The sequence below is a fragment of the Anolis carolinensis genome, chromosome 1 (assembly GCF_035594765.1).
Source record: "Anolis carolinensis isolate JA03-04 chromosome 1, rAnoCar3.1.pri, whole genome shotgun sequence".
NCBI lineage: Eukaryota > Metazoa > Chordata > Lepidosauria > Squamata > Dactyloidae > Anolis > Anolis carolinensis.
Window position 1 is genome coordinate 269,275,830 of NC_085841.1, and position 111,309 is coordinate 269,387,138.

Genomic DNA, 111,309 nt, shown 5'->3' on the forward strand with positions numbered 1-111,309 from the left:
TATGATCACCCGCACAGTGAAACCTGTTTCTCTCAAATCAGATGCAAACTGCATTATAGTGTCAGTGTGTGTCAGATATTTATGGGGCGCATACTCAATGTTGATTTGTGCAGCTGGGAATGAGCAACTTTGGATGCATCTACATTGCAGAATGAATGCCCCTTGAGACCACTTTAGCATCCATGACTCAATTCTATGGAATCATGGGGTTTTGTGGTATGATAAGGCACAAGCACTCTTTGACAGACAAGGCTGAAAACCTTGCAAAACTGCAACTCCATAATTCCATAGCACTGAGCCATGGCTGATAATGGTGTCAAACTGCATTCATTCTACAGTGTAGATGCACCCTAAGTGGAGGTGTACTGCTCATCTGTGTAAGGTACATGTGATTAAATCAAGTAGGTGGGTACCTTCTGCCGTCATCCTGGTGTTAGTCAGACATTGATTAAGTAGAATATTCCTGATTCACACAATTCAGAGCATTGATGAGTGGGTTTTTATATAACAAAACTTTAATATAAAGAGAAAGACATATGAAAATTTGAAGCACATTCAAGATACAATGAAGGTGAAAGAACCCATCAAACAAAGAACTGATTTAAGGAATTAAGAGGGCCACAGAAACAAGTTTCTATTATCACAGTTGTCAAAATTGCAAAATAAACCAAGATATGTAAAAAGAAGGAATTTGAATTGACAAACAAACTGGGAAGATGGTTGTCATCATTTTCATAACACTTTTACAAGTGGTGCCTTTTTTCTCTTTTTTAGACTATGAAATCTGAAAACCAAGGAGGTTCAAAGAGAAATCTTATGTTTCCTTCTACCTTTACAGTTTTAAAATAATCTATGAACTACCTTAGCATGTATCCGAGAAACTATTTACAACTGTCATTCTGTTTGAGGGCAACTGTTACATAGAAAATGATGTCACAATCAAGTTCACTGCACAGTTGGTCTATCATAGAGAGCCACCAATATAGCCAAAGTACTGATCTGCTTAAAATCCACTGAAAGGTGATATCCTGCATCAATCTTTTGGTCAAAAATTGGCCATATCAAGTTATACTCCTAAAGTGAGAAACCATACAATGATCATTGTTACCTGGATCATCTACCTTTTGGCTATAGAACTGATGAACAGAATACCAAAATCCAAGGTGAGAACATTTTGAAATATAAATTGTGTCATAAAATTTTATCTATGCAATTTGATGCAAAATTAAAGAATTTGTCACAAATCTGGGATGAATTAAGACCATTGTTATGTGTTCGGTTTCATATAAAGAATGCTACTATCATAGTTTCACATTTAAAAGACAGTGCGCCAGATCTCTTTACCCAGGCTGGAAAACTCAAACTCCCAAGATTCTTGAAAGTCACCCTGTGATTGTTCCCCCAATTAATCCCTGGCTGGATTTGGTTACTGGGCCTCAGGATGAGCCCTTCAAAGTGGACTTGTGGACTTTTTGGTACATGTGGCCTGACTCCAATTCCGGTTTGACAGCCAGCCAGAAAAAGGGAACACAGTAGGAAAATATATTGAACTCTTACTATTGAATTCTTTAAATTCCCCAGCACCATGGGTAATTCCGCCTTTTTGTTCAAATCCCAAACTCTGGGCACAGCTACCCTGGGGCTGATCCGGCATGGTGTAGGATTGGCATTCCTCCAGCTGCTGTGAAGGTGGGAGGGAGTCCCAACAGTGTGCTGGACACACTGGATCATCTCCCTTACCATCCCCTCCTCTCCCCCATGTCATGGAAGTCTCTGGCCACCTCATGGGTTCCAATGGTCTGCCTTCACCTGCAGTGACATCAGCCAGGGGAACAAGGGAGGAAATAGGGAGCAATCACTCCTCACCTCATTCCCTCTCCCCATTACCCCAGCTGACATCACTGTATGTGATGGCAGACAGGTAGAACCCATGTTGTGGCTGTAGAGCAGCACAGCATAGAAAGCAGGAGGGGACATTAAGTGCCATTTTGTGTCTCCAAGCTGCCTGAGTCCACAAAACATGGGATGGCAGTGAAAACAGTTGTGGCCAGTTCCATCATGGGCCAAAGTTGGAAGATACTCCGAATGGAGCCAAAGTTGGGAGATATCATGGAGATTATCTAGGCCCATTCTGCCATAAGTGGTCAGTGTAGATTTGCCCTCCATCTTTATCAGATCAAGGTTTTCAATTCCAACTTCAGGCATCTTTTGTATTAAATTCACACTGACTGAATCTGAGGCAAATCTGACTTTTGATACATTTTCTCCCCTACAGATACCTATTACAGCCTCCCGAGCTCTGATTAGCCTTGAAACCAAGTCTCTCTCTAGTCTTTACATATAACTTGGTTGTTCTACCATATTTTTTCCACAAGCCCATACTGTATTCAGTGAGAGGTGTGTGTCCTTTGAGAATGCGTAAAACCCAATCAAAATCAACACCACCTAAAATTGATAATCTGAAATATTTACGCATATGTATAAATTATTCCTGAGAATTCAGGGTTTTATATGAAATAAAAGCTAGGCTAACTGAAGTGTATTGATTTGCATAAACAGTTTTTTCCAACTCATGTTCTTCTGATATTTTGGACTAATGCTCTCATAATCACTTTACTATTGAGCATGCTATCTGGAGTTGAAGGCCCAATCCTCTAGAGAGGCCAAGTTGAAAGGACTGCTGTAATACAGAACTAAATAAATCTATTATTCTAAGCATGACTGTTGAGAACCAAGTGCCACCTGTAGAAGATAAAAGTGAATGTCAATTTGTATATCTAATACATAATGAACTGCTCTATTTCAGAAGAGCATTAGGGCATCATTCCATCATCTTTCAAGATCCATTTTTAATAGCAAGATGCAAATAAATTATACTTTGTCAGCACATTATACTCACAAAGTTTCATTTAGATGCAATGTACGAAATCTTCAAGAGATTGCAGCAAACTGATATTTGTCTATTGTAATATGTAATTGTGTAAGTTTCTCCCTTAACCAAGTAGTCCAAATCTGTCTCCAACAGTTATTTGTTGTTGTTGTTATATTTACTTATACCCCACTTTATCTCCCCAAAGGGGACTCAAAGCCACTTGACATAAAAGAATTTGTATACAATTTAAAATATACAAATATGCAACCTTTAAATTAAACACGAACAGCAACAAAAAAATCATAGTTAAAATCCATCAAAACATATTCAAAATTAAAAACCTCAGAACTTGGCCTTTTTCATGAAATCTTAAGTATAACTTTTTAGTGATGCAATGGTTACTAAAGTCCTTGGTGTCCTGTCACCCAAAGTATTGCAATATTTATGCAGTATATTTCATGGTTTTATCTTTTAATTTCTATTGTCTTCTGATTCATATTTTTCACATTCCATAGTGAATACATTCCTGATGGTGGAAGCAGGATAGCAAATGGAATTTCAGTTTTGGGCTACACACAAACACACATACACATTCAGACTTACCCCTTACAGTTGCAACTTGATCTAATTGTAAGTTTGCTCCAACTTATGGCAACAACATAATAGGTTTTCCCTATAAAGACTAATGTTTGCCATCGCCTTTCTCTATGGCATAGTTGTCCAGTGAATTTCTATGGCTGAGTGAAGACTTGAACCTGGCCCCTCAGAGTCCAAGTCTAACACCCAAACCATTAGAACCATACTGGCTCTCTTGTATGTTCACTGCCTAGTTATCAAAATGTGAATTTCATTACCCTGCAGAACATGCCAGCTGTTCTTCATGCTGGCAAGAACAAAAATAGAAGATGTAAAATGGTAAAAATAGTAACATGTAAGCTAGATCAATTATCCTAATTGTATGTATTAACAGCTAAAAATTAAACAATGGAGGTGGAGTTACTAAATTTGAATGGCTTAATACTAAAATTTAGAAACACACCACTTCTAATTTCTTATGGAGCAGGCAAGGAAAATAATGACACCACCAATTCATATTTTAGTACTGTCAGGGGGAAAAAACTTTATTTCTCACCACATTACCCTGATCTGAATGAGCCCTGGCCAAGCTGTTGAAACCCTTTTCTCCAGATCACTTGGTAATATTCTGCATGTTTGGTTTACAGGCTGAACCAGCAAAAAATGAAAGTGGTAAGCATTAATTGCCATCATATGTAAGATGGACACCGCCCAGGGCAAAATTCCTGAATATCTGAAAAGCAATGAAGAAGTTCCAGTTCTGAAGTGCAGCTTAAAACATCAATGAGAAAGGAGACATTAGGAGTGCTCAAGAGCTAATGGATGCAGTACTGAAACACAACCAAACATGTTAAAATGATGCAGGGCTATCATAAAAGGACAGGGCTCTTTGAAATTACCTTTGAGCCCTGTCTATGTTTTGTGTCAGTTAATTTACCACCTTGCTGAAGCACAGGCAGGCAATAAATTCTTACATCTGGACAGACCTGAAAATGAGCTGCTTTTCTTTTGTATGCAAGAGATGGAACTCTTTATACAGTGCATAGCACTGCATAATACGTGCAGGATCTCACACCAAATTTGGAACATCTATCTGCAAACTACTTCATTTTCACTTGTGTGCCTCAGTGTGTGCTTCTTCCAAGCAATAGTTATAGCTTCCAGTCATATATTGCAGTGCAGCTTCTCTTACAGTGTAATATCATTTGCTACTATCTGTTAGAAACTTTATTATTGCAAGACATTGGGAAAAGGCAGTATTCAACCATTTCCAAATACAGGATGTTTCGACTATGGGTGATCAAGCTATTAAATATGCAAACAACAAATCTTTTTTATGGGATACAAAGGAGGGATGACTAGCTACTGAATAAAGTTACGTGACAGAAGGGCGACTGTGGGGTTAGATAATGGCAGGGAGCAAGGTGAAGTCTCTCAAGGCCTTAGCTGGACTCAGTTTCATTCCCCTTCACCTCACAAAGCCTTTGATGCATGTCTGCATTTTCTGACACTAAAAGAGTGTCAGAAAAATACAAAGTACTTAACAAATTTATTGCACTTTTCAGGTTTGTTGCTCCAATACTATCTGAAGATTCATTATCAGCAACCCCGTTCTAAAAATCTCCAGGCAGTAAAAGAGTGTTCACCTGTTTCCACATCCCAATAAGGTTACGCTGAGATGTGCTGAAATGTACCTCTTTTAGTTTAAATTGTACACAACACCTTATGATGCTGATAAGTACTGAATTCAAAAATGTCCTTAAACATTCTGCTCTTATTCCTTTACAGACTTAGAGAAGCAGTTTATAACATGCAAGAACAAAAAGCAAAATTCAAATAACAGAATTATATAGAAGCATTATAGAAACCCTGGTGTAATTTCTGCTGTTTGAACCAAAAAGCTAATCTCATGGTATTACTATGAACTTCTTTTGAAACCCATTTCAGTTTTAAAAACAGACCATAGATATGTTATTTACAAATGTATACAACTGTTTATAGTATTGTAGCCCATCATGTAAAGCTTTTTATATTAGATCTAATTTAGGACTTGGCAATTTTAATATCATTTGTTTATAATTTGTTGTTTTCCCCATATATACATTCTTGACAAAATAAAAACTCAAAGATTTCTTCATAAGGAGCAATATTTTATGAGTCTCAGATAAAGGGGTACAACAGCACTTTAGCATCTCCTCCTTCAAATTAAAGCAGACTGATGAAAATTTCAATAAGATGTTTAATGTTATTATATACATCACTTCTTTCAGCCTTCATTGTGCCTATGCGAGAGAATTCAAAAGCACCAGAAAAAAGATTATGCTTAACAGTTTTTACCTGATTTGTCACATTGTGTAAAACACAATGAGGTTAATGAAAACATAGTGTGGACTCTAGAAACATCCTTTGTTATATGCTAACACTTGATTGTATCACTCTGACTCAACAAAATAAATAAAAATCCCAACATAGTCATCACAATTTATTCACTAGTCTCTTCAAGACTGCATTTTCTTTCCAATGTGTTTTGGTCTCTTGCTATATATGTAAAAACACAATTTAGGGGCAATTAAGATTACAGAAAGCAAAAGCCAAATAAAAACTAGATAAGCAAACTCAAAAATGAGATCTTATATAAAAATACAATTCTACAGATTTTGAAAGAGCTCTGTTTTAAAAATCTGTGTTCTTCATTGATAACGAATACTTGCTGCCTTGGTCTCTGACAGATACTTCTGTAAAAAAGGTATAAGTACAGACTTAACAAAATATTTAGAAGACAATTGTAAAATGAAACATTTTGTTAAATATAAAGTGCCCTTAATTTTTGTTTAGTTATATCAATAAATACTAACTACTGTACTTGTGCAAAGCAAGACCTGGAAGGGCTTTATGAAAAACTACCTATTTCACATTATTCAATTATTCAATACAACAAATTTGACAGCAGAATTACCCCTGTTTCGACAATCATAAAAATAAGTATAATATGTTTTTAAAGGCACATTATCTAATCACTGAACAAATATGCAACCCAAGTTAGTTTTCATAATATAAGTTGCTAACAATGTTCGATATCTCAGCAAAGAAGATATTCTAACTTTTTTTAGATTTAATATTTTATTTACTTTAGGAGAAACCTTGAATATTTTATTTTACTATTGATATCAGTGTGGCCATTTTTAATATGTAAGATAAAGAAATATGAAAGATTAAGGGGGAAAGTGTTCAAGAGCACATCATCTGAAAAGAGAATACAATTATAAGACTTTGCCTTTGGAATGCAAAATTACTCAGGGGTTCAGAGTACTATATAAAAAGTACATTGTAATAAGTGATAGGTTACTAGGAGCAACACTCATAGAATCATAGAATTGGAAGAGACGACATGGGCCATCTAGTCCAACCCCCTGCCATGCAGGAAAAGCACTGAAGTGTTTCAGAATAAAGTCTGAACTTGAAAGAAACCATTAAACCAAATGTGGATTATATATGGGGTTTCTGCCCTATATAGGGCACTATTATACATTCCCTACAAGTTCCAAGGCTTGTTAGAAATAATATCTGGACTGATGCTATATTTTTCACATCAGAACTATAAAATGAATAGCAACTTAAGCCATATTTCCAACAGTCATCACTTTGAATGAGAAAAATGATAAATGGTTGCTTGTGAAGGACACCTATTTGTATATATAATGGTTATAGCAAAACTGATTAGTTTGGGCATATATAGAAAAGCAGCTCTGGAAAAATAGCAGTAGGAAAAACAGTAAACTTCAGAGCTCCTGGTAAGCAGCATGCCCATCTATTTTATTTCAAAATATGCATTTCTTTGAACTAAAAAGTTTAAATGGTTTACATATCAGCTCTGCTGACTAAGCTGTTCTTGTGTTGACACAGAATTAAAATACAGAATTCATGCTTTCCAGATATTTATGACAAATCTATTTTTACCAGCAGTTATTTAATCCCTAGCCACTCCTTGCCAAAATACCATGTTGCTTGGCTGTTATGCCAAGACTCCATCAATTGTAGTTTTTGGAATTGAATTTATATTGTTTTAGAAGAATATTAAGTTCATAAAAGTGTTACTTGAAATATAGTCAGCCTTCCACATTCACTGGGGTTAGGAGTACAAAATCTCTGTTAATGTAAAAATGAAAAACGCCTCTCTATGAATCTCTAGGTTTTTCAGCATAGCACTGAGATAAGCTTCCAATAGAAATTGACCACAAAGGAGGACTGGGGACTTAGATATTCCTAGAGCAGTGGTGCACAGTCTGGGGCCCTCCAGGTGTTTTGGACTTCAACTCCCAGAATTCCAATTGTACAATCTGGCTATGGTTTCTAGGAGTTGGAGGCCCAAACATCTGGAAGGCCACAGGTTATACACTACTGTCCTAGAGATAACATTTCAATTTAATCCACAAATACTCAAATGTCAAATTTGAAAATGTGGAGGATTTTAGTAGAAATAAAAATAAAACATGGGACTGAAATTGCAGAGTACAATTGTGTAGGACTGAATGAACATGTATCTCTTGCTACATAAACACATTTACTATGGACACATTTAATTTGAAGTGCATAGCTCAAAATCAGTGTGTAACCAATGGTTCAGAAAGAGATAAAATGCATTTTTAATCAGCTATAAAAAATTTTCTCTTTTCTAGCAATCTATTTATCAGTTTTCTCAAGCAGGTATAGAGAATGTCAATCCAATCAGCATTTATGCTGGAAAAGCCCAATACTAGTTGTAATATACAATGCAAGTATTTGGAGGTTACACAACAAGCATCTCATCTGCAATTAGAAAACTAAAAATGGGGGAAACTACATTTTAATTATACCTAAAGATATTCTTGAAATGTAGTTTGGCCCAAACCATAGAAACAACATAAAATAGAAAGTTTGCATGTTTCAGGATGGTTTTAAAATTATTTTTGGCAATGAAATTGAGGCCTAAGAGACAAACTCATAATTTGGTCCCATTTCTATTCATATCATTTCTGCATGATTGAAACAGCTCAATTCAACTCTCTGCAATGGAGAAAAGGATCAAACAGCAAACTCTCAGAGCCTGAAGGCAGACTCCAACCTAAAGCACAGGAAAACAGGGCAGGTTTTCCCAATTTCCCAAGAGAACAGATTCATCTGGACAGGAAAAAAAAACCCCAGTCCTATATCTAGAGTCAGCAAGATGGCTTAGCAAGGGGGAAGAGTGGATTTATGTTGTCAAATAGGAAGTGGCTGACTCTTTCCTCATGCTTAGTGCTGCTGACTAAGCTATTTGCAGGAGGATAGGGCCCACCTACTAATTTGTGAAATCAAAGTTATTGATTTTTCAGTGTATTTTTGCTTTTTCAGATTTTTTTTCAAACAGAAATCACAGTACATGTTAATATTGCTTTCAAAATAACATCAGCTACATGTTTTAAATCTATGCTTTACTGAGCAGGAAAAAAACCCAACAACTTCTAAATCTTGATGTGGAACAACATGAATTTTTAAAAAGAGAAGAGAATATGGACACTGTTCAATTTTAAAGTAAAATTAAGAATGCAGACTGGCATATTGTGTAGGCCCACTTGCTGCAAGTCAGTGCATAGTCTGTCGGTAGTCTGCTGACATCCTTGTACTACTTCAGGCAGTAGTATCATTCATTTCAATTTTTCCAACTAATATCCTCCATTAGAGCATTTTTTATTTTGTAAAAAGATAATCTAGGCAGGTAGATAAGGGTTGGGAAAACCAAGAAATCAGCAATCGCATCCTGACATCCACTGTACAAAGAAGATCCCTTCATTTAGTAAGAAAACTGGGCTTCGATGAATGCTTTCCTGATAGAGGAAGGAAGTAGAGGTGCCATTTTTTCCCTAACTTTCTACCTCCTTGGAGCCCTCACTACCACCACTTCCTCCCCCTATTCCTGAACAGAAGGGGCAGTGCTTATGGGGACTGCTGGTGGGAGGTGGGGAAACAACAACCTGTTCAAGTCATGGTCCTCCAATGACTGCAAAACCCAGCTGAGAAATAGTGTGAATCCAAGTCATATTGTCTAGGTTTACATGCTCTACACAGTTTCTCTCTCATATGCAAAATATAACCATGGCTGAAATCTGGAAGAAGTAGAAGAATGTGGGAGAAAGGAAGAATAGTGGAAAATCAGTTATGGCAAATGGGTTAATGTGTTCTTAGCTTCTTTGTCTGCTTCTTCTGTTTTAGTTCCTCCTCTTCACGTCTCAGCTCTTCCAGATCTTCTTGCATTCCAAGCCTCAAGCTAAAGAACAAATAGATATTAACACTAAAATTATGAGGTAATTTTGACCCAAACAATCCTAAACAGATTGAAACCCAAGTTAGAATAACCTCGCCTCCCCCCCGCCTCCCAGTTACCAGAATCAGACAGCCTCAAGGTAGCTTTGGCCATTTTACAAAGGGTTGGATGTTGACAACCCCCAAATATTTCAAGAAATGGAACAGCACTGGAATAGTTTATGTTGTTTCTATTCTGTGATAAAGGGAAGGCTTACATCACATGAAGTGAAGGCTTGTGGCAAATGACCAAACACAAACTAAATCATATTAACTTATCTTTCTAAGACACATGAGGCTTGAAATGTAGCAGTTTCTAAAAACAGCAGTACGGAGCAGAGACACATGCAAAGTGTGTCTTCTAGATCCACAGATGTTTATGTGGCATATTACAAGATGACTTGCTATTCAGAATGTGGGATTAATGTTGGGGATACACAAGCTTAATCTGTTCTTTTAAGCAAAATTAGTACCATGATTTTTTTTTATTGAGCCCAGGCAATCTTGTAGCTGGGTATTAATTATGAAGTCAATTTCTCAGTTCCATCCTAAACACTACACCAAAGCCAAATCACATTTCATAGAATCATAGAGATGGAAGAGACCTCGTGGGCCATCCAGTCCAAACCCTTGCCAAGAAGCAAGAAAATCACATGCAAAGCGTCCCTGACAGGTGGCCATCCAGCCTCTGTTTAAAAGCCTCCAAAGGAGGAGCCTCCATCACACTCCACAGCAGAGTTCCACTACTGAACAGCTCTCACAGGAAGTTCTTCCTAATGTTCAGATGGAATCTTCTTTCCTGTAATTTGATGCCATTGTTCCACATCTCCAAGCACACTCCCTCTTCCCTATGACTTCCCCTCACATATTTATACATGGCCATCATCTCTCCTCTCAGTCTACATTAAGCTGCTCCTCACAGGGCTTGTTTTAGTCACCCTCCTCTGAACACATTCCAGCTTGTCAATATCTTCCTTAAATTGCGGTGCCCAGAATTGGACACAATATTCCACAAATGTATTTGCCACAAAGCACACATTCAATGGGAAGCTTCAGCCAACTACACTTCCAAATGAGTGCATCTCTCAATTTAATTGTAACTAGTAATTTTTTAATAAGTCATGATACAATATCATATAAAAGCAGCCCCAGTATACAGAAAGAATAGTCAAAATAGCATTCTTAGACGTTATTTACACATGTCATATTTCTTAGTTTTATGTCCTCAATCAGTGTTTTATATGTGAATTTAAGAACTGGACCCACTGAGAATCACTGACTGTGCTTTGTTAAAGCTTTGCCCATGAAGTTGGATCTTCATTGGTTGCTAGCCATCAATAAGAAACAAAGGTACACATGAGTCATCCCATATTTGATATTAGTCATCATGATCAGATATCCGAGACAAAATATTCTGTTCATTAGTTTAGGGAACCAATCATTTAGGTCTAAACCAGTGGTTCTCAACTTGTGGGTCTCCAGGTTTTTTGGTCTTCTTCAGAAATCCTAACGGCTGGTAAAGTGGCTGGGATTTCTGGGAGCTGTAGGACAGAATACCTAGGGACCCACAGGTTGAGAAGCACTGGTCTAAACAGTCAAGGTGTGTAGTTTGTGACATAAGAGTATATATCAAAACTACAGCCTTCTAGAACAGAAAACTAGCTTTGAGTCAAAGTTTCAACTGTGAACACTGAGACAAATAAAATTGTTCTGCATTTGCCATGTAACACTAATTTTGACTGTGCTAAACCCTTGTGGTAGAGACTAAATGTGTTACATTTCTAGAACTTGGCTGTCCTTATTTTCCAATGTATTTGATTCACATTTAAACACACTTTCATTAAAATGATTAAGCATAGCTCATTAATTTGAAAATGGATAAGTATGTTGCTACCACAAATGTTAACACAGGACTGATATTCATACTTCATGCTGACATGACTAAACCCCATGGAATCACTGTATGCCACACTGCCAGGTATTTATTAAAGCAATATTATGCCTCATTCCAAGTATGACAAATATAGTACACAATCCCCAGCATTCTCTGTATTTGTGATACTATCGTATATACATAATATTTTGACATTCTCCAAAGCATGGAGGATTCAGGGTCTAATTCTACCTCAGTCTTTGAATATTTTAAAATTCATTTCTATATCAGAGCATAAGCTTCTTCAACACTTTCTGTTAACTGAGGATATAATTAAGATACTACAGAAATGTAAAAATAAATATGAAATGAATTTACAAAATGAAAAGTGGTAGAAGACTATAGGTTAATCATTTTTTAGAATTACCTGAATATTCTTTTGGGTTCAGGAAACCAAAATGCATTAACGAACTGGATAGATATAACTCTAATGCTTACCTCTTTGCCTCCTCCTTTTGCTGCTCTTTCCAGCTGCTTTCCATGTAACGTAAGGCATAGTCACTTTCATCTTTATACCTAGAAGTAGTATGGGGCATTCTCAGAGTTGCAAGAATATAAATGAATGCATTTCAAACTCCAAACTGCAAATATACTTAAACCAAAACAGATTTTCCCAGTGTTATACCTAACAATAGCTATACCAAATGTGTTTGCTAGGACTGGTGATTTAAACTTCGCTGATCTCATGCTCTCATGTATTTTATCAATTAGGCATATTGTCTGTGCATGCAAATACATATCCACATTTTTCTAAAATCTATGAAACAGGTCACACACACATTTACACACACACACATCACAACCCTGCAAAATGTTGTGTAAACCTTAGCACATTCAGAGAATCAAGACCCTGAACTATGTTGTGTGAGACACATAATTATTCTGGGTATTTTACTGCAAGTGATAATGGACAGAAGCCATAAAGAACTCGTGTTCAATTTTTGTTCTTCTAAGCAAGATAAAAAATATGCACCATTTTGTTTTGATTTTAAAAATTTCCATGCAAATTTTTGTTTCATTTTATGCTATTTACATAAATGTTAATAGAGCTGAACAGCTCACACATAATGGCAAAAACACCTAAGGCTTCTTTGCTCACCTATTTCGATCATAACCAAATATTTCTCTAATATGCTTAGAAATTTCTTCTTGGGGCTCTCCTTCATCATCAATAAAATCCTCCATTTCAGAATCATATTCATCATCATCTTCATATTGCCTTTTGTAAGTAATAGGTGGAAGAGAAGGTCTTGGAAAACCTAGAGGAAAGAATATTCAGATTTATAAAACAGTATCAATGTGGCATTGATATATATATATCCATCCAAAACATTTGTTGTCATGAAGCTTCACAGTTCAGATATAGAGCATCGAAAACAACAAATTGGATCACTGTAAAGGTCTTAGAAGTGAAAGGCAGGAGGAAATTACAGCATTTTACCAATACTACTGGATTAATGATGATAATGTACAACTGTAGTGCTTTTGTATTTGTTTTTTTACTTGATATATTATAGCAGATCTCAAAAACTCTGCAGTTAGTGCTGAATTTAGGATAAATGAGGTCCTGTGCTAGCTACGTTATAAGGCCCCTGACTTAGGCCCTGAAGGAGGTAAGCCTACACTGCCTGCTTTGTGGCACACTCCCATAGACTATCAACTCTATTGTGTTTGGAATCGCTCCGAAACAGAATGCCTTCAAATTTAGAATTGAACCACATAAGTAACATCATAAAAAAAACTTTTTTGGCAGGAAGATTAACCTCATTAGTCAAAGGAACCATCTTCCTGCCAATTTTTTAAAGCACGCCTAAGCACAATGGTAAATCCGGCACTGGGTACAGTGTTTGGCTAAAGAGATGCTCAAATGGAAAATAGTATTGGTATACTCGTTGGTTTGCAGAATCCTTTTCCTTTTCAGAATGGCTGAGCAGCTTTTCTTCTTCTTGTGGAAATGGTGCCACATAGAAATGCAGTGAGCAGAAAAGGTTTGCTATGGGGCATGGTATTGTTCATGTCACTGCTGTTTTCCACAAAGATGAAGGTGGCCTACAATGAAATGGTAATTTCCTCCCTAACAGAAATAACTGCAATGCTTTATTATCAAGGGAATTTTCTGAACCACTCCAGAATTGTCTGTCACAAAGTCTAATAAATTATATTAAATACTCTTAGGATTCATCATGCACACATGTATTTATATGAACTTACACAAACCAGCAGTCACATTAAGTTCACCTACAATTTTTCAAATACACAATCATGTGATTTGCCCAAGTTTGATGTAGATTATTTCCCACATTATACTTTTATGTATACTTGGAATCACAGCACTATAATTCTATGGTGTGAAAGAGCCCTTAAATCCAAGTAAATATTTAATGGGTTAAGATGCCCATTACCTTTTGGAGAAATAGAATAAATTTGTGTTTAATATTATGAGGATTATTCTTCAGTGTATTTGAGATTGCAACTTCGAATAGTTTTAATTAACATACATAGGGGGAAAAACCCAAAAAATGTGTATCAGCCAATTTAAAATAATCAATCTGTTGCAATACCTTGTGGGGAGATTCCAGGTCTTTGCTGGGGAAATGGCCTCATTCCATTCATCTGGGTACTGCTGGGCCTTGAGACCAGATTTTTAGAAGAGATTGTTTCTGATACAACAGTGCACTTTGGTTTTAGAGTTCCAAGAGAAGCACTGCTTGGCCGGCCTGGCCCTGATCCCAAGGTGCTACTTCTTCCCAGTCCAGTGTTCAGGCTACAACTTGGCCGTCCAGGTCCTACACTTTGATTACTGGCAGAACGCCCTGGTCCTGAACTGCTGGCTGGCCGGCCAGACACTGTGCCTGAGGTGCTGCCTGGCCGGCCAGATGCCACATTTGAGCTGCTGCTCTGCTGCCCTAATCCTGAGCGGTTTCCTGTTTGCCCTGGAGCCATAATTTTTGACCCATGCCCTGTAACCAAACTGCTGTTTGGCCTCCCTGGCCCTGTACGTGAACTGCTCTTTGTTTGTGAAAGAGGTACTCCTGTGGCTGAACTGCTGCTTACTGGCTTGGAAATTGAATTTTTCACATTTTCATGCTGGGAAGAAGCCACATTAGCTGGTTTCATAGAGTTAGCCATTTTTTTTAGATTAGGTTCATTAGCAGGAGGTTGTTTGACAGTTCCATTTGGAGTTCTTTTCAAGACCTGAGTATGGGAACTAGGTCCTAACCTCCCCCCCTCACTGGATACAAGTTTACTCTCACTGCTACTCTTCGGGTTTTTTAAATACCCCTTAGTTGCTGAAGGCTTTACTTTTTCAATGTGGTTAGGTTTGGAAGAAGATGACAGCTTTGACTGCTTTTCAATTAGTTCTGGTCCTTTGGGTTTCTTATCACCACCACTGTGTGAGGGAAGACTTCCTTTAGATAAAGTATGTTTATCTGCTGAATGTCTGCCTAGTTTAGCATTTTTTAATGCCTTTTGCAAAATTTCTTTTTTGGAAGAACTGGATGCAATTATAGGTTTCATCTCTTTTTCTACCCTCTTCTCTTTCACTGCAACCCCTTTTCGATTTTTCCGTTCTAAAAATTCCCGCTCTCTCAGTTCTTCTGCAGTCATCGGCCGTTCTTCTGTTTTTTTCACTACTTTAATTTCAACTGGTTCATACTGTTTTTTTTCAGCCAATTTCAGAAGATCATTAAAATTCATTGCTGGAGGTGCACTTTTGAGAGGTGCCTTTGGTTTCACTGATGCTTTGGCTGGTTTTTCTTCATGCTCTTCTAATTCATGCTCAGATTCTGTCTGACCATATTCATACTGTTCCATTTCATCACCTGTCATGTGTTCAACTCCTTCTGGGCTCCTATCAAAGCTGCTTCCACGGCCCTGCCTCTTTTTGGGTTTCTCTTCAACAGGAATTCCATTATAGCCACAGAAATTGTCCTTTGTCCGTGAAGCCATTGCTCTGGCTTTTCGGTCATGTTTCAATTCAACACGCTTAGCTAGAAGTTCTTCTTTTCTTCTTTTTTCCTCAAGAACTGGGAAGAAGAAAAGTTTCATAATAAAAATTGTTCTTTTATGGTTTAGAAGTCTTGCATATTTGCAGTATATAGGTTTTGTAGTAACTAGTGAATACCATAAAGATAATGCTCAGCATTTATATTCTGGCTATACAATACTTAAATAATCAAAATGCAGATGAAACTTAAACATTACACTTGGGGTCAACACAGAAATTAATTAATAACCTCCCTTTACACACTGCGGCTGGGATCCAAATAGCTGCATAATTAATTTGGCATACCCAGGAGGGTATGGCTTCAGTTTTATAAACAGCAGCCCCTGATTCCACATGGCTAATTGCTCTGAGGGGACTTTCAAAGAGCCATGCTGATATGGCAGCACAGGGAGCTGCTGCTCTTTCTATAGACGGAGAAAAATAATAGTTTGGAATTTAAAAAAAAGTTTGCTATGCTTTTGAAGGCCTCAATGTTAGAACGGCTCTTCAGTGCATAGGTGGATTTATTTTCTATTCTGCATTAATATGGAAAAGGTACTATAAAATTATCAACTTTTGACAGATTTGTTACTGCTTTAATTTGACACTGGAAGCCATTGAACATTTAAAACAAAAGGACAACAATAACTTTAGAACACATTAAATGTTCTTCCAAATGGAACGTGTACAAAGAGTGAGTAACTGACAGTGGTCTCTGAGGATAATAAAAGTAATTTTAGACAATACCCTTGTTTTTCTGTTCTTCTTCTTGTCGCTTGAGGAAAGCTCTCACAGCTGCTGACTGAACACCCTTAACTTTAGGATCCTTTTTAGGGGGGCCTACTGCCAAACTATATCTTTTCTGCAAAGACAAAAAATAAGGTTAATTCATAGCAAATCCAAGTTTTTAAACACTTGCTTCCACAGTGTGTTTGATGACTGTGATAGGGGTTCCCTCATGTTAAGATCTACCTTAACAAAAACTGCAGTATAACCTGTTGCTTCCTCACTTCATAAAGATGTAGACTGATGCAAGAGTAAATCATATCCAACAGCCCTTCTCTCACACTTCTCTTTAGGAAAATTGAAGGGCTTTAGCAAACCAAACCAAAAAAACGTATCACTACAAATAAGCTAATACTCACTGTATTTTAAAACAATGGGGCATTTTGCTGGTATAACTATTGCAAATGAGGCTATAGGCCTGACCACATTGTTTCTAAAGCTGGTATGTTTCACCCAACAGTGGACTCCTCCTTATCTGTAAAATCAAAAGCCAATCAGCTTTCTGGGGGTAACAGTTCTATTTTTCAAAAATACTATGTTTTCCACATAACTTTAATTAAAAGAAGCAACATGGAGGCTTTTCATTATTTTCACAAACTGAGCTATGGTTACATTTCCACCTGTACAATAAATATATATTTAGGTTCTGAATCACTATTTGGGTTTACTATCAATATAGCCTTACATTTAGTCTTAAAGTATACAGCTTGTATGGGGCATGGAACTCTTATACAGTTACCTTATTAAATGATATTAATTTACCATTAAGGGGACAGCACTGTTATTCCATTCTGTTTCATAAAACAAAAGTTGGTCTTTTTAGTCAAGAAAAAAAAGGTTCGGTTATTCTTGCTTTTGGAAACTGTAAACATTTGTTATCTCTTAGCAGGGCCAGATCACCACTGTAATGGTTGAATGCTATAACAATGCAAACACCCCAAACTGCTGTTATTGCAAAGCACAAGACCTTTAAGTGATAAGCATGAACTGAAAATCACAAAACTTAAAAACTAATTTAAAAAAGAGGATATACATGTCTTGAAATATTAATAAAAAATTACAACCTCTAGCAATGTTAACTTCAAACCAATTCCCTTCCCTTATAAACAGATTTACCCTCAACCAAAAAAAAACCCCAAAAGTGAAAACAGCACCTGCTTTTCAGTTTCAAAACAGTTTTTCAACTCTCGTATAACAAAGATCTCTCTAAGCTCTGATTGACCTTGCTTTAAGTTCAAAACTACTCATAGCACAAAACAACAATGAAGCTGGAAAAAGTTGAAACAATCTCTCAAGTTTCAGTTCTTGTGTTATATATAAGGTAAAGGTTTCCCCTGACGTTAAGTCCAGTCATGTCTGACTCTAGGGGTTGGTGCTCATCTCCATTCCTAAGCCGAAGAGCCGGCGTTGTCCATAGACACCTCCAAGGTCATATGGCCGGCATGACTGCATGGAGCGCCGTTACCTTCCTGCTGGAGCGGTACCTATTGATCTACTCACATTGGCATGTTTTCGAACTGCTAGGTTGGCAGAAGCTAGAGTTAACAGCGGGCGCTCACTCCGCTCCCGGGATTTGAACCTGGGACCTCTCAGTCTGCAAGTTCAGCAGCTCAGTGCTTTAACATACTTCGCCACCGGGGCTTCTCTTGTGTTATATATAGCCGGTTTCAATTCTTGTGCTATAAAAGCTATTGTGTTACTATTTGATGGGTGAAAGATACAAGCCATATGTTACTATTAGAGAGTAAAAAGATAACACAGCTAATAGAGGCATTTGTTCACAGGTCAGATTTTGAAGATCTCTAGTAACTAAAATATCATGTATAAGTAGCTTATATAAGGGCAGCTTTTGGGGCCAAAATTATGAATTTTGATATGATGACCTGATATTTTGACTACAATATCTTGACTTATATATGAGTATCACTAAACACATTACTAATCGTGTCACTTTAAAAACGGTATTTATTTCTTATTGTAGTTTTCCCAAGGGAGATAGGTCTAGAATTTCAGTGAGACATGATGCAATACTATTACTGTATTGCTATAAAGCTGTTATATCAAGCATTCTCTCCATGAGAAATCAAGAGAATTTATTTATTTATTTATTTCCGGTATTTCTACCCCACCCTTCTCCCTTAGGGGACTCAGGGCGGCTTACAAATTGGCAACACAGTGCCATCACATCAACAATACAATACAAAAGGCATTAAAAACTAAAAACATTTAAAACATCATAAAAAGCTTCAATGCCACCCCATTTTTTTACAATAAGTATACATTGGCTTATTCCTTAGTAATTGATCATATAGGTCTCAAATTTGATATTACTTTGAGGATAATATACATAATACATGCATTTTATATACGTAATACATGCATCCCATGAAATAAGCAGGATTCATTCCCAAATTAGTGGGAAGGCTCCAGGGGTACTCTTTCAACAAAAAGAGACTAAATAAAGCACTGATCCTATTGAAAGGTGACTGTCCTCATCAGAAGCAAACTTTTGAACCCAGATGTATGTTGCTAAGGACTGCAGCCTTAGGCTGAAGTGCACAACATCCAAAACTAAACAGTATGGATATAATTCTAGTCTAACCCCTTTTTCTGTTTTAACCATGAGCACTTTAAAATAATTTTTTAAATAATTATATTTCTATATTGAGCTGTCTTTAAATCCTCTCCCCGAGATCACACTGAATATACTATTTGAACATCTGTTTTTTAAAATACATATTGACAGCTTCCACAAAAGACAAGAAAAGCACATATAACTGAACACATTTTCTTTTAGATGCATACACAAGCCTTGCAGCTGTTCTTTATGCAACATATGCTGAAATCTATCCTATGCCCAAAAGAACATAAGGTCAGGAGGATTCATGGGACTCTTTTCTCTTTAGTGTATTATGAATTTGCAGGAGGGCTCAGTACTACCAGTAAACAAAAGCTTTACAGTACAAAGTTGCAAATTACCTATTCAAACTAATAGCTAAAGCATGAAAACTTAACTTTTTTTACATTTCAGTTTCAAGAATTCCCCTAATCACAATGGTAAATGGAAGATTTGGTAGTGCAAATGCTTTCAATGTTCACTTTGTGACTACTCAGTGCTAATTTTCAGTGTAGTAGCAAGTTTCCTTCAGCAAAGATAAGGCATTCACTGACAATATTTCTTTTTTGGTATAAGTAGAAAACTATTACAATTTATACAAGCTCTCCCCCAATTATTAATTTAGCTATGCAACTGCTCTATTGTCCTACATTTTTATATTATTGTTTTACAGTGTTTTAAGAAATGTTTTGTTAAATAAAGAAACAGTGGCACCACATAACCTTTACTATGTTTGTTTTTATAGATGCATAATGCATAATTTTTACAGAGGCTTCTCCTGCCAAAATTAGTGAAGGTTTGAACAGTATATTACAACTGAATGCTAATAAGATGTCTTCATTAGACAGAAAAATATTTTTCTGAAAATAAAGCAGGATACAGAACAATTTAATAATATATTTTGAGTATATTGCTTTCTACTCATCTCTCTATATAAAAGTCAAAATATGTATGTATGTATCTATATATGTATTTTCCAAGATGGCTCTCACTTCCAGAGAGCCCTGTGACTCCTGTAAACAACGGATCTGGACCGAACTTGGTACAAGGATCCATCATGACCAACAGAAAATACTGGACGGTTTTTTTTTTGGTTTTTTTGGGGGGGGGGGAGTTGATCCTGGATAATGGGGATTGCAGTTCACCACACATCTAGGGAAAACTTCCAGATAACACTGTGAACCCCATCGATGATGGATCTGGACCAAACTGGCTCACATACACAACATGACCAACACAAAATACTGGAGGGGTGGGGTTGATCCTGGATGATGGGAATTGCAGTTCACCACACATCCAGGGGGGACCTCCAGAGAGCACTTTGAACCACACCTACGATGGATTTCAACCAAACCTGGGCACACATACCTATCATGATCAACATTTAGTACTGCTGGGGTTTGGCATTAAGGATTTGGACCAAACTTGGTACACATAACCATCATGACCAACTTTTATTGTTGGCAGTGTTTAGGGGGTAGGGGTGGACCTGGAATGATGGAAGTTGTAGTTCACCCACATCCTTATGCATTTTCTAATGGGACTATTCATAAATTCAAAAAACAAACAATAGCATTTGTAATAAATAACATTACAAACTACCTAACCCAAGCATTGCCAGGTACCTAAAGTAGTACTGCATAAACTACTTTATGCAGTACTAGTACTAGTACTGCATAAACTACAGGCTGTGATGCCAAGATATGGTATGCTGGCTGCATTTCTGGGGAAGGCAATGCAAACCACTTCTGAGTAAGAAGACCTATATGAAAATCATGAGGTCACCCTACATCAACAGGAAACTTGGAAGGCACAATCAGTGTGATCAGGATCTCATACTACACTAAGCAGACTACCCTTGGAACAACATGACACTCCCCTTGATTTCCTCTCTGCTCTAAGGGGTTTCCCCAACCATCTGGAGCAGATCTGGAAGACTAGGTGGAGGAAGGCTGCTAAAGAGGCATTGCTCCTCACTTAGTATTGCTGAAGTAATGGGTCATGCATTAAATTTCTAAAAAAATAAATGGTTTCTATACTGGATCCTCCTTTTATTTTGCTTGTAATATCTTACTTCATTACAAATTAACATACTGAGATGCACGACCTAAAAACTTAGCTGAAAATATTTTTCAAAAAACAGTTTTGAAACTTTAAATGTAAGTTTAGAAAATCTTACTCTTCGTCTGAACCCTCATTAGTACTCCTTATGTTTATGTACTAATAATTCACCTTTTAGATATTCATGTTTATAAAACACCATTAATAATCATAGTACTTTACAGAGGAATACAGCACAAGAGGATCATATCCCAATGAGTTCTAATCAGGACCATATGTTAACCAAAGAGGAAATGCAAAGGTTACAATGAAAGATGAGATATGGCAGGAAACAAAGTGTATGAACTGATAGGCAGTTTTCTCATTAAGGATGTTGAGGGGAAGGAATAGATCTCATTTTAGTAGAATTTCCACTGCAATTGTAGTTTTGAGATAGCAACCAAAAATATACTTAATCTATACTTGGACTCATTTTCAGTTTAAGATACTCAAGAATCTAAATTAAATTTGAATAAGTCAGGTAGTTATAAAACACAAAACTTAATTACTGTAATTCATATCAAAGTCAAAGACATTAGAACTATAATATGTGTGAAGCCCAAGTAGACATATTCCCTTTGTTTATATGTAATTAACTTTTAGATAAGACAGACAAGCAGCAGCAAGAATGCGCACCCACATATGAACAATATATTGAATACAATACATATTTGAGATAAACAACTTATGAAAACTGAGATCAAAGCAAATTAACAATTAATAGTCTTAACGAAGGTGAAATTAAGGGTTTATTTTCTCTTATGATTGACCCTTTAACTGACTTTTTATCCTAACCGACTCCAAACGTATTTCTGATAAATAAGCAAAATAAAGTAATTTCTGGTTTAGCCAGCAAAAATGGACAAAAGGAAATTCTACTACCCAACATATTTACTACATGTTTACAGAAAGCTGAAAGAGATCCTTCTAAATTAGTACAATATAAACTAGGAATGCCTAGCATGAGGTCCATGTAGAGGCCTCTAGGGTTCATTAATCAGTGATAAAAGTTGAATACCTATAATTACGAATGAATTCAGCTAACTAACTGAAAGGATATGCATACATTTCCCTCTACCCTTTGTATTCTCAACTTCACATTCTCCCTTGACAAAAATTCTCAATATTAGGGCCCTTCTAGACAGGCCCTATATCTCAGAATCTGATCCCAAGTTTTTGCTTCAACTGGATTATATGAGTCCCCACTGTCAGATAATCTGGGATAAACAGAAAACTTGGGGTCAGTTCTTGAGATATACGGCCTATCTGGAAGGGCCCTAAATCTCTAATACTAGTGGTTTATAAGATATGAGATTTTAATTCAATGAGAGAACTATGTTTACATTAACGTCAAATATATCAGTAACCAAGACTGGCCTTTTAAAAGGGATTTTAAACATAATTACAAAGAAAGGTGGAAACTGAGAAAAAGAGAGCAAATGTCCTTTTATGAAGAACCTGCAACAAGGATGGAAAGGAACAGAGGATGCAACTTGAAGATAAGCTTACATATCTGCTGGAGGATGAAGATTAGCTCCCACTTGTGATCTTCTCCCTTCCACATAGAAAAGGCTTTTTGAGCCAAAAGCCAGTAATGATGAGCCCCAGGTATCCAAAATGCCTAGAGGGCCGAAGTTTGTCCATACCTAATCTACACTGTAGAATGAATAAAGTTTGACACCACTTTGACCACCATGGTGCAATGCCATGGAATACCAGGAGTTGTAATATTACACGGTCTTTAGGTTTTTCTGCCAAAAAGTGCTGGTGCCTCAGCAAACTACAACTCCTGTGATTCCATGGCACTGAGCCGTAAGGATTAAAACAGTGTCAAACTGCATTAATTCTAAAGTGTAGAGATGCCCTGTAGCCAAATCCAGGGCAGTGAAGTAAACATGACATATGTGGTGTCGAAGGCTTTCATGGCCAGAAACACTGGGTTGAGGTGAGTTTTCCAGACTGTTTGGCCATGTTCCACAAACATTCCTTCCTAACGTTTCATCCACATCTATGGCAGGCATCCTCAGAGGTTGTAAGGCATACAGGAAACTAGGCAATTGGGTAATATATCTGTGGAAGGACCAGGGTGAGAGAAAGAACTTTTCTGCTTGATGCAAATGTGAATGGGGCTAATTGATCACCTTGATTAGCACTGAATCACCTTGCAGCTTCAAAGCCTAGCTTCTTCCTGCCTGGGGGAATCCTTTGTTGGGAGGTGTTAGCTGGCCCTGATTGATTAATGTCTGGAATTTCTGTTTTCTGAGTGTTGTTCTTTACTTACTGTCCTGATTTTAGGGATTTTTTAATGCTGGTAGCCAGATTTTGTTCATTTTCATCATTTCTTCCTTTCTGTTGAAATTGTCCACATATTTGTGGATTTCAACGGCTTCTTACATGAAGGTTGTTAGAGTGGACAATTTCAACAGAAAGGAGGAAACATTAAAATAAACAAAATCTGGCTACCAGTATTTCTAAAACTCTAAAATCAGGATATAAATAAAGAACAACACTCAGAAAACAGAAGAATTCCAGACATGAATCAATCAGGGCCAGCTAACACCCCCCAAAAGGATTCCACCAGGCAGGAATCAGCCAGGTCTTGAATCTGCAAGGCCATTAAATGCTAATCAAGCTGATTAATTACAACATTCACACTTTCCTCCAGCAGACAAAGAGTTATTTCTCCCACCCTGGACCTTCCATAGTTATATAAACCTCACTAGCCTAGCTTCCAACAGACCTCACAACTTCTGAGGATGCCTGCTATAGATGTGGGTGAAACGTCAGGAGATAATGCTTCTGGGACATGGCCATACAGCCCGGAAAACTCACAGCAACCTAAAGATGACACAGGGTTGCTGTGAGTCTTTCAGGCTGTATGGCCATGTTCCAGAAGCTTTCTCTCCTGACGTTTCCTCCCACATCTGTGGCAGGCATCCTCAGAGGTGTGAGGCATATAGAAAACCAGGCAAGTGGGGGTTTATATATCTGTGGAATGTGGGAGAAAGAACTCTTGTCTGTTGGAGGCCAATGTGGATGTTGTAATTAATCACCTTGATTAGCATTTGATGGCCCTGTGGCCTCAAGGCCTGGCTTCTTCCTGTCGAGAATCCTTACTTCAACAGAAGAATCCCAGAGCCACACTTCAACAGCCATGGCTCATCACCATGATCCCATAGTGATGAGGAACTGGAAAACATAGATTAGACATATATTGTATGCACATTAGAAGCACTTAAATGTAGAAAAATCAGACTCTCTGTGTGCTAGATTCTGTACAAACGTACAAGCTGGCAGGGCAGGGAGAAAGGGGGCCTGTTATGTATACATTCCTGTGTGAATTGGATCCTAGTACAGCTAATGGGAGGAGAGCAGACAGGTCAAAGTAGGTCTCTTGATGGATTTCTCTTGGTGCCTGTGACTTTAGAGTGCTTAGATAGAAAAATGCTGATACGTGCATATTTATGCCCATGTATGTAAGCATGTGAAGTGACGTACTGATGACGAGATGTACGTAGAAGCATGTTCTTTGTCTGAAAATGTATAAAAGGCAATGTCAACGCCTTGATCGGGGCTCTGGTTTGTTTTTGGAAGAAATTCCAGACCAGAGACTCAGCTGAATATAATAAACCGGACTTTTTGGCCTCTGAAAGGATCGCTCTTGGTGTTATCTCTCATATCATCTACAACAATGGGAGCTGTAGTTTTGCAAGATGCCTAGCTTTCTCCGCTCAAGCGTGTTGACCCCTCGCCAAGCTACAGCTCCCATGGTTCCATAGCAGTGAGCCATGGCAGTTAAAGTGGTGACAAACTGCATTAATTCGGCAGCTCAGATGCACCCTGTGCGCCAAACCCAGAGCAAAGGGACCGAGGAGTCAGCGCTAACCGTGCTGGGAGGGTTTGGAGCCGGAGAAGAGGGCCTACATGTGTACGTGTGAACCCCCGAAAAGAGACGCTTCTTCCGCACCCCCACCCCTTCCCTTGAAACGCGCCTACATTTCAAGAGGGGAGACTCTCCTTCGCCTTTCCCTCAGAATGACGCCCCTCCCCGCTTCGCTCACCGGCATGGCGCTGAGCCCCTGCTGCTCCGAGGCCACCCTCAGGATGTGGTTGAACTCCATCCTGGGCTCGCCCGCTTCTCCCTCTCGCTCGCCCAGCTGTCGAAGAAAAGTTCCTTTCCGCCGCCCCTCCTCAGCCTCCCCTCGGCGCGCTCACTTCCGGCCCCAGAGCTATCCACCTCCCCACACTCTCTCCCTCCGCCTCTTCGCCTTCGACGTCGCTTCGCCTTCGTCAAGGCGAGAGCTTTGCTCACAGGACACGTCACTTCCGCCCTTCTGGAGAGCGTAACGCGCTCTGCCCCTTTTTTCCGGGGAAGAGTGGCGTCCCGTCACGTGACACAACGCCTTGGAAAAGCAAGCGGCCACGGCTCTGTCGTGCGCATGCGCGCCGGGTAGGCGAAGGTTATGCTAGCTTTCCATTGGTCCAATAAATCTTAATTCCGTGACGCTATTGGCGAACAAAATCACTCGTTACGTTATAGGAAATTCCTTTTTGGAGTTTTCGACCACTGTGGAATGAATGCAGTTTGACCCCACTTTAATTGCCAGGGCTCAATGCTATGGCATCCTGGGATTTGTAGTTCGGCAAGCTCTGAGATTCTTTGGCAGAGAAGGCTAAAGACCTTACATAACTACAACTCCCAAGAATCCATAGCATTGAGCCATGATAGCTAAATCTGCATTAATTCTACAATGCAGTAAAGGTAAAGGTCTAGTCATTAGGTCTACTCGTGTCCAACTCTGAGGCTTGGTTCTCATCTCCATTTCTAAGCCAAAGAGCCGGCATTGTCCACAGACACCTCCATGGTCATGTGACCAGCATGACTGCATAGAGCACCGTTACCTTCCCGCTGGAGCAGTACCTATTGATCTACTCATATTTGCATGTTTTCGAATTGCTACATTGGCAGAAGCTGGGGCTAACAGCGGGAGCTCACCCTGCTCCCGAGATTTGAACTGCCGAAGTTTCAATCAGCAAATTCAGCAGTTCAACTGTTTAACCCACTGTGCCACTGGAAGCTCTACATTGCCATATTTATATCCGGATTATCTGCTTTAAACTGGATTATATGGCAGTGTAGACTCATATCCAACTTCAAGCACATAATGTGGATTATCTGCTTTGATAATCTGGATTATATGGCAGTGTAGAAGGGGCCTAAGAGAATAATAACATCCAAACCAACGTAAAATCATATGGAATTGCATGCCAGTTGTCAGCAACAAAGGGTCTGAGTACAGCCACTAGATTTATAACCTAGCCTCCATCTCTGGGCCAAGCATTCATGATAAAAGGTGTGGAGATCTTTATCAGCAGAGTAAATGTTTCTATGCTCTGTTCTTGAGGCTGCTAGGAGCTGCCACTCTAAGCTTCAGTTACTGGAATCTGCACCTGCTCTTTCTCTTCGCTGTCTGATTCCTGAGAGCAGGGCATGACACTTCTTTGCTCCAAGCTAAACATACCCAGAGGAATGTTTCACCTTATCTCTATAATGTTTTTCTTGGCACAGTAGGGTTCCTAGGTTCCTCTGGATTTTTTCTTCCCCAGGTTATCTGAGTTACACCATCTATTGATTTTGAAAATGACTTACAGCTTTCTTCAGCTCTGAGTTCTTTCATGGACAGGTCGAACCCTGTGGCCTCCTTTTGTGGAAATGTTTGTTTGCAAATTTTATACATGACAACAGACTTTCCTAGCCCTCTTTTTCCTTATTCTACTCCAAGCAGGAATGGAGGTGATTTACTAGCACCAGTTTAAACCTGAAGTATGCATATCTGAAAGGACAGGAGGAAAATTAGTTAAGAAACTGGCAAGAAGTGTAATTTCTCTTTTAACCTGACTAGAGGAAGGAGAATTTTTAAAAATTGGACTTTTAGGGCAACAAACTTCTTGGCAGTGGGATTTAATCCCCTCTTCTCCAACCCTTTGATAGCAACAGAAGCTTATTTTTTTTCTTTCATTCCAACAAAGAAGGAATTTGCATAGTGAGAGTGGAGTAGAATGCATTAGTTCCTTGGTGAAATTAAGACTTCCATTAAGCTTATGTATATTCAGGTTATCCTAGGGTTTTGTGTGTATATACCTGGTTCAAGCCTCTGTTTGCCATGAAACTCAGTGGATGGTCTTATGCCAGTTCCTACCGAACAAGGTGGTTGTATGGATAAAATAAGGAAGATGAAACACATCTAACCCACATTGAGTAGAAAGATGGTGTATAATCAAACACAAGCAAATACAGTATGTCATACAATTGGGAGGGGGGATAGTGCTGTCATTATGGTGATATCTAGAAGTAAAATCTGAGTAAGTCCCATCAACTGAACAGATGGGAAAACCACTTGCATGAAGGATTATAGCTTTGCTTCTAGGCGTTGTATTTCTTTCACTTCAGCATCTTCCTGCATACTTCCTTAACTGTAGGTCTTCCTTGGCTTCCTTCCACACACTCCAAAACTTTGAATGCCGGAGCACGTCTTTTTTGGGGGAGGGGCATTGTGAGAATCCAGCAGAAAAGCAAAACTAACTGGGCTTCTGGATCTTTGTTTGAAGAACTGATCTCATGGACAATGGTGGGAGAAAACTGAGTGATTTTTGCACAAAAAGAGCAGACAAAGGGAACACTGTGGTGCAACAAGTGCAAAAGCAACATTTTTCAAACCTAGTTTTGATTGTGCAATGCAAGAATTTTTGTTCCAATAGGGATTAAGCTAAGGAAAGTGGCCTGAATGTGCATCAAAATTAGAAGTGTATTTCCCCACTCCTGTGTAGAAACTAATCATACTGAAAAGGATTTTAAAGTGCTGACAGCAAAATTCATAATTGTAAGAAAGTTGGTAGTTTGCTGTCCTTATCATTGGCTCCTTTATAGTATAATTTCATGAAAAAGGTTTGGGTAAAAAGAAATACAGCTCTGAACCAAAAATCAACACACAGTTATAATTCCCAAATATTAATTTTCAAGGTAATAGTATTACTGAAAAACTTACCTGCTTTCATTGCATGGGCATAACTCTAGTCTCTGAAGAACCTCAGGAACACACTAGGTGGTCTATTGCTATTCAAATATTAAAGTTCAGATTTTTGAAATTCTCTAGGGACAATCTAATGGCAATGCTGTCAAAATGTCTAGTTACCACAAATGGCTTTAAATCCATGTGGGCACAGCAGATAGAAACATTAGTTATATGAGTAGACTACGTACAGCACTTTCTCTGATGTTGGTTGATGTGGATACCATTAAAGGTAAGCAGAATAGCATAGATTGTTTCTGTTTAATCTATTCAGTGTGCGTTTTCTGAGCATCACCTTCTTAAATATGGAGGGAGTGTACACAAAGCTAATGTTTAGTGGGAGCAAAGGGCTTATCAAGTTTAAGAGATGTAATGATACATATGCTACAGGCAGGCCTATAATTCCATCTCTTAAAAGTTGTGGACCACAGAGATAACATGTTATCTATGTATGCCTTTAAAGTATTACGGGGAAAACATGGAAAATAAAATTGGAAAGCAGAGAGCATGAAATGGTGATAGTGGAAAGTTTAGGTGACTGTTAGTCGCTATATTTGGAAAGGTTGATTAAAAAAAACCAAACAAGAAAAAGAAATAAAGAGTGTTTCAAAAGGTTGGATCCAATTTGAAAGCACAGTACCTTTGCAACCATGAACTGCTCATGAATGTAATCCTTACTGATGTCGAACAGGCAAGCCCCCTCACTAACATTGTTCTGACATAGAAGCTGATTTCGCGGGAACCCTGGCTTTCCCTTCCAGAAGAACCTCAGTCACATAAAATACATTGTTTCCTCTCTACAGCAGCAGAAAACCTCAGGCACTCTCTCCCCTATTGAAGCTCCATTGACTCCTGTTACATATTAACCCAGAGCAATAAAACTGTTTCCAACTTGCTTTCCCTTTCTCGCCTGCAAAAGCAAGCCTTCTGCAGGCAGTTCTCTATAACCAAAAACATGCTATAAAAACCCTTTCTGAGCCGCGGTTCTTGCCAGCTTGGATGAGGTGGTCCCAGACCACCTTGGGATCAAGAAAATGCAGTTCTTTCAACCGCGGATATGGAAACCCGTCAAGTTTCTGTATCTACAACTTCACCGATTCTCTCCGGACCAATTCCATTTTGCTCCAGAGCTTTTTCTAAACTTAACTGCTATCTCCGTTTTTGCTGCAGTGGCTCCGATTCACCTCCATACACTCTAATTGGTATTTTTATGAATGAGTTTTGTCTTTTCATGAATGAGAACAAGCAACACAATCTGAAATGTCTTTCCTATCTCTTTTTATGAATTCCTAGGTATCAGAGACCCCTCTCCCCTTCCCTGCATGAACACCCATGTGTTCCTTGTGCCATCTCCTAGTCTTAGGGTAGCCCCAACTAGCCTTCTTGCCTGCTTGGGCTAATGGGAAATCCTGGGATTCCTCCTTTTCCCTTATAGAAATGCAAAGGGGGTTCAAAGCCCTTTTGACGCCCATAGGACAACTGTGTTCATCTCCCAAGCCCAAGGGATGCTGGATCTTGTGATTCTCCCCTTATGTGTATGCTATCATTTTTATTATTATTTTAATTATTTTATTATTTTTTTAATATCTTACCCCTTATGAACAAGGCAGTTGTGACCTTGGCATGACCTCTGTCCAGCCCCTCACCCCAGCTGGGCAACATCAGGTTGCCTAAGGCTATGTGTCTCAAAAACTGGGATTGTCAGAGCTTATGAAACTCTCAAGAAACCAGAAACTCCATTTATTTAGCATCTACCGATTTACAGTTCGAAAACATGCAAATGTGAGCAGACCAATGGGTACCACTCCAGCGGGAAGGTAAGGGCGCTCCATGCAGTCATGCCAGCCACATTACTTTGGAGGCGTCTACATACAATGCCAGCTCTTCGGTTTAGAAATGGAGATGAACACCAATCCTCAGAGTCAGACACGACTAAAGTTAATGTCAGAGGGAAACCTTTATCTACCAATCTTTATGGCTGCTGGTTAACTTGAGAATCTGTTTCATCCCTTTCTGTTTTCCATTTCCTCTAACACAAATCACAAAGTTTGCTTCATGCACAAAATTATTTTAAAATACTGTGCATAGAATTACAGTTAGGCTATGTACACATAGCCTAAATGAAATCGAAGTCAAAGTACAGTAGAGTCCTGCTTATCCAACCTTTGGTTATCCAATGTTCTGGATTATCCAACGCAGTCTGCTTCCCGTCTGGATCCACAGCTGTTTCTCTAGGCAGCAAGGACTGAACCTTTTATGGATTTTACTTCTGATAATGTTGTTACTGTAAGATGAAGTACAGTAGCCAATTTTTAGTAGCCAATGTTTTGTAGGGGATGTTTTCAATACATTGCAATGTTTTGGTGCTAAATTTGTAAATACTGTAATTACGACATAACATTACCATGTATTAAACTGCTTTTTCTGTCGATTTGTTGTAAAACATGTTGTTTTGCAAAATCATAACGTAATTTGACATTTAATAGGCTTTTCCTTAATCCTTCCTTATTATCCAACATTTTCCCTTATCCAACGTTCTCCCGGCCAGTTTATATTTGATATGTGAGACTCTACTGTATGTATATGCTCCTACATGACTGGATGGATCTGGATCAAACTTGGCACCAAAACCCTTCATTTTACAACTTAAAACAATAGAAGGGTTTGAACTGTAAAAAAAAAAATCCCCCTTTGGGCCAAGAGAAGAGGGAAAAAAGGAACAAGTGGACCGGCTAACCTGCATGTAATTTGATTAGCGTGGGGCGGGGGAGCGGAAAGAGGCGGGGAAAGGTCGCCAAGCCGGTCAGGGCGCCCTGCTCGACCAGCAAGCGCGAGTTATTTTGGTCCCTGGCGCTTACCGTCCCTTCCCAGCAGCTGCTTGAGCCGGGACAACAGGAAGCGCCGGTGCTGTGTTGGGAGGCCCGCCATGGAGTTCTCTGAGGAGAGACTGAGGAAATGGCTGAGCAAGGCGAGCGGGAAAGGCGCTTCTCCCCATAGAATGGCAGCCCCTTCCTGGGGATGAGGAGGAGGGGGAGCCCCCATTACCCACCTCCTTTTACTTTTCAGGGTTTCCCCCGGCGGATAGGTATCCTGCCCCTTTAAATAGCTGTGCAGGAGAACAAATGGTTGCTCTTTACCTGGCGCCTGTTCACACTGAGCCATTACAGCGCTGTTACTCCACTTTTTAATGTGCTGCTACTTGGCCCAAAGGGATCCTGGCACCAGGGGTGAACAGACTACAAATCCCAGGATGCATCACTGTAGCATTCATGCAGTTTGGCATCATTTTAGTTACCATGGCTCAATGATATGGAATCATGGGAGTTGTAGTTTGGCGAGGCACCAGAATTTTGAAGGTTAAAGACCTTGTAAAACAGTCATGGGCCAACTTGGGCCCTCCAGGTGTGTTAGACTTCAATTCCCACCGTTCCTCACAGCCGCAGGCCCTTTCCTTTTCCCCCTCAGCCGCTTAAGTTGAAGTCTCAAACACCTCGAGGGCCAAAGTTGGCCCATAACTGTTGTAAATCAACCCCCATGACTCAATATCCTCTTCCATGATAGTTAAAATTGTGTCAAACGGCATTTATTCTACAGTGCAGATGCACCCTCAGCCTACAGACCCCACAATTCCATGGAGTAGAACCCCAGCTGCTAAAGTGGAATAATAATGCCATAACTTATCCTGTGAAAAGCTCCCTGGGTACCGCCCAAAGTGGGTGCCAGACAGAGAAGGATAGTCCATTTTATGTGGGGGAGCGGGGAATTGAAGAAGTAAAATCATTTCCCCCTGTTTTCCTGTTATTCCCCCTACTCATGTCACCACTGTGGAAACAACCCTTGTTTATGAAGTGGGAAATGGATGGGGGAATAATCAGCAAAAGCAGGGAAAATGGTTTTCCTCCTTCAGCCCCCCCCCCCCCCAATAAAATGGACTATCCTTCTCTGTCTAGAGAAGCCCTTTTGGCCTCTTCCCGGATAATGGAACAGTACTGTTCCCTGGTTGTGTAACGTCTGTTAAAATTATATTTTGAGAGTTGGTGCCCTCAAAGAATTCCTAACTAGGGTCCCTTCCACATAGCTGAATAAAATCCCACATTTTCTGCTCTGAACTGGAATATATAGCAGTATGGACACAGATAACCCCGGGCTCTTTCACACAACCTTATATCCCAGAATATCACGGCAGAAAATCCCACATTATCTGCTTTGAATTGGAACATATGGCAGTGTGGACTCAGATAACCCAGTTCAAAGCAGATGTGGGATTTTCTGCCTTGAAATTCTGAGACAGGGCTGTGTGGAAGGGCAGCCAATGATGGAATTTACAGTGGAGTTTTCTTGGCGAGATTTCTTCAGAGGGGTTTTGCTCTTGCCTTCCTCCGAGGCTGAGAACGTGTGACTTTCCATGAATGAGTTGGGATTTGAGCCATAGTCGTCAGAGTCTTAGTCCAATGCAGTCAATGGTAATGCCATCCTTCTACATCTGTAGTCTGACCCAAAATGCATGTAGCAGCTGTTCGAATTGACACTGAAACGAATCAGGCTTACATCTGACTTCCAATTTAGAAGAGGCAGAGGCTTGCATTCCCATGTATTTTGGATTTCAATTTTATTGGCTAATTACTTAAGAATAATAAGTTTAAAATAACAATTATGTTTGTTTTGTTTCCAGTATAAATTTCGAGATCTGACTATAGAAGAACTGAAGAGTGTAAATGAATTATATCCAAACGTCAGATTCGCCATGAGCACCTATAGTAAGAATAATTAACGTGTTGACAATGTATAAGAGCACAAGGGCTCCCAATACAGAAACATGTGTTTGCCTGGGCATTGTTGTGAACTGATTATTATGAATTAGATAATTTTTGTTTGTTTTAATTGACTTCATTTTTTATTGTCCCTTGTTATAATTTTATATTTATGAATATGTTTTGAGTTCCTTGTGAAAATGAAAAAAGTATATACATTTTCATAATACTGTAATTAAAAATAGTGATTCACAGCTAGAACAAGTAATTACTATAAGAACTTGATGTGTCAATACTTGTGTGAGTCTCATTGTTTCAATGAATCTCCTTCAGATGATCAGATGCATAATCCATAATGTAAAGTAAGATAAAGTGCATGTTTACTAAGTAGTGAACTCACTCTGTTATGTCAAAACTGATGACAAGTAAAAGAAATCAAATTCCTTATTGAAAACTTGATTGCAGCCTTAAAAACTATCATTTATATTCTGAAGCTATCAGCAATTAATTGTTGCTAGTTTGCTACTACTGTATTTGTTTTGTTTTGTTTTCTTGTTTCTGCTTCTGTATTATATATACTATTGAGTCACAACTATACTGTGCTTCTTTTTATATTTCAGCGTTTTAGTACTTTTGTTCTGTTTTCCTTTAGTTGACTGTTTCACTGTTATGTGATTAACTTCCCTCTGATATCAAAAGTAAACCAGGCAGTATTGATATTAAAGGCATTTTAAAGTTTAAAAATAATGGAATGTACATGTATACACAAATCAATGTTTTGAATTTCAGCTTTTAAGGATGGATCCCAGAAAGACCTTCTGAATTTTAGTGGTACCGTTCCAGTGAAATATCAAGGTAAGTACATGTTTTTGTATTTACTGATAGCAGATTCTTGGAATCCTTTTAATAAAATACTATAATGGCTCTTAATTTCCACTTCTGGTTTCCTTGTCTTTTTACACATTTATATCCTCCCAAAAGCATCTTCCAAGGCCATTAAGTAGAAGAGAGAGTGACTATTTTGTAAATCTAGTAAGATTCTTTGAAAAGGCAGATTGGCTATGTAGACATTGGGAAGACAATGTAGGGTTATCAGGTCCTCAGTCCATTTGATGCACACACTCAAGGATACCATGTGTTTTTCTGTTTTTGTTTTCCAACCAAAATGCACTTAGAAGTAGTTATTGATGGTTACGTTTTGGCAGCATAGACACTGGCACAAACTGTTGGAACCTGCGGTTAGCATATTGACAATACCTAATTCTGAAACCTTAATCATGAACTTTATGTAAATATTGCATAACATGTTTATACTTGATGGTTTATAGTTTTAATTGTTTAATTTATAGTCCTATGTTATTGTTTTAGAGGTGTGATAATACTGTTTTTATTGTATGTAAAGCATTAAAATTTTGCCATTTATTTGATGTGAACCAATTTGAGTCCCCCTAGAGGTAAGCAAAGTGGTATATAAATTCAGTAAATAAATAAATAAATAAATAAATAAATTTATTGTTAAAGGGAGTGATGCTTAATCTTGGTACACCATGGCAGTCTTCCATAGCCCTTATCTGAATGACCTCAACATCTGTTGCAAGATGGGGGGAAAGGTCTTCAAAGGGCACGTCTGTACTGCAGGATTAATGCATTTTTACACCACTTTAACTGCCATAGCACAATGCTATGAAATGATAGGAGTTGTTGTTTTACAAGGTCTTTTAACCTTATCTTTTAGAATGCTAGAGCTTCAAGAAACTACTACTCCCAGGATTCCATAGCATTAAGTCATAGCTGTTGAAGTGGTGCAAAACTACATTAATTCTAGAGTGTATATGCAGAGTTATAGCAATTTGACAACACTTTAACTGCTATAGCTCCCTCTTATGGAGTAGTGTGATTTGTAGTTTGTTGTGGTACAAGAGCATTCTGACAGTTAAGGGTAAGTGTCTCACAAAACTAAAAATCCCATCGTTCCATAGCATTGAGCCATGATATGGTATCTAAACTCCTACAATCCTGTACTGTGGATATATGTAATTTGTGATGCCCCGTTGCCATGGAATACTCTCCCCAGAGACCACATCTGACACACTAATGGCTTTTCGGTCCACTCTCTTTTTTTTCTTTTTCTTTTTTGCTTTATTTCTTTTACTGTCCATTATGATCCTTTTTCTGTGGATAAAATCGATTCATGCATGGATGAATAAAAAAGAAATAGTATTATCTTATGTGTTTTATTTTGACAGGGAGTTCTTACAACATTCCAATTTGGTTATGGATTTTAGATTCTCATCCTCTTACTCCTCCAATTTGCTTCTTGAAGCCCACAGCAAACATGGGGATTTCTGTAGGAAAACATGTGGATGCCCGGGGAAGGATCTACTTGCCATATCTACAAAACTGGACCCATGTAAGGATGTGTGTGCATTAAATGAAATGCTACTAAAATCAGTTCAGAGTTTTTGTATAAATACGTTTCTTCAATTCTTGATGTCACGGATTCAATATATTTTTATTATGTTAATATGCTCCTTTCAACATAAAATGTTAACTTACACAGAGAGAAAGGAAGTGCTGTCTATTTTTCTTTAGGATATCTATGTATTAGAATATTTGTTACTTAAAATCTGGTTATTGTATATGTATTTCAGCCACAGTCAATGATTGTAGGGTTGATAAAGGAAATGATCATGAAATTTGAAGAGGAGCTTCCACTATACTCATTATCATCTGCTGATGCTGCCAGACAGTTGGAATTGCTATCTTATATTGCCAAAATTACGGAAGGTTTGCAGCTTTTCTTTGTTTTGCATTCTTAAAACTATCCAGTCATATGTTAGGAATGCACACTTACCAGGGAACAAGACCTACTGAATACACAGGGACCTAACTCCAAATATTCAAGTACAACGAGGTTTGTTCGCTCTTTACAGACAACCACATTTTTTTTGTTAGTTTATTTATAATCCATTTATTTGCTTTCATTTCTTCAATAAGAAAATGTGCTCAAGTGAGCTTAGGATAATATATACAACTCTCTTCCTCCCAGCTTTATACTTGGAAAGTTAATTTTAAAAGTAAATAGTTAACATTCATATGTCTCCATGCATTGCTCAAAAGTAACTGGTAATAAAGGATAATTGCTATCCCTACACTTTTCCTATGAACAAATGTAAAGTTAAATTACTATCACTGTAACTGATTATTTTGTCAAAATAATTTTCCAAAGAATGCTCACAACTTCCCTGTGAGGTAGACCAGACCAAGAGATGGTGACTAGTTCAGTGTCATCCAGTGAGCTTTGTGGTTTGAACTTGGGTCTTCCAATTCCTTGCCCACTAGCTGTAATTTCTACCCATTATGTCTTAATTAAAAATTTGTTTCAGTAGACCCAATTGGTGTTTTTTCAAGCAGCTATGGTATTTTCAATTCTGTAGATTAATTTATATAAGTTATGATGTGTGATTTTAGGTGAAAATAACCTGCAGTCAAAGGGAAATGGGAAAGAAGATGACAGAGAATTTAACAAAATTACAGTAGTTGGAGCAGGAGATCTGGGCCTTGCTTGTGCACTGGCTATTTCAGCAAAGGTACATAATGCAGTAAAATAAATATATGGTGAAACAGAATAATTTAAGAAAACATAGTATAATTCAAATAGAATTTAGCTTTTATCTAAATGTGGATGTGTGCGCATATGGGGAGAGAGAAACAAATAGAGAGAATGAATGCTTTTCTCAACAAAATAAGGTCTGGACATAATTAACTGATCATGATTTACAAATATTTATTAAGTCTTGCTGTATTCAAAGGGACTTACTCCCAGGAAGGTTCCATATATACTTTTTTGTAAGGTTGCTATACTGGACATTTCTGAATAAAACTGAGTATGATTATTCTGCAAAACCCTTTCACTATCTGGCAATCCATGCTGATGTTCACCTTGATATCATAAATTGTGGAATGGGTATTTTGTCATTGCCTTAATCTAAACTGGCCAGATTTTTGCATGCTGCCAAAAAGCCCTTGAAAAGCTGTCTAAATAGAAATATATAAGATTTCAGATTTTTTTCATTTAATATTTGGAATTAAGAAGTATGATTGAGCTCAGAAATTGCATAATGTTTTGGTCCCATTGCCAAATAAAATAAGAGGTGTGGGTTCCTGTATTGATTCATGGTTGTATAAAGGAAGAAATTTCAGCAGGTGAAGCTTGCATGATAAGCAACCTGACTGAAATGCCCTTTTCTGTGCAACTAATAAAGATACAGAAGTCTTATTCTTATTTTATCTGACAACTCTGCTTTTTGGTTGTTTTGTGAGTACTTTGATTAGATTGAATTCCATTGACTTCCCTTAAGAATACAAAACAGTAACTTCCTAGATTAACAACTTTCTTTTTAAATTCTTACAGGATGTTGCTGACAAGGTGGTAGTTTTGGAATGCTCTGAAGGTACTGTAAAAGGAGGTACAATGGACCTGGAAATCTTTGCCTTGCCAAAAGTGGAAATCAGCAAAGGTAATCTTACACACCGATTTAGGATGTGCATTCTTTTCCTTGTATATTTTAAATGATTTTTCCGAGTAATTCTCAACATTATTTGTCAAAAATATTTCACTTAGCCATTGTGGTTTAAAGCATTATAATATTGATGTGCAATACAAAAGTAACAAAAGTTATCATGCATCCTGTTTGTCTGGATGCCTTCGTAACTAAACTCAAATCCTATCAACTAAGCATTCCCTGGGTTGTGTAGGATACTTGTGTCCCTCCAGATCTTGTTGGATTTCAATGGGAATTTGTTCCAGCCAACATAATCAGTGATGTGGGCTGATGGGAGTTGGAGAAAACATTTGATGAACCATAGGTTTTTCATCTTATTCTAGCAGTGCTGCAAACCAAAGTATTTTTTGTAAAGACAGATCTGTACATAAAAGTAATGTATGGAATCTACAAATTGAAATGTTTTAAATTTTGTGAATAGGCTGAAATATCTGGATGATTCTACATAGGTTTAAATTATTGTAAGTGCTCATGTTACAGTGAAGCATATAAAGACATTGTCTGGTGCCCTTTCAGTTCATTGGCTTATTTATATTAACATAGCTGGTGATGACAGGAGTAAAAAGGCTTCAGGCACTGTGGCTGTGATGAAAGGAAAACACTAGAGAAATGTGCTACTCAGAGATGGGAGCTACCATTTCAGAACCCTGGAAGAGTGTAGCTATAGGATTCAGGAATATATATATACATATACATACATACACACACACATGCACACACACATGTGTGTGTGTGTGTACATATGTACACTCTTTCTGAGGTGTTTGCACAAATTCTTTACATGCAAGAGTAGGAATACTTGTGTGAAATGGTGCTTATTGTTATTGTACTCAGTGTAATGTGTGCAAGGATAAAATCTAACAGTATCCATTCATCAGCAGCACAGATAGAATGGGCGGAACAGACAACATATATCTCTTCAGCTTTCTATGTAGCTTCAAAGAGCTAAAGCATGCTCTGTATGATATGGAAGGGGAAAATGGGGTCTAGGGAAGGAGCTGATGGGCAATGGAAGCTTGCTCCCATAGTAATCACCGTTGCCCTGTTGTCTGAGTACCAACATTAATTTTGTGATAATACAGACCATAACTTTTCATTTAAGGAAAAAATAAACAGATAAGCAAATTCTGTGTTTAATCTGTTAACTTTTTAAAAGCAAGTCCTACATTGAAATTTTAATACTTGCAGAAATGGATTAACATTATTTCTTTGTATTCCTTAGATTTTTCTGCCTCTGCACACTCAAAATTGGTAGTGCTTACAGTGAATTCTTTAGGCAATGGTGACTCTTATCTGGATGTTGTTCAGAGCAATGTGGAATTATTCAGAAACATTATCCCATCGGTAGCACATTATAGTCAAAACAGCGTGTTTCTTGTGGCTTCTCAACCTGGTAAGGCAATGCTTTAATTTTTGACTTAACAACCTCTGGCTTATAACATGAATTACCTGAGCTTCTGATGCAGATTAAAAGCTTTATTTTGTATGTCTTGTGGATGTTTGTTGTCTGCCCACAGATGTTGGAAAGTATCTTTGAACTCCATTAAATGATTAGTGTAAATGAGGACCTATATTTTAGACAAGGGAAGTGACAAAGCAATTTCTAAGTATTCCTTGCATAAGAAAATCCTGTTAAATCCATGGGGTTGCTATAAGTCAACAGGTGATCTGCACATCCACACACATGTGTGTGTATTGGCATAAATGTATGAGGAAGTGTACTTTTGGTATTCTGCTATAGACAGATGTTAAGACAGGAGATGTACTTCCTTGATTCAAAAGGTTTATATAAAACGGTGTTTAATGTCCAGCATACTAAATCCCTTTGCTTGTTTTCTCAATGAACAAATACACACTATGATGCTAAATATACTTCCAGTTGAAATCAGGTGATGTTAACCAATTAACCTCCTTCCACTGTCAGAAGTTGAGTGAATTGAGTGAACAGGCAGAGTTTGGGGTGGGGGGGAGAAGAAAGCAAAATAATTGAATATTGCTGCTTCCATTCCATTGATACACTGGAGAGAGACGAAATGGATGCCATAACTGAACAAACATGTTTAGTTTTGAGATGTATGTTCAGAGAGAATGAATATTTATCCTCCTCAGATCAGAAAGCATTGGCTTAGCCAAAGATAAATGTTGCAGTTGTAAAAGCCATCCAAGAAGCCATCAAGTAATATAAAAACTACAAAATAATAACAATGAACAATGTGATTTTGTTCACCAAGTTGCATGAGATATTTCATTGTAAAAGTGCTTTGGAAACCTGAAAAGAAATGCGAAAGGATTTTAAATAGCCGTACTGAAATATTTTATGATATTTGTAGAAGATTCTATTTAAATAAGTAGCAATGTTGATACCCAATTTCCTGTGCTTGTGAAAGATCTCTAGAAGCAAGGCTTTTCATTTGATTGTAAACTTGTATGTTGCCTCAAACTAACAGTGTAATGTTTATGGCTTTTCGCATATATATATGTTTAATGTACAGTGGAAATAATGACATATATCTCCTGGAAGATGAGTGGATTTCCTCAATATAGAGTTATTGGCATTGGTTGTAATCTGGACTCATCAAGATTTCAACATATTATTACAAACGTGTTGAAAGCCCAAACTAGAGATAAAGGGCATTGGATTGTTGGTGAACAAGGAGAAAACAAAGGTAAATGTATAATTATGTGCATTATATAGGTAAAGATAAAGGTTTTCCCCTGACGTTATGTCCAGTCGTGACTGACTCGGGGGTTGGTGCTCATCTCCATTTCTAAGCCGAAGAGCCGGCATTGTCCGTAGACACCTCCAAGGTCATGTGGCTGGCATGACTGCATGGAGCGCCGTTACCTTCCCGCCGGAGCGGTACATATTTATCTATTCACATTTGCATGTTTTCAAACTGCTAGGTTGGCAGGAGCTGGGGCTAACAGCGGGCACTCTTTCTGCTCCCAGGATTTGAACCTGGGACCTTTCAGTCTGCAAGTTCAGCAGCTCAGCGCTTTAACGCACTGCGCCACCACCAGGGGCCGTACATTATATAGGACTCTGTATTTTAGATCTGCTCTGGATTTTGTATTAGAACACAATTAGATTTCTGCAGTTTCCTCTGAGAAAACATTGAATTTTTAAATACGATTGAAGATAGGAATATTGAGCTTTAAACTGCAGTGGCCAGGTTTCCCAATGACCGGTACATATTTTGTAGTTATGCTTTACATTGCCTACTGCCCCTTTACATTGTTCTGTGAGGATGTCATTATTTATACAGCATGTGGATACATGCATGTTGCATTACTATAACGTCATCAAAGTAAAAAAAATAATAATCTGATTTTCCCTATCTCTATAATGTACAGTATTTACAAAAGAATTAAAATGTTGCATTGCAGCAAAGGAAAGAGAAGACGTCAATTGTGAAATGTATTATAAAATACAGGCCTCATAATCAAGTTTGAAGAAATGGAAAAATAGAAACCCTTATTCATAGAGTTACAACCCTTAAATTTTATACCTGTTAAATTAAAAAAGCAGAAAAGCAATCCTCTAAAGAGGAAGCCTTGTTTAGGTAAAATGCAAATAGCTGAAAGCAACAAGAATGATCGTTATTGTCTTATTCAGTGACAGCATGGAGTGCAACTAATGTAGCAGCAGATCATCAGAATGAAGATGTAATAAATGATAATGCTGAGCAGCTATTGACTAACAGGTAAAGCATCTACAGTGTAATCCTATACAGATCCTGTATACTCTAAGTTCAGTAGTGCTTGCTGTCGGGAGAGTAATAATGGAGTGGTATCTTTGCAGTTTTATCTCTTCTGAAGTAATGTAGTCATTGTTACTATGTATTTATTTTACTCATATGCTACATTCTTCCAGTGGGACCCAAGGTGGCTCACAAAAAACCAATTATTATTAATACAGTAGAGTCTTACTTAACCAAGCTAAACGGGCCAGCAGAAGCTTGGATAAGTGAATATCTTGGATAATAAGGAGGGATTAAGGAAAAGCCTATTAAACATTAAATTAGGTTATGATTTTACAAATTAAGCACCAAAACATCATGTTATACAAAAAATTTGACAGAAAAAGTAGTTCAATACGCAGTAATGTTATGTTGTAATTACTGTATTTACGAATTTAGCACCAAAATATCATGATATATTGAAAACATTGACTACAAAAATGACTTGGATTATCCAGAAGCTTGGATAAGCGGGGCTTGGATAAGTGAGATTCTACAGTACCTTTCTTTAAAAGCACCATTTTACTGGCTGGGAAGGGGCATTTAAATGTTTGGTTTGTTTAGGTATTTCTTTGCTTTTCTGTAGAGCCATGGAAATTTTGAAAGGGAAAGGCCAAAGAGCCTGGTCTGTTGGTCTGTCAATAGCTGATCTGTCGGACAGTATACTAAACAATAAAAGAAAAATACATTCCATAACAACTATGGTGAAGGTAAGCATGAGTTTAGCCCAATTTTGATTTTTTTTTACACAAAGGAATCATTTATATGTATTTATTTGAAAACTATAAGAATAATTAAATAGAAATATGTCTCAAAAATATTCTGTAAGACAGAAGTAAGCATTAGGCAATTCATAACATGAATTAAATACTCCTTATTTTGTATGGAATAAGAAAGCTTCCATTGCTGCCAGTGGGAGCTTGCCTTAAATTGTGATTAACAGTTTCTGAGACATTAATTCAAGACGTTAAGGGAAGAAATATTAAAATTCTGCTTCCTACTTGCCATAGTTTGAAGGCTACACAGGAGAACCTGCTCAAGTAGTACTGTAGACCTTTTGGATCTATGTGCTTTAAGTTGCCATGTATAGTTCAAATCACAATTTCTTGCTAAATGCCAGTTGAGAAACCCTGATATAAAGAAGCGCAGTGTGATACCTGAATTATTCTACATCAGGGATACTAAAACAAAACTCTCATATTTTTTATTAGAATTATATATCACCGAATTAAATACTTAAATGCCCATATATAGAAATGAAGAGAGATTTTTGTGAGAATTGCAGATAGATTTGATTATTTAAGTGATGTCCTGAGAAACCGATATTCCTTAAATATCTAATGGTTTGAACAATAGCAGAATTGACAGCACACAACTGAAGGGGATCCCCAACAGGCATAACCTCAGATTTAGACCGGATTAACAGCATAGCTAGAAAGGGTCCCTAATAGGAGTCTCTTTGGTTCAAGGGCGCAGATAAATATTCTAAATAAATAAATTCTGATACAAAAATTCTGTCCTAGAAATGAATAGCAAACATATAACATAGCTTTATAGCCATATGTTTCATGTATTAATCAGAGCTTATTACATTTTGCCTAATTTTACATGCCAAACATAAGTCACAAATCTGTTGTGTACCCTTCTTTAGGTGAAAAAAGTTGAAAAATATCCCAATTTTCCATTTGAAAAAGAGCTTTTTTAAAGCTGAATCAATTGTATTCAGCCTTTTTAAATATATATATATATTGACTTTTTTGGATATATTTTGACTTGGAATTACTTGTGCTACAAAAGCAGTCTGTAATACAATTTTTGGGATTCAATTACTTTTTAAAAATGTAATTGATTCCCAAAAATTGTATTACAGACTGTTTTTGTAGCACAAGTAATTCCATATCACAGGGACAGCTGTTTAAAAAGAAAATGTTTTTATTTGGTATGGGTTCACCCACACCTTCTACAACTTATCCATTTATAAAGCTTGGATGCCAGTTATGTTATACTCCTGCTGTCTTTGGCCTTGCAGAGTATAATGTCATTTATACTGTGATTGTGTACTCAAAAATAAGTGCCAATCTGTTTGAGAATTTACTTCTAATACTACAGCATAAGCAATATTTAGCCACTTATGAATGAAGCTCAAATAAAGTACTTACAACAATATATTCTCTGTTCATGAATGTTTTTATTTTCCCCCTAGGGCTGTTACAATATCAACAGTGAAGTATTTTTAAGTATGCCTTGTGCCCTTGGAATCAGTGGAGTGGTTGAAATGGTCAAACTATCAGATGAGGATTCTGTAGCAGAGAAACTGCAGTCCAGTGCTGCATCAATTCATGATCTTCAACAGCAGTTGAAATTTTGAATAGTGTGGAGGATCATTTTGTTCCTAAAAATACTTTAAATGTTTAAAGAAGAAGACACCATCATTGCCTGCATGGCTGCTGAAATATTACCTCACAACATTGAAGCTTTACTATACTCCAGCATCTTTAGTAATAGCTACAAAGCCCCCTCTAACGATGTTTTCTTGACAATCAAAATAATTAATCGGAATATTGTACAAGTTTACAAATATGTATCACAATGTACTGTGTCGACAGAGTGCCTATTTTGTAATGTGGAACTTAGTTCTGTTTTACTTTCTGTATCAAATAGTGTCCCTTTTGTTGTTTTTTCTTCTTGGGCCTTGCCTATACAGAGATCTTTCCTAGTAGCAATAATGTACAATGTTTTCATCTTCTTCTCAATGTGTCAAGCTTAGTGTCAAAGCAACACTCCCTTTTCAAAGTGTCCATCCCAGAGTACTGGGCTGTGACCATAGGTCTTAATTCAACCAGTTGTGACATATCTGGTACAGATACTCTATTGCCACCTTATTGTATGTATTGGAGAGAACGGGCAAAAATCATTTTTATACTTTTCTAAAGTCTACATATGGAAAGAGCTGATAACAAGAAATTGTCCAAAATCCAAACTCATGATTCAGGTTACTTTATTTCTTTAAAAAATTATACTGAAGAATTTTAGAAAAATAAAGAAACAAAACTGCATTAAATCAGCTAAAGCTAGGGTAGAAGGTGGCATTCCACAAACATTTTGTTCAGGCTTAGTATGTCTGAAAATATTTCTTAGAGGACTCTGGGATTTATTTAGATTTAGAGTGAGGTGGCAGATAACTGCTGCACTTTGAGGGTTGTTACTCAAATGGATATATCTGGTGTTTATGTGGGCGTGTGTGTGTGTGTGTGTGTGTGTGTGTATGAAATCCATACCCACTCCTCTGTATGCACTGCTGCTTTATGCCTCCTGCTCACTGCTCCCTAAAGAGCCACACTCCACAGAAATATAGGGGATTATCCAGAGGCAATTGAGTACAATACAAGCAAGGATGTAAATGCAATATTTTAATGCAAATGGTGATTCAGGAATCCATGTCATGGTAAATCTGGAATATTTTAAATTCTATATACCTGGGTAATCATTTTAAAATATCTCTTATTGATATATATAGTGCCTGAATGTACTGCTCAGCATTTTGCACTGATAGGTTTTAATATTTTTGATTCATGATGTGAAATATCACAGCAAGCCTTAACACTGGTAAATATTTGCCAGGTTGACTATCAACATATATGTATTTTGTATTTCCATTATGACCAGATGAAATGTTGCGCTTCCATTTTGCATTGTATATGTGAGCAAATACCTTATAGAAAAAAAATAGGAGGGTAATCACAATAAAAGTCTAAAGAACTGGGTAACGGCATCTGATCTGTGTTATTGTTTTTGTGCCATTGCCTTCATTGGTTAATTTATTAGAAGATGTAGTATTTAATTGATGGAAGCCAGTATTTTGGCTTACTGCAGCACAACATAATGCTGCAGTCCATGGGACGGCATACAAAGCACTGGAAACTTCCCATCATTTGCCAGAAGAGGGAGGTGAATCAAAAACAGCCTTTCTCAGTGATGGTAAACATATCCTTCATATTTTATGCCTATCCTATTATAATATAACTTATAATTAAGATATATTTAATATGTTCTCATATCCTTTCTACGGCAATATAAAGGTCTACTAGTTTTGTCATTGATTTAAAATGGCAGTTCTGTATCTGTCAGAGTGAAGATTCTGATGCTATGTGCCTTCAAGTTGTTTTCAATCTATGGGCACCCTATCAAATAGTATTCTTGGAACTGTTATATGGTAGTGTAGAGATAGGACCCCAGGAACAGGACTGTGTGTTAGCCAGTGTAATATCTTAAGAATTTTATTACCCACCTCTTACAGCTCTCCTCACTTAAGGATCTGAAGATTTGTTTTCTCCATCACAGAATAAGAAAGCTCTACCTGAAATAAAGATTTTAAGTGAAAAAACTAAGTTATGGCAGCAAGATGGTGACTGAACAGGGGGTCTCCCATTCCGAGTTGCCAAAAATTGAAGTCGACTTGATGACAAATAACAAATCTATTTTGTAGCTTTGCAAAAAATAAGGGATATTGGTCTGGCCATCCACCTGTTCATCACCAGGAACTAGATGCCACCAGATCTTGAAAGCTAAGCAGGACCAGCTCTAGCTATTACTTGGATGGGGGAACACCAATAAATGCCAGGCACTGTATGATATATTTTTGAGGAAGGAAATGGCAAAACCACCTCTGAGGATTCCATGCTCAAGAAAAGCCTGTGAAATTCACAGGATTGCCATAATTTGACTTGAAGGTGCATGTATACCAGGCATGTGCAAACGTTGGCCCTCCAGGTGTTTTGCACTACAACTCCCACAATTCCTAACAGGCTGTTAGGAATTTTGGGAGTTGTAGTCCAAAAACCTGGAGGGCCAAAGTTTGCCCATGCCTGATGTATATAAATACATATCAGTCTGTCAGTTGTATCACTCCCTCCCATGAAGCCACTGGTTGAATAAAAAACCATTTTCATGTAATGAGCAACGTAATTTCTCCAACTATATCAAAACGAAACTTCCCCTGCCAGGCTTGTTGTTGTTTATTTGTTCAGTTGCTTCCGACTCTTTGTGACCTCATGGACCAGCCCACACCAGAGCTCCCTGTCGGGCCCTCTCCACCCCCAGCTCCTTCAAGGCCAAGCCAATCACTTCAAGGATAAAATCCATCCATCTTGCCCTTGGTCGGCACCTTTTCCATTTTTCTTCCATTTTCCCCAGCATCATTATCTTCTCCAAGCTTTCCTGTCCCCATTATGTGGCCAAAGTACTTCACCTTTGCCTCTAATGTTCTTCCCTCCAGTGAGCAGTCGGACATTATTTCCTGGAGTATGGACAGGTTGGATTTTCTTGCGGTACAAGGCACTCTCAGGATTTTCCTCCAACACTACAGTTCAAAAGCATCTATCTTCCTTCACTTAGTCTTCCATATGGTCCAGCTCTCGCATCCATAGGTTAGTACGGGGAATACCGTACGGGGAATGCTTTAACTACACCAGTGACTCGCAACCTGTGGACTGTGGGCTGTGAGAACAAAAATTTGGTCTGCAAACCTCCTTCCTCTCTATTTTCCATTCCTTTCCACAGAGCTGACCGTTGCATTGGGTAGACCACATCAGATCTAGATTATTAAATATGGGTTTCCGAGGGCGAGCAGATGGCGACTACTGGATGGCAGTATTAGTATTATATTATTATTAGTAGTAGTATTAGATTTCTGTATTAGAAACTAGAGCTGATGTGGTCTATCCAATGCAATTTTCTGAATCGGCACCCCCAAATAACCAAATGGATTCTAAAGCTGACCAAAAACTGATTTGTAACCCTTTTGGTACTAATGTTGGGAGAGTGGTCCCTGGTCAAAAAAAGGTGGGGGACCACGAAACTATGTGGACCATCGTTGCCAGTGTGATGTCTCTAGACTTCACTATTTTATCAAGACTGGTCATTGCTCTCCTCCCAAGGAGACTGGTGTGGGCTTTTCCAGGTTTGAATCCAGCCGCTGCCACAGTGACCTGAAAAGCCCCACACCAGCCTCCTTGGGAGGAGAGCAATGACCAATCTCGATAAAATAGTGAAGAGTAGAGACATCACACTGGCAACGAAGGATCTTGGGCAAGTCACACTTTCTCAGCCTCAAGGGAAGGCAGCAGGCAAACCCACTCTGAACTGCAATGGCCAGGAAATCCTCGTGTCGGGGGCGCCACAAGGCACACAGCAACAAGGAGGTTCCTTCCCCCGCCCTTCTTGGCAAAGTCTACGCTCCCGTCCGCGCAACGCACCATGGGGCGGAAGTGACGTCACTCCGTAGCACCGACCGGAAACGGGCGGAGGCCAAGCTCTCGGAAGTGGCTTGAGGCAGTTTGCTGCTTCCTTGCTGGGCAACGACAGTAAGCGGGGCGGTTGGAGGGGCGGAAGGGAGGCAAGGAGGAAAGACGACGACCACTCTCCTCGCCTCCGGCCGCGGGCAGGAACCGCCGCCGCCATGGCCGTGTCGGAGAGTCAGCTGAAGAAAATGCTGGGCAAGGTAACTGGCACAAGAGGCCTCTGGGCCCTCCCTACCGACTTTGAGAGAGGAGGCAGGGTTAAGGCAGGCCTTCCTTGAAGTATTCCTGGCCTTGTCGCCTCGCAGGGGTGAAGCCTGCCTTTGAGCCGGGGAAGGCAGGGGGACGGCCTCTCTCCGCCTCGTGAAGAGAATCTTGGGCGCCGGTCGGCCTTGCTGGGTCTCCTCTCTCGTGGAGGAACCCCCGCCGCCCTCCCACCAGGAAATAAACTGGGGGCCAGGACTCTTCATTAGGAGCAGTGGGCTGAATTGAGGTTCTTCAGAAGGAATAGTCGGGCAGAATTTGGGCTCTCCGTTATATCGCGTGGGTCAGAATTTGGTAGTTTTAGTAAGAGTTATTAAGAGTGAGGCTCTGTATCTCAATCAATAGAAAAAAAAGCGGGATGTCTATACTTGATATCCAACCTGGACACAGCATATTATTTGCGAACACACAAATGCTGAACCACTCTAACAATCACTATGTCAGACTACACAGAGAAGACATTGAAATCCACAGGCATGTGGACACTTTCAACTGAAAGGAGGAAACCATGACAATGAACAAAATTTGGCTGCCAGTATTTAAAAAAACTCTAAAATCATGACAGTGGGTAAAGAACACTCAGAAGACGGGGGAATTTTAGATAGGAATCAATCAGGACCAGCTAACACCTCCCGGCACATGATTCCCCCAGGCAGGAATCAGCCAGGCTTTGAAGCTGCAAGGCTTTTCCATGCTAATCAATGTGATTAATTGCAACATTCACACTTACCTCCAACAGACAGGAATTCTTTTTCCCACCCTGGACCTTCCACAGATATATAAACCTCACTGACTTAGGGCCCTTCCACACAACCCTATTTCTCAGAATATCAAGGCAGAAAATCCCATATTATCTGAGTGTGGACTCAGGTAACCCAGGTCAAAGCAGATATTGTGGGAATTTCTGCCTTGATATTCTGGGATATAGGGCTGTGTGGAAGGATCCCTAGTTTCCAATATACTCTGAGGATGCCTGCCATAGATGTGAGCAAAACATCTGTAGAAAATGCTTTTGGAACATAGCCATGCAGCCCGGAAAACTCACAGCAACCCAGTGATTCTGGCCATGAAAGTCTTCAATAATATATGTATATATAGAATAATAGTAATTATTATGATGCGACTGAATCTGGGCTCTATTATGACTACAGGGGCTGGATTGGAGCTTTTCATAAGGAGTAGAGGGGCTGGATTTCAACACTTTCTTGTGAATTTGGGCTCTTTATAAGTAACAGTGGGACTGATTTTGGCTGTTTATTATAAGTTATGGAGCTGAATTTGGATCTTGACAGGGAGTTTTTTTTCTCTGTGCCTTTTTTGCCTTGCGGTCTACTTTAAATGAAATATTTCCATCCTTAAATTACCTGTGTTTCAGTAGAACAAAGCTTTAGTCATAGGAAATTGGGAAACTTAAAAAAAAGGAAAATGTAAATAACATGGTGTTCATTTTCTTTTGCATTATTTAGGCGAACAGTGATTGTATAGGCTGGTTTAGAAATCGGCTGGTTTAGAAATGGGCTGGTTTTTGTGACACAAAGTAACAAATAAGAATAGTAAACTAAGGTATTGTAATTTGTCATCAGCCATTTTAGAATTAAACCTTGATGGTGATTTTTAAGAATCGACTTAAGCTTCATCCAGTTGTCTAGAATTTAAAGCTATTTCACTACATATCATTTATAAATGAAACAGAATCATCTTTGTGTACTTATTTGAGAGTAAACATTGTTGAATGTTGTAGAATGTAGATCCACCTGTGCTGATTGAACTGTAAAGAGTTGCAGCATTCAGGAACAGCTGGAAGATAAGGAAAAAGCCATAGCAGATGGCAGAACTTCTTCAGGAAATGTAGAAGAAAATCTGCTGGCAGAATAGCACACCAAACTTCAGAAGTTTTCCAGGTGTGGCAGTGGAAAGATCCACTTTTGTCCCAATCATGCCTATATTATTCCATTGGAGGTAACAGTAAAGATGGGATTTTCAATAGTGTATTGGGAAAGATTGAGATCTGTAGCTTGCCCTTAGGTCAGGTGACATGGCACCTCCCAGGAGCCTCCAAGTTACATCAATCCTGGAACTGGAGTAAGAATGATTTCCCTAGCACACAATCAGGGAAGAAGGATAGGAAAAACCAGGGGGAACATAATCTGTCATAATGGCCATAATAAACCACCAGAGGTTTGGATGTAATAATTACTCAACCATGAAATCTTTCCCCCCTCTTGCAGTAAGATTTTTCATACCATCAGTCCAGCTGGTCTCTCATTTGGGTGAAGATAACTTAAGTTCAGCCTAACTGTCTTGAAGCCACCAGATCTCATCTGCTCTAAGAAAATAAGCAGGCTCAGCCCCAGTTTAGAACCTGGATTAGTGACTACTAAGGTGGTGCTAGCTGAATTTCACAGGAAGGCAATGGCAAATAACCTCTGCGTAGTTCTTGCCCAAGAAAGCCCTGTCAAATGCATGAGGTCACCATAAGTCAATAAGCAACTTGAAAACACATAAACATACAGCTGAACTTTCATTTTGAAAAAATGGATTTAAAGTTTGTATTCTCATTGAGCCATATTCTGATACAATATAGGTTTGATTAGCAAGAAAACTGCAAAACATGGTAGTTGCTTAGCTAATTGTTAGATGATCAGGAGCAAAAAGAATGTGGAAATACAGCATTGTCCTGTTAGTGAGTAAGATTTGTTATCTGGTAGATAATTCCGATTGAGAGTTATGACTATTTTTATTCATTTTATGGTTATTCATACATGTATGCTGTATTTTTCTTTCATGGGTTTTTGCTTTTTATTGCAGTAATAGTAAAGGGAGGAAAGAAGATTTGAATATATTTAACAGTGTCCTAAAAATCATACTAGTATTTCCTGGCATTTCGGTGCCATTCATTATTATTTTACAGTATTCATTATTGTAGCATTGCCACAGGCCAAGGTAGTTCTCAACAGATGTGAAGTATTCTGGACAACATTCTGTTAGCTGTTCTGGTCAGCTCTGAGTTGGGGGGGGGGCATATGCCCACACCCAGAAGCAGCTTTTAACCATCTCAATTGCGTTATAGGTAAATGGAAAACTGCTTATATAAGCAGGGAGTAACATGTGGGTTTTGCCCTTATATCTTAACTTTGGTTTAGTATCACTTTTATTTATCCTCCCTTTTGTCAGCAGGAATAGGGCTTGTCAAATACATTTTAAGAAGGCAGGAGCAGAATGTTCATCAGCCTTTGGTCTCAATGTGGAACACTATATGACCCAGCATCCTCTATCTGCCTTTATCTGCTGCTGTTCTTCAGTTTGATATAATCTGTAATTGCAAGTATTATCTTTTTCTTCAAAGAAGAACTCATAGTCATTTTGCTCCAGGATCCATTTGTATTCTGTTCTTTATCATGGAATTTTGTGGTGGTGCACAACCAAAACAGTAGGCAATGTAAAATAATCCCAGATTAAAATAATAGCTTCATCTTCTCTTCACCACAACAGATCCTTCAAGGCCCTATCAGAATAGAGTCTGGAAGCAAATAGCAGGAAAACCAATTGGCATTATTTTACTTTGCTAATGACAATTAATAGTGCCACTGAAAGTCTTGGAAAGTCCCCAGCTCTACAGATTTACATTTTGGCTTGTTACATAATTTTGGGGAAACATTCATGTGTTCCCAGAATTACTTTATGGAGGTAATCTTATTGATGTTTCTGATTCAGATAGCCTTAATTAATCTTTCTGAAGTTTACCTTGTGTCAGGGCTCAAACTACATTGTAGTAGGTCGTCTGTGGTTTGCTCTTCTCCACACTTACATGTCATGGACTCCACTTTGTAGCCCCATTTCTTATGGTTGGCTCTGCATCTCGTGGTGCCAGAGCACAGTCTGTTTAGCACCTTCCAAGTTGCCCAGACTTCTGTGTGTCCAGGAGGGAGTTTGTCATCCAGCGTCAGCCACTGATTGAGATTCTGGATTTTAGCCTGCCACTTTTGGGCTCTCACTTGCTGAGGTGAGTATTTATGTAAATTTTAGAAAATCATTTCTTGATATAAGGTGTTGGCATGCTAGCTGATATCCGAACAGGAGATGGGCCGGAGATGTCAATGCCTTGGTCCTTTCATTGCTGGATGCTACTTCCCAGCGGATGTCAGGTGGTAGAATGCTGGCTAAACAGTATGATTTCTCCAGTGGTGTGGGGTGGCTTTCTAACATGGACTATCAAAAAGACAAATGAATGCATCCAAAAACAAATCAAGCTTGAGATCCCATTAGAAACCAGAATGATAGAACTGAGATTATCATATTTTGGATATTGAGACATGCCAGGATCCATTAGCAAATACATTAATGCTCAGTACAGCGGAGGGCACTAGTGAAATAAAAAGAAGACTGCTTTACAAATGGATTGACCTAGTCAAGTCACAGTCTTGAACTTGCTTAATCTGATCTACCAATATCTGGTCTCGGCATTGAATTTTTGCTGTAGTTTGTAAGGTGCTCTGAGTCCCCTTCGGGATAAGAAGGGCAGGGCATAAATATAGTAAATAATAATAATGGAATTTCTCATTCATAGGGTCACCATAAGAGAAAGCTGACTTGACAGCATTTAACAACAATTTTAAAAACAGTAACAGATTTTGGGGTGACTGTTGGGCCACTAGCACTCTCCTTTCTTTTACTCTGCAGTTGCTATGACTTCTATGGATTAGGCAATCATAAAATCTGCTTGAGTCTGCCATCATAATTGGTCATTGTTTTATTATGTTTTAGAATTGTTCTATGTTTCATTGAGAAGGCTTATACTGAAATAATGGTTATAAACAGCGAGGATACAATTTTATTTGGGGACTTGCATTTTCTTGTGTCAATATATAAGGCATAAAGTACTGTATTGGGAAAATCTTATTTTCCATAAGCATAGTAAACATAGTAACGGCGCTCCATGCAGTCATGCTGGCCACATGACCTTGGAGGTGTCTATGGATAATGCCGGCTCTTCGGCTTAGAAATGGAGATGAGCACCAACCCCCAGAGTCAGACATGACTGGACTTAACGTCAGGGGAAACCTTTACCTTTACCTTTTAGTAAACACGTCATTGTGTTTGAGTCTGTATTGTGGCACACAGAACGTAACTCAGCTTGAATGAACATATTTTCTCTATAGTATTTAGTTTTCATTCAGGAAAGCAGCTTTGCGTGAAAAAATGGTTCTTACCCTCTGCTGGGTAAAGAAAGGGACAAAAGCTATACATGCTATAAAATCTCACCTACAGTATCATAACCTGTAAAGTGAGATTGTGGAAAGGCAGGACCTTAGTCATAGGACTTAGATAGAAGTAGGTTCATATTGTATTAATAAAATTTGCCTTTAATGTAGTTTTAAGTTTATAAAATTCTTTCCCCCTATATAGTACAAGTACAGAGACCTGTCTGTTCAAGAAACTATCAGTGTTATTGCCCAATACAAAGATCTCAAACCTGTAATGGATGGCTATGGTAAGTCCCTGTGTTTTGTCACCTGCATTGTTTTATGTTTACAATTAATGAGTATATTGTATTCTTTATAATATTGTTTGTTCTGTAAAATAATGTGTCTAGTATTCAGCCATTCAGTGCTAATTTCTTATCTTTATTTCATTCTGTTTTGCACAAATAATTTTATTGTGGAAAAGAATGAAAAGTTATGAGATTAATTACTTGGATTTAAAGCGTATTCTTCAGCAAATTTGTGTTAGAAACATTTTTTTTTTCCTATTTGAAAAAAACTTGTCCATGTAATATAAAACAGGGAACTGGAACTTCACTTAAATCTGGGGTGGGCAAATTGCAGCTCACCAGATGTTATCAGATTGCAACTCCCATTAATCCTGGCAGCCATATCCCATGGTAAGAATACTGGGATTTAAAGTAAAAACAGATCCTGGACTGTTGCACCTTACTGATCCTGACCTGTAGCTTTGAGTTGCAGTTTTGTTTTGAAGGTTGTCATAGCAATTATAGTAGTTGTGCATGTTTAACAACTGGGTTTGTCATAGATTATTTAGTGATACGGATTCATAAGGCACAAAATAATATACTAGGCATGTTGCATTGTGTAGTGCTGGAATTTTTTAGCAGGTGCTTGCTTATATGTGGAAAAGTACATGACAAACATTTGATGCATTTTTGTGTGTGCATGAATTGCTTTGTCAGTAAAATAAACAAAGTGTCTAATTCTTTGTTTCAGTTTTTAATGATGGTTCATCAAGAGAGTTGATGAGCCTCACTGGAACTATTCCTGTAAGTTACAGAGGTACGTATGTGTCTTGAATTATTTGTGCATACCTGACTTGAAAACATATGTATTTATCACTGTTGTCAGTCCACTTACTTTCAAATACCACATTTTTAGTTTTATAACTTTGTGTAATTGTTTTACAATATTTGAAGACATATGTACTTTGCTGCAATTTTATCCCTTAAATCAGTGAATGTAATACAAGAAAACAGAAGTACATCTGATATTCTTGTGACCTTAAAATAATTTTTATGCATTATATGTGTAATTTCCACTCTCTTTTTTAGAGGTTTTGTAGTAGCACTCTAGAGTAGAGTTGATTTAGCATAGAGAACATCTTGCAAAATGTTGTCTTTCTCTTTAATTGCTCTGATTTCACTGTGAAAAAGGAATTGAGTGTCACCCCAGAAGCATTTAAAGTAATTTCTGCAAGTGTTTGGTATTGACTTCTATTTAAATATACAGTTAACACAAACAAGGTTTCCTTTTCAATAGGTTAGGGAGTTCTGCTAGCATGCCAAGTGTCTGCACCTGTTGTACTGATTGAAAGCTCTGCAGATGGAAAGCTGCTATTAAAAACCATTCCCTTATTCACAGTGCACTGAATTAATTGAAGCTGGCTAGATAAGAGATTGAAAAGTAATCCTGAATCAAGCTCTGACAGTCTGTACACTATGGAAGTAAAGAAGGCATATCCAGTGGCTGAAATGAAAAAAAAAATGCTATGTGTGATGTGCCCTGTCTATAGGGTTTTAGTACATTCCAGGCAGTTGCTCCTAGAAGCTGGAAAATCTTTCAGTGCAGCATTCCATTAAACATAGGAAATTATTTCTAAAGGGGGAGACCATGGTACCTCTCATGAAAGCTATGATGCAAAAGGTTGATCCCAACAATTATTTTAAAAATGAACGCTTAAGCACCGTTAATGTACAAATTGTGATTACCAACATTTTAATAGACTATAATCATTCTGACTACCCCATATGATTATCAAACTAGAATTAAAATACAGAAATAACTAACTAAAATTATCAGGGGCTAATCACTAAGGTCTTAAGAAGGTTAAGTGGGAGCATTTAGTTACAATTTAAGTAAGTCACAATGCAAAATCCATTTTAAAATTTGTATCTAAAACACTATAATAGAAAAAGCAGGTCTCAATTGACTGCAGAAATCAGAGCAGATAAACTTTCTTAGAAGGTTGTTTCATTTTCCATCGACTCCACTTATCATAAGACTCATGGCAGAAAACACGTAAGATCTGTTGTGGATTTAAACAGCTTCATTCATGTGTGTTTTATCACTGATTTATTTAATATATTTTACTCTTAAAGTCTAGCTGCTCTTGATCTTCTCACCCAGGAGAAATCAGGTTCATATCTGCTTAGCTTCAGCAGTACCTTAGTACTTTAAAGACCAAATTTGGTATTTTGAATTATTCTAGGAACCAGTTTGGTAGCTAGCTATTATTTATTTATTTATTTATTTATTTATAGTATTTATATTCCGCCCTTCTCACCCCGAAGGGGACGCAGGGCGGATCACATTACACATATAAGGCAAACATTCAATGCCTTAACATAGAACAAAGACAAGACAAACGCGGGGCTCTGAGCTGGCCTCGAACTCATGACCTCTTGGTCAGAGTGATTTGTTGCAGCTGGCTGCAGCTGGTTGCTCAACAGCCTGCGCCACAGCCCGGCTATATGTTCCTTTCTGCAGTCCAGTAACACCCTGGCAGGCACATTCTTGCCCTTTGCAACTTTCTGAACTGTTTTCAACTTCAGCCTATGATAATGATAGTGGTTGGTCTAATATGGAAATGATTAGAGCATGCATGGCTTCGTAAAGTCCAATGTCTCAATCATAGAACAGAACCACTTTGCAAACTTAATTTTTGAGTTGGAATGTAGCCCCATTGAAATGACTTGTTTGCCTACTCATATATGGTTGAAACTCTGAACTGACCTCCATCTTGTCTGTACTCTTTATCTGATCTTAAGAATAATTCTAACACTTTGTTACATCCCAGGATCAGAAAATAGATATGCGAACAAATAGAAATGCAATTGTCACGTCATTCCTAAATATGAAAGTGAAGAATAGGTATCTCAATGGCAAGTGGCTTTGCTATATGTGAAGAGGCAGTGTATCCTCCTTGTAAATGCACAGGTGCATCTGCCTGGTTAATGTTAGAAGCAGTTTGTTATAATATATGTATTGTAGTCTAGTTGCTCAATGCAATTTTTGCGTGCTTGAATTTACCATAGCAATAAATGTATTTTGCCTCACTGTTTTACAACATTATCATATGTGCCCCCCCAAACCCATGATTCATTAACTGCTTTTTTCTAAACCTCTTCAGGCAATACTTATAATATCCCAATATGTCTCTGGTTGTTGGATACATATCCATTCAACCCCCCAATCTGCTTTGTTAAACCAACTAGTACAATGACAATTAAAACTGGAAAACATGTTGATGCAAATGGCAAGATATATCTTCCATATCTCCATGAATGGAAACATGTAAGTACATTTTTTAATTTTTACTTTAATTTTGAATTATTATACTTTTTAAGAAATAGGATAGTTTCTCGTATGGCCATTTAGTATCACATAAAGGCATAGACTTGGAAACCTGGAGCCTTTTATTGAATGAAATACTGTTATTTGCCATGATCGCTGTGCTATTATAAGGTTTGGAATTGAAATGCTCATTCACAAAATTCCTTTTATCCATAACCTATATGATTCACTGGGGATGGTAACATATATTCAGTTCTTGCTAACTGAATTGAATAAAGTAGATGGAAACCTAAATAGGAGACACTAATCTGCTATCCCTAAAGAAGTGATAGATCTGTTGTCAGTGCTAATGAACAATTTATGTATTTATTTATTTATTTGCAACATTTATACCCCGCCCTTCTCACCCGAGGGGACTCAGGGCGGCTTACAAAAATTGGCAAAATTTAATGCCCAAATTGCAATCATAAAAACAAAATAATATAAACAGATCTGTTAATTAAACTACCTTTGTGGGAGAAAAAAGTCTGTTTTCTGTGTTTTAACTCCTAGCCACAATCAGATTTGATAGGATTGATTCAAGTTATGATCGTGGTGTTTGGAGACGAGCCTCCAGTGTTTTCTCGGCCTACTATTTCAGCAGGCTATCCACCTTATCAGGCAACAGGACCACCAAATGGTAAGAAACATATGTCTCTTACACATGTAAATAACTAGCATTATAAATAAACATAGATACTGCTGTATTTATTTGAAATGTTCTAGTTTTCGTAGCACTTTCCTGTTCACTTCTAAGCATGTAGTGGCATGGTTGTTAACAATACTATTTTGTGGAACGTGGAAAGGCATTGTGAGCATCATACAAGGCGGGATCTTATTTTTTTAAAAGAAAACTTAATAGAACAAGAAATGTATGTGGTATGTAGTTTATATATGTACATGTAGTCAGTTACATTGTGTATTCCAACTACCAGAAGATTTGTTGTCTGAGGTATGGGAGGTTGCAATAGGAAGGATGGAATTAGTGTAAATGGTTTTTATCCCAGGAGGGGCCTTTGCTGAATTTCAATTATTTCTGTGAATTGGCAGGCAGTTTCTAGCTGAAATTCATGCATTTTTGCTCCAGCATTTCTGAATTCTTTTTGCCCTGTTATTTTGTTATTATCAGTGACACTCTATTCAGTAGTTTTTACAGTTTTGCTTATTGTATTCAACTGTAGCAAAATCTGTTTCTCTGTTTAATTTTAAATAAAATATAATCTGTCCTGGTTTTTTGTATGTTTAATGGCACTTCTGTGTTCTACTGCTTTTCTAAAAGGAAGACTTAGTTGTATATAGCTAATCACCTGTCTTCTGTACACATAACTGATGTCTTGTGAGTAACAGTGCAGAGTCTTTTGTCTGAAGAACGGTTGTAATTCATTTTCCTCATTTGTGCAGAAAGAATTGTTAACTCAGAACTATTACCCTGTTACTTTTAACACGGTGATTCAGTTTATAATATGGAGCCCTCGTTTCTTATATGTCTAGATTTTATCTAAAAAATTATGAACAGTCAGGGCATAAGGTTATTTATGAGATTATCTGTTTCTGGATTACCTTACTTATGCACAATCTTTTCTAAATGGTCTGTTATATGTCCTGTTAAAAAGGTTAAGCTGGGAATATGGGATGGCCATTTCAACAGTATAGAAAGGGGAAGGAGGAATGTACCAACAACTTTAAAACTAATTGGTGTCTTAGCATGAGCTTTTGTAGATTTTAAACCGACTTTTTAAAGATCCGGAGCCCCCAATGGCACAGCAGATTAAACCGCTGAGCTGCTGAACTTGCTGACCAAAAGGTCAGCAGTTTGAATCCAGAGAGTGGGGAGAGCTCCCACTGTTAGCCCTAGCTTCTGCCAATCTAGCAATTTGAAAATGTGCAAACGTGAATAGATCAATAGGTACCGCTCCAGCGGGAAGGTAAAGGCGATCCATGCAGTCATGCTGGCCACAGACAATGACAGCTCTTCAGCTTAGAAATGGAGATGAGCACCAACTCCCAGAGTCGGACACGATTATACTTAATGTCAGGGGAAAACCTTTATCTTTAACTTTTAAGATCCAGTATAGAATGCTCCAGTAGTAGCATTCTTTCAGCCATAGTATCTTAGCTATGGAATTCTTTCCCTAGGGCAGATTATATCAAGCACATATTTACTAAGTTGAATGCTGCTGCTCAGTCATTTAATCGTCTCCGACTCTTCGTGACCTAAGTTGAATACATGCAGTAAATCTTTTCTTTTTTTTTTCTTTTTTGGTTTGGTATTTATCAAGTTGAAAATAGAGATTGATCTGTTTTTTTAATATGGTTTAAATATAATCCAGAAGTGCTATTTTTTATGTTTCTTTGATAGCAGAGTGTGCAAGATCATAATATTTGATTTAACGAACAAACTTACTGAGGGAATGTTCTTGACTATTTGTAGTGTGGAACATTTTGGTAGGGATATATCTGTATTGCTTTCTATAGCTTTTGCATTTGTTTCAAACAAATATTATCTTCATTCCATTTCTTTGTAGGTTCGTAGAAGTTCTCTTGAAATTCCTCAGAATTTTACAATGCGTTTTCATAACACATTTATAGTGATTTGTACACATTTTGCAAACACTTCCTCAGTGTATAAATTTTCCTCCCAATTTACACTCTTGGTTTGAGTATTAAACTGATCAAGCCCATGTACTCCCAGGAAGAAAAGTCTCAATCACTGTTAATACTTTTACTATAGTTTTTTGTGTGTACTACATTGTTGGATTTATATAGCTTTATTCAGCTTTATTTATTTATTTATTTAATAAAGTAAACCAGTGTTTCTCACACTGTGCTCCTCCAGGTGTTTTTGGACTTCAGCTCCCAGAAATCCCAGTCAGCTTACCAACTGTTAAGAATTGTGGGAGCTGAAGTCCAAAACATCTGAGAAATTATGAAGTAAACTCTCATAAGATATATGTGAATGCTGAAAATGTACGGATAATATTAGGTACCTTGCTTTATTACTCTGTTGTGTATTTGGGTCCATCCACTCTATATTTTCTGTGCGGGGGCTTATGATACTAGGTAACATAGTGGTTCTCAACTTGTTAGGTCCCCAGGTGTTACAGAAATCTCAGCCAGTTTACCAGCTGTTAGGATTTCTGGGAATTGAAGGCCAAAACATCAGGGAACCCACAGGTTGAGAACCACTGAGGTAACAGCAACCTGAGTATATTGCAGCAGTTTGGCCAGTAGGTGTCAGTCAAATATACGATAAACTAGTGGTTATCTAACTGTGCTCTTCCAAGTGTTTTGGACTTCAGCTCCCCGCAATCCCAGCCAGTTGTTAGGAATTGTGGGAGCTGAAGACCAAAACACCTGGTGGAGCAGAATTTGAAAAACACTGATGCTTTAACTTCATAGCTTTAGGCAAAAATCATAATACCTTTAGTACAACCACCTAACATATCAGAAAGCTCTCCAGAACTTTCTTCATACAGGGTATTACTTGAATAGGGTTGCTGCAATGAGAGAGAAAATTTGTCAAAATGAAAAGTACCTGTTTTGAGTTGTTAAGGTAGAATGCAGAAGTAAAAATTAATGTAAGGTGCATCCATCCATCTTTCATTGATTTCTCCTTTGCCCTCCTTCACACAAATGCAAGAACAAGAGTATAACATTTAGCTCCTGTGCTAAAACATACTCCTTTTTGCATTGCTTTTGATCCAGCCCTACAGAGTTTATTATGGGCATTCAAACCTTGTTTTTATAGATTTGTACCAGGAAATAAATATTTCAAATAGTTCAATAATTTAGATTGCTTCATATTAAGAATGGCTTTTTCATAAGGACTTGGATTTTAAGCTATGTAACATACTGAAAAGACCCATTTAAATAATACTATTATGCTGGAGACCAAATGGGAAGGTTCTGAGAACTTGATTTTGTTCCTTAGTACTGGTTGCCTATCTTGAAGATAAACATCAAAGCTTTCTTGCATTTGCATAATGTGGAATAAAAATAAATTAAACACTCTTGCAATTATTACTATTAAAAGTACTTAATGTTAAAAGTAGACTTTTGATAGAACTGAACAACATAATTATTCTGAATTATTAACATGTCTAAAAATTGCTACTGTTCCCAGCTTCCTACATGCCAGGTATGCCAAGTGGAATGTCTCCTTACCCACCTGGGCCTCCTCCTAATCCAAGGTAAACAATTGTTTGTTCAATCTACCTGTGCAGTAGGAAATATAGGCAATGATTAGACTGTGCTTCTGTGATTGAAACCAAAAATAATATTTATTTATTTATTTGCAGTATTTATATTCCGCCTTTCTCACCCCGAAGGGACACAGGATGGATCACAATGCACATATACATGGCAAACATTCAATGCCATTAGACAAATGACATATATAGACAACCACATATAGACAGACACAGAGGCAATTTAACATTCCAGCTTCTGGCTTCATGAGGGTATGCTCGATTCCGGCCGCAGGAGGAACTGCTGCTTCATCATCCACTGTGACACCGAGTCCTTGATGGAGTACTTCCTCATCTTCCGCACACTGCTGGAGATTTTATGGCATTGTAAATTGGTTAAATTAGCCTCCCTGCATAAGTAGTACCTAAATTCCTACTTGACAGATGTAACCGTCTTTCAGCTGCATAGATCAACAGCAAGCTAGACTATTAAATGGTCGGGAGCTTACTCCGACCCGAGCTGGCTTTGAACTCATGATCTCTCTGTCAGTAGTGATTTATTGCAGCTGGCTACTAACCAGTTGCGCCACAGCCCAGTGTTATGTTTGGAGTCTACTCATATTTAGTTCAGTTGTATCTGCTCACTAAAATTGGAACTTAATGGGTTTATATCAGTAATGTCATTTAAAATCTGGTTGCATTCAAAAACTCAGTTTTGAATCTAATAATAACTAAGGATGTCAAAAATCATAACTGAAAACTCAAGTGTCAATATAAGTTTACTTTTGAAATGACCATTTTGCCTACCAGACTGCCCTTGTGCTGTAAATAATGTTTATCTCTCTTTCATTTGGTGACTTCTCTTTGGACAAATCTTCAGAAATTAAATGATATCAGTTGAAGGCATACATGGAAGATTGCTGTATGTCGTAGCCCTGATCACAACCACAGTTGTACTGCCTCTGTTGGCTTCAACCCCAGAACTCAATATATTGAGAAAAACACCTTAAAGGAGAATTATATTTACCACCAGATATGGAAAGGCCCACTCCTTTCTCCATGCATTTTTGTATGGATGGAACTAATTTCTGAAGAGGGAAGAAATCTTTCCTTTTTTATATGCTTCCTTATTTTCTATGTTTTAGCTAATGGTGATAGAATATGAAAATGGGAAGATTAAACTTGTAGAAAATGAACATAGCCTTAAATGCTGGAGCTTACACACATGTACCCCTCCACATTTGCAGATTTGATTATACACAGGGATTTGATTAAAATGTTCTCTCCAGGAATCTCTAGGTACTTCAGTGTGACTCTGTAGTCAGCGTTTGTCAGAAGTTGACCATAGAGTCATGTTGAAGGACCTAGAGATTTGTAAACAGTTGTTCTCTCAGGTTAAAAAATAGTAATATTTTATTTGCATTGTTAAAACTTTTGTGGGGGTCTTGTATTCCTAACCCTACCAAGTGTGGAGGGCTGACTATAATTTTTATATTTCGACTTTTGGTGTTCCACAGCATAGTTGTTGATACTTGTGTACTGTTGAGGAGTTTGTAGTTAGTATATACTGTCATAAGATACCTTGTAGGGTGTTTATGTTTAGAAGAGGACATGAATGCAGCACTGCAGCAGAACTGCAGCAAGAGAATCAGAGACGTGGAAGAAAATGTAGTGTATTTAAAAATGTATTAATCCAGTTGAATGGGACCTGAGAAAAAAGAGCACATGCTTAGAATGGTGGTGATAACATGTTTTGTGAAAGCCATAAAATATGTGCCCATTCCATTGGGTCTCCCAAGTATATTTGAAATCAGAATATGTGCCTCTCTATATGGAAACAGTTCGGTTGTGTGCAAAGCTATTACTGACTGGTGTAGAATAAATTTAAAGATTGTTAGAAAGTGTTAGCGTCAGTCGTATCATTAGGTATGTGAATAACATGCCTTCTTAAATATGAATGAGAGTTGGTTATCTTCAAAATAATATCCTGTTGATTGATACTGCTGAGACTTCTGAAAACCAACATTTCTTTTGCTAATTGAAATGCACTCTTACTTTTAATTCTGCCTCAGCAAACATTCTTTAAAATTCTGTCTTCCCCTTTCTCCTCCCTTCAAGTGGTTATCCCTACCCTTTTCCTCAACCTAGTGGACCATTTCCAGCAACAACTAGCACTCAACATTATCCATCTCAGCCTCCTGTAACTACTGTGGGTGAGTAAATTTGAAGTGCATTCATTTCAAAGGTATAGAATAATAGCACAGAAGAACCTATTTCTGAGGTGACAATTATTTTTTATTAAAAGAGTAAAATATTGTTGTTTAAAAAGATCAATTTTATTGCCAGTAAGAATTTCACAGGTGTTATTTTTCTCCATTATTTGATTTACAGAATGATCATTAACTATATTTTGTCTTTCATCCACAAAATAACATGTTTTTGCTGAACTGTTCTGTGTAGTGAAGTCAATATTTGCTGGAAAAAATGATGCTGACAAACCCAAAATGAATTAAACCTGGACGGCAAATAAAGCAAAAATATATATTTGTTTTCTTCTCTAATGTCATGATTTTGGGGGCTGATTTTGTAATTAATGAGTTTTTAGATGTTGGGAAAAGATTTTATTAAACTGCTGAACATGCCAGGGAACTGAAAAAATGACTGCTTGGGCACAAGAAGAACAAAGAAATATAGCTTAGGCGAAGTGACTGAAGTCCAGATGTTGGTCTTACAGTTGATTTGTGAACCTTCTGCCTGGTGTCTGTTGAAAATGGGAAACACTACCGATGAAGCAAACAGAAGAAACATATGATTGAGGTGGAATCAGTACACCTGAAAAGCCCTTTTTATCATGCCTAACTGGATATGAATTATTAGTGACTTAATATTTCTCGATTATGTGAACTACTGGTTCTACATCTGCGTGGCTATGCAAGAGTTGAAGTCATTGTAGAAGAATCATGAAATGCCTCACTGCCTATGTTACTGGAAATACTTCGTGAAGTTCATGTATATACAGATTTCTTTATCTGGAAATTCGAAGACCTCCACAAACCAACAAAATTTGCCACCAACCTTCTGCTTCCGCCTTCAAGGCAACAGCTGCTACACTCCTGCTTGTTCATCTCTCTGATCCTCAGTCTCTACACTACAGCCTTGTGTCTCATACACCAATTAAATGCAAGCTTGAAGAGAGAATAAAAACTGAAATTATGGGAAACATGGGTTCGCACTGAGAAGTTTATTTGGATTCCTGCCATTTCATAGCTCCCCAATTCTCTTCACTTAGCGTCTCATTCATGTATGAAACATGAGACTGAAGATCTCTGAAATGGCAGGAAGTGTATATGTATGTGCAAATGCAGGTATTCCAAAATATCATACATATAAAATATTTATGTTCCAAAGCATTTATGATAAGGAATACTCAACATTTATAAGCCTAAGATTTAGATCAGCAACTATCTTCCATTTTACAGTGATTTCTCAGTGTGGTTGCTGCGTACTTACATGTATTGGTTAGAGGTGTGCTGGGTAAAATACTGTAAAGTATTAACAATTAGTTTTGTTTAGAAAGGATGCCCTAATAAACTTGAAAACAGTGGCCAGACCTTGGACTTTATATAATATTGTCACTAATTATGAATGTCTTTGCCCTCTAGTAAAGAGAGTCTAATTAAAACTTGAAAACCTCAACATTTCATAAGTCCAGTCTTATTCAGCATGCAAAACAAGTTTTCTCTCTTGTAATTTTGCAGTACCACAGTATATCTGACTACAGACTTTTCAATTTTATTGAAGTACCAGACTTACCAAAGATATCTTATGGTTTAGGTCAGGAAATTTACAGTACTCAAACTACTATTCTTCCAAGGTAGTACTAAGCGGTCTATATTTTTGTTGGGCTGCAGGCTTTGCAGTTTTTAAAAAATGAATTAAAATATGTGATGGAATGTAGCAACAAAAATCAACCCATCAAAAAAGAGGAAATTAATACATATTTATTAATACATATTAATACATATTTAATTAATACATATTTCCTACATTGAGGTTTTTTTTAAAAAAAACAGCTTAAAAAAGAATTTAAAAGTGAGGCATAATGTGCCAACAAAAAGGGAGGAAATTGCAACATGCATACATTTTAAACTTTATTTAACTCTATTTTGATGTATTTGGAATAGATAGACTTTCTTATATGTGTTGCTCCATACATTTTCTTAGATTTTGAATATGCCAGCATGCCATTTCTCTCTCAAATGACATTCTGAACTGAGAAACTTGACTAGCCCTGAATGCACTGGCAAGCTGTAAATGTGCTGATCCTTCATCTTGTAAAAAGTATTACAAATACTTTTTATCAAAAGTTTCTCAAAAGGAAAGGTAAGCGTGGATTCCTTTCTATTGATATTACTCAGACACAGGTATTTTGACATACAAATTTCATACACTACTATGTTATAGTTTTCTAGACTGGAGTTCAGATAAAAATATTTCTTAATGAATACCAAAGACATACATTTTGGGGTAGAAGCAACCATTTCATGTTCTGATTTTTCTGTTACATCAAATATTATAGTGTAAAACCACGCTGGGTAAAGTTTTCAGAAAGTGCTTAAGCCTCAACGTTTATGAAGAATTAATGCATGTTTGTTCTCTTAATAGCAGATGGCAGAAGAAAGCAGAAACAGGTATGGATTTGTGGTCATTCTTATGTTTTTTGGGCAGAAAAACGGTCACTTGAAAGAAGCTTTGCCCCAAAATTGGGCGTTCGGCTGCAGGATGCCAAATTACATTGGCTAGGAAAGAGCGGCATGACTTGGGACCAGTTAATACCCACTCTGTTGCACTCGCGACGTCGTCTAACAGATCCTGATGTTCTGGTAATCCATTTGGGGGGAAATGACCTGGGGACAGACAGAAATATGGATATCATAAACCAAATGAAGAAGGATCTGGGACATCTTAAGCAAATATTCAAGAATAGCATTCTGGTCTGGTCAAATATTGTGCCCCGTAAAGTATGGAACCAAGAGATACACCATGAAGTGATGGAGAAAAGCAGGAGACAAGTCAATCAAGCAATTGGCCATTTTATTGAGCGTATTGGAGGAATAGTGATTCGACACGATACACTTGTGCCAGGATCTCCTGGATTGTTCCATCTCAACGGTGTCCTTTTATCAGAAAGTGGAACAGATATCTTCATCCTGGATTTACTTAATGCTTTGGAGACTTTGGTTTGACTTATACCACAAAGGAAGAATTGCTTAAATGCCTGTGAATTTATACTAGTATTGAAGTTCTACAGATAAATATGAAAAGTAAGGGGAATTTACAAGTAGGAAAATTGACTTGTTATTCATGTGGTGGGCATGAGTTGGTAATGTTGTAGTCTCATGTGTTGCCCGGCAGCTGGCGCAACTGTACATCTGCCCATATATTTAATTGTGTTATGTTTTGCTTCACTTTTTAATATTAAATCCATTTCTGATGTTTCCTTAGAGGCAGTGCCAAATAGTTTAATAATTTAATTCTGTTTTTATAGCCTAAAATTCACAGAGGAATGCACATACATATATCAGCTTAAAGTATGAGTTGGTAAAAGTATTTCCTATGGGCGGTAGGGGGCTACTCATCAGTATTGATTCTTAAATTTAAGAAGTACTGTATAAATTCTTGAATGAGATGATATGAGTAGGTAAGTCAGCTGAAGAAGATTCCTAATATATCCCAGAAATTGAGTAAGAAAAAGAAAGAGAAAGAGCACATTAGATCCCTGATTGTTTTCAGATGCTGATTAATAGATTGATGTTTAAACCATAGTTCCCATTTCAACTATAATAGGAAATGTAGTTTTAAAAAACAAGAAAGAAGACAAAGGGGAAGTATGTGCCTGATGCATGTTTACAGCTTTAGTGAACTCTGGTTTCTGTAATATCTGAACTGACCCTGGGGCTGTGTTGCTGTAGCACATTTTACGAACACAAAATAGTCTGTGCAAAAGGAGAACTGTAATGACCAAATAACATATAGTGACACCAAAATCCCCAATACAAAGCTCAATACAGTAGAATGAAAAATACAATGAAAAAGGAGCAACTGCTTTCAAACAGAAAGTATTAGGAGAGGTTGGAAAAGTTGTTATAGGTGGCAGTGTTCTTAGCTTTGGAGCAAACAGAAATGTTTGTTTTTCCCACTGCCTGTAATGCATCATTCATTGTAAAAGATCATCATAATATTCTCAGTGCAGTTAATGACATTTATAAAGGATTTTAAAGCAGTGTGCTTTTGCTATGATTATATCACCCAGGGCTAAAGAAATTTCCAAGTTTGATAGGATTATATATCGCAATCAATTGTAGTGGTAAATTGGGAAGAGAATAAAATATAGGGAAATGTTTGCACAGCCAAACCATGTAATAGAATTAACAGTTCTGTGTTTTAAAAAAGTTTCAGAAGAAAAGAAGTTTCAGTGTTTTGATGCACAATCCCATTTAAATTACTTTCATATGACATTGTGCCTTCAAGTTCTTTCACAAGTGTGTGTGTGCATGCATGCACATGCATGAAAGAGATACAAGTTTCATCTACGTATTTGAAGCCAAACCACAGAAGAAATGTAGCTGATTCTTTACTGTTATAGCTTTATTGACCAAACTTCCAAACCTGTTAAGCTTCCTGGAGGTAGAATTTGGAAGCTAGTTCAGCACAAGCTTGACTGTGGAATGTAGGACTACAGAAATGAAATACTGCAGACATCCATATAAATATTGCATGTTTAAAAACAAACTTTAGTACAACTTATGATGAAGAAAGTTGACATTGCTATTTTATTCAATTTCTCTTTGAATACCTCTGAGATTTTCTAGCAAGAAGAATGATATAGTTTTTAGGTGTTACAAGGACTGAATTCCAGGGCACACATAGCCCCACTTAAAAGCACTCGCAGCAGACTGTATTTTAAATACTTGCTAGTAATAGGGCTTTGAATTCTAGTATTCTGTCAAAACCTAGTATTTTTTCTATCTCATTGATGTTGGTAAGAGTTATAGATTCATCTAATTTGTATCATTTGGATTTTGTTTTTAAAATAAAATTGCCTGTCTCTTTTCGTCATTATGTGTTATGTTAGCAAACTCTGAATTTTAAATGATGTGAATGATTTCCCTCTGAACATACCTTGAAATGTTCTTCAGGTTGCTAAGTGTGCTCTGTTTATACTACCAATTAGAATATCCACTTCCCAAAATTTATTATATTCTATTAAAGTAATGCAGCTATATGAAATAATATTAAGGTTAAACTGTAAATATGTGTTATGGGTAATTGGTGACCCTTATTTTTTATAAATTAATATGTTATTTTTTATTTAGATTTTCTGTTATATAATTGGAAATACCTTCCATTTGTACAAAGCAGTAATCCTCTTACGTCATGGTTCCCATTCCACGTCATTCTACTTTCAAAAGAGGGATTTTAGAGAGACTTACAGTAAGGACAGACTGAAGATACATTTTTGTAGAAATTGAGTGTGGATTGTTCTTTACATTTAAGGCTTTTTTTTTCTTCTGGAATGTACTCAGTATGCTATTGAGTATTCTGTATAACCTTTAGTTAACACATATTATTTGGAACCAGTGAAATGAACTACATGGTGTATTCTTTATTTGCGAATAAGATAATCAGTTTAAGTTTACTTTTATGTATTTTGAATTATCAAGACAGTGTCCCAGAAATCTTAGTTATATTGCAATAGCGCTGTTTATGAAGATACATGTACACTTTTAAATCTGAGTGTGTGAAAATAAGAACATTTCAGATATATCTTGACTTTTGTTGGCCTTTCTATGGGGTGGACCCTAAAAAGGGTGGGTTTTGAAGATTTTAAGATGAATAGATTTTTGGGATAAAACTTAAGGCATATTTTGTGGGAATATTATCTTCTTCCTAAAGATAATCTTGAAGCAGATGAGTGCTTTGATTGCTTGCATTCTCATATACAGACATCTAGCCTATATTCTAAGGTAACATCAAAAGAAAGAAGAGGAAAAAAACCCACTGTATTTATTGTCACTTTTCTGATTCGATGAATGTTAAAAGAAATAGAATTGTATCTTTTTATCAAATAATATCAGAGAAAATCACTTATAGCAAGAGGCATTTTATATTTTCTGTTTTTAACAGTACTGTGCACTGAAAATACTGTTCAGAATGTATGCTAGGAAGACCGTGTCAGCAATACTAGAACGATTTTATATTGCCAAGTGAACAGTATGCTGTGCTCCTCAGGAGGCAAGGTCATTTCATATCAAAGTTGGTGATCAACTGGAATAGTGTCAGTATTAACTTTTAGATTTTTGTGTTTTCAGCTTATTATACAGTTCAAGAGCTGTAAGTTCCATGTTAAAGGTTACAATATTGAATAGCCTTTATGAGTTGTTGAAGATATTCATCATTCTTGTTGTTGGCTGTATCTTATTTGAACAAAACTTGTTTGTTGGTTACTGTAAAGTTCAATTTCATTGAATTATCCAGGGCGTAGTATATCTGATTCCTATGCATTGATGTGGAAGTTGAATATTGAAGAACGCTGACAGGAAGAAAATCACCTCATTGAGATATGGTTCTGGAGAAAAGGTCTAATGATACCATGTACTGCTAAAAAGACAAATAAGTTTTGGAGCAAATCATGTCTCAACTCTCCCTAATAGTGAAGATGACTAAATGAAGACTGTTGTACTTTGGACGTAGGGTAAAGTGGAAGGCAGTAGGAAAAGAGGGAAATCAGTTGGATTGATTAAGCCATGAAAGCTATAGCCTTGAGTCTGTAAGACCTGAGTCATAGTAATTGCTGACTGGGTTCTTGGAGTTCTGCCATTTGTAGAATTGCTATAGTTTGAAGTCAGTGGCAGCTGATATAATGGTAAGCTCAGCTAAAGAATAATCTCCTATGGCACTTTTGGAAGTTAGCAAAATTGTTGTTTTCAACCTGTTCTGGAGCGCCTATTTATATCTAATGAGCTTTAACAAATGTACTCTAATTTAATTATATTTAACATTTAACCCCACTAGATTTAGATTTAGATTTGCACCACTGGTGCAAATGCCACTGGTTTCAATGAATTCCCTATAGTTGGAATTGACTTTTATTTATCCCTTTGTTTGAGATCCCTATTTGGTTAAAATTTAGCACTACAACATTATTCAATTGTGTTGAAGATTATATACTATATTAAATCTGCTTGATGATACATATTTTTTAAAAATATATTTTAAATGCTTAGAGCTTAACTTCTTCAACTGGCAAGTTGAGTCTTGGCTTCTGTTTTTCTTTCTAATTCATATGGCAGTCTGCAGTTCTGTAAGGTCAATATCTTAAGGTCATTTCTGAAATCAGACTCTATATGGCAAAGGTTAGATGTCTTGGGTGTTCTCTGAAATAAATGGCTGTATGCCATTACATCTCCTCAAAGAGTGGCTAATTATGGAAGTGATAGAAACTGTTAACGGCTCATGTACTTAAAGGAGGTCTGTAAGCTATTAGTTATTTTATGAATACATTATGGCAATTGTACATTGTAAAATTGCACATGCACATTGAGATTGCAGATTTTATATTTCTGTTTTATTTTAAGTTTTGGGCAAAAATATTATAATATTGATTAAAATATTGTCCTGAGTTATATGTATATGGAATAAGCAGTACTTATACCTGTATGCGAGGAACAGACATCTGTAGAGGAGGATATTATACTCAGTTGTTAGTCCACTATTTGCACAGGGGTTTTGTGTGTTAGCTTTTCAGAAACATCATCTTAGTTAATGTGTTGTAGCTAGTGTTCAGCTGTCTTGCCAGCAGGCTTGGCATGGAAGAACCACATGTTGACAGCAGGAAACCCATATCAATCCACTATAAAGGTACTGTATTAGAATGCTGGCTTCATTTGCCCACTTATTCTGTGCCATTCTTACCACATATCTAGTCCATTAAATACAATTTCTGTGTCTAAATCCGGAATCATGCAAGCACCTCACACTTCTACACCAGAGCAACTTCCTTTTTCTCAATTGCCAGATAACTAGTGCTGGAGGGTTTCTGGATTATTGGCAAGAGGGTCTGCAGTGGTTCCTTCTACAGCCGAACCCATGTTCCATCCTCCTCTTAGTCTGTAAAAGATATTTTTTTACTTCGTATTTATGTCAGGTGAGAGGAATTCATGCAATTTTTTTTTTGTGGGTAAACAGTTTATTAATATGTTACATAACAAAACAGCAAATTATAGCAGATAAAGTCAGATAACAATCCTTTTGAAATGTACATGCATATCTACATTAGGCAATCAACCGGTTAATTCTAACATTGAGTACATATTATCAGTAACTCAAAACATAGAATTGCTCTTTCTACATGTTATCCACTATTTTCAATCTGGGTTTCTACTCATTTTTTTAAAAAATTAAATATAAGAGTTCACCCTAACATTCAAACAAAGACATACAACGTATTACACACAACAGACCCTGCACACACCCAAAACCCCTATTCCACACAAAATAAAACCCCTTCCCCACACCCGTGCACCCTTCACCATGACTTCCAACCCTGAAGCACTATGAAGCCTTTAAACCAATTTATCTATCCTTGTTAATAGTAGAATTCATGCAATAATTGATGTACTTATTAAACAGCTTCTATTAGGTCACTAATCGCTCTTACTTTGTTTTGACTAGTTAAATCTAGCATCTTTATGTGTTATTGCATAACCATACTTGCACAAATCACCTGAGATGATATATAGTGTTAAAAAGAATGACTTCCTATCATACTAATTAATAAAAGCCAGATATATTTGAAAAGAAAATGACTATTGCATACTGATTTGAACCCAGCATTTGCAGTTTTCAGTAGGGAGTGAGACACACAACATATTAATAAAACAATATTTTAAAGCTAAAAGCAAAGAAAATGGGATAGGTATGTTCCTAGTTTTCTAATTACACTGCCCTTGTGTAACTCCCAAATACGTGCTTATATTTAAAGGGGAAATTGTGATTTGTTCGAAAACTCACAGACAAGCTGTATTATGCTATAGATGTTCACTCTGGTTCTTGCTTCTTTATTGGTCTAATGTAGTTTCATTTTTGAGTTTGGATGAATTTATTAAAAACAATTTTGATATATTTTGTTTTGTCTGAAATAACTGATTGTATGCATATAGCAATATGTAGCAGCCTAAATTTCTTCAGAACATGTTTATTTTACGGAGATATCCATGTGATTTTTATCTCAAAAGTATTGTATGAGAAATATTCGGTATCCATAAGGGGTATTTCTCGGTCTTACGTGCTTTGAAAGCATTTTAAGCATGTTTTTAGGGAGAATATAACTATCTATTCCATATTCTTAACTTATTAAAAATACTGTCGTCCAATGTAATCAAAGGCAATACTGCCAATCTTTAAAGTTAACCAAAAAAAAGTTAAAAATTGACCTTTAAACAAAAATCAGCAGAACGGATGTAGTAATGTTTTCCATTAAAAGATGTTTGTTTGTTTAATTGAAGTATGTCATGCAAAAGAATTTCATTGTTTGACAACATTTTTCAGTTCATAAACATTGCAAGCTGATATATTTTTGAAGAGCAGAACAGAAATATTTAAGGCAGCATATGGGATGTTTACTTAGGACTATGAACTGGATGTTTACTTAGGACTATGAACTGTAACTGACATGAGTCCAAGATTGAAGATGGAATAAAGAGAATGAAAGTGGATAAGAATACATCGATAAAGACTACAATCAATAACTAAATTTGAAATGTGTTGTGAGAATCTAGAAAATAGCCATCATTTTAAGAACTTTCACATTGAAAAGCGTATACTCATCTTCGTCCAATGTCATTGAAACTAATGCAAAAGAAAATGAAAGGTTGAAGGAAAAAATGCTGAAACTCAATAATACAGTATCCTTCATTTTTCATCAAGTGAAGTACCAAGTCTTGAGTTGGAAATACAGATCAGAGACAATGGTTCCCAAAATCATTTTGGCATGAAGAATGAATCTACAAGCAACACAGAGGAGATTTTTTTTAAAAAAACCTACAGGATGAATTGTAATAGTTCGGTTATCGTTTCTAGGTGGATATTTTAAAAAAGTTTACATTGAAGACTAAGACATTGCTGGGATGGACCATATTTTGATGATCTTTAGGAATCTGATGATTTTTATAGCAAAGGGAAATATATTAAAAGGACAAAGAATGGACATAGTTATGAAAAAGGCAGTAATTAAGAAGAGGATTTTTAATACTGAACAGAATGGATGGCAGCAAGCTCAGACTACATATGAAAACTGTGAATTGGTATGATAAGGTAAAATAATTTTAATATTAGAGTTCTTTTACTAATTTCTGTTAGTTGATATCACTGTGTATTGACTTCCACAGTGCAATTAACACTACTGAAAATATATCCATAGGTTGTAACACTACTATGTAAGGTAGGATATAAAGGTAGGTTATAAAACCTGACATCCTAAATATAAAGAATTTCCTAAGATAATATTGTCCACCAGAAGATAATGAAAAAAAAACTATAGATTGGGGTCATTGGTGTGCATTTCTAGATTGTCAGTTTGGAAGAGGGAAAAAGAATGCCAATTGTCCACGACAGATACATAGAATTATATGTCTAATGGCCTTTGTTGTATCATATTTTATATGACATATGAATGTAAAAGGAAATAAATATTTGGCATTAAAGTAGCATTTCATTGCATATGTCATTCAGTTCTCTTTCAATTTATTTAAAATGATGAATAGATACAGGTTCTTTAATGCTTGTTCTAAATGTAAAATCTATGTAGAAAGCTTTTATATTTATAGTTGTACTCTGTGTTAAGATGTTCAGGACCTTGCTAAGCTAGCATAGAAATGGAATTGTAAGCAACTTGGAAGTTTATGTATGTACCTTCAGAAATGTAAATTCTGCAAATTAAAGCAGTGTAATACTCTGTAACTTTTATTATTTAAAAGTTATGAACAGTTGAATTAAGAAATGGCTAAAATGATAGATTAGTGAGATTATAAAAATATTTTCACAGTGTTTCTTTGGAGTGGGGAGTCCATTTTAATTTTTTATTTTCATTTTGATTATTGTTTTTAATGGGGCAGGTGTGGGAAACTAAATTGATGTATATTGTGATATAATTCATATTATTATTACTTATTTTTATCCCCTGGGTGGGATTCAAAGCTGTGTACATGGGTAAAAAGAGCAACATAAACATAGCATAAAAATTCAACAAAACATCATAAATCAATACCCCTCCACAAAGCTCCTCTTGTGTGGAGATTTTAAAGCTAGAATTGGGGTGGGTGTGAAACAAGTGGAAGGCACTAACTTTGGACAAGATTAACAAGTTACATCTGCTGACAGGATTTCTCAAGACATAAATAGCACACAATACATATCATAATTAGACAGACTATAATAAATTACAGTGAATATCATTTTAAAATTCCTAGACCTCAGACCACTGAGGTTGTTTGTAAAAACAATTGTATTAAGCTCCTAGATAACTTCATTTCTTTTAGGCGGTATGAGAACATTTCCTGGTCTAAAGTAGCTTATAAAAATGTACATTACCAGAGCTGTCTGGCCACTCCCTATTCAAGATTGTTAGGAAAGGCTTTGTCTCATAAGAAGGTTTTAATTTGCGACCAAAGGCCATTAAGGAGAGGGCTAATCGCACCTCTCTGGGAAGGGAGTTCCAGAGCCACGGGGCCACCACTGAGAAGGCCCTCTCGTTCCCACCAATTGCACTTGTGACGGTGGTGGGACCGAGAGAAAGGCCTCTCCTGATGATCTTGGAACTCGTGTGGGTTTGTAGGAGAGATGCGGTCCCTCAAGTAGGCTATTGTAAAGACAATATAGAGGAAAATTATTGTCTTTATAAATTATATAAAATTACTTACATCGCTGAAAATATTATTTATATATATATATATAGAGAGAGAGAGAGATTAAAAATTATGAACAGTTGCACCCTGCAAGCTTCTTTGCAATTAGAATGGCTTATTTTTGTTGCTATGTTTTTTATTCCACAGGCCCCAGCAGAGATGGCACAATTAGTGAAGATACTATTAGAGCTTCTCTTATTTCGGCAGTGAGTGATAAGTTGAGATGGCGAATGAAAGAAGAGATGGACCGGGCTCAGGCAGAGCTCAATGCCTTGAAGCGGACAGAGGAAGATCTGAAGAAGGGTCATCAAAAGCTTGAAGAGATGGTAACTCGCCTTGACCAGGAAGTGGTAAGCAAAAAAGTCTGTCCTTTTAGGCTCTTAAATGTTGTGTTTCCTGGCCTCTTATTTCTTGTCACAACTTTGCCTGTTCAGAGTTTCTCTTTCATTGCCAGTGCTTCCACTGGTTGCAGCACCTGTTGCTCAACTAAAAAATTTTTTTGTATGTAAACAACAGTATTCACAAAGGATGGAGGATTTACCCTTGTTGTGAGTTCAGTCTCTGCCATGAGACAGATGGGTTTCAGAGTCTTTGTTAGCATCATGACCAAATGTTAACAGCTCACCAGTTGTCTGTCAGTTAATTTGTATTGGTCGTTTGGTTACGTTAATTGGACAGCTTGATGCTGAGAAGAGATATGAAGGCTGAGAATGGACTGGTTGTGAATTTTCTACTTGCACACTTTTCGTAGCTACAGGGGAAGGAAATGGTTCACACTTGCATGTCAGTGGCCCTCCAGTCTATGGATTCCATTAACCACAGCTTGAAAATGTCCCCCATCTCCCCCCAAATTCCAAAAAACAAGCAAACATTTTGCCATTTTATATAAGGACACCATCTTACTTCACCATTGCATGTAAGGAGACTTGACCATCTACAGATCTTGGTATCTTTTGAATTTTGTTGCAAAGTTGTTTGTACTCCTCCCCTTTTATTTTGCCATCTGCTATTTGCTGAGCTCTGACTTCCATTAAGTGTTTTGTGTCTTGTCGGATTCTTCTAATCTTCGTTGGAGGAATGGATTTGCCAAAGTTAACTTTTATCGAAGAACAGATGAGTCTATGAGCTGAGCCTGTACATATGATCTTTTCACCAATAACCGAGATACCACTGAATATTCTTTATGTATCTGACAGTATAGAATTGATTTGATTTTTAGTCTTACTGTCGGGACTTTCCAGGACCACTGTCTCTCTGCCTGCTTTTGGTGGTATGTGTTCATTATGTGCAATTGGTTGCTGACTGCAAATGTTGCTGATTGTGTTCCTCTGTCATTTCTGACACCAATTCCAAAGCTTACGACAAAGTATTCATTTTCATGTTGTTTTTTTCCCAATTATGGCATTGAAATCTCCCTGAACTATAGTATATGTTGGGGGGGGGGGAGGGGGCTGTAATACCATATCTATTTCTTGGTAGAAGTCTTCGAGTTTTTTGTTAGCTTCTTCCTGGCTTTGCTTGTTATTTGTTGCCAGCGCATAGACCTGGATTATTTTCAGACTACAATGTTCTTACGTCAAGACCAGCATACCTACCCGAAGCAAAATGAGTTCACAACATAGCAACTATCATTCTCTTATACCCTCTCTTAACTATATAAACTGTTCACGAGGATCCTGCTACAAAGAATATCTCAAGATGTGAAAATTAACAGAGAACAAGTGGGGTTCAGGCAGGGCTTCTCCACTCTCAATCATATCCACACGGTCAAACAGTTACTGGAAAAAAGCAGAGAATATCGAGTTCCGGTTTGTATTGCTTTCATTGATTACCAAGAAGCCATTGACTCTGTTGAGATTAATGCTATCCTTAATGCTTTGCACCAAGCTAGTATAAATCCAGTGTATGTGAACATCATAAAAAGCATTAATACAGGGTGCACAATGGATATAAGACAGAAATATGTCATATCAGAATAAACAAAGGAGTACGTCAAGGAGACACAATATCACCAAAACTGTTTGCAGTGACTTTGGAAAGCTTATTCCAAAAAATTAAATTTAAAGACTGGATTTTAATTGATGGTAAAACACTTTCTTATCTCCTCTTAGCAAATAATTGCATCCTTTTCACCAGAAAAATCCGGAAGATTTCCAACATGATTTCCAACAACTAGCTTGACTCTCAAAATCAGTAAGACTAGAAATGAACTTGAAGAAAATGAAATGGATGAAAAATTAGCATTGTGCCCAGGGCCGCATCGTTATAAATGGAGATGAAATTGAGGAAGTGACTGAATATGTAAAACTTGGACAACAAATACATTTGAATAATTTGGGAAATGGCGAATGGGCAAGAAGACACAAGGCTGCTTGGACAGCTTTTAATTGAGACTGGATAGTGCTAAAAGATGATAAGCTGCCAATGGAGGTCAGAGCAGATATCGTCAACACAATAGTTTTACTGTCAATTTTATATGTATACATCTGAAACATGGGCAATAACAAAGTTAAAGGGGGAAAACTGATGGTGAGTCAGAACAATGAAAAGAAGGATGTGTGGTGTGACAATAAGAGATAAAGTCAGCAATAAAGAGCTGTGTCAAAGGACAGGAGAACTTGACGTGGTCAATGAAATCTATGAGGCAAAAAGAAGATGGGCAGGGTATATAGCACGAACAAAAGACAACAAATGGACATGTTGACTAACTGGATACCAAGAGACCACAAGCGCCATACTTCGTATTCAATGGGATGAACCAGTGGTTAACCTGTTTGGCCAGAAATTGAAAAGAAAAGCATTGGATTGTATATTTTGGCAAATGGTAGTTTTGCGTGAAGCCCAAAGGAGTGAATCAATGACAAATCGGATAGCATAGGATAGGACTATTAGTCTTAGAGGTTGTGGTCTTAATTTCAATTAATTTGTGGTTTCTCCATCATCAAAGGGTCTCTATCTTGAAACCCTCATTGCTGGAGAGCATTCTCATGCCCTTCTTTTAGGCCAGTGGTTATCAGCCTGTGGGGATGTTTTGGCCTTCAACTTCCAGAAATCCTAACAGCTGGTAAACTGGCTGGGATTTCTGGGAGTTGTAGGCCAAAACACCTGGGAACCCACAGGTTGAGAACCACTGTTTTATGTTTTCTAGCTATCAAGTTGGCCACTGGCAAACAGGATTCTTTATTAGCTAGGTCTTAGATCTGATCTTAATGACTTTTTTACTATAATATTTTCAAAACACTGTGTATTGAGCTTTAATTGCATTGCACTGAAATTTAGAGCATTTTAGGAATATGAGCACATTTTCAAACAAATGTATTGACTTGCATATGTTTTAGGCTGAAGTTGACAAGAACATTGACCTCCTGAAAAAGAAAGATGAAGAACTGAGTTCTGCCTTGGAAAAAATGGAAAGTCAAACAGAAAATAATGACATAGATGAAGTCATTGTTCCCACAGCGCCACTTTATAAACAGATCCTGAACTTGTATGCTGAAGAAAATGCCATTGAAGACACTATCTTTTACCTGGGAGAAGCACTGAGACGTGGAGTTATCGATCTTGACATCTTTCTAAAGGTAAGATTGATGTAATTCTAATACCATTTGGAATATGTTGTCACACGTTGGAGAAGTATATATTTCCTTATTGGCCTCTCTCCCACTTCTCATAAATTGTTTTTTAGACCAGTGCTACTAATACTGAGAAGGGATGGTTTCAGGATTAGTGCTCATGCCTGGGCTATTGGGCATCCATTTCGTGCTGCTTCCTAGCACAGTGGAAAAATCAAAATCGGTCCCTAAACCACCCCTTCAGTGTGGTAGATCCTCTCTCTGATAAGGAGAGCCATTTCTGTTTGTGTTGGATGCACACTAACAATATAATCCTCAGGGACATCTTGAGGATTCATGTTGTTGGTTGTCTTGTGAAAAAGAAAGGGCACCTGAAAAGTTTTTGGGGTGGAAGTTGAACCAGGAGACATATTCCAGCTACTGACCAGAAGTGCCCAAGATAATGAGGTACGGGTAGCTATATAAAACAAATCTCAGTTGTCACAACAGAAGGAGCTCAGTTTCCTGCCTTATCAGTTGGCATGCGAGGAATGAGTGCATGGGTGCCCCCTCTTGCCATCTCAGAGTGAGCATTCATAGTCAGTACCAAACTTTTATTTACCATCTCATGCTCAGATTTAATTGAGCAGAACTAAACCTCAGATGGAGTTGAGTTGACTGGATTCTAATTAGTGCTATGTAACAAAATGAAAACAATAGGAGTTGAAAGAGCATACCAGACCCAGTGTAGAATGAATTCCTATAGTATACAATATTTTCCTTCTCACATATCCCATGCTTCATAAATGATAGTATTATGTTGTAAACATATTCAGGGTAGATGTGTTGGCCATAGAAACATTGATACTCTTTTGAGGCCAACTAAAAAGCACTACAGTCCCCTCTGTCTGTCTGTGTGTGTGTGTGTGTGTATGTATGTATGTATGTGTCATGGAACCCAGTTACAGGGCTTTGGTAATTCAGCCCTGTAACTGGGAGTCATAACATAAACAATCCCAGGAGCACCTGGCAGAAGAAGATAGAATATGCCTGGGAAATTGGGGCTGAAAGTATAAACAATTATAATTGGTCTAGTGTGTGAAAATAGTAAAGTAGTAATGTGATATTGTGGGGTGGGACTTGATGATGATATTTACGTGTGGTGTTACGTAGCATCAAAAGTTATAAAAATAGTTGTATGTAAACATTGGGTCATTCCTGACTTTTCCAAAGTCATGTGTTCTTCAATAAAGATTGGATTTGAGAGCAGCCATCTCTGATCTGCGTTCAGACTGATCCTTTGAAGTGAGCAGGACAATTAAGTCAGGAATCCAGTTCTCACCCTCCTGCAAATTTGCAGTGAAGTGATAATGAGCAGGGAAGGAGATCAAAGCCATGACGGAGCAAAGGGGCCTCCGCTGGGAGCTCTGCCGTTGGCAGAAGAAACATTGCAAGCCATAGCTTCCTCTACGGGGTACCCCAAGCCGGACGGCGTGACCCAGAGGATTCCCAGAGGGGGAAGAGGCGTTCCGGCGGCGGCAGAAACCAGTTGGGGATCTGGAGGAAGCATGCCGGAGACCGTGGCCCTGCGGTTATCCATCCTGGAAACTCACTTATCCAGGCTGTCGGATACCGTGGGGAGAATAGTGCCAATATTGGAAGAGAATCTCCAAAAAGAGCACAACCGATATGGCGCCGAGAGAGAGCCAAGCAAAGAAGGCGATTGGAGCCAGAGGGGAGCTTCAATGCAGAGTCCCGTGGCGGCAAGGGACGAGGGAGATGAGGAATACTGGCGGGAGCTGGAGTTCCGGGACAGAATGGCGCGAGAAGTGGAGCGTCAGCGAGCCCTGGGAACTCTGAGGCCGCCATCTCCAACAGAGCTCCCAACCCCCCGAATGGGCGTCGGGGTGGAAAGGCCACTGGGGCCAGGGATCGGGTCCAGTGGATTTGCAGACGAAGGCGGAGAGGAGCGGGGGATCCAGGAAGAGGAGGAGGATGTGCCGTACGACGAGGAAAGGCGAGATGAGGGGGCTACAGCAAGGCCAGTATGCGGATGGGCGGAAGAGCCGACAGCGGCGGCAGACTTTCGGGAGCCGCGCAGAATGACCACCGGAGTGGGGCGCGGCGTGTTCCAAGGAGCCGCCCGAGGAAACCTGATGCAACCCTTCCCCATGCCTCCCAGACAGCATCAACGAGCTGCAGAATGGATGCCTAGAAGGGAAGACCTCAAACTAGAATACGGAGGGGAATCAGATGAACTGAACTTTTTTCTAATTAGCATCAGAGGATACATGGAAGACAATGCACACACATTCCCCTCCGAGGCAAGCAGGGTTCGAGCCATCGGCAACACACTAAAGCGAGGAGCAGCCAGCTGGTATGTGCAGCTTCATGCCAGACGCGACCCATGCCTGAGGTCAGTGCCCCGCTTCCTCGCCGCACTGGAAAACCGGTTCAGAGACCGGCTAGAGCAATTGAGGGCTCGAGACCAGCTGAAAGGAATAAAGCAGAGGGACAAAACAGTGCCCGAGTACGCAGAGGAATTCCTTCACCTCGCTGAAAGGGTACCAGAATGGTCTGAAGTGACCAAAGTGGAATTATTTAAAGAGGGACTGCGCCCCGAGATTTTCAGCTGGGCAGCGCACAGAGACGACCCCGAAACGCTCCAGGGATGGATTCAACTAGCGGGGCGCGTCGAATCCACCCTGGCCCAAGTAAAGCGCTTCAGGAGCGGCAGCGGCCAGCAAAGACCGGTGGCGAGGGGCCGAGGAGAAACGAGGAAGCAGGAAAGACCCGGAGGGAGGCCGGGGATTCCCTCCAGAGGAGATGACAACAAACCTAAACCGGGATGCTTTGTATGTGGGAAGACGGGCCATCGAGCAGCAGAATGCTGGGCCCGGAAGGGGGAGCCGCCAAAAGCCCCAAAGCCCAAGCCAGCAACCGGGAGGCGCGCGGAAGAGGAGGTGCAGGCCCCAGAATCTTCAGAAAAACTGGTGAGTCGGGACAACCGCATGATAGTAGTGCCAATCTGCCTCTCAGGGCTAGAAAATCGGGCCACCTGCAAGGCATTTGTGGATTGTGGGTGTTCTAGAAATATCATAACCCCGGAGTTAGCAGGAGCGCTGAAATGCCAGCAGATGGCGCTTGACTCCCCAATTGCATTTTCGCAGCTAGATGGATCAGTCGCTGCTGGGGAAGTATCTACAAAGGAAATACGAGGAATCCCATGTAAAATAGGCAAATGGGAAGGAAGAATATCCTTTGTGATAGCCCCTATTGCCACATACCACGTAATATTAGGGATACCATGGCTCGAACAGGCAAATCCTGAAGTAGATTGGAGAGGAAAAAGCCTAGCATTCAAAGAACAGCAGATGCAATGGGAGATAAGCAAAATTGCAGAAGAGGAGGACGAGGAAGATGAAGCAGGGGAAATAGACCCACAGCTATTGCCACCTGAATACAGGGACTTTGTGGATGTTTTCAATCAGAAAGAGGCCAGTAAATTGCCTCCTAAAAGGAATATAGAAGTAGAAATTGAAATAACCCCAGGAGCAAGCTTACCCAAACCAAAAGTGTATCCCATGTCTGTGCAGGAGAAGGAGGAATTGAGGAAATACATTGATAAAAACCTGGCGCGAGGCTTCATTAAGCCATCCAATTCTCCTCTCGGGGCCCCAGTGTTATTTAGGAGAAAGAAAGACAACTCCCTAAGATTGTGCATTGATTATCGAAATTTAAACGCAATTACTAAGGACAATAAATACCCTATGCCCTTAGTCAAGGATTTAATTACCGTATTGAAGAAAGGGAGCATATTTACTAAACTGGATTTAATTGAAGCGTATCATAAATTAAGGATCAAACCGGAGGATACTTGGAAAACTGCATTTTCCTGCGCATTCGGCCATTTTGAATACGAAATTTTGCCTTTCGGGTTAAAAAACGGAGGCGGCTGCTTTATGCAGCTTATAAATGAAATACTACACCCGTTATTGTACAGAGGGGTATTCATATTTCTTGATGATATCTTGATCGTAACTGAAGATAAGGAAAAGCACGTAAAATTGGTTCGGGAAGTTTTGCAGAGACTAAGAGAAGCAAAGCTGTACGCAAAACTGTCCAAATGTGAATTCAATAAAACTCAAATTGACTTTCTGGGGTATCGGATATCTCCAGAAGGGTTAGCTATGGATCCAGCTAAAGTAGCAGATGTAAAAGAATGGGGAGTGCCTCAAACAAGGAGGCAATTGCAATCGTTTCTGGGGTTTGCAAATTTTTATAGATCCTTCATAAAAGGCTTCGCGCAAATAACTGCACCCCTTACTGAGCTTTTAAAAACAAAAGGGAAAGGAGAGACAGCAAAAGTAAAAGCTCCTGGCGCCAAACTGAGTTGGACGCCAGAATGCCAAAAGGCATTTGAAACCCTAAAAGAATGCTTCACAGAAGGACCCATTCTAAAACACCCCGATATCAGGAGCCCTTTCATAATCCATTGCGATGCCTCAGACTGTGCGTATGGGGCAGTACTATTGCAAAAGGATCAAAATGGGGACTTAAAACCCTGTGGATATTTGTCCCGGAAGTTCAGCGAAACTGAAAAATGTTGGCCGATATGGGAAAAAGAGGCACTAGCCATATTAAAAGCCTTAGAATGCTGGCGACACTTCCTCGAAGGAAGCGGAATCCCATTTGAAATTTGGTCTGACCATAAGAACCTACAGTATTTAAAGTCTCCTAGAAAATTGTCCCCCAAACAAATTAGATGGGCGCAATACTTCAGCAGATTCGATTTCCAATTAAAGTTTTTTCAAGGGAAGCAGAATGTCTTGGCGGATGCTCTTTCACGCATGCCTCAACACGAAGGAATACCCACAGCAAAAGAGGGAACAATATTCTCTGACAAACAATGGGGCTTAGCTGTCAGGACAAGAGCACAAACCCAAAAAGAGAACACTGCTATGGTTGAACTCGACGGAAAAGATAATTGGGGAAACGAGCTGAAACAGTCTTATGAAGGAGACCAGTGGATCGCATCCAATGCAGAACAGGGGGAGCAGAAGGGGGGATTTTGGTTTGTGAACAAAAAACTGTATATCCCAGCAACATTAAGGATCAAGATTTTGCATCGTTTTCACAACAACCAGAGCGCTGGTCATACAGGAATTACAAAAACAACAAAAGCAATAGCAAAACATTGCTGGTGGCCAGGGATGAGGAAGGACATAAAAAATTATGTTGTTCAATGTGATGATTGTGCCAGAAATAAATCGAGAGGAGGGAAGCCAATGGGATTATTACAAACAGTAGCAGAACCTACCAGACCTTGGGAATGTGTAGCTATGGACTTTGTGGGGGAACTACCGGTTAGCAAAGGACATCGTTATATTTGGACAGTATTGGACCTGTTTTCTAAACAGGCCCACTTCATAGCACTGACGAAACTACCATCAGCCGAGAAACTAGCTGAATTGTACATAAACCACATTTACAAACTGCATGGATGTCCCAGTAGAATTGTCAGTGACAGAGGAGTACAATTCACAGCAAAATTTTGGGAAAAATTCCTGGAAATGCTAGGAGCAGAAAGGAGTTTAAGTTCTGCTTTTCACCCCATGACAAATGGGGCGGTAGAACGTACTCAGCAGACACTTGGGCAGTTCCTTCGAATGTACTCTAACATGAGACAAAATGACTGGTCTCGGTGGTTGGCTTTTGCAGAACTAGCTTTTAATTCGACTATACATTCAGCAACAAATAAAACCCCCTTTGAGGTAGTTTACGGGTATGAAATACAGCCTCTGCCCCAGCTGCCGAGATGGACAGAGAATGAGGGAACAGAGGCAGGGAAATGGAAAGCGCAAATGATGGAATGCTGGAGTCAAGTGACTGCATCCTTAAAAGAAGCACATAAAAAGTATAAAGTATTCGCAGACAGAAAGAGGGTGGAAGGTGATAAATTGGAGAAAGGAGATTTAGTGTGGCTAAGTACCCAAAACATCAAACTGGGGCTACCTTCGAAAAAATTGGGCCCTAAATATATTGGACCATTTAGAATACAGGGTGTTATCAACGAGGTGACTTTCCAGTTGACATTGCCAAAAAGTTTAGGGAAAATACACCCTGTATTCCATCGTAGCTTACTGAAAAAATATATGGGTACTTTGGACAAAATGGACACATAGAATTATTGTTTTGTTTCAGGCTTGTGATGAAAGAAGAACCGAAGGGGAGGACGAAGAAAAGGAGGGCACCATGTCATGGAACCCAGTTACAGGGCTTTGGTAATTCAGCCCTGTAACTGGGAGTCATAACATAAACAATCCCAGGAGCACCTGGCAGAAGAAGATAGAATATGCCTGGGAAATTGGGGCTGAAAGTATAAACAATTATAATTGGTCTAGTGTGTGAAAATAGTAAAGTAGTAATGTGATATTGTGGGGTGGGACTTGATGATGATATTTACGTGTGGTGTTACGTAGCATCAAAAGTTATAAAAATAGTTGTATGTAAACATTGGGTCATTCCTGACTTTTCCAAAGTCATGTGTTCTTCAATAAAGATTGGATTTGAGAGCAGCCATCTCTGATCTGCGTTCAGACTGATCCTTTGAAGTGAGCAGGACATGTATGTATGTATTGGGGTTTTTAGATTATGCTGTATTGTGGTTGGATGTTTATTTGTCCCTTGTTTTTAAATATTTGTTTATGTTATCTAATGAAAATGGTAATTAATAGCAGATTGAGACAGGCATGTAAACATAGATTTACACACTTCCATTAATGTACTATTAACTATATATTCTGGTTTTTGTCTCAGTAAATGAATAAATTCCAGGCAAGATGGGTTGATACCTAATTAAAATTTATAAGAAATATTCGTTTCACATTTATTATTCTGCTTCACAATGCATTCCTAACAGCATCTTCCTACTGAAACATAGTAGCTGTCAGTTTGGGTTTTAAAAAAAAAACAAAAACAACTGGCTTATAATAAAATACCTGCTGGCCCACAACCAAAGTCTCTCTGGGCTAGCTAAAGCTTTCTTGAATTTGAACTTCTACCAATCTGTATCCTGACCTTCCTTTCTGCTGGCATTATGCTTGTGAGATTGACCTGGAGGCAGCTTGGATTTGTTGTGATTTGCCTCCTGTCCTTTTCCATTTTTTGCTCTTCAGTTGGCTCTTCTAACCATGCAGAGCAGTTCTGCTGACGGATTTCTTTGCTGGCATGTCTCTGGAGACCAGTTGGCAAAAAGGCATTTCTGCAGGCTGAAGATACTTGTACTGTGTATCTTTGAGTTGGGATTGCACAGACCATATACATCGTTTATCAGAAATGTACAAATGTACTGGGAAATAAAATCTCATAGAAATTATTGATGGTTAAATTAAAATCCATTTTGATAGGTGTGGGTGCACTTTTTTCAAGAAGTTTTCATTCTTATGCAAGTTCTCCAAAATCAGAATCTGTATCTGCAGATTCTGTAATGTCATAAAAGAAATTATCAAAGTTTCTGTGGATAGAACAATTTTAATGTCATGCTTGGCTGACTTTCTGTGTCCCATTTTGTCTCTTCTCAGCATGTCCGTCTATTGTCTCGCAAGCAGTTCCAACTGAGAGCTTTGATGCAGAAAGCAAGAAAAACTGCAGGACTCAGTGATCTCTACTGACCCACAGAATGAAGTAGTGATATACACTAAGTGTTCATATTCTTTCATTTTTCCTTTTAATCAGTAGACAGACAGAATAACTTATTACATCATTCAACTGTAAGATATTTTGAATGGATAATATATTTTCTTTCTTCTGTTTGGGGGGAGGGGTAAGAACTAGCTTTTATTAATGCACTTTCTATTCTCTGTAAACCTTTTGCATTTGTGAGCTGATGACTGAATATAATTTGTTGCATAACACTTTTTTCTTGTGCTGAAGACATTTGTGCAGTATCACTTATGTGCTTTAATATAATATCTGTACAATACAGCTGGAATTTTCATGTGTGTACTTCTAAGATTAATTTGTAATAAAAGCATAGAAGTTTGTAGGAGATGGGGTAAAATGTGTCTTTTATTTTTTAAAAACTTGTTTTATAGCCTAAAACTATGCATATGTACCCTGTTTGTGCAATGGGATTCAATCCCAAATAATTCAGATTAAAATTACAGTCTTTGACCGAATACCTATGGTGATGATTTAATAATTAATTTCAATGTATCCAATAATTCTTCCCTTTGACCTACAGATTACACAGCCCAACAAAAAACATTCTTGGTGTCTTGGTTTTTAGGCCTGTTCCTGAGATTATTTGGGGTGCAAATTCAGAAAATTGCATTGGATAGAATGCATCTGCTCTGGCTACTTAGATATTTTTATCATGATTTTCTGTGGGGAGCAGATGAAGACTGGCATGTGGCATATATTCTTATCTCAAGAACTAGAGCTGATGTGAGGGGGAATAGTGTCATTTTTGTAACTAGAAGGTCAAATATACCCAGAACCAGGTCTAACAAAATGTGTTGCCCAGTGTTATTCTAGTAAGTCTCCTTTAGATACATGTCTTTGTACCTTTCCAACAAATTACTAATTTACACAATTCGCAGATCAATGTTAGTAATCACTCATTTAAATGTACCGGTAATTAAAAAGTAGGATTAAACAAATTAAAGGGGATAAGGATACTTTCACGTATTAACCATAGATAGGTGTGGAAAACCTGCAGGTGCAGAAACAGGTTGCCCCTTGAATAAGATATCTGTAGGAAAATATGGAGCAGTGAGTTTGGGCTTTCTGAAGGCATCTACTGGTTACTGGGAGAACTAGAACAACAACTCGAGCAAATTTATGAGACCTTTTTAAAAACCAAAATGGAAACGTGAATTGCTTATTTACTTCCAGTTACATTTTTTAAAAAGGCCTCTTCCTGGGACTGACTCAGATAAACCCCAAAATGTGGCAAAATGCCTCTATACTCCTAAAAGGTGCAGGGAGTGGTTGCTTAGGGATCTCTATCCTTCCACAGTTGCTCACTTTGGCTCTAAATGTTGCTACGCAACAGATTATCCCTCATAATTGGCTGATAATGAGAGCTATAGTCCCAACAGCTTGAGGCTCGCAAGTTGCTCACTCCTGCCTTATAGAATTTTTTATTTATTTATCTGAAGCCATTTCATAAATCTTTAGAAAGTACCTGGGTCAAAAGAGTAGGATGAGATGATCAGATTAACATCCAATACCTGTATTAATAGCTGTTTACCACTAATGTTTGCAAGAGATTACAGTTAAAATTTGATACAGTAAAAGACACATTGGGTAATGCTTAAGTGATTTGTTATTTCAAAATAATGAGGCTCAGTACACAGTTCTCAAACTGGGCAGCAGTCAGTCTGGGAAGGCCTGCTTGCACCCTGAAGCACATGGTTGTTACCTGTTGAATACAAGGGGTCAGGACAACCCAAAAAGTTGTGAAGGTGATGTGCCAGGTAACCTATCTCCCTGTTCTGCAATCCTGCATATACTTGGTGGAACATAACACTTCCAGCGCACTTCATGCATGCAACCAGCCCAACTGCTGCTGAAATGTGCCCCCATTACCAAATTAGTAACCATGGGAAGAGAATTTCTGCATCTGGGAATACAATCCAAGGATGAGGTTCTTATTCTAGATACAAAAATTGAGGAATCTGAACACCTTCCCTCAGTCAAAAGTGATCAGGGCAGTTATACACATGGAAGTAGTTGTTAGAAAAGGATGTATTGAGCACTCCTGGCACAATATATTTGAGAACACAGAGGCATGAATGAAGTTTATGTTACAAGTATCACCAACTGGATTCCACCCTTTATGTCAACAGTAAGACCTTGTCCTAATTACTAGTAGGTAGCAAATGTGGTTTATTCTTAGTAATGGTAATGCATAACAAAATTCCCACTGCAAACTGTACTCTTAAACAATAGGCACAAAAGTTTGTGCTCAAATATAGGACAGACAAAACAGAAGTAACCGTTAATTATTTTATTGGTTGGGCTGGTACTACAGTTGGAAAATTGCATCAGTTGTAATTGTTGCATACAGAGGGTTTTGAGGGTTTTTTTCCTCTTTACATTTAAGACAACTAGACTACACAAGTGTCTCTGGAAAAGTATGCACAAAGATTTGATAAGCAGCAGTGCTGGGAAAATACTTTGGAGCTGCTCAGTAGGAGAATCAAGCTACCAGTAAGCAGAGAATATTGATTTGTATTTGTCTGTTTGATCACAAGATACTCTGGGTTTTTTCCCCTTGAGTTTTTGGAAGACTGGGGTGGTAACTTTAGATAAGGAAAGGTCAGGTGGTTTTATTCAGCAGTATTGGTTCAGTGCATGTTGGTGTTATTTTATCTCACCGCTCAGGACTGTTACACAGGAGCTGCAGGCTTCCTACTGGATAGGAAACAGTGTATGTGTAGTTTTAGCTCTGCACGTGTTTGTAGCTGAAACTCCATAAAGGAGTTGACCTATTTGGAAAGTGCAACAAAACAATCCACTAAGACCCATTCAACACTATTACGCAGTGACATGACAGGACGCCAGGTCTAAAATTGCAGCTCTTTCTGGATTCCCCAGAGTGTATCTGCACTCTTCCTCAATTTATCTTCCTCTTCACTCTTCAGAGTCATGTTCACAACATCTGTAATTCCAGAGAAGCCCAGGATACAAGGGACACTTAGGAAGACATCGTCTTTAATTCCATGCATGCCCTGGGAAAGAGAACAATGAAAATAATAAAATTATTTGCTGTTTGTTCTGCTTTTAGCTGGATTGTTAATTCAGAACAATAGTAGCCACACTTTCTCACACCTATAATGTCTTTAAAATAGTGCAGAGATTGGCAAGGATCCTTTAGTGTGCATCAGTAGCAGTGGCACCAGGAAGCGTGGGATTCATTTCCCTAGCAGCCTATCTCAGCTCTCCACGGGACTCCTTTGCTTCTGGCTCCAACTTTCTACTTAAGACTGTGAAATCAAGAAATCTTAGTAACAGATCTGCTTCTGTCAGTGGAACTATACCGCTGGATTCTTGTTAATAAAGTTGTACCCCGTTTTCTTTGTCTCTTAAAACTTACTTGGGTATCGAATATTTGTATAATGTATGCTGAAAAGGACTCGTAAGAGGAAGCTGACATAATGGCTAATCTGATTGATTCAAATGTATGTCATGACAGGAAGGATACTGAACGAATGGGAGGCACATCATAGCAATCCACCCACATATGGGTTATCCAGCCAGTTCTCAATGGAAACTGATTTCAGATTAAGCAAAAAAAATCACTGCTACTACAGCCAAGAAGATGTACAAAAACCTCTCTTAGGAAGAAGGCAGCAATTCAGATCGGTGAGTGCTAACAGCAGTAAAACTGCTTGAAAGGAAGGATATGTGTGAAATACTACCAGGGAAAGAGAAAAGTCAACAGATGCAAGTGAAAAGAACTATGGACTCCTTTCTTGGTAGCTGGCACAAGGGAATGACCCATGTGTAAGTGGATTGCTCTTCCAGCCATCCAACAATATGAATGCTGAGTATAGATGCTTAGTTCTTTAAAGCCCAACTACTATTGCATGAACCAACTTGTTCTATGAGAGAGAATCAATGGGACTGGAGCAGCCATGAGAATTCTTGTATAGTGGCTAAATAGTCAAACTTCAGGACATATTGCCTTACCTTGACCATTGTAGAAACTGGATGCACTCTTCGTAAATTCTTCATGATGGTTTCAGCAAGATCAGCCACAGAGAGTCCAATTGCCCAAGATGTATATCCCTTCAGCTTGATAACTTCATAAGCACTAAATGGATAATATTGTTTAAAAAAGAACTCTGTTAAGAAAAGCAGTGCCCAGATGTTTCCGAAATCAAGTCTGCTAAGGAACTGTGCTACCCTTGTGGCTTTTGATGAAAAGCCACAGTTCTAAGGCTGAAACCCTTAGAAAGGGAAGGGCACCCTCCACTTTGCTTTAGGGAGATTTTGTCCCTGGGGCATGATCTTCCAATTATTGCAAAACAAAAGAGGCGCTTTGAATGATCTTGGGGTCCAGCCTATAGCCCAAGAAATTATCACTCCTGTCATATTATTACTATATTTATGTGTATCCTGTCTTTCTACCTGTTTGGGGCATCTCTTGGCATCTATTCTGCTCAGGACAAAAAGTTAGATCTTTTTGTCCTTTTACTTTTAAAAAACAAAATGCCATAGAAACATTATACAAAGATAGAATTAATGAATAGGCACATTCAACAAGTAGCTAAATATCAGGGTTGTTGTATGTCTTTCGGGCTATGTGGCCATGTTCCAGAAGTATTCTCTCCTGACGTTTCGCCCACATCTATGGCAGGCATCCTCAAAGGTTGTGAGATATGGATAAACTAAGTAAGGAAAGGAAAGAATATATATCTGTGTAGAGTCCAGGGTGTGGAAAGAGTCCTTTGTCACTGGGAAGCCAGCATTAATGTTTCAGTTAATCACCCTAATTAGCATTGGAAAGGTTTTTGTCTCTTGCCTGGGGGCATCCTTCGTTCAGTCATTAGCTGTCCTCTGCCCTCAGAGTGTTGGTTCCCATCTACTGTTTTGATTTTAGAGTTTTGTAATATTGGTAGCCAGATTTTGTTCGTTTTCATGGTTTCTTCCTTTCTGTTGAAGTTGTCCATTGCTCTCCTCCCAAGAAGTAGACGTATCAGTATGTTAATATAAAGCACTGCTACTGATCAGTGGACTTAAGGATTCTGATTAATCTCAGCTATGTTAAGCGACCTACATAACATGATAATTGCTATAGCTGCATAATTGGATAGTTTGGCAAATACATTTGAGAAATGCAGGTTTGAAACACCCGGATGAATTTAAAATGTTACCTGTCTACCACCTGCTTGTGAACCTCTTTCCAGTTCTCACTGTCACCATCAGATCCCATGTCAGGATGTAAACCTTTCAGAGAGACACCAGCAACGTTCACACCACTCCAGACAGGCACTGAATAAAATGACAAGATTATCAGTGCAATTTAGGAAATTATCCTGCCATTCAGAATACAGATTTCATATACAGTATGGGTTTGGTTCCAGGATCCCCCACGAATACCAAAATCTGTAGATACTCTATTCCCAAGATATACATGGCAGAGGAAAATAGAACCCATATATCAAATGGCAAAATCAAGGTTTGCTTTTAGAACTTTTAAAAAATGTATTTTCGAGCCATGGATAGTTGACCCTAGATGCAGAACCTGTGGATACTGAGAGTCAACTATTCATGTTGAACAGAGACTTGCAATCACTAACAAGGGTCCCATACCAGGAGGGAAAGAGAGAGAGATTTAACCCCTTACTGTTACTGAGACAATGGTTATACACACTTGACACATCTGTATCAGATTATCTCTGAATCCCAGTTGCTGGGGAATTTTTACATTGTGACGTTAACTCTTCATTCTTCCTCTATCATATGCCTTTTCCAAAACAAAAAAGGGGGAGTGGAGAAGCGGCAAACCAACACTAAAAGCTTTTTTTTCACATCACTGCATTTGGTGCCCATCAGTTCCCACTAAGTATTCTAAGTACAACCTGATTGTGTGTATTAACTTTTAAATACAGGATGACGGAGAGTCAAAACAGAGACTTTAAAAAAATAGCACATCACAGGGCAGCAATATTCATAAATGAGAAGATATATTCTGAACTCCTCTGTTAAGAGTAAAGGGCAGCATTCAGCACAGCAGGATCTGGTCTTCTTGGATTTCAGAGTTGACCTTTTCTGAACAGACCTTCCCAAGTCAAATATAGATCATCTAGTGTTACCTTCATGAAGCAGGAAAGGCTAAGCTGACTTTCATACTGATAGAGCAACATTGAGAAGCTTCCCCTTGTCTCTGCCCAACACTAATACCGTAAGTCTGAAGTCAAAGAGCTGAGTTTGGTTAAAGGAAATGTCCCAGCCACTTTTCTCTTTTACCAAGCAGCCAGTTATCTCAGTACATTAAACTACACTTTCCTCTACATACTTCTGCCCACCTCCCAAGAATACAAAAGGAGATTGTGTCTGTGGTGATGAGAGTTGCAATCCAACACATCTACAGGATGCCAAGATTTGGCGAGTTTCCTTAAAACATAGCTAAATGATTTTCACTATCTGATAGAAAAAAAGTTTTTAGGCAATGAACAGGTTTCTGTGCTTACCGCTGGAGTCTCCGTGCTCCCCAACAATCCAGCCATGGCAGCTGAGAGGGTGGATCCCCAGCCTTTCACCCATCAGGTGGCGGAAACGGGCAGAGTCTAGATTGCAGCCACTTCCAATAACACGGTGCTTAGGGAATCCACTGATCTTCCATGCCACATAGGTCAGAATATCCACTGTTAAAGGGACAGAAAAACTACTTCGTGAGAAATTAGCAGCCTCAATGAATTGAATCAAGAGTGTGCTGACACTTATCCACATCCAAAAAATATGGTTTTTTCTAAGCATTTTCTAGGTTCTATGATATGCTTCCACCAGCCTGATCATAGTCATGCTGCAGGATCTAGAAATGCCAGAGAAGTATTATCTCAAACATTTTCTAGGTCCTCCAGCACAATTCTATGCCAGAACTGGAAGATCTAGAAATGCTAGAGAGAGATTTATATGTTCTTTAGTGTGATTCTATGGTATGGTTCCACTGGAAGCCAATTCATTTCAATAGGGATCACTATTAACTGCAGTTTCACATTTCCATGCTAAGTCCAGAAATGTATTCCATGTAGATACAGGAGCTGTACTGTACTGAAAGAATACGCTTACCCTCCAGAGAGAGAAAGGGCTTGGAAGTATACATGACCTACCAAAAGTTCACCTCCAATGCACAGAAGCAAGATTGTGGCCCCTCCCCATTTTCCCTGAAATTGTACTTCAGAATTCCCTGGTTTCCTTCCACAGAGAAAAACCTGTTCCTTGTGCTCAGCACCAGGAGGACCAACAGCAATCTAGACGCAGACATATTAGGAGATGACAAACCTGGGTTGGAAACAACAAGAAGCTTGCAGTCAGGGCTGTACTTGACAATATTGGGAATGATGAATTTGAAGATGTTCACATTGCGCTGAACCAGGTTGAGGCGAGATTCGCCTTCTTGCTGGCGTGCTCCAGCGGTGATGATGACCAGCTTGGAGTGTGCAGTCACAGCATAATCTGCCAACAGAGAGAAGGGGAGAGGATATATTGCATTTAGTCAAAACGACATTCAACAATATGGTTGTGGTCAAGATGAAGCATCATGGAGGAAGATAGGAACAGCCCTATAGGGAAAGACAGATGTATAAGGTCACCGAGAGACTACAGATTCTAGGAATCTGTGTGCTAGGAAACTACTTGAGGTGAACTGGAACCCTACATAGAGTTTCCCTACAGTACACATATTTCCAAGCATTTATTTTATCCTCTAAGGTGGCTAGAAACTACTTTCCAAATCATATCAAAATTCCTAATAGTTCACTGTATGTTTCCATCCTAAAAATTGCTGCTTACACAGAAACACTAATACATGGAGACAAAGAAGCACTACTGTCACTTCAGACAGACACTCCTGCAACAGTTTTTGTGTATGGAAACATGACAATTTAATAGCCCTGTTTTCAAACATAGCCAAGAGGACACATATTCAGGTATGTTTGTGCAAATTTCAGCTTGTTACAGAGACACAGCTTTCAGCAGTATTACACTGGAAAGAGAATTAAAAGGCTAGCCATGACGTACACCTTTCTGGTTTGATTTGAATACAGAGAAAAGGAGGCAAATATATTTGGCAAAGTCACTCAAAGTTATTTTATCATAGTGTCAATTACAATTATATAAGTAGAGGTATGGATAGAAAATAAAACAAAGAGAAGCTCCATCAGGCAGCATTTTCAGCCAGATTTTCTCTATAATACAACTCCCTTCTTTTTGCTTGTGTAGCTTTTCCAGAACGATGGCAATTGATTCACACTGGCCATAAATTTAAGTAGTTTATCAGTGCCCTGCTACATTTCAAATATATTACAATTTTAAATATAACATAGGTGAATTTCTGTTGTTTAATTAAAAATCATAGACCGGGTGCTGGCTAAGATCTAAAACCAATTATTTGTTCCAAATATTGTTTGTTTATTTATTTTATTTATATCACTTTTCTCACCCCTAGGGGGACTCAAAGCAGTTTAACAATATAGTAAATGGCAAAGATTTAATGCCTCACAACCATATAAAAGAAAAGCTACATATAGGTCTAAAATCAATACATATAGCCATAAATAGGATAATTAAAAATGAGACAAGGCCCCACTGAATCAATGGAAAATTGGTAAATTAACACTTTAGTTCCATTGGTTCAGGCTTAAATCAGCTTTCAAGCACCTCATTTGGACTGTATCTGATATCACTCTTAACTGCTATGACTCTATCCTTAAGAAAACCTGGATTTGTAGTTTAGTGAGATACTCAGAATTCTCCCTGACAGAAGATGGTCTACTCATCTTACTTAAAACAATCTAGTAGAGAATTCTAAATTCCTAAACCAAACTACAGCAGGTCCTCCAAATTTGCTGGGCTTAGGAGCACAGGACTCCCCACAAAGTGGAAAAATAGTGAAGAAAAGAAGCACTATTTTACTTTTCAATGAATCTCTAAATTCTCCAGTGTGACTCTATAGTCAACCTCCACCAGACATTGACCTTAGAATAACACTGGAGGACCTAAAGATTCCTAAAGAGAACATATTAATCCAATTAGTGAATAATCAAATCTGTAAAAGGAATGCCTGAAAATGTGAAGGAATGACTATACCAATCCCAGTATTCCATAAAATGGAACACATAACTGTTAAAAGTGCTAGAACACTTATGACTATGTAATGTATTATTGCCTTACATACTGAACACTCGTTATGCAGGCAAGTTCAAGCAACAACACCCCCAGGGACCATTATGGAAGAAACGAATAATTTTGGTTTCAATATAAAGAAGGGTTTCTGTCTTCCAGGGGAAGTGGGACTGAATGTTGCTGCTTTATGACTGCAACTAGAGTCTGAATTAAATTGCCAGGGCAGAAGGAAGACATTTTTACCTTTGCCAGAGACAATCTTTGGTGTCTTGAGAAAGAGGCTGCCATGTTGGAGGTCCAACATCTCTCCCCTCAGCTTGTCCTCTATGACATCAACAAGGGCAAGTTCATCAGCCAAGTCCTACAAAATGTCAGAAGTAATAAGAGAATGTCAAGTTCACCAACGTCTGTTGATATGAATCTTGTGGCTTTAACAAGTTGTAGAACCCAGGAGCACCCATGTCAAATGCAGGTAAGCATTCTTCCAACAGCAATCTATCAATCGGCTGCACAAGTCTTCTGTTTCTGCAGTTCTAGACAGGCAGCAATTTCTCAAAGACACTGGTGTCTCACGATGCAACTGGAGGCTTATTGCTGTGTTATCATACATGGCTGATAGATTGTGTTTGGTGTGATGGATCGCACCTGGTTGACAAGTCACTGCAATACAAGCATGTTCTGACTCCACACAGTTTAGTGATACAGAATTTGTGTTTAGAATAGAATTATAGTTCAGAATTTGTATCTATACATATATTTACACACATATATTTATCTGTGCAAACACATTTGCCTATGAAAGGTCACTAATTGAGTTTCATAAAGATGTCATCAGAGTGAAATGTAATGATATATATGTGAATATGTATGTGGATACTAAATGTTGTAACAGTGTTTAGATCCCCTAGTAACAGAACTTGTTCATCTATTTTACCAGAAATAATCTCAAAACATGTCTCCTTAATGTTACGCTCTACTGACTGCTATCCTTCCTAAATATCTCGTAGGGTCCGAAGATGCATTTTTCTAGGACAAAACTTTCTCAGCTTGGTTGCCAGATATTTTGATCTACAACTTTTCCCAGCCCTGAAAAGTGTAGTCTAACACATCTGGAAGTTGTCAGATTAACAGCTGAGCAATGGATTGTATAAAAGAGCTAGACGTGTAACCGACTTTAACAGACACTAAAGTATAGTCACTGCGCCTGTCAACAAATGATGCAAAATCTACCTACCTTCATCAAAATGCTCATGGCACAAGCCATGCCAACTGCACCAACCCCAACAACAGTGATCTTGTTGTGGGCATGGGCATGTTCTTCCTTGTGAACATTTGCAATCAGCTTTTCCTTGAGAGACATCTTGTAGCACTAAGAAAGAAGAAAAACATTTAATTAACAAAATATAATCAATATTCCATTTTTCTCCCGAATGTAAATGTATCCGCTTGCTTCAATTTGTTTACACTGTCTATTTCTAATAGCCTCCCCATCATTTTGATAAGTCATTGCATGCCCCTTGGCAAAGAATTTATTGAGAAAATTTAAAACTTTCATTTTGCAGGGTTTTATTTTTATCTCAACACTGAGGCTCCATTGTTTTTGCAAACAATGTGAATGTAAGAAGCCTACAAGCTTCAAGTTAGGGCTGTAAACCTGCCACAAATCAATGGATGTTGCATCCAACTGTCCCATTCATCTCATCAGTCTTCAAAACAGATGAATCTAGATTAAACTGTTTGAATCACCAGGACAAGCTCGGTGAATTAGCTCCCCAACAATTTCAGCAGGAATTGAACCACCAGTAGTTTGTTGCTACCATTTCAACAGGAATGAAAACTCAATCAGTGCAATCTGGACTAATGCCTGCACATTATTTTTCTGTGAACATGAAGACATTAAATACTCAAGATGAAAACGGAGGTTTCCAAGAAATTGAGAGATAATGTGTGCTTTCAAGACTGGCTTCTATTTTAGCATTAGCTATATACTCAGGGTTGCACAGGTTAAGGATTTTCTAATGCTAATTATTAGAAAAAGTAATTGTTAATGAGGTTAATGAGTGTTTTCCATTGTTTCAGTTGTTCTATTTCAGTGCAGGCATCCTTATATTATTTGGGGGGCTTTAAATTGTATGCTTTTGAAAATGTAATACAAAATTGGGGGGGGGGGATGTTGTCTATCATGTTGCTTGATTGTAACTCCTATCAGCCCAAGACCTGGTCAGCCTGCAATTCTCACCAGTTCCAGATCTGACCAGCTACAATTCCCATCAGTCCCACATCTGGCTGGGCTGCAACTCACAGCTTTCCTTACTGGTCAGAGGTCTCAGCCTTTTTGTTGAGCTGCAACTCCCATCAGCCCCAGTCTGCCTAGCAAAAGGGTTACGATGGTGGGAGATATAGCCTGGTAAGACGACTGAGCTGATTTGGAGGATAGAGACTCTTGGTTGTGGGTGGGAATGACATGGGCCTCTGGATAGAGCTGGATTCCAATTACCATCATCCTCTATCAGAGCCCCTCAAACCCTATCAATATTTTAAGTTGAGTGATGAAAGGTATGTGTCCCAAGTTTGGTTCAGATCCATCTGAACATAGCTCTCTGGATGTGGCTAGACTACAACTCCCATCATCCTCTACCTGCCTTCCCTCCCCAGAGTCACTGTTGACTTTATGAAGGGTGTGCGTATCAAGTTTGGTTCAGAGTCATCAAACCATGTTCAAACATACATACATACTTTGACTTTTATAATGAGCTTTCATGGCTATAAACCCACTTCTTCAGCAGCAGTTGAGAGAGAGATTAATGTGTGCTGCCTTTGAAGAATTGAGTTTTTTATCCACAGAAATGTGTACTAAAACAAAAACCAGCTAGTTCATTTCTCTCTCCCCCCCCCCCCCCCACACAATTTCTTCCTTTTTCTGCTGCAAGAGACAACATAACACAACAAAGTCGCTTGCTAGTTTGGTTCAGTGCAAATGTAAAGACAAAGTCTAGCCTGTGATTAAGAAACTCAAGGGCACAAAATGATAAAAATAAAAAGTAGCAAAAGCAATCTATGGTTCAACTCTGATAAAATGCACTGCTCAGGTGTGGATCACATAACTGACACGGTGCACACAGATTGCCCAGAGTTAAAGTCCATAGTTCTGCAGAGTTATAAAGTCAGCCACATTTCATGGTATGATCCAAGGAAACCTTGCCCAGGATATTAACTCTGCTGCAACAGCAACTTGGATATTAATTAACCCATCAAAGCATTTTCATGTTTTCATATATCTATCAATGGATGCTAATGGCAGCTCTTTTATTAGGTTACTTTGATGCATCACTACAAAAAAATCGGCAAAGTATAGGGCCTAGTGCAATAGGCTTTCTGTTCTCTTCATTCTTTTAAAAAAAGCAAACAAACATTAGTGCTTTTCATTGGCATCATGATGATATATTCCAAGGAAATAAACAAAATATTGGAATATTCATCACACAGATAACTGTGAACATGATACCAGTGACTGCATGTTTGTCCTCCCAGAAACCTGATTCTAATGGACCCGTTTCATTTGTTTAGCATATACTGCCTTGTGAAGCCTTGGTCCTAAACAACCACTTATAAGTACTTAAAGTAAATAAATGGAAAAGAAGGAATTTCCTTCTAATATTTCAGTGTCAATTTTGTCAGCCTACCCAGCCCTGGGTGGATTAATGCTAAACGAGGGACATCAGAACAGATTTGCATTGTCCTAAGGCCTGTTCAGACAGGCCCTATATTCCAGGATCTGATCCCAGGTTTTCTTCTTTAAACTGGATTATATGAGTCTGCACTGCCAGATAATCTGGGATCAGATCCTGGGATATAGGGCCTGTCTGGAAGGGCCCTTGTCTGACGTGCCTAATTTGATTTCTGTTGAAGTCTTAAGTGCAATTGAACAGCTTTACTTCATAATTCTCTGGTGCTGTTCTGGCTTGCAAACATCAAGGATTGTCCCATGACTCCTCTTAAACCTACGGCACAGAAATCAGTGCTAAGAGCTTCAACCTCATGGTGCCCAAGAAAATGAGCTGAACAATATATGTTATCTAAAACAGGGGGGATTGTAATGGGGGGGGGGCACAAAGGGAATTACTAGCCCACTAAGAGACATGGGGGAACACCCACCACCATGCACTTTATAAAAATGCACCTCAAATGCCCTCTGGGGCAGAACAGGGCAATTTCCCCATGTTTTAAGGCCCAATGAAGACTTTTTTTTTCAAAAAAAAAAAAAAAAGAAGTGGTGGTAAGTCACTTCTGGTTTATTTGTGGGTTTTTTTTTTAAAAAAGATCTTTTCTGTGTCTCAATGTTGGGAATAAAATGTTGTGCCTTACACACCATTACTAGCATTTTGGGGTGCTGAAACAGCAAAACTTTTATTGAATGGCTTGCTTTTCATGTGTGATTACACAATTACTTAAAGGCAATATCATTTCAGTTATTAAAAAGCATGCTTTGGAAAAAACTGACAAGTACACTTATCTATCCAACTTTTGATAACTAAACTAGAGAAGCTGCAACAACAGAAACATAAGCTGGAGATGTAAGGTTTGATCTGAAAACTGGCAGTGTGAAAGATGGAAACCCCAAGGCATGTCCAAGGCTGAAACAGGATGTCCTGTTGAGTCAAGATATTAGGACTCTCTAGAAAGGAAGCACTGACGAGTTATCAGGAAAACATAAGGTTGGGTGGTGCCAATGGGAGGTGAGAGTATGTGTGTGTGTGGAGGGGGGTGCCTACTAATACAGGGACACAAGGGGTTATGAACTATAAAATTAAGACAAAAATGTATAGCAGCAGACTGATGGGTACAAGGCATAGAAACATAGGGAGATGATGCTGGAATTGAAGGCTTCAGCAACATGAAAGTGGAAACAATGTGCCAGTTTGCTCTGAATCAGGATCCAAATCATAGCACTCTCAACCAAAAATAGGTGTAACAAACACGGGTCCTTTTACACTACATAATTATAAAACTATGATCCCTTCTTAACTTCCATGGTAGTATGGCATGGAATCCTGGTATCTGTAGTTTAGAAAAACACTACAGCTTTATATACCCTGCGTGACAGGGCCCAGAGTCTGTAGAAGCAGCTGTGGATACAATCTACCATGTATTGAATATTATGTGTCTTCTGTAAAACAAACGATGTATAACAAATGTATTGAATTATGATAAAATAAATTTAAAAAAGGAAAAAAAGCAGCTGTGGATGTGCATGCTGAAACATCAACAGAGACAGAGGCTCAGGTGACACTGAAATCATTCTTCTTTCATTCATGACTAACATTTAGGAGAACATAAGATGACATATCATACACTGATTTATCAAAGACTACTGGCTTAAATTACAGCAGTTCTCATAGTCAGGATTCTCATGCACACCGCAGCCCCATAACTGCAGGAAGAATCGAGCATGGAATGATCTGCAATCCCTACATATGTGACAAGGGCACCCACACTGCACTGCCACATGTTGATACCTTGTTTTTTATTCTATGCTACAGTTTTGAGGACGTGTAGTTTAATGAGGTGCTTAGCGTTCTTTCCTGCAGAGTGCTAATGCTCAGGAGAATGGACTAGAGCTCTGCAGGAGATGATTCCAACCACCTCATCCAAGTAGAAATCCTAAAATTCTGTAGGATGGAGCCATGACAGTATCAAATTTCTACAACTGTGCAAATGCACTCATTTGTCTCCATTAAAAAAGGGGTAATCACAGCAGTTTGACCACGGAACAACTGGTTAGTCATGTATGTGCATGTTCCTTCAAGTTGCCCATCAACTTGTGACAGCCCCATTAATTTTATGGGGTTTTCTTAGGCAAGGAATGCTCAATTTTGAAAAATCCTTCTTCTGAAATATAGCCTACAGCACTTGGTATAGGCTAACCAGGGCTAACTCTGTTTAGTTTTCATGCTCAAACAGAATCTGGGGCCTTTTGCATATTTGAGCAGGCTTGAGCAGTCTCATTCTGTACACAAATCAACATACTGCCATGACATGAGGCCAACTCCAAATTTGGAAACTCTGGATATATTAATTGAAGGAACCTAAATTCTAACCCTTCCTAGTTTGGGATTAATAAGTATGTGGAAAATTTGTAGCACTGGGTGGATTTTGCAAAAAAAAAATCCCTTATGACTAACATGCAGATTGAAGTGTGACAGTCAAACTCCTTTTAGGCCACTTGCTTACCCAAATATAAAAACTACATGACATACCATAAAGGTGTATTTTAAAGCAAATGGTATATGAATTATTTAGGAATTTTTCTGTAAGATTTAAGTATTTTTTTTTAAAAAAAAGATAATAGAGAAGAAGATATTTTATTGTAGATGACTCACACCAGCTATACTAAAGGTCTTTTTTTATTATCTCTTCCAGTAAGAGGCTGAATTAATATTAGTGCAATTCAGAACTAGTCAGTAGAGACAAATACATGACTCACCAGTAGGCTCCAAAAAGACTTTACAGAATTGTACATTCTTCATCTGATTCACAATTTTACGAGATCAGGCACCTGGCGTTTTGAGAGATCATATTTCTAATCCTCCTGTGATCTGGGGTCTAAATCCAAATGTTAGCCCCAATAGACCCATTAATATGAACAGCAACTTGGTAAAGCAGCCTTTATGCAAGCTCTATTAATTTAATTGGTTAACTCTATTTTGGACTAACAACTGGATTTAAGTCTGAGAATGCATCTTCCCTATACCCTGGATTCAACAAAGCAGGATTTCCCCACTTTAATTTAATTTAATTGTGGCAGCATATTTAAAAAAACCCAGGAGACTCTAAATGTTCTGCTCATCTACAGTAGTCAAGAACCATGATAGTGCCTCCTCCCTGTTCCAACATAGCTAGATTAATAGAAATAAGACTAAGAAACCCCAGCTGCATTCCAAATAAAAGATCCGGATGATAGTGGATTTTTGGCATCCCTCCTCCAATATTATGCAACAGGGGTGGGCAGCATACCATTCCCATGTGCTCTCCTGATATTATTACTGTTGTGTAGCTAATTTTTTAATTTATCATGCAGTATAGTAGCCAGATTCAGGCTAAAATCGCAAAACTTCAGTGTAAATTCCTAATCCAAATGATGAAGCTCACTGAATGACCTTAGGCAAGTCATTCTCTCTTAAGATAAAATAGGATGGCAACCTGACGCATGAGGCAATCTTCCCTGGGCTCCTAAAAGAAGTGGGCAGGGCAGTTCCCACCCCCAAAGACCAGACTGAGCTGCACCATCTTCCAAGACTGGATGAGGCTAGAAGTCCTCTCTTTGTCCTGAAAACAAAAGCAGGTAGGGATTGGATTTGAATGCTCTGAAATCATATAGAGGTGATACCGGAATTAAGTGAAGCTTTAGCAGCAGGAAAATTGATGTGTGCCACTTTGCTCTGAATTAATTTTCAAATCTATAATACACTTTAACAGGCTTCCAGAATGTAATGACCATATCTTTTTAATTCTCTCTTTTTGCACACCCCACCTTAAGAGGAAGGATATGGCAAAGATACAATTAACTATTATTCAGAAATTGGCTCCCTTGTCCATCTATTTCTCTGTGGAGTGTATAATTTGTCACTGGTGAAGGTAAAGCTGGGAATAAATGCAACTTTGTACATCATTTCTGCAATCACAGGAAACTCAAGTGTGGTGCAATTTGGTGACTGTTGCTTTTTAAATGTAAGATACTGCAACAATTTCTCCAAAGCCACACCCTTACTAAAGACTTCCTTTGTATCGAAGTCATTCTTCCCATAACTGTACATCCAGGGTGATAGCACTAGAGTCTGGATTTCAGTTTGTAAAGCAGCAAGCTTCTACTAGCCTCTGGGGACAAAGTCACATGGACTGGTTCAAGCACACAACTCCTGACCCATAGCAGGCACATAACTGGATTGCAAAGGGTGTTGTCTGTCCTGTCCACAGAAATCCATCTGAACTGGAATCCAACATTTATGCATGGAAAACAGAACACAATCCACATTTACAGGGCCCTGTTACTATGGGGATGCCAGCAGGGATTTCAGCCACAGCAGGGCAAAAGTAAACTAAATGGTAAGCAGGAGTCATCGCATTATCACTTCTCCACATACATGAATCCACCCACTCACTGCCTCAAGGTTAATTCAGTCAGTGACTGCATCTGTACTGGCAACCATGTCAGTTTTTTCTATGTCTGTTTCTGTGTCCAGCCAACGACATCTGCATCATGACATGAATATGAATCATATTTGTGGGGCATTAGCCCTGAGGCCACAGCAATGCAAGGAGTAAGAGCCAACACTGAGCTCACTTCAAATTTCTAATTTTCCATCTTGGAAAAAAAAAATCATCTTTCTCAGCTAAACTCACAGGACATTATCTTAATACAGTGTCTCTCCCTGCCTGGCCCACCTTTCAGGGCGGTAGCAAGGGCAAAGTCAGTGAATCCACTGAAGAAAAGATGGGATATGGCTGTGAATCAGTACACTACCTTGTAATGAATAAGTGGCGAGCTACAAAAGAAGTTCCAATACTTCCCTGACCTCTTTGCAGGACAACCAACATTAACAGTGCTAAAATGACCCCTTGTTAGTCCCTAACTAGAGTAAATCCATTGAGTCAATGGATCTACTCAAGTCAGGGAACTAAGAATTGGCTTCAGCCCACTGTTACATAGAGAAGGTTGTTCTTTGAGCAAAGTGCTATCACCATACTCAAAATTGTAAGGTTCTCTCACACCACAAAATTATAGCATTATGATTTCACTTTAATTGCCAAGGCTTCATTCCATGGAACCCATGGATTTGTAATTGAGGGAGGAATCCTTGGAATGTTCTGCCAGAGAGTTCTAGTGCCTCATCAAACAACAAAACCCGATTCCATTGGATGCAACCATGGCAGGGTGAGACTTTTACACATACTTTATAGCAAACTCATGAGACTCCAAATCATCAGATCTTCTCAACACAAGACATTCCTCAACCGCAAAATCTCTGGGTTCCACAAGAATATGCCCCAGAGTCCAAGCTACAGTTGTGCAATGTGAAAGCAATGAGGAGCATCGTCCAGGGATTCAGCTGGCTTCCTCTGAAATGCACCATCAAATGGGCAGCACAAGCCTGTAGCAAGTCCAATTCTGCCTCTCCTTAGAGAAGGATTTATCATTAGGAGGCGTGGGGGGGGGGGGGGGGAGGAGCACCCTTCTTGAGACTCTGCCAGGTTTTGTTACTGTGTGCCTTAAAATCCATTTACAACTTACGGCGGCCCCATCTTGAGGTTTTCTGGGGATGGGGTGTGTGGCTTGTCCAGAATCACTCAGCGTTTTGTGTGTTTGGTTGTAGTTGAGTCACATTTAAAACACGATTTAAGAGCCTACAGTTCCAAAGTGCAGCTACACCAGGCATGGGCAAACTTGGACCCTCTAGGGGGGGTTTTAAACTTAAACTCTCACAATTCCTAGCAGGCATTGTGGGAATTGAAGTTCAAAACACCTGGAGGGCCCAAGTTCGGCCTTGCCCAAACTACACCGTAGAATTGATAAAACTTGAACTGCCATGCCTCAATGCTGTGGAATCCTGGGAGCTGTGTTGTTTCACAAACAGGGGTTGCGGTGGCACAACGGGTTGAACTGTTGAATCTGCTGACCTAAAGGTTGGCAGTTCAAGGCCATGGGTTGGGGTGAGCTCCCGCTGTTAGCCCTAGCTCCTGCCAACCTAACAGTTCAAAAACATGCAAATGTGAGTAGACCAATAAGTACCGCCCATATAGCCATGCCGGCAGCATGACCAGGTGTCTATAGACAACAGACTCCTCAACTTGGAAATGGAACAAGAGCACCTCCCCATGGCCAGAGTTGAGCACTACCTCCAGAAATCTGGAGATTAAATGGGAAGCCTTTACCTTTGTTCTGTGTATTTGTATGTCATTGTTATTCCACTGTATTAAAGGCATTTATGTTTGCCTATTTGTGTATGTTGTGGTCCGCTCTGAGTCCCCTCGGGGAGATAGAGAAAAATATAAATAAAGTGTATTACTACCACTACTACTACTACTACTACTACTACTACATTGTGTTGTCAAAGATTTTCATGGCTGGAATCACTGGATTGCTGTTAGTCTGTATGGCCATGTTTCAGAAGCATTCTCTCCTGACGTTTCACCCACATCTACGGCAGGCATCCTCAGAGGTTGTGAGTTCTGTTGGAAACTAGGCAAGAGTTTATATATCTGTGGAATGTCCAGTTTGGGAGAAAGAACTCTTGTCTGTTTGAGGCAAGTGTGAATTTTGCAATTGGCCAGCTTAGCATTTCATGGCTTTTCAGCTTCAAGGTCCGGCTGCTTCCTGCCTGTGGGAATCCTTTGTTGGGAGGTGCTAGCTGCCTCTGATTGTTTCCTGTCTGGAATTCCTGTTTCTGAGTGTTGATTTTTATTTATTGTCCTGATTTTAGTGTTTTTTAAATACTGGTAGCATAATTTGTTCATTTTCACAGATTCCTCCTTTTTGTTGAAATTGTCCACCTGCTTGTGGATTTCAATGGCTTCTTTGTGTAGTCTGGCATGGTAGCTGTGAGAGTGGTCCAGCATTTCTGTGTTCTCAAATAGTATACTGTGTCCAGGTTGGCTCATCAAGTGCTCTGCTATGGCTAACTTCTTTGGTGGGATTAGTCTGCAGTGCCTTTCATGTTCCTTGTTCCACAGATATATAAACCCCAATTGCCTAGTTTCTAACAGATCTCACAACCTCTCCAGATGCATTTCATAGATGCAGGTGAAATGTCAGGAAAGTCAAAGGCTTTCATGGCTGGAATCACTGGGTTGCCGTGAGTTTTCCGAGCTGTATGGCCATGTCAGGGAAGAATGCTTCTGGAACATGGCCATGCAACCCGGAAAATTCACAGCAACCCATTATGGGAACTGAAGTCCAAAACACCTGGAGGGCCCAAGTTTGCCCATGCCTGATCTACACTGTAGAATTGATACAGATTGAACTGACAGGGCTCAGTGCTGTGGCATCCTTCTCTGCCAAGGAGCAGCTTAAAGAGCTGGGCATGTTTAGCCTGCAGAAGAGAAGGCTGAGAGGAGACATGACAGCCATGTATAAATATGTGAAGGAAAGTCATAGGGAGGAGGGAACAAGCTTGTTTTCTGCTGCCCTGGAAACTAGGACACAGAACAATGGCTTTAAACTACAGGGAAGGAGATTCCATCTGAACATTAGGAAGAACTTCCTAACTGTGAGTGCTGTTCAGCAGTGGAACTCTCTGCCCTGGAGTGTGGTTCTTGGAGGCTCCTTCTTTCGAGGCTTTAAAGAAGAGACTGGATGTCCATTGAATGGTGCTTTGAATGCAATTTTCCTGCTTCTTGGCAGAAAGGGATTGACTGTATGGTCCATGAGGTCTCTTCCAACTCTGTGATTCTAGGGCTCAATGCTGTGGAATCCTGGGGGCTGTGTGGTTTCACAAGCTCTTTTGCCTTCTCTGTCACCGAGTGCAAGTGCCTCACGACAGCTCCCAGGATCCCACAGCCTTGAGCCATGGCAATGCAAGTGTTTTTTTCCCGTGTCAGAAGCTTCTGGAGTGAGAGAATTGGCAGTCTGCAAGGACATTGCCCAGGGGACGCCCGGATGTTTTGATGTTTTTACCATCCTTGTGGGAGGCTTCTCTCATGTCCCCGCATGGAGCAGGAGCTGACAGAGGGAGTTTATCCACGCTCTCCCCAGGTGGGATTCGAACCTGCAACCTACAGGTCAGCAACCCAACCTTCAAGTCACGAGGCTTTTATCCCCTAGGCCACCGGAGGCTCCAGTGCAAGTGGTGTGAAACTGCCTTCCTTCCTTCCTTCCTTCCTTCCTTCCCCAGTGTAGGCGCAGTCCTGGCCATGGCCACGAAGGCGCGCGTGGGGCGCAGTCACGTCCCGTGGCTCCTCTTCCGCCTCGCGCTCCAGCCAGCTCCGCATTCCCCTCCCTGGCCGAAAGGGGGCGCTGCTGGGCCAAGGAAGTTTCTCCCGGGTAGAAGCGCCAGCGGGTGAGGCAGAGACTGGGGATTCGGGGGGGGGGGGGGGGGGGCTCCTAATGCAAAGCGTGTTCGGGGCTGGGATCTCAAAGCTTTTGAGGGTTTTGGAGTGCTGCTTTCTCAAAACAAAGCATCTAGGTCGGGCGAGGCTTCCCTCCCTGATTAAGAGTGCAGCGACCCCACTCTTTTTCCCCACTGAAGAACCCACTCGATCCCAGCAGCAATAGATCCCGGCAGGACCTTAAAAGGGGAAGGGGCTTTCTTCTTTCCTCCGTCCCTGGTTCGCAGCCCTCCCGACCCCGACGTGGACCGGGCAGCTGCTTCCTTCTCCGGTTACATAACCGCTTTCATAAAAAAAAGAGAGAGAAGCCCAGGAATGGCAAGGCAAGAAGTTTGAAGAAGTGCGGACCTATCTATCCCTCAACAGGTGATACCAGAGGTTGGAATCAACCGATTACTTTGCCTCGGAGGGAAAGGAGGAGGCTCAGCAGGAGTGTCATTCTGCCCGCCTGCGTGCGGAACGGCATGCCTCCTTCTTCCCACGAGGATTGCGTGTCTCTCTTCCGCCGCTTTTGCGCTGTATGCAGAATGAACGCGCGCCTTTTGCCACCTCTGGAAACACAGGAGTTTGTACTTCTGCACGGCCTTCCTCGCCAAGGAATGCTGCTGCCTCCCCCGACTAGAACACCCCACCAAGTCCATAATGCCAGGGCGCGGCCCTTACCTGGTTGCCAAAGCTTCTGCTTCCTCTGTTTCCCGCTGCAGCACCGCGAGGGGCAGGGAGGCGGGCGGGCGCTTTAATAGGGACCCCTCCCGTGACGTCAGAGGAGGGGGCGGGGCTTGCCTGGCCGAAATGGCTAGCCTGGGACGTGCCTGCCCACACGTCTGGGGCAAAGACAGGGAGCGAGAGAGAGAGAGAGAGAGAGTCGGCGCCTGGCAGTCAGGAGGCTCCGAAAGGCCCGGATGGACTCCCAGCAGAGTGCCCCCCCCTCAGAAAAACTGGGGCTCCACCGCGGGACCCTACTTTTGCTGCTTGGGAATCAAGCCTCTAGGGGCGGTGCTTTATGCAAAACGGAGGTCAAAAGAGGTTAAAAAGGCAGCCCTGCATGTTGTAAAAACCTAAACCGGCACACATAGGGATAAAAGTGGCTTCTGGTTGCTTGAGTTAGTATGAAAAATAGGCCTCATGCCCTTTCCTTTTCCTCCTCAGCCGCTTAAGCGAGGAGAAGATGCAATTATTTTGGGAAAGTGTGGTGGGAAAGAAGGCAAAAGCTGTGTTGTCGAAGGCTTTCATGGCCGGGATCACAGGGTTGTTGTATGTCTTTCGGGCTGTGTGGCCATATTCCAGAAGTATTCTCTCCTGACGTTTCGCCCACATCTATGGCAGGCATCCTCAGAGGTTGTGAGGTATGGCAAAAGCTGTTAGCGGGGGTTAATATCCCACCACAGGAGGTATGGGCAAACTTGGGCCCTCCCTCCCTCCTTCCAGGTGTTTTGGACTGCAACTCCCACCATTCCTCACAGCGTCAGGCCCCTTCCTTTCCCCCTCCAACACATGATTGTGGAACTGTGATTCATCTCTATAAAGATCCTGCCCACTTGTGGCTTTTTCAGTTTTGAGCTTTATTTAAAAAATAATACTTTTTACTTCACCTCATCATCATCCTGACTTGGGGCTCAAGTTGACTCACTACCAGAAGTCAATGTGTTGTAATGGTCTGAGTATTGGCTAAGAGATCAGGGTTTGAATTCCCATTAAGCCACGAAACTCTGTGGGTGACCTTGGGCAAGTTGCCCAAGCTATAGCATACACATATACAATTCAAAATAGCCATGTTTGTAAATATGTTTTTTTGAACCACAAAGGCTTGATAGATCTGGAACAAACCTGGTACACACACCCTTCATTATCCTACAAGAAACATTGAGGGTGGGGATGACTGTGGGAGTTGTACTCCAGCTACATCCAGAGAGCCATGTGAATCCCAACCATGATAGATCTGAACCAAACGTAGTACACATTATTACGCTTCCTGACCCAATTTAAAATACTGGCAAGGTTAGGTGGGGGCCTGATAGAGGATGATGGGAGTTGAGTCCAGCAACACTTGGAACACTGTGTCATTTTCACCAACAGCTGCAGGTCCAGCTCTCCTAACTGATTATATGACTTTAGCCTACTTGCCAGACTGCATCTCCCAACGTCCTTACCTCTTCACTAAGCAGGCTGGGGATGATGGAAGAGAGAGCCCAGCAAGAAAGCTGAACTATCTGACTAGTTAGTAGGAGAACCACGAGCTGAAGCCCGGCCAGATGTGGGGCTGATGGAAGTGATGGCTTGACCAGGTATTGGACTAATGAGAGTTACAACAGAACAATGTGATTGCTGAATTAACAATGAGTGAGAAAGCCAGCTGCCAGCACAAGAGGCCACTAGATGATTGCCATGGAAACCTATATCAACAGGGTGTGATGACTACCTAAGGAACAAAAAAAGTACTGCTTTGGGCTTCTGCTTGGTGAATAATTGGGCATCTTTATTCAAGTGAGGTGGCTGTGTAATAAAAAAAAACACCCCCATAAGACAACTCCTTCCAAAACCAAAGAAAATTAAATTACAGTGAGCATATCAGACAATTGAACAAATATATAAGTGAAGTGTAATTAAAGAATTATTGTAAACAATTCTGGATATTTTTCTTTACCTCTCTGATTCAACCACCCCTACAATCGTAAAGCTAACGATTCATTTTTCTAATAAATAGCACTACTAAATGCATAACCCGGGCAACGCTGGGTACATAAACTAGTAAGACATGCATTAACATGCTACTTCCAAAGCTGGCTCAACTCTGCCACTTTAATTTTGAAGGGAAAGGTGATACTAGTGAGGAGACAAGATGAAAGCATGAGCAGAAAACAGCAATCCTTCTTGTCCTTTCTGGACTTCTTACCAAAGTGCAGAAGCATTCATCTCATCCTATCTTGTGTTCACTAGAGCTCTCCCACTGGCAAGGCAGTGAGCCAATGAGCAAAATCCTCATCAAGGTGCAATCCAAAGAGAGAGAGGGGGAGGCATTAGTTGGTTGCCTTCATTGTTGCTGTGTGTCTTCAAGTCATTCCCAATTTAGGGCAATTGGGGGGTGGGGGTGATTTGTTCAGAGGGGTTTTGCCATCACCTGCCTCTGAAGCTGAGATATCCCAGTGAGTTTCTGGTGCCAAATGGGAATACAAACCCAGATATATAGTCAAATGCTTAAACTACTATGCCAAATTGACTTTTTGGTTGCCTCCATACCACCAGCTTTATCCTCTCTCCTGCAAAGATTTGTTGAGTGGTGATTACCACCACCATCTCTGGCTGCTTACTTTCCTATGACCTCTGCAAGACTCACCTGTTTGTGTACCTTTTGCATTCGTGCAGCTGGATAGCTGAAAAGGGAGGCCTTAGCTGATTTTTGTGGGAAATAAGCCTCCCCTTTCCTCTGTTTGCACTTCCTTTCTGACAGTAGCTGGTGGGAGCTGCAGTGACACAATGGGTTAAACCCTTGTGATATGCTGACCTGAAGGTTGGGTTGCTGACCTGAAGATTTCTGGTTCATACCTGTGAGACGGGGTGAGCTCTCGTCTGTCAGCTCGAGCTTGCAGGGATATGAGAGAAGCCTCCCAGTAATACATCCGGGTGTCTCCTGGGCAACATCTCTGTAGACAGCTAGTTCTCTCACACCAGAAGCGACTTGCAGTATGTTCTCAAGTCACTTCTGACACGATAAAAAAGAAGTAGCAGCTGGTAACTCCCATGGGTGCTTACTTTGGCATAACTTCCACTGAAAAGGGAAAGTTCACCTTTTTGTTACATTCTGCCTGATGAAGTGACTTTGATATCCAAAAAGCTTGCACATTTTTGTGACCTTGTGTTGTTCTGATAAAAAGGTATTATACTAATATAACATTCTGGAAATTTGTTTTTATCGCTACCTTTCCTTTCTC

The 111,309-nt window shown here is 38.9% G+C and overlaps 4 protein-coding genes, 1 long non-coding RNA gene and 1 other non-coding gene across 8 annotated transcripts; 3 read left to right on the plus strand and 3 right to left on the minus strand.

Annotated features, from left to right (window-relative positions):
- The first annotated feature begins 484 nt into the window (after positions 1-484).
- LOC134295375 (uncharacterized) lies at positions 485-4,429 on the plus strand. Its single transcript, XR_010001920.1, has 2 exons — positions 485-1,163; positions 4,096-4,429. It is a non-coding gene; the product is annotated as an uncharacterized LOC134295375 (long non-coding RNA).
- Positions 4,430-5,669: 1,240 nt separating this feature from the next.
- On the minus strand, positions 5,670-25,521 carry spty2d1 (SPT2 chromatin protein domain containing 1). Its single transcript, XM_003214811.4, has 6 exons — positions 25,252-25,521; positions 16,435-16,549; positions 14,261-15,727; positions 12,799-12,958; positions 12,138-12,215; positions 5,670-9,731 (listed from the first exon to the last, which is right to left on the minus strand). Exons 1-6 carry the CDS (start codon positions 25,309-25,311, stop codon positions 9,635-9,637), a joined length of 1,977 nt encoding a protein of 658 aa, XP_003214859.1. The 5' UTR covers positions 25,312-25,521; the 3' UTR covers positions 5,670-9,634.
- Positions 25,522-31,046: 5,525 nt separating this feature from the next.
- uevld (UEV and lactate/malate dehyrogenase domains) lies at positions 31,047-45,088 on the plus strand. The gene is made up of 12 exons (XM_003214748.4): positions 31,047-31,228; positions 32,933-33,017; positions 33,801-33,866; positions 35,258-35,421; positions 35,663-35,798; positions 36,483-36,601; positions 37,426-37,531; positions 38,799-38,969; positions 40,069-40,242; positions 41,193-41,280; positions 41,903-42,026; positions 43,520-45,088. Exons 1-12 carry the CDS (start codon positions 31,187-31,189, stop codon positions 43,682-43,684), a joined length of 1,440 nt encoding a protein of 479 aa, XP_003214796.1. The 5' UTR covers positions 31,047-31,186; the 3' UTR covers positions 43,685-45,088.
- A 2,499-nt stretch (positions 45,089-47,587) lies between these two features.
- Positions 47,588-86,468, plus strand: tsg101 (tumor susceptibility 101). Of its 3 annotated transcripts, XM_003214747.4 has the most exons (10): positions 47,596-47,815; positions 53,283-53,367; positions 54,098-54,163; positions 56,514-56,677; positions 57,230-57,356; positions 60,840-60,906; positions 63,022-63,116; positions 75,015-75,217; positions 78,206-78,445; positions 86,002-86,468. In XM_003214747.4, exons 1-10 carry the CDS (start codon positions 47,774-47,776, stop codon positions 86,089-86,091), a joined length of 1,179 nt encoding a protein of 392 aa, XP_003214795.1. In that variant the 5' UTR covers positions 47,596-47,773; the 3' UTR covers positions 86,092-86,468. The 3 variants fall into 3 exon arrangements, with proteins under 3 accessions (XP_008105807.1, XP_003214795.1, XP_062823727.1); XM_008107600.3 differs by lacking the exons at positions 75,015-75,217; positions 78,206-78,445; positions 86,002-86,468 and adding an exon at positions 65,569-72,090 and having other exon boundaries at positions 47,588-47,815; XM_062967657.1 differs by lacking the exons at positions 47,596-47,815; positions 75,015-75,217; positions 78,206-78,445; positions 86,002-86,468 and adding exons at positions 47,835-51,879; positions 65,569-72,090.
- Positions 86,469-88,418: 1,950 nt separating this feature from the next.
- ldha (lactate dehydrogenase A) lies at positions 88,419-108,202 on the minus strand. Its single transcript, XM_003214746.3, has 8 exons — positions 108,044-108,202; positions 96,513-96,647; positions 95,522-95,639; positions 93,437-93,610; positions 92,626-92,799; positions 91,306-91,423; positions 90,119-90,242; positions 88,419-89,157 (listed from the first exon to the last, which is right to left on the minus strand). The coding sequence occupies exons 2-8, from the start codon at positions 96,636-96,638 to the stop codon at positions 88,993-88,995; spliced, it is 999 nt and encodes a 332-aa protein (XP_003214794.1). The 5' UTR covers positions 96,639-96,647; positions 108,044-108,202; the 3' UTR covers positions 88,419-88,992.
- On the minus strand, positions 100,835-100,930 carry mir5400 (microRNA mir-5400). The gene has a single exon (NR_130001.1). It is a non-coding gene; the product is annotated as a microRNA mir-5400 (primary transcript).
- Positions 108,203-111,309: the final 3,107 nt, after the last annotated feature.

What these genes read in the sequence shown, in the direction of transcription:
- spty2d1 (XM_003214811.4), bottom strand. Translation starts at nt 25,311, where the DNA reads ATGGAGTTCAACCACATCCTGAGGGTGGCCTCGGAGCAGCAGGGGCTC. An exon ending in ACCTGGAATCTCCCCACAAG is followed by an intron (nt 12,959 to 14,260) that starts GTATTGCAACAG and finishes TCTTTCCTCTAG; the next exon opens with GTTTTCCAAGACCTTCTCTT. An exon ending in TTTGGTTATGATCGAAATAG is followed by an intron (nt 12,216 to 12,798) that starts GTGAGCAAAGAA and finishes TACTACTTCTAG; the next exon opens with GTATAAAGATGAAAGTGACT.
- uevld (XM_003214748.4), top strand. Translation starts at nt 31,187, where the DNA reads ATGGAGTTCTCTGAGGAGAGACTGAGGAAATGGCTGAGCAAG. An exon ending in TGAGGAAATGGCTGAGCAAG is followed by an intron (nt 31,229 to 32,932) that starts GCGAGCGGGAAA and finishes TTTTGTTTCCAG; the next exon opens with TATAAATTTCGAGATCTGAC. An exon ending in TGAACAAGGAGAAAACAAAG is followed by an intron (nt 40,243 to 41,192) that starts GTAAATGTATAA and finishes TGTCTTATTCAG; the next exon opens with TGACAGCATGGAGTGCAACT.
- tsg101 (XM_008107600.3), top strand. Translation starts at nt 47,774, where the DNA reads ATGGCCGTGTCGGAGAGTCAGCTGAAGAAAATGCTGGGCAAG. An exon ending in ACCTGTAATGGATGGCTATG is followed by an intron (nt 53,368 to 54,097) that starts GTAAGTCCCTGT and finishes TCTTTGTTTCAG; the next exon opens with TTTTTAATGATGGTTCATCA. An exon ending in TATTCCTGTAAGTTACAGAG is followed by an intron (nt 54,164 to 56,513) that starts GTACGTATGTGT and finishes AAACCTCTTCAG; the next exon opens with GCAATACTTATAATATCCCA.
- ldha (XM_003214746.3), bottom strand. Translation starts at nt 96,638, where the DNA reads ATGTCTCTCAAGGAAAAGCTGATTGCAAATGTTCACAAGGAAGAACAT. An exon ending in CCATGAGCATTTTGATGAAG is followed by an intron (nt 95,640 to 96,512) that starts GTAGGTAGATTT and finishes GACATTTTGTAG; the next exon opens with GACTTGGCTGATGAACTTGC. An exon ending in CACAAGCAGGTGGTAGACAG is followed by an intron (nt 90,243 to 91,305) that starts GTAACATTTTAA and finishes TTATCCATTTAG; the next exon opens with TGCTTATGAAGTTATCAAGC.